The sequence below is a fragment of the Juglans microcarpa x Juglans regia genome, chromosome 2D (genome assembly GCF_004785595.1).
Source record: "Juglans microcarpa x Juglans regia isolate MS1-56 chromosome 2D, Jm3101_v1.0, whole genome shotgun sequence".
NCBI classification, from domain to species: domain Eukaryota; kingdom Viridiplantae; phylum Streptophyta; class Magnoliopsida; order Fagales; family Juglandaceae; genus Juglans; species Juglans microcarpa x Juglans regia.
The window spans coordinates 12899092-13043270 of record NC_054596.1 but is presented as its reverse complement, the minus strand read 5'-3'; the positions used below and the strand labels follow the sequence as shown (position 1 = coordinate 13043270).

At 38.0% G+C, this 144179-nt stretch overlaps 7 protein-coding genes, 3 long non-coding RNA genes and 3 pseudogenes across 14 annotated transcripts in view; 7 read left to right on the top strand and 6 right to left on the bottom strand.

Moving 5' to 3' along the window:
• Window positions 1-3049, top strand: part of LOC121250868 (WAT1-related protein At5g64700) — a 3984-nt gene extending 935 nt beyond the window's left edge. The window contains exons 4-7 of the mRNA XM_041150097.1: window positions 1384-1642; window positions 1908-2066; window positions 2266-2417; window positions 2537-3049. Coding sequence (XP_041006031.1) covers window positions 1384-1642; window positions 1908-2066; window positions 2266-2417; window positions 2537-2720 — 754 coding nt within the window. The 3' untranslated portion in view covers window positions 2721-3049. The remainder of the gene's footprint in view (window positions 1-1383; window positions 1643-1907; window positions 2067-2265; window positions 2418-2536) is intronic.
• Window positions 3050-15189: 12140 nt separating this feature from the next.
• On the top strand, window positions 15190-16096 carry LOC121250694 (cell wall / vacuolar inhibitor of fructosidase 2-like). The gene has a single exon (XM_041149880.1). It carries the CDS (start codon window positions 15356-15358, stop codon window positions 15911-15913), a length of 558 nt encoding a protein of 185 aa, XP_041005814.1. The 5' UTR covers window positions 15190-15355; the 3' UTR covers window positions 15914-16096.
• A 14744-nt stretch (window positions 16097-30840) lies between these two features.
• LOC121249006 (chromatin assembly factor 1 subunit FAS2-like) lies at window positions 30841-62580 on the top strand. Of its 2 annotated transcripts, none has more exons than XM_041147641.1 (12): window positions 30841-31033; window positions 31999-32110; window positions 32941-32967; window positions 33090-33162; window positions 33602-33705; window positions 33814-34028; window positions 34119-34215; window positions 34436-34508; window positions 34746-34834; window positions 34915-35053; window positions 35161-35261; window positions 62118-62580. In XM_041147641.1, exons 1-12 carry the CDS (start codon window positions 30920-30922, stop codon window positions 62330-62332), a joined length of 1359 nt encoding a protein of 452 aa, XP_041003575.1. In that variant the 5' UTR covers window positions 30841-30919; the 3' UTR covers window positions 62333-62580. The 2 variants fall into 2 exon arrangements, with proteins under 2 accessions (XP_041003575.1, XP_041003574.1); XM_041147640.1 differs by lacking the exon at window positions 62118-62580 and adding an exon at window positions 35358-35711 and having other exon boundaries at window positions 30843-31033.
• On the bottom strand, window positions 36766-41887 carry LOC121249007 (protein trichome berefringence-like 7). 2 transcript variants are annotated; one of them, XM_041147643.1, is made up of 4 exons: window positions 40399-41887; window positions 37924-38082; window positions 37273-37563; window positions 36766-37151 (listed from the first exon to the last, which is right to left on the bottom strand). In XM_041147643.1, the coding sequence occupies exons 1-3, from the start codon at window positions 41217-41219 to the stop codon at window positions 37284-37286; spliced, it is 1260 nt and encodes a 419-aa protein (XP_041003577.1). In that variant the 5' UTR covers window positions 41220-41887; the 3' UTR covers window positions 36766-37151; window positions 37273-37283. The 2 variants fall into 2 exon arrangements, with proteins under 2 accessions (XP_041003577.1, XP_041003576.1); XM_041147642.1 differs by having other exon boundaries at window positions 36766-37563.
• On the bottom strand, window positions 46877-52985 carry LOC121249012. 2 transcript variants are annotated; one of them, XR_005937566.1, is made up of 3 exons: window positions 52465-52985; window positions 49726-49812; window positions 46877-46973 (listed from the first exon to the last, which is right to left on the bottom strand). It is a non-coding gene; the product is annotated as an uncharacterized LOC121249012 (long non-coding RNA). The 2 variants fall into 2 exon arrangements; XR_005937567.1 differs by having other exon boundaries at window positions 52888-52985.
• On the top strand, window positions 55450-58303 carry LOC121249002 (probable pectinesterase/pectinesterase inhibitor 51). Its single transcript, XM_041147638.1, has 2 exons — window positions 55450-56833; window positions 57334-58303. Exons 1-2 carry the CDS (start codon window positions 55771-55773, stop codon window positions 58017-58019), a joined length of 1749 nt encoding a protein of 582 aa, XP_041003572.1. The 5' UTR covers window positions 55450-55770; the 3' UTR covers window positions 58020-58303.
• LOC121249011 lies at window positions 58360-61588 on the top strand. 2 transcript variants are annotated; one of them, XR_005937565.1, is made up of 5 exons: window positions 58360-58577; window positions 58705-59050; window positions 60618-60681; window positions 60777-60873; window positions 61335-61588. It is a non-coding gene; the product is annotated as an uncharacterized LOC121249011 (long non-coding RNA). The 2 variants fall into 2 exon arrangements; XR_005937564.1 differs by having other exon boundaries at window positions 58360-59050; window positions 61335-61585.
• An 8694-nt stretch (window positions 62581-71274) lies between the features above and the next one.
• On the bottom strand, window positions 71275-88443 carry LOC121249278 (annotated as a pseudogene).
• LOC121249008 (transcription factor HEC3-like) lies at window positions 86373-87360 on the bottom strand. Its single transcript, XM_041147644.1, has one exon. It carries the CDS (start codon window positions 87165-87167, stop codon window positions 86466-86468), a length of 702 nt encoding a protein of 233 aa, XP_041003578.1. The 5' UTR covers window positions 87168-87360; the 3' UTR covers window positions 86373-86465.
• A 19256-nt stretch (window positions 88444-107699) lies between the features above and the next one.
• Window positions 107700-121319, bottom strand: LOC121249001 (zinc finger CCCH domain-containing protein 38-like). Its single transcript, XM_041147637.1, is given in 7 exon segments — window positions 107700-107969; window positions 108560-108843; window positions 108846-108899; window positions 108902-110883; window positions 117678-118160; window positions 119951-120028; window positions 121233-121319. Coding segments are annotated over 5 exon segments (2781 nt in total). The 5' UTR covers window positions 118109-118160; window positions 119951-120028; window positions 121233-121319; the 3' UTR covers window positions 107700-107939.
• Window positions 121320-121959: 640 nt separating this feature from the next.
• LOC121249010 lies at window positions 121960-123523 on the bottom strand. The gene is made up of 2 exons (XR_005937563.1): window positions 123252-123523; window positions 121960-122735 (listed from the first exon to the last, which is right to left on the bottom strand). It is a non-coding gene; the product is annotated as an uncharacterized LOC121249010 (long non-coding RNA).
• A 9261-nt stretch (window positions 123524-132784) lies between these two features.
• LOC121249004 lies at window positions 132785-136839 on the top strand (annotated as a pseudogene).
• A 1564-nt stretch (window positions 136840-138403) lies between these two features.
• LOC121249277 lies at window positions 138404-139412 on the top strand (annotated as a pseudogene).
• Window positions 139413-144179: the final 4767 nt, after the last annotated feature.

The following is a 144179-nucleotide window of genomic DNA, read 5'->3' as shown; positions in this document are numbered from 1 at the left end:
GACCCAAGTCTTATTTGATAGGAAAATTAAGAAAAAGTATTAAACCATCAAGTGTTTGTAAGACAAACCTCATGACATTACGAAATTAAAACAACTTTAGTACTGTATTAACTCGATCGGGAGTCTGTGTACGTAGTGGTTCTCTGACTAATATATATGCAAGTTTTAGTCTTAATTTGGAGATCAGAGCTGCTTTGAGGTAAGGTCATGATCTGCAGGAATTAATATGGCATATATAGCTATATACAAACTGCATGTAGTACTTGTTGGGAGATAAAAATTGTAGTCTCATGAGAACAATGGAATTAAATATCAATCGATTGGCTTAATTAAGGGATATTTCTGGGTGCGGTACCCAATATTAGATCTTTTTTTTTTTTTTTTTTTTTTTTTAAAGAGGACGGCACTTCCAGAATTTTATTAAAAACCCTCGTAGAGAAAAATCCCAAACAAATAAAATACTGAACAACGTAAAAAAAAAAATCAAAACAAAACACAAAAGCGATCTATAGCCTAATACTTGGCAAACCAAGAAAATCCAACCGTAGCAAATCCCGAACACGGCGAGGCAAATCACCAGAGCCAATGTATGTACAATTTTTCCCCTCTTCTTCCTGTATTGCCAGAGAATCCACTACCTTATTACCCTCTCTAAACTGATGTGAAACCGTGTAATGCATACCATGAATCCAATATTACATCTTATAGCTAGTTAGCTTGGGAGATTTTTGTCTAATTTCAAGCAATGAATTATTTGTGAATTAGGTATATATAAGTTTAACCAGCTTAATTACTAATTAATCAAACTAAAATCTTGGGGTTTAAAGCGGCCTCTGACAAAGATATATATGATCTGCATGCTTCTCTGTTCGTCACGACTCAACGATGGATGGATGGTTGCCTAGCTAGCTAGCTAGCTTTGTCGCCGATGGAGTACTGAGATGATAATCGTGTTGTCTCCTCCTTTGACATATCATGAGTACGTACTTAAACATCTTAATTAAGATAGATATATATATATATATATATATATAAGAAAAAGAGGGAAAAAAATATTGGCTCTAGTGATATATGTCTTAATTAATTGATCTTTTGTTGCTAAGATTCGGTTCTCTAGAATATTCTCCTGCCATTAATTAGGATCACATGATTGACAGAATAATTAATACTTAATTATATCATGTTCTGTCCAACAATTCGATTCCAAATTAACTTCTTGATTATATTTAATTTCAAATTAAGGAGAATATAATATATATATATATGAACTAGTACTAGCTAGGTGCATAAAATAATTATGTCATGTACTAATTGTCACGAATGTTTGTTGACAAGTACTTAAATATTATATGGAAGTAGATGTAATTAATTTGTGACATGCAGGAAGGAGGTGTTGAAGTTGAGGACAGCCGCGGGGGTTGCAAAGCTTTTAGGCATACTGGTTTGCATGGCCGGTGCAGCCATCCTTGCCTTATACAGGGGGCCGCAGTTCAACCTCTTGGGCCATCATCATCACCTCTTTGGTCTGCCTAAAACCCAAGAATCTTATGTCCATGATCTTTCTTCTAGCAAAACGTGGTTAAAGGGTTGCTTCCTCTTCCTTGTTTCCACCACCTTGTGGGGTTTGTGGCTTGTTTTGCAGGTATATATATATATATTTGATATATATATATATATATGAATATCTTTCTATTGTGGGTGAGGCCATATATATATAGGAATATTGTGGAGGGTGTCGAAGATACTTGGCATGCAATGCCAATAGTGCACATGGAATATTGGCAATGGCCCCCGATTTGGTGGAGACTTCCTTTTTAATAAGTATAGATTACGTTTAGGTGTGTGAGTGCTTAATTAATAGTGAGATTTATGTACATTTTCTGATCTGGGATGTATATTGCATGCAGGCGCCGGTTATGAAAAGCTACCCTCCAAAGCTTCTCTTCACGACTCTTCAGTGTCTTTTCAGCTCCATTCAGTCATTTGCCATTGCCATTGCTTTCGAAAGAGACCCTGATCAATGGAAGCTGGGCTGGAATGTCAGGCTTGTAGCCGTCGCCTACTGCGTAACTTTCCACTGCCTCTACTTAATTTGTTCAATAATATTGATTGCGATTAAAGAAATCCAACGTCGATAGAATATATACCTTTTAGGAATTAAAAACAATGATCCTGGCCAGCAGGATCGATCGAGTTTCATTTTTATTCAAATTAAGACACGACTTCATCTAAACTAGCTAGTGGCCATGCATTTTCTGGCTGCAGGGAATAGTGGTAACTGGCGTTACATACTACTTGCAAGCATGCGTTATTGAGATGAAGGGGCCGGTTTTTCTTGCCATGTCTACACCTTTGGCCCTGATAATTACAATGCTTTCTTCTGCAATTCTCTTAGGCGAGATCATTAGCCTGGGAAGGTAAATTATTAATTACTTATTCTTCAATTTCCCATTCATTGCATTATTAATTATTATTATTATTTTATTTTATTTGCAAAATATTAAATGCGCTCTCTTCTTGTCATGTGTATATTTAGTGTTTTAGGTGGGATCTTGTTGGTTGGAGGGCTATACAGCGTTCTGTGGGGGAAGGGTAGAGAACAAAAAATGAATGAGGGGAGTAGCTTAACGGCTGAAGTTGATCACATTAAGGAATGCTCAGAATTGAAAGAAGCAGCAGCAGCAATATCCAAAAGTCCACCACCCTTATTAATTGTATAACACATAATACAGCAACGACCACGATCGATCATGAATTCTTTTAAAGAGAAGTGTTTTAGCTGCAAGTTAATGATTGCATAAAAGTAAATTCATAAATTAGTATAGCTTGATGTTATATGTACGTTAGATTATAAAACTATTTTTATTGTAAAATATATCTAACGTATCATATAAAGTTATATCAGTTTATGAGTTTATTTTTGTGAAATTGTTTTTAATCATATGTAACAGTACTTCCTTCTCTTCTTTAGAAGATCTATCTTCTTAATTGGCGACAATATTTTTGGCCTAGCTGGTACCTGCCCTACCTGGCCCGTAGGTTAGATCAAGAATATTGTTTCCAAATATCATGTATTATATATTGATAAACGTCTATACATATATATAGATACACACACATGTATATGTTAGTGTGGAATTGCACAAAGGATAAACGCGTCAATCCCCTTGTTATAATCTGTAATATACGAGGAAATTAGAATTAGAAAGTACTCTTTCCTCTTTTGGAACTTTATATATGAAATTAGCGGAATAATAAAGACAGTATGACCTTTTTTACAATAAATAATGATAAGATGATCACACACCAAACCGAGATCAGAACAACAATGAAAGTGGCTGCAAATAATGATGCATTACTACACACATGCATGCATGACTAGTTCAAGACACCCCTCCAAAACTTTTCATGTCCTTGATAGAGAAGGGTGGTTAAAAACTTGCGTCTTAAGGGCTAGTTTAGAAGGTGAGACGAGATGAGAATTTTGAGATTTTGGCGAGTAGTATGAAGATGATATGAGTTGAAATTTTGGATTGTTTAAAAAAAAAAATCGTGGGTCCCATAGTAAGATGTGTTTGGAAGTAAAGTTGAGATGATATTTTTCTCTTTTTGGAAGAAGAAAACTTGGTGGGTCCCACCGTCTGTGCATTTATGGCCTGTGTGGGAAACCAGCCTTTTTCTACTCCTGATTCATCTCTTTCCCCTCAAAACTCTTCAGTTCCTCATTACTCCGCATGCCTTGTGTTTCAAGACTTCAAGAGCTGCAAGACTTGCATTTCAATAGCCGCATCTCCTGTGTTTCAAGATTTCAATCGCCGCATCTCCTATGTTTCAAGAGCCGCATATCCCCACCCCCTCCCTCTCCAGCTGTATCTAAGAACTTTTGCACGGGCTTCATCTTCCCTTTTCGATTTTCATCTTTGCGGCACAACTACCATGTTGACAACCAGGTAAGTTCCCATATTTCTGTTGTCTACTAAACGGAAAAAAAAAAAAAAAAAAAAAAAAAAAAAAAAAAAAAAAGCCCTTTCCTTGATGGGTTTCACATCTCCATTTAATTTTGTGATTGGGTTCGATTTACACTGACAATAGTTGGGATCTGAGTTTTTGTTGAAAGTTGAAGATGCTATTGTTGTACATTTTTTTATTCACGTGTTCATACTTTGTCATTTTCTACTTTTTGTGTTTCCAACTGCAACCATCTGAAGCCCAACTTTTTGGTAATGAAACGTGTGCACTCATAATTTTATGGTTTGAAAATGAAGCATCCTGGTGATTCATCTGCTTTGTATTGGGTTTCGGTTGCTATGGTGGATGATAAATTGTACCTGAACGTAATCTGCCACCATTTTTCAAATTTTAGTCTCACATCATTTTTTTGGACCATTTGCCACTTTTTGAAATATCGTTTTACATGGCACTTCATTACAGTTCATCAATTTTTATTTTCTGATGTATATTTATTTTGGGGGTTTATTGGATTTTCACACGAGGTCTTCATCTTGCGTGTCTACTGTTTTTGTCAAAACATTCCAGTTAAAATGAGATGAATAATACTGGTGGATTAATGCTAAATTATGCATGTCGTGTGTTTTGATCATTACTTATGTGACTGCTTCAACTTTATATAACCACATATATATACTTCTTCCTGCCCATTATAATTTATCCATATATGAAGTGAATCAGTTTACTTGGCCTTCTGTCAATGCATTCTCATATCAATACTCTCATACCCTTGGGTCAAAACAATTGCTGCTGCAAGACCAACGTGCATTAAATATAACCATAGATTTACTGCATATCCAAGACCTTAATTATATTGAAGTATCCAAAACCATTACTATATTGGAGTCTGTAATTCATTTTAGTTTCATTACTGTGTTTGTTTCCATTATTGATCATGTTGCTGAGATGCTATTATAAATAACTCTATTTCATTACTGACCATGTTGTTTGGTTGGGAAAGAGGGTAGGGAGGTTTATGGTAGTATGAGAATATAGTAGCAACTGATGAAATAAATAAATGAACTGAACAGTGACTAACAAAGCCCAGGGTCAAGGCAGTTTTGTGATAAGAAGTGTGGGTGGAATAGCTGCAATTTTTGTTACTCATGTGATATTGTTATAGTTTGGAATGTATATGTTTCTATTATAATCTTCTGAACTCCAGTCACTGAAACCAATCTATATGATGCTGTTACATTTTGCATTTCCATTTATAACATCAACATTATAAATTCCCTGTTCATAATTAATTCTGGAAACATTGTGAGCTTTTGCATAACCATATACTCATCTTGTGATCTATTTCCTGAAGAATTGTTGACATCTTGGATAGATCATGTTGCCACAAATTTTATTATTACTGTAATGCAACAAATGTGGGTAGTACACACGTCAGCTTCTTATGAGCTATCTACCTTTATTCTCTTTGGAAGAAATATGAGAAACTTTACCCTAGCAATTTGTTTACTTTGTGGTTTTTACTTTCTGTGCAAAAATTATGGAAACTAGTAGCAAAGTATCCATAAACTGTCATCATCCTATGAAGGCAAAAAATCTTGTGTTGGGACGAAGACCTCTATGTTATTGTGGCATTCCCTCCAAACTACGAAAGTCGACCAAACCTAACAGTTTTGGGAGTCTTTTTTTGAATTGTCGATATTATAAGGGTCAAAATCAATGTAGATTTTTCCAATGGGTTGATCTTTCAATGTCGCTACTAGTTTGTTGTAAGCGCACCTTAGAATTAGCAGAACAAAGTAATGAAATGATAGCGGTTGAACATGCAAGAATAGAAGATGCTAAGCTTCAATCAATGAAGATGAAGTACAAATGTACCTTGATCACATCTTGGGTTTTATTTATTACATTATTATGTAGTCTTAAAATTTCTAAACTTAATGATAATGTAATCATTTAATGCTATCTTAATCTATCACCAAAGTTTTCTCTTGTATTTATATTTCAATTTTTGTCAAGTGCCTGGGTTGTTCACTGTCGTTACCAACCGAAACCATGTACAAGTTTTTAATTGCACCTGGGTTGTTCATTGTTGTTTCCAAACAAACCATGACAAGAAATATTTTGATGCTTAACTTTAATTATATGTGTATCATTTTTTATTATAATTTTTCTAAGATGCTATTATATGATTTGATGCTATCTAATATGCTTGACCTTACTCTTGTATGATCTGTGCTTGTGGCCTTGCAGATGGAACTGATTCATTTATTCAATTTTATAGTATTTTTACTAATTTTATTTACAAAAAATTAAAAACACAATATAAAAAAATTATACAAACACAAATCCTTCAAAAATACAAAAAACAACATCGATAATATGATTTGTACATGTTGTCATTTTCCTTTAATAAAATGTTATTTCGAACGACCTCAACAGCAACACGATTTTCTAATTTCATTTTTTCCTAACAACATTACTCTACACGTAACTTCATGACCCGTGATTACCTTCTTTGTCATCATTGTCAATTTACATTGATCGCCATGTACGAGGTGGTGGGTTATTTTTCCTTGGTTAAAAAGTTATTTAAAAGGGGAATTTCAACCATTAATTTAAAATTAATTTCTTTCAACGAGAGTCCGTTGAGTAAAGACCAAGTAATTTCTTTAACAAATGAGAACTCATACATAATGTAAAGATCACTGTACATATACCATATTTAAAGCAATCCTTAGAAAACATGCATACCAAACAACATTAATTATTTAAATACTACAAAACCATCAATGATTTTTTCGGCACTACACGTTCATTCTCTAAACCTATGTGCCCACATAGGAATCACAATCTCATCTCTCTATGCTGCCATAGCTCTGGCTGACTCATGGGACATGTCAACCACTTCAAAGGTCTCGCCCACATCCTCGTCCTCAGCCATATTTTCTTCATTAAACTAAAGCCCCAATGCAGCCTGAATGAACTCATCATTCGGTGTCACCATTTTAATAAGGTTGTGCAGTGTACAATATGCGATAACGAGCATCCCTTGCCTGGTAGGGCAATATCGAGACATCGCATTCAATATTTGAAATCAATTTTTTAATAACACGAATGTACGTTTAATAATATTGTGCAGCGATAAATGGCGAAAGTTGAAATAATCTTATAGCCTCGAGATTGATAACCGCTATAATGATCAAATCGATGATACCTCTATCATGGATAGAGTGACATAAACTTCTCAATAAAGGGAAATGCGGAATCAATAAGATAATAATATCCTACACAGATGAAAAAATATATGAAACAACTAAAATTATTTACAGGTACAAAATAGTAATTAATTACCAAATTGTCTAGAATATGTCAAGTTAAATAAAAAATATAAAATTTACCTTGTGGTGGCCATGGAAATTGATTCTGATTTCGACTCAAGGCATCCAAGAATAATTGTGCATCATGGGTTATTCCCTCCCAGCCAGTTTATACATACATGAACTTCATATCAAAGTCACATAAGCACAGCACATTTTGTGCAATTCGACCATGAAGATTTCTATATGCGTTACTCAGTCTAGCTGGTGCAGCAACGTCAACCATGGTACCGTCCATAGCACCAAGACATTTCTACAAAACCATTATCATATAACACACCCCAAACAATATAAATATATTTATATCATGAATAAAAAAGACCAACACAATAACTTTAAAAATCGAAGAGCAAATATAGGAAAGTTCATACCTTAAATCATGGATAATTGTGGGGGTTTCCCCAATGTTTTGAATACCGTACCGGACGCCGTACTGGTCAAGGCACTGGAACGAAATATTTCAGTACCGGTACCGTTTCGGGATAGCATTTCGGGATAACGTTTCGGGATAGTCGATATATGAATAAATTATATATATAAATTATATTCCAAACTAATAGTCTATATATAAATAAATTATATATAAATACATATATATATAAATTATAAATAGTCTAGTCTGAATTAGAGGTTAAAATATAAGCTTGTAGTTTGAAAAAATGAAAAAAAAAAGAAAAAAAAAACACAGGCCGAAATATAGGCCGGTACAGGCCGAAATTCAGGCCGGTAAAACCGGTACGGCCGGAATTTTGGCCGGTATGGAACAGGTATAGTACCTATACCGGCCGGACGGCCGAAACGAAAAATTTCGACCGTACCGGCCGGTACGGTACGAAATTTAAAACACTGGATTTCCCGCAATGTAAGGATGGACCCCATCTATATTTGTATGCCTAATCACAATCCTCTCTAGCTGATCTAATGTCTGCATCACCATCTTTACATGCCGTTTAATAGTCTCGCTAGAATGTTGGAAGCAGTCTCCAATAATGCGTTGACTTTGTGCATGGCTAACGAGAAGGCAAAACATGCCTAATGATTCCTCCACGGACACCCTCTCTATAGGGTCCATAATTAATGACTGTCGTAAGAAGTCACAAACATAACGGAAAGCCGTCAATTCCATTTGAAACATTATTTTGCAAGTCCTGGGGTTACCATTCAAAATTACTTGAATATATTGAGCCCCTCGTAGCCCAATATTGTGTTCGAGCATTCGAACTCGACCTCTAGACAATTGTTGTGCCAACCACATCATGTAGACTATGTTCACCTCTTGCATTGTAGCTTCATCTCCACTCGAATGATGTGTGGCGAAAGGGTCGTCCACATCTCTGGTATGAGACCTACTTGAGCATGTATCCTCCATCTCGCTGTTCATCTTCATCGATAGGGCTTCTTCCGAACTACTCTCATTGTCCATTATAAATAATGAAATGCTTATGCGTAAAAAATAAAAAATAAAAAGATTTATTTTGAATATTACAAACTCATGTTTATACATAATATTGAGGTGGAAACATTTTGGAATAAACCGAAATGCATAATCACAATATTTTAGTAAAAAAAGAAATGCATAAGGTGAATAATGTCACAAATTCAGAAAACAATATTAGAATTGCGAAAATGTTAATAGACATGACAAACTCGAATACAATGCATCTCAGAAATCACTAGTTGTTTATGAAATAAAAAAACACAAAAATGAATAAACTGAAACAGACAATATTTAAAGACATGCATAAATGCTTAAAACAAAAAAATGTGCAGAGGTGATTAATGGCAAATTATATTTTATTTTCTGAGTAGTGTTAATGATTTGTGAATTGTTTTGGGCGTTTTTCAAATATCGCCATAAAAGACATGTTTTGTTATAGAGTAACTTGGATAACCTAGATATATTTTGTAATATAAGTAGCTTTATAATCAACAAAATACCACATTAAGGTACCTCAGTTTATGAGTTTAATCTTGTAAAATCTTTTTATGGCTAAATCATTTTTCTTTTTTCAATATATTGTGGGCAACATTAAGTCTACCTATACTATTGTAAACTAAACTTGTGTGATGTCTTGTTAATTTAGATGGATCGAAATCTTATAATAAATTTAATATTAAAATGCAAGGAGAAATATGTTATAAATTAAACTAAGAAGAAACATAAAAAGCAATGGAAAGTTATATTATTACTTATAAATTAATTAAAACACGAAATTAAGGTACACTAGGTCTTCTTTTTGTTTTTGTTTGCGTTGAAGTTGCTTTAAATGTTATTCTCAACCTTATCGTTTTATTCTGGCAGATTGGAACTCACACATGAGTACTCTTAATTACTTATGAAACTCTATAACATGAATCGACCAATGAGGCATTGGGAAGATCTCCATTTTAGTAAACCCTACAGCTTTTCTAGATCCTTGAACTAGTTAATGTTGCCATTGTTGTTAATATGACCATTAATTAAGGTTTATTATTATTTGTGAATAGACCGAATAAATTAGTTCATGATGAAAAGTATGATTAGATCATTTGTATCCTTAATATAGTTTGCCAAAATATAAATTGATTTAAGCTGGTAATATTTTGTTCAATCCCTTGTACTTCCCTGAACATATAGATTCACGATCTCCTAATCTTAAAAATCTTATTTGTATTCATAAAATATATTGATTATGCACATATAAATACATTTTATGATTAAATTTATATTAGTTTTTCTGAGTAAGTATTAATAATTTGTCAAAGTGCAAGGCCAGGGTCGTGGGAATTACTCAATTATCTGTTTTCCCTCTAATTAAGACTAGGTTGCTTTGTTAGACCTATTTGTTTGTGATCTACTAATCACAAACTCAACTCTACAGCAAACCAACTCTACAAACCCATCCATTCCTCATTACATCACAAGAATTTCACAACAGGTCCCTAATGATGTTTTAGTATGATGATTAACTCCATGCAGGAAACAATTCGTGGATGCATCAAGCATATCGACAATATATAGGATCTAAATATTCAATGTTGAATTTCGAGAAAAAAATACCTTAATGCAGGATCTAACTGTCATATTCGGCTTTCTTGCTCCTCCCACAAATCGAGTTGTTGGCTAATTGTGGGATCCTTCCTCCAAGTCAGGATTCTCACAATGTTTGAAGGATAGTTGTGCCGAATAGAGTGTAATTAAGATAACAACAACAATTTTGAGAAAATAACCCATAAACCCTAAGAATTTTTTACAGATTGAAGACAATGGAAGGAAGGAAATAGGACTCGAGATTTTCTTATGCCTACCTTATGATTCGGGGAACAAACCTTCAGGATCCTACTTGGTAGAAGGCGTCTTTAGTTTGGGAAGGGAACATTGAAAGGAAAATAACAAAGGGATGAGGATGATGGTGGGAAGCAACGAGAGAATGAGCAGTATGGGAAACCGCGAGGGAAAAAAATATATGTAAGATTTTTTACAGCGTTTCGTAAAAGATCGCCGTAATAAATCCTCCTTCAAGAAGAAAATGGTTGACGGTATAGATGTCAGTTCCTTGCGACAAAATAATCGCCGTAATAACTACAAATGTTGTCACAACTAATATTCATTGTTCACTCACGCTAGTTCATGTTTGCGCACTATTATTCAACGGCGACTTCGAATCTATTGCAAAAAGAACTTTTTGCATCGTTTTTGTTTTCAACAAATGTAAAAACACTGGAAATGCCAGTTTTGTTGTACTGTCATTGGAAATCATATCTGAACTAATTGTTGAAATACCAGAAACATGCTATAGTATATACCAGAAACAATACTAGTATGCAGTATCCCAATCTCATCTGGAGGCACCTGTAGTGACATTGTCGAGTTAATTTAATTCAATTCAATTCAAGTCTAATTCAATAAGTAAATTGCAATTTCACACATATAGGTTAATCTCCAAATCTCCATACTAATAGCATAATTTCCAAACCAAAATTTTCATATACAAACCAACATTTTCACACACTGGTTTATGGATACCCCCTTTTTGTACATCATAACTAGAACATCATAACTAGATGGGTCATTGATTCAAACAAGTGCAAACAAGTACAGCAAATTTTATTAGCTTTTGCGGCGAGTTAATATGAGTTGTTCTAATTTGCAAGCCCTTGACTCCATTAATTTCTAGCTAATACTATATATGCATCATCCAGAGCTAATACCAAAATGTTTCTAGCAGATACCTATAATTTACAGCTAATATACCTAAATCCTAGAGGAAAAAAGACATGGAGTAAACCCTACAAGAAACGATACATTACCCCTCCCGCAGATGTAAGGACTTCACGTCAGTAGACTGAGGGCTTCGCGTTGGTGGATTGTGTGCTTCACGTTTGTGCACTAGGTGGTGAGAATCTGAGTGTGTCAAACTCGCAGAGAAGAAGAAGAAATCTCAATGCAAAAGAAGAAGAAGTGGAAATCTCACCTGCAGAAGAAGTCAAAATCGCAACCCCTTTTCGAAATCGCAGTGCATAAGGGATTGGGGGCTTCCGTGAGCTTCGGGGAAGGGGTGGGGGTGGGGGTGGGAGGAAGAGGTGGTCGGCGAGGTGGGGTCGTTGGCAACGTGTTAGGGACCCCGGTCTTGTCCTTAAGACTAAGGTCCACAAGCTTGCATTGGTGAAGTTGACAATTGAGTGATCTTGCCAACTTGCTTGGCCTTCCACAAAAGGATGGTGTTTAAGTGATGGAATGATGATGCACTTGGGTAGGCAAATGAGAGGTTTGTATCTGCAACCCATTTCAATTCATTTCAACTCATTTCAACTCATCTCACTACTATTCATTATTATTCATCAACTTTAACTCACAAATCTCACTATCATTCATAACCCATCTCACTACTATTCACAACCCATCTCAACTCATCTTCGAATCCAAACAACACCTAAGTATTTAAGCTAAGGCAAATCAATGTGGGTGGCTAGACTTGTTCTTGAGTGAAATGCCAAGATGATGGAGGCTAGGGTTGAATGGATGAGAAGAGGTTAGGGTTCGGGTTGGAGAGTGACTCCAAGTTGATGGAGTGGGAGTGTTCTAAGAGCTGATTAGGGTTGTTTGATGTAATAGGAATGGCTTGGGGTTTGCCCTTGATGTTTGGGCCACTAGGATGGTGATTAGGGTTGATAAGGTGAAGTGTAGCTAGGGTTTTGTGAGGTGGCTAGGGTGGATTTCGAGATTTGGAAGAGTTGGCTTAGGGTTGGAGTTTAGGATGATGCTAGGGTTTGGGAATGAGATGGAAGAGTGAGGCTAGGGTTTGGAGGCTAAGGTGGGCAGCTTGGGATTGATTTGGTATTAGGAAGATTGGCTAGATTTGGTTGGTTTAAGAGTGGATATGGGAAGTTTGTAAGATGGACGGAATCTTTGAGTGAAGAGGGGAATTTGAATTTGAATTAAGATGACAAGTCAATAGTTGACTTAAAAAGATTGTAGGAAAAGTGATTTAAGGAATTGAAGAGGATTTGCAATTCCTTAAATTAAGGGATTTGAATTTGAATTTGAATTTGAATTTTGAATTTTGAATTTTGAATTTGAATTTGAATATGGTAAGAGTTGTATAGGGCTAGGGTTTGATGGATGGGCGACTTTGGTGTGGTTGGATTTGGAAAGTGGAATGGGCAGCTATGGGGATTTGATTGAGTCAACTAAGGTTCCTAAATTATAGGAACACTAGTATGGCAAGTGTAGTGGGCGGCTAGGTCACTCCTAATATGGCAAGTAGTTGCCGAAATTGAGTGGGACTTGGTAAGAGTTATGTGTTTCGGCTAGGGCATAGTTTGATGAGGTAAACCAATTATGGAAAGTGACAAACTTATGGAATGGATGACAAACAATATGGTGGTCGAGTATGTGGTATGAAATAGATAAAATGAGCAATGGAATGGATGAACACAAAGAATAAATGAAGAACACAATAAACAAGTGATAAATAATCAAGAACAAAGTGAACAAAAGATAGCCAATTCAACTATGATTCACGAATTGCACATAGATGAAATAAACCGCTTTATTGATGAACTTGAAAATAGCAAAGAGAACAATAACTTAGATTCACGAATTGCACCAAGTTGCAAGAACAAGATAGATTGAACCACACTTATTCACGAATTGCAAGGTGTGATCCTCTCTTAAGGGATTCACGTATTGCACCCCAAAGAGCCCAAGTGCTTTGGCACCGAATGGTGATCTCAAGAACAAAATAGTCTACCTACTAGGAAATTTGATAAAAGATGTAAATGCAAAGACTAAGGGTCCTATTTATAAGGATTACAACTTGGAAACCCCCAATAAGTCCCTTGGAAAATAAATAATTAAATAATAAAAAATAACATAGTTGGCATGGGCCAAGTTGACCCATGGTATGCATGAGCCCATGGGTGGGCTAGGCTAGCCCATGGCATGGGTCATGGGCATGGCTAGCATGGCTGTTGGCATGTGGCTGACATGCCCGTGGGGTTGTTTTGGGGCTATCCAGCCTTGTCTCGACATAGCTAGTGACTTGGCCATGGGCCACAACACATGGGTTCATACCATAACGGCTGTGTGCGGCGGAGGCTTGAGGAAGAAGAGGGATTGGGGAGAGAGGGGCTAAGGCGGGACACGGCTGGAGGGAAACATGTTTAAATTTGATTAGCTTTTACGACGAGTTAATATCGCCAAAAAAGCTGAACATATTGCCGCAAAACTGAATAACCAGAAAAGACCATATTTAATTTTATCACTTTTTGCAACGATAACGACGAGCCGCCGCAAAAACTGATAACATCGCCGCAAATACTAATAACCTAGAATTAGAAAAAGTTGGGTACGTAAGTTTATTTGCGGCGATAAATAGTCGCCGGAAAAAACTAATAACCTTGTCGTAAAAACTAATAACTCACGAAAGGAAAGTATTTTTGGTAAGCTTATTTGTAGCAAAGTTTTATCGTTGCAAAAAGTATTTATTTCGTCTCAAAAATATTATTTTTTTACAAAGTTTTACTTGTCAACGTAATCTCGTGGCAAAAGGCTTATTTTTTTTCTCATAAATAATTTTCGTATCATCAGCATAATATTTGCCACAATTGGAAAATGAATTGGTGAAAAAAATCCATATTTATTGTAGTGTTCGTAATTATAATGATTTATAAAAAAAGTGATTTTGTATACTCTAAACCTTTTATTAAGATAAAAGTTGTACCGTACTTATAACTGAGGAAGACTGCACCTGCACAAATCATTTTAGTTCCAAATGACAAGAAATTGCAGGTCATAATTTTATATACTCAGAAAGTTTCACAAAATCTTAATATTTTCATTTTTTTTCATTAAAAAAAAGCTACCGACAAAGTCTATTGATTTTATTTTTTATTTTTTTATTTAATAGTTAAAGAAATATTTTTTAATATTTTTTATTTTTTATTTTTTAAATATTTAAAAAAAATTTAAAAAAATTCAATTTACAATACGGACGATAATCTTTCCAGGTGAGCCAGCATTGTCCATCTAATAATTGGTGGTCCAAAATAATCTGTAGGCCGAACAGTGAACACCATGTCCAAATATCATGAACTGCATGCGTGCTTGTGTGGAATAAAACATTTCAGGGCTCAAAGGACATTGGAATGAGGGTCTACAGTACTGTCGTTAGTGGTGACCCGTGATATAGTTTTGGAAGCTGCCTAGCTACGTGCCAAACGAGGCGTCATGGATTGCAAGCTACCCATCAAATTAACAAGGCCTAACTCACATCAATAAAGTTAATCCAGTTGAAAAACTCTTCATCTGTACTGTTAAATTAGTGACCTTGACATCATAAGTCAAAAGACCTAGCATTGAAAAATGAAAAATGCTAGACTTGAAAAAAAGCAAGACCTAAATCTAAAGTAAAACGGTACCTGCTCTCAGAAAGAGTCGTGTTCGCTTCCTTCACTTTTCGTTCCAAGTCTTTTCGTTCTAGCCCTTCACTAGAAAATCAAATACAGCAACTTGATCCTTCTCTCAGATGGGTTCTGCCATTTTCTTGCTTTTCTCTCTTCTCTCCCTTGTATTTCCTCACTACATTTTTCACGGCCAACCATATATTTTTGTGACTGGAGACGCCAATCTGATCCAAAAGACTTGCAAAAGTACCAAATATTACGACCTTTGCCTGTCGTCTCTCAAATCAGTTCCCACCAGTCTGAGTGCTGATACCAAGGGATTGGCAGTCATCATGGTTGGGGTAGGAATGGCCGATGCCACCGCCACTTCCTCGTACTTGTCCTCTCAGTTGCTTAGCAGTACTAACGATACTATCTTGAAGAAGGTCCTCAAGGAATGCGCAGACAAGTACAGCTATGCCGGGAATGCTCTCCAAGCTTCTGTCCAGGACTTGGCCGCTGAATCTTATGACTATGCTTACATGCACATCACTGCAGCTGCAGACTATCCTAATGCTTGCCACAACGGCTTCAGACGGTATCCGGGACTCATTTATCCCCCAGATCTTGCACGTAGAGAGGAGGGTTTGAAGCATCTTTGTTTTGTAGTTTTGGGAATTATTGATCTGCTTGGCTCGTGATTGCGCCTCCCCGATCTTGTGCTGATTTCTCCCTCACAATCTGTTTTATGTATATATTGTTTTGTGTGTATGTCCTCAGTGATCTTTGTTTTCTCAGCCTGTATATGACAATGATTACCGGTGTGTATGATGCCTTAATCCTTATAATACAGGACATGATATAGCATTTAGGCATTTTGCTTTCTATATATTAAATTTCCTTCGGAGGATATGCCACTAGAAAAATACCCACTTAGGTAGGATCTAGTGCTATAAAAAGTAGATCATGTTCGCCTTTTTTTTTTAATATCAGGATTACGATTATGGTAATTTCCCACTAATGAAAGTGTTCTGGACCCTTTTAAGACCTTGAGCACTAGTGAAAAGACTGCAGAACATGGCTTCCTCCACTATTTTATTCCGAGAAACAATATAATAGAATGTATTGACACAATACTCGATGCAAAATTAATTTAAACACACGATCTTGATAAAGGAGATCATCAGCTGGATTATATTTTGATGATCATCAGCTAGACTGCACGGATGACAGACTTGGAATTTTGTAGAGATCGATTCTGTCGGTGAGCATCATGCTCTGCAGACAAAACAATCTTCTTACCCATAGCTTCGCTTGGAACAAGTTGCTGCCTCTGCAGATATCAACATTCCCTCGGCTCATATCACTACTCGGACTAACAACTTCAGCCATGGTCGTTCCCAAAGCAATCAATCTTCCCGTGGTTCTGGCGGATGTAGTCGTGGCCGTAACAATTCAGCCTCTATTCCTGCCAAGTGCTCTGGCTCTCCAAGGCATTCCTGTCACATTGTCTCAATGTAGGTCACACCTATTGGGATTAGTTGGTCATCGAAGACTAAATTAAAGTGAAATAACAAAAACAAACAAAAGAAAAATCAATAATTACACATGTAGAAAACTAAAATTTAAATGGTTCGGTTTAATGTGAGTCTATGTTCACTGGCAGGGTTGGTTTTAATGAATTTACTATCAATAAATGTGAGTACAAGAGATCAATCACAAAAGTCCTCACTCCCAAAGCCTTAATAGACCCAATGAACTTTGAGATTTCCACAAAAGTAAAACTCTCTCTCTCTCTCTCTCTCTCTCTCTCTCTACTATAAGTGTATGGCTGCTTCAAATGCCAAAAGTGTTCAATACATAGAGAACAATATGTATTTATAGTGAAACGACGCGGAGCACTAAAGCAAAACATTCGCTCGAGCGAGATGTCGAGTGATGCTCGAGTGAATGTTAGGGTTGGCATCTCACTCGAGCTGAGTGTCGAGTGGGTGATGAGAGAACTCACGAGTTGGCATCCTGCTCAAGTTAACTATCAAGCGAGTGTCAAGCGAACTCACGAGTTGTGCCCTCCTCGAGCCAACTATTGAGTAACTGATGAACGAACTCTTGGGTTGAAACTTTGCTCGAGCAGCAGAGACACCGCTGAAATTTGTAGAGGCGCTTTTTCAACAGGATTCAAGCCACCTCTCAACAAATCTCCATCTTGACTTGAATTCCATCAAACCTAACAAAATCCATTAACCAAAGAACCAACCCCCTCCATCAAATCCCCTAAGAGAATCACAGACCCTGAACAACAATCAAGTCCAAACAGAGTTCGTACTTGTATACTTGAACTAACTTTGTCATCATATCTACTGGATTCTTAGTAGTAGCAATCTTCTGAATTTCTAACACACCCTTTGTAACACCTACCGAAGAAAATGATACCTGACATCAATGTGCTTTTTCCTCAGATTATATATTTGGTTTTTGGTCAAATGCATTGCACTCTGGCTATCACAAAATACTGAAATTTCATCTTGTTGTAGTCCCAAATCACTTATCAGACCTTTCAACCAAATGACTTCCTTAACAGCCGCTACTGCTGCCATATATTCTTCTTCTGTAGTTAATAAAGCAACAATAGATTGTAGTGTTGTTTTCCAACTAAGAGCAGAACCACACAAAGTGAAAACATACCTTGTCAATGATCTTCTCTTATCTAAGTCCCCAGCATAATTCGAATCATCATAACTAACAACCCTAGAACTGAAGTTAGTTTCTCTATAAGTAAAATAAAATAAAATAAAAAGCCAAAATTCGAAATCCCTCTCAAATACTTGAGCATCCATTTCACAACCTGCCAATGAGCCTTACCCGTATTAGCTATGTACTTGCTAACAAAACTCACTGCTTATGAAATATATGGATGAGTACAAACAATTGCATACATAATACTGGCAACTTCACTAGAATAAGGAACACTAGCCATGAACTATTCATCTTCGTCTATCTGAGGAGATAGGGATGCTAAAAGTTTAAAATGTGTAGCAAGCGATGTATTTACTAACTTGGAATTAGACATTCTAAATCTCCCAAGAACTTTCCAGTTTTCCAATCTATATGGATCTCCATCCCAAAATCTTCTTTGCAGCACATAAATCTTTCATTTCAAAATTATTATTGAGTTGGGTTTTCAACAAGCTAACATCATATATGTCTTTAGCAACAATAAGCATATCATTAAAATAAAGTAGTAAATAAATGAAAGACACATCAGATAGCTTGTGATAAATGCAATTATCATAGCTATCCCTCAAATAACCATGATCAATCATAAAAGAATCAAAACGTTTATACTACTGCCTCAGTGATTGCTTCAAACCATACAATGATTTCTTCCATCTGTACACATAATCTTCTTTTCCTTCAACAATGAACCCGTCTGACTGATGCATGTAAACAGTTTCTTCAAGCTCACCATGCAAGAACGTTGTTTTAATATCAAGTTGTTGTAGCTCTAGGTCATACAATGCCACCATAGCAAGTAACACCCTGATTGAATTATGTTTCACAACTGGAGAGAAAACTTCATTGAAGTTGATGTCTTCTCTCTAACTGTAGCTCTTTGCAACTAAGTGTGCCTTGTACCTTGCATCTGCATCACCCTGGATTATCTCTTTTCTCTTGAAGATCCATTTGCAACTAACAGTCTTTGTCTTCTTCGGCAACTTAACCAAATCTCAGGTTTGCTTCTTGTGAAGAGACTCAATCTTCTCAATCATTGATGCGCACCACTATGCAGATTCCTTACTCATGACAATTTATAAATTACTAGAAGGCTCCTGACCAACAATTTCTTCTACCGTAGTACGTGCGTACATCATCATATCTGCATGAGCATATTGTTGAGGTTGCCTAATCTGCCTCTTTTGCCTACCAGTAGTTATACTGTAATCTTGCTCTCCTTGTGCGCCACTATCAAAATCAAAATCATGATCATCAGCAATGGCATGATCTTGGGTGTCGCCTGGCACCCCTTGTAAAGCCTCAACCTGCAACTCCACTTTCTTGCCATTACTCTGCTCTTCACCTATAGACATAGTAAACTCATTTTTTGAATTAAGCATGGATTTTTCATCAAATACGACTTCCCTGCTAATTACAAACTTGGGTGATTTAGAATCAGTACACCACAACCTGAATCCTTTCACACTACTGGCATATCCAATAAATATGCACTTTTTTGCCCTTGACTCAAATTTTCCTTCATTAACATGAAAATATGCAGGACAACAAAAAATTTTTAAATTTGAACAATCAGCAGGAATACCAGACCATAACTTATTTGGAGTTTTCAATTCAATAGATGTGACTGGAGAGTGATTAACCAAATAACAAGTTGTGTTGACCGCTTCAGCCCATAAATCTTTAGACAAGCCGGCATTCAAAAAGCATACTGCGGGGTCTCTCTAAGAGAGTCCTATTTTGCTATGGAGTATGTCTAACTGTACAGTACTTGACAATACCTTCATCTTTCAGAATTCATCAAACTCGCCTCTACAAAATTCCATATCATTGTTAGTTTAAAGTCGTTTTACCTTCATGCATGTCTAATTTTCAATCAAAGTCTTCCATTGTATAAAATTAGCAAATACATTGCTCTTTTGTTTTAGAAAATAGACCCAAACCTTTCTTAAGTAATCATCAATAAATATAAGCAAATATTGAGCTCCACTTTTCAATGGAACAGAAGATGGACCCCAAAAATCAAAATGAATATAGTCCATAGTAATTTTAGTTCTATGAACCCCTATAGTAAACTAAACTATGCACTGTTTTCGAACACACGATGTTCACAAAATTCAAGTTTCTCTATCTTCTGATCACATAACAAATCCTGCTTACTCAGAATAGACATTCCATTTTTGCTCATATGACCCAAACATATGTGCCACAAACGGGTAATGTCTGACTCTGGATTATCTAAAACAAACACTGCAACTGCATTTGTCACTATACTATCTTGAAGGAAATAAAGACCATTTTCTTATATCCTTTCATTACAATCATGGAGCCCTTACTGATTCTAATAGCTCCACCTTCACCGATGTACCAAAAATCCAAAGAAGCTAGAGTGCCCAAAGAAATAAGATTTTTCTTCAACTTTGGGATGTGTCAGAAGTTAGACAATGTTTTGACAATCCCATCAAACATCTTAATCTTAACTGAACCAATCCCAACAATTTTACAAGCCATATCATTCCCCATCAGAACGAAATCACCATTGACTGGCTCATACCCTGTGAACCAGTTCCTCTTGGGACAAATGTGAAAATTATAAGCTGAGTCCATGACCCACTTGTCACCAAAATGACTATTAAAGCCCCTAATTGTTAAGATAATATTTGAGCCGTTAGACTTTTCATCAGCAACGCTATCGACAATAGAGGAACTAGTGCCTTCCTCTTTGTTTTTCACTTTAGGACACTCATTTTTGTAATGACCAAACTTATGACAGTAATGACATTTAACATTTTTCTTGTTAAACTTCGACTGTGAACTACCCCTGAATTTACCCATTTTATTCTCTAAACCTCTCTCATTGGATCTAACATTGCTAGAGGAACTAAACCGACAAACCATTGGCTTGATTATTCATGCCCTTCACATTCAATTTAGTTCTCAGTTCCCTAAAATTCAAAACAGATTTCACATCTGCCAAGGAAATAGTGTCTTTACCATACAATATGGAATTCACAAAATTATCAAACGATATGGGCAACGAACACAAAACAATTAAGGCTTGATCTTCTTCTTCAAGATTAATGTCAATATTCCTCAGATCTATAATAATTTTATTAAATTCATCTAAGTATTCAGATAGAGGAGTACCTTCCTTCATCTTGAGTATGTATAATCGTTGCTTCAGATACAAACAGTTGGTGAGAGATTTTTTTCATATAAAAACTCTGAAGTTTAGCCCAAAGACTAGCAACGGTCACCTCATCAGCATCATCCCTCAAAACTGCATCTAATAGTGACAGTAGGATAGCACTATGTGCTTTCTCATCCTCTTCTCTTGACAGTACATGAGAATCATCAGTCACCTTCCCATCCAATACTTTTGACAAACCTTGTTGCCACAAATTAAAGCTGTTCTGACCATCAAATTTCTCCACTTCAAACTTTGTCAAAGCCATCCCTCAAGATCTAGCACAGAGCCTGGCACTTTGATACCAGTTTGTTAGGATTAACTAGTTATCAAAGGTTAAGTTAAAGTGAAATAGTAAAAGCAACCAAAAGAAAGATCAACGATCACATAAATAGAACACCAAGATTTAAGTGGTTCAGCTCAATGTGAGTCTATGTCCACTGGTGGGGTCAATCTCAATGAATTCACTATCAACAAAGGTGGAGTACAAGAGATCAATCACAAAAGTCCTCAATTCCAAAGCCTCAATACACCCAATAAACTTTGAGATTCTCACAAGAGGACAACTCTCTCTCTCTCTCTCTCTCTCTCTCCCTCTCTCTCTCTACGTAAGTGTATGGATGCTTCAAATGCCAAAAGTCTTCAATACTTAGAGAATAGTATGTATTTATAGTGAAACGGTGCGGAGCATTTACAGCAGAACATTCGCTCGAGCAAAGTGTTAAGTGATGCTTGGCATCTCGCTCAAGTCGACTGTCAAGCACGTGGTGAGCGAACTCACTGGTTGTGCCCTGCTCGAGTTGATTGTGGAGCAATTGATGAGCGAACTCACGGGTTGAAGCTTCACTAAAGCGGCAAGGACACCGCTCGAGCGAGAAATCTGTAGATGATGCTCTTTTTCAACAGGATTCAAGCCACCTCTCAACAACACCACATCCAAATATTAGTACCGATTCGATCAAGAATATCAAATTCCATCTATTCCTCAAGCTTATGCTACTAGCACCCAAGCTTTTTTGGATCAGTCATGGTACCTGGATACTAGTGCTACTCATCACATCACTTCTGACTTGGAAATCTGAATCTTCCCATGAAGACTACATTGGTTAGGATCAGGTTTTGGTCAGTGATGGAAAAGGTTTGCATATTCATCATGTTGGCTCTTCTCTTCTCTTTTATTCTTCCAAATCTTTCTTTTTAAATAATGTACTACATCTTCCTCGCAATCAAAAAAGAATCTACTCTCTGTGTATCAATTTGCCAAGGATAAAGTACATTTTGAGTTTCACCCATCTTTCTTTTGTGTTAAGGATCGATTCTTGGGAGCCACCCTGCTCAATGGTAAGAGTAATCAAGGCCTCTATCCCTTACACAATTTTTCAAAGCCCTATAGCCATCCTCAGGTCTTCCTCAGCACTCGGACTTCAATTGATCCATGGCACAACCCTTGGCCATCCTTCCTTATGTGTTGTTGGTTGCATTTTATCCTAGCTTCATTTAGATATTTCTACCAAGCATGTCAATAATGTTTGTAATTCTTGTCAACTTGGCAAGAATCAGAGACTTGAGGTACCTTTAGACTTGATTTTTATGGATGTATAGGGACCTCTCCTCATCTCTTTGTTAATGAAAATCTTTAATTTCTATGTTTCATGGATGATTATTAAAAATACACTTAGTTTTTCCTCTTTCTTCTAAATTGTTGTCTCTACATTGCTTATTAATTTAAAAAATCATGTCGAAAGGTTCTTTGGTCGCTCAATTAAGGCACTTCAATCTGGTAGGGGAGGTGAGTTTCATAAGTTAAATCCTATCCTCACTCCCCTCGGTATCTCTCATTGCCTTTCGTGTCCTCACTTCCATGAACAAAATGGTTCAGCAAAGCACAAACATCAATACTTGGTTGAAACCGGACTCACTTTTCTTCCTGCTGCTTCTATGCCTAAATCATATTAGGATGAGGCATTCTCCACTCCGGCCTATCTCATCAGTAGATTACCATCTCTTGTCAATCACCACAAGTCACCTCTTGGGCTTTTATTTCACAAAATTCCTAACTACAAATTTCTTAAAACATTTGGTTGTGCTTGTTGGCCTTACATTCATCCTTAACAAACATAAAATGGATTTTCGTTCCTCTTGTTATGTTTTCATTGGCTATAGCACTAACCACAAAGGTTACAAGTGCTTAGATCCCTCCACTGGTCATGTTTATATTTCTAAGAATATAATATTTGAAGAATCTATTTTACCCTTTGCAACCACTTCGTCTCTTGCTCTTCCTTCTAACAACAATGTAGGTACTGCTCTGCCTTCTAATTCGCCTCTCACAGGTAGCATCTCCTACTTCAACATCATCTTCTTTAGCATTCTACATCTTCTTCAGCATCGACAACTACTTCTGATCTTGCTCCAATGTCTTCTCATGTGAATCAGCATCCCACGCAGGCTCAGGCCCGAAATCACAATTATCGGCCCAAGTGTTTTCATGATGGTATTGTGGCTCGTCAACCAGCAGCCATTATCACAGTTGGCTCCTCTTCAACCCAAGTTCTCACTAAGCCCACGTTGTTTACCACATAAGTCAAGCATCTGGAGTGGAGTAATTCCATTAATAAAGAATTCGCTACCCTGATGCAAAATGGCACATGGATCCTTGTTTCTCAAAGGCCCAACATGAACTGAGTTTCATTTGGATAGTGAAATGAGATGAAATGTTCTATGAATAGTAGTTAAATAGTTTGTGAATAGTAGTGAAATACCTAAGTTAATATATTTTATGGGGTTTTGGGAAAGAGAACTATTACAGACACAAAGAGATTACACAAAGTTCATTCTTATCTATATTGATGATATTGTTTGTGAGTTTACTTTTATATAATTCTTTTGTGGTTAAAGTATTTTCCTTTAAGAAATGAAAGAAGAAAAGTTGAATAAAAATATTATAAAGTTAAAATATTATTAGAATATAAATTTTAATATTATTTTTGTTTTGGAATTTGAAAATTTTGAATTAACTTTTTGTATTTTGTTTGGAAATTTATAATAATTAGGTAATGATTACATGAAAAAAATTAAAAATTAAAATTGATTTTTTTTTTTGTGGTGTTTGGATATTGAGATGAGATGTGATGACTTGAAAGGACTTTTTTATCCAAATCAGACCTTAGTGGGCTACAAATGAGTTTTTAAAACTAAGAAAATGGCCGATGGGTCACTTGAGTGGTGCAAGGCCAGACTTGTCACCAAAAGTTATCACCAATATGAAGGCCTTAATTATGGTGAAACCTATAGCCCCATGGTCACACCAATTACTATTCAACTCATTTTGTCTCTTGCCATATCTTCCAACTGGGTAATTCGCGAATTGGTCGTAAGAAATGCATTTTTACATGTTATTAAAAATGTCTTCATGGTTCAACTTTTGATATTTAAACACCCATCATTTCCAAATCATGTTTGTCATCTCAAGAAATCCCTATATGGGTTGAAGCAAGCCCCACATGCTTGGTATTCTTAGTTAAGCTCAAAACTTCTGGAATTGGGTTTTATGGGCTCTAAATCTGATACATCCCTATTTATCTACAGTCACCCCAATATACATGCTTATCTATATTGACGATATCATCATTACTAGCCCAGATCGTGCACTTATTATCCATCTCGTCACGATTCTTTAGGCTACATTTTCCCTCAAGGACCTTGGGCCCTTGCATTACTTTCTCAGTGTGGAAGTTCACTTCACGGATGTAGGACTTTTTCTTTCCCTACAATGGTACGTGCTTGACCTCCTCAAGAAGGCAAACATGCATCTTGCCAAACCGATCTCTTCGCCTATGGTGTCAACCCTTGCTCTGTCACAGTTCCATGGTGATCCTTTCTTTAACCCTATGCTATACAAAAGTATTGTTGGCTCCCTACAATACTAGAGCTTCACTCAGCTGGATATTGCATTTAGCGTGAGTAAGGTATGCCAATTCATGCATAGCCCAATGATTGAACACTAGAGTGCCGTGAAATGAATACTTCGTTACCTTTGGCTCACTACCTATCACGATCTTTTCCTTCAAAAGTCTACTTCTCATCAACTTTAGACCTTTTCAGACTCCGATTGGGTTGGATGTCTGGACAATCGGCCCTCTACTACCACCTACTATATCTTTTATGGTCCCAACCTCATTTCATGGAGCTCACCTAAACAGAAAACGGTCTCTGGTCTAGCACTTAAGCTGAGTACCAAGTTATCGCCAACACCATTACGAAACTCATTTGGATTCAATCGCTCCTCAGCTAACTAGGTCTCAAGTTATCTCAATCACCATCACTTTGGTGTGATAACATTGGTGCTAGTTACTTCACGACCAATCACCTGTTTCACTCACGAACAAAACATATCTCTATTGATTACCATTTCGTTTGTGATCAGGTCTCCTCACAGTCTCTCTTTGTTTGCTTTCTTTCTTCCAAGGACCAACTGGCAAATGCACTCACTAAACCACTACCACCAATTTGGTTCTCCACTATCATACACAACCTCAATGTTTGCGAATTACCGTTAAGTTTGCAAAGGCGTGTTGAGAAAGGTTGCGTTTGGAAGTTAAACTGAGTTTAGTTGAATTGAGATGATAAAATATTGTTAGAATATTATTTTTTAATATTATTATTATTTTAGAATTTGAAAAAGTTAAATTGTTTATTATATTTTGTGTTGGAATTTAAAAAAGTTGTAATGATGAGTTGAGATGAGTTGAGATGGGTTTAGAATCTAAACGTACCATCTCCTGTAACTCATTCAAATTCAAAAGCTGCTACACACAAGGGCTCTTCCAAAACCAACTCCAACAACACATCCTCTGCAGAAAGGCTACTATAAATTCAAGTCAAACAATTTTATCTTCATTTTCAAATTCAAAAGATAATGATAAACTTAGATAGCATTAGTTTTGAATTTCATTTACAGTAAATTCTTGTAACATATTTCTTCGATAAATATAATCCAAAGGCTCCCACAATGATTATGGGAAGCATATTATAAAAAGAAAAAAGCTACTTGCACCTTGGACGGGTACACGCCTCCTACCCGGGTGCCAAGTCATCATTATTTAAATAGTGCGTTTGCACCGTTTAAATAAAACGCACCGTATTTCCCACAAATGAAGAACGAAGAGTCTAAAATCAACCCTAACGAAATGAAATCAACAAAGCACAAGCCCAGCACAATTGAACTCGCGAATGACCCATGGAAGAACACTTCGGTCCCCAATTTTCACCTCGCACCGTTCACACCTCCATTATAGTTCAAAGATTTGACATACCAACCAAATCCAACAGCCCCCAGATGATGAAAAAAGTTAGAAAAATCAATCCAAAGCGCCAAACTCCTCCACCATGGCCATGATTGATTATTCACTCTATTCCTCATCTCTTTTTCTCTCTATTTGCCACTGCGCAACCATTGTTATTTTTATACGCTCCTATTATACTCAGTATCCTATATTTCTCCACAAAACAAAAAAAAAATAAAAAACAACACCATTCTTATAAAAGAAGAAGAGCAGCTGCTATTAAATTTTCGTTAAGACTAGCGTTTCTTGAGACAGAACAAGAGCCAAAGATCAAGAAAAATACAAAAAAAAAACCATAAAATAGAGGTCCAACACGACGGCACTCGCTTGAACGCGATGAAGAACGACGAACGTTTTCTTTTCAGTGCAAAATGGTTTCGGAACAAACCATAGATGGAGAACGACGAACCCGCAGGAATTTTTGGGTTTCAAGTGGGTTTCTGGTTTGCGACTATTCTGGTTTTTGAAATCTGAAATCAGAACAAACAATTTGGCGCTCTGAAATCGGCTCCTTTGCCTCTTTTTTTTTTTTAATATAATATAAAGCTGACGTGGCTAATACCACGTCAATGATTCCGCAACGGGTACCCAAGGACGGGTACCTGTAGTAGAATTGTTATAAAAATCCTATACTCCTAAACTCTCTTGCCAGTTCTTTCCCAGAAAATATTGTCAAGAAACCAAGGTCCAGGACTATGCTACTGTAAAACGAGTAATTAATTATTAGAAGTTCTCGAGGCAGCTTGAAGGTTTCACATAAAATGGTGAACAATGAAAAGGAAAAGACTTGGATTTGAGTCCTATTTCGTTAGCTAGGGTTTTATGGGGTTGGATTTAGAATATTTTGATTCCAGGCCCCATTCCAAAACTTGATCATGCTCTATTCTAATGGATTTATTAAAAAAAATACCGAATTTCAACGATTGATTTTATTTTATTACTTCTTCGACTATGAAGATTAATTTTGATGTCATTATGTGTTAACTATATATTGATCGTTGGACAATGCTACGGGTAAGGGTGTGCAACCGGATCGATTTTTTTTCCGGTCCGGTCCGGAACCAGAAAATCCAGGTGTATCCGGGCGGGTAGGAAGAATCCGGATCCGGTTATCCATAACCGGGTCCCTTAAAAAAAAAACCCACCCTGTCTTTATTCATTCTCGTCTTCTCGAATCCCCTCTCTCTCGAACTGGTGAAGCCTTCGAACTTACGCATCTGGGTAGACTGGGTTTGCACCTACGCATCTCATCTTCGATTCTTCGCAATAGCCTTCTCTCTCAAGTCTCAAGTCTTAAGTCTTTCCCCCGAATCCCTTCTGGCCTTTTCTCTCAAGTATTTCCACCGAATCTCTCAAGGCTCTATTCTCTCTTAATTTTCTCGACTTCACCGAAACAAGGAAACAGAAACTTCGAAGTCCTTTGCGCATCTGGGTGAGAGACGCGGAGGCTACCATCCATATTCTCTCTCTCTAAGCTCGTAAGGTATCTTTCTTTGTATTTAGGGATTTTTCTCATCTTTCTGTTAGATTCGTATGAAATTAGGGGTTTTTTTTGGTTTATATTATTTGTTCTTTGCTCTGTAAGCTTATTTCGATACCTTATCAATGGATTTTTTTTATTCGATTCGTGTATGAAATGAAAAAATGCAAGTTTTAATCACTGTTTTATGTAATACTCTGTTTATTTTATGTAATACTCTGTTTGTTTATTGAAAAAAGTCAAAGACAATGACTAGATCTATAGGTTCGTATTATTGAGATATGGTTGAGAGACCCATATGGATTTGTTTGTTCTAATATATCGATCTGAGGCTAGTTGTGTGCCTTGGCTTAAATGACCATCTCTCTTGTCATTGACTTATATTAGGTCGAATTTTTCCCATTGCGTCTTTGAACTGACAAATAGTGATTATATTTGGTTTCCTATGGTTCTATGACAGTACTGAAAACTTACAAGGGATTACCCATTGCTGTTAAAAACACTAGCAAACATGTTTAATTTTGAATGTTTAATGGTCATTTAAGAGCTCCTCAAATGTTTTTGGCAACCCGATGTTGGATGTTGTTCTAAATAATTCTTCACTAGACTGGGAGATGGTGCAATGCCTAAAGCACAAACCTGCTATATTTCAAGCCATGTGGGATCGGTGACCCATTGCAGAGATTGGGAAAGCAACAGTCATTAGGCAACTCAATTGTCAATTTGTCATTCATTTTGTACTGCAGTTTCTCCTCATTCTTGTGTACAGTTTTTTTTTTCACCTTTGTAATTTGTGATTCATTATGCAGTAAGTAGCATTGTATGATCAGGATTCTATAGTTGTAATATATTTTTTTTTCTTCTCGTGGAAAGTTTTAAAAGTCTTAAAAAAAAAAAAAGAGATTTAACCGGATTTACGGTTATAACCCGAATTAAATCCGGTTATAACCTGGATCCGGGTTAAATCCGGATATCCGGTTACAAACCGGATATCCGGATTGAATCCGATTATCCGCCCAGATTAATCTGGGCGGATAACCGTCCTGATTTTAGCATCCGGATCCGGATCCGGTTGAATACCCCTAGCTATGAGGACCTAAAATGGTGCCCACATTGTACCGATTAGTGTAATTGTACATTTTTTTTCAAATATTTTTTAAATATTTTTTAAAAAAATACACATTCAATAATAGTCATTTCCTTTATCATTTTAAAAAAAAAAATACAGAATCGATCAAATTGGAGGCACCAGTTTCGGTCCCCTCATTCTCCATTGATTATTAATCCCTTCACATTCTTATTCGAATTTAGAAACTTTAATTAAAGGAGAATAATACCTAAAATGGGCTTTGTACGTAGCATCATTTTGCCCAATTCATTTGTGTTTCCAAACATGGCCGTGAGAATTCTTGTATCATTTGTAAATTAAAAAACGGAATACTCATGTTTGAGCTTCCTAATTTATTTTGGGTTGCTGATATATAGAAAAAATGACATATTTTGTAATTCCTAATCAATGTAATTGGCCAAGAGTTATAGTGCATGATATACACATGAGGTCATTGAAATTGAATCTGTAATTGGGAATTTGATTTAGTATTAATTAATGATAAGTTAGCGAATAATACAAAAAAAAAAAAAAAGCCAAATAATTAAATAAGTGGAAATGAAAAACATCTCATTTATTTAAACGATTGATAATTTTTAACACGATATTCATATTTGATATAAATCTAATAAAAAAGAGTTCGTTTATATACAGTCCCTAAGTGGTGACTATTCATGCAAGTTCATGTAATTTTATTTAAAAAAAAATTAAAATTACAATAATATCTTTTTTAAAATGATATTTTTTCTCTTTTATCCTCATTCATCAATGGGATTATTACACAATCATCTACTCAGGACTATAAATAGAATTTTTTCAAAATTAATAGGTTAGAAATTAAGAAATTATAATAGATATTTATATATATAACCTGAACTCAACTTGATATAATCTAAACCAAAATTGCAACATCCATAACGAAAAACTTTTATCATAACACACGAATCCTACTCAAAATAATAGGTAATATTTCGTTTATATAATTTAAAATTTTTAAATTTCTTACAAATTAATTCATTTTTATATCAATACTAATGTCTCGTTTGTTTTCATAAACATTTTTATTTTATCTTATTTCATCTAATTATTATAAAATTTTCAAATTCTCACATAAAATAAAATAAACTATTCAACCTTTTCAAATATCAAAATAAAAATAATATTAAAAAATATATTTTAATAATATTTTATTTAACTTTCAACTTTTATCTCAATTAATTTTATCTCATTTACAAAAACAAACAATGCCTAATAATGTGCAAGTATCTCATCGCTTTAAAATATAAATGGTGCTAGATTCACCGATAAAGGTACCAAATTCAGGTACCCATAGCATAAATTTTATAATTTTATATTTTTCTGTATTTTTAAATTATTTGTTTTATTTAAAAAATATAAAAAAAATAGATACACACAAATATTTTAAAGAAAAAAAAAAGCTTTATTAGTATACTGAGGTCCCGTTTGAATAGTAAAATAAGATAAGATAATTTTATATAAAAATTAAAAATTAGATAAAATATTATTAAAATATTATTTTTTAATATTATTATTATTGTAAAAATTTTAAAAAATTAAATTATTTATTATATTTTATATAAAAATTTAAAATAATTATAATAATAAAATAAAATAAGATGAAACCGTTTTTTTATCCAAACGGTCCTCAGCATCATTTCTCATATTATTTTTGTTAAAATTTTCACCAATTGAAAGTAAAATTTGATACGGTCACGGTTCCCCGCCAAATGAAAGCAGCGCGCAAAAGATATACCCTCTTCTTTTAAATTTATATTTTTCTCTCGCTCTCTTTAATTGCCTCACAAGAGAAAAACCCTACGCCGAAGGAGAGGAATGAAGGGTGGGACGGTTCAGATCAACTGGCACGACACGAAGCCAGTCCTAACAGCTGATTTCCACCCTCTCTCCGGCATCCTCGCCACCGGTGGCGCCGATTACGACATCAAGGTACCAGATTTGACTGTAGACACTTTTTGTTTTATTTCTTTCTTTGATTTCTTGAATTTGAAGATTGCTACCAAAAGTTGTGGAACAGGCCCATCTTCGAAAAAATACCACGATTTGTTTTTTGTTAGAAGAAATGAAAGTTATTGTGTAATGAAACAAATCAGGCCCTGAATTGTTGGTTTTATCTTTGGCATTTATTGGTTTCCGTGAAATGAGAGACTCCCCTATAATTTAATTCCTGCAGGTTGAGTTCGGTAAGTATTTTTGGGTCATAATACTCTAGAGTTTCCGTCCAAACTCTAGGGTTTAGAGTTCAACAAAGATAGATACAAATTGTGGATCCAACTATACTTGTTGAGCATTTAATGATGATCCTAAAATACACATGATCAAGAACAAGTGTTGTAATACTCAAATACTGTATCTATCTTTCTCCAACTCTAGGCCTTAGAGTAAAACTGCAACCCTAAGGAATTTGAATCCAACACTTCTGTCAAAGTTTTTTCAAAACTCGTTTGTTTTCTGTTTGAAAAAATTTTAATTGGAGGTAATGTGCTCAATATTGAGGCTGAACTTTGGGAGTGCTTTCATCCACTCAGTAAGTTCAAGTCTTCTGTTATAACTAAAGTTTCCTTTGGTTGAGTTGGAAATACATAAAATAAAATAAAAAATAAAAAATAAAAAATTCTAAAAGTTTTTCATTTTTCTTTAGTTGATTTATGAATAAATGGACATCTAGGATGCTGTATTCTTTCTTAATTTCTCTAATTCGTGCGGCTACATTGAGTTTCCCATTTATTTAGGGAACCAAAATGACAGATTACAATATTCACATTTGGCTGCCTTTTTACCTTTAAAAATGATGTTTCAGTGATGATAGGATCTGAATAGTAATTAATAAGATTGAGTTATTATATATTCTTTTTGGGTCAGACTAACTGTTGAGCTATGCTTAATTGTTTCAGCTCTGGTTAATAAATTCAGGTGCAGCGCAGACGAAAGGCCCTGCAGCTTCCTATCAAAATAGCCTTTCTTACCATAGTTCTGCTGTAAATGTCCTTCGGTTCTCTCCTTCCGGTAATGACATACTTATGCTTTTCAAAGCTGTATTTTTTTGCTACAAGATAAACATTGTGATTGAAACTGAACCATGACTGTTGAGGGAGAACTATAGAATAATGAAATACTTCATGTGTCGAGTGATTGCGTAAGAACAAAAGTAGAGTAAGAAGAAAAGTGCACGTGATTTCTTTGAGTACAGTAAAGCTTTTATGACTCGATTCTTGACTCTTCCTCAACCTCCTAGGATTAGGCCTCTCTCTATGGACGCTACCCAACAAGCAAAATATTCTAACTCAGTACTATGGATCCTCCTAATGATACTAAAAACCCTGGGACAACCATAATTAGGAAAGTATTCTTAACATGAAAATTATGCACGGTATTTGGAGAACATTATGATTCTGTCAAGGAATGCAAAAGTGTCAATAAACCATCAACTTAAAGCAGAATACTGTTTTAAAGACGGAATGATTATGATTAACTAGCCCTGTGTACGTGGGCTAAGCCTATTCTTATTAATAAAATATAATCGTTTACCTATAAAAAAAAATGATTATGATTAAAACCACAGGAATCTTGAGCCCCACAATGTAAATCTTGAAACTGAGGAACCTAGAAAGTAATTCACATATTAGTAATAAACCGATCTTCAATGGCTGCATCACGTTGTTTCTACTATTTCAATGTTTTTTAATTATTGTAATTTATCTTCTTTTGTTTTACAAAACTAATATTTTGCATCGAGTTTCTATGTGATATTAACAAGTCTTGTAAGGGCTTATTAGCTGTAAATCTTGATGTTCTTTTTTATGCTGGGATTGATATCACTCCTTTATATAATGCAGGAGAACAACTCGCATCCGGTGCTGATGGTATGATTTCAGTCATTGTGGTTTTTTCTCTTTTATAGCGATGCATTATTTACTCCAGTTTTATCATTGCTCAGCAATGTAATTTAGCTGGGAAATTCTTAAATTGTGCTGGCCTACTTCAGGAGGTGAACTGGTAATTTGGAAGTTACACCCCACAGACACAGGTCAAACATGGAAGGTTTTCAAGACTTTATCGTAAGGCCTTGCATCTGAGTTTTTCTAGTAAGCTTTTACATGGATCACAATTAGTTCTATACAAACACATGCCGGGCTTTTTATCTGGATTAGACTGAATCTTGACATACTAAAGCCAATTCATTTATGATTCTGCCAGGAAGCTTTTCCTTGAATTAATCACTCATTTTCAGGATCCGACTTAAAACCTGTCAGCCAATCAGATCATATTTCTGAAAATATATCATTAATAAGATGAAGTAATGTATGTTTAAACATGGATGTTTATCTTCAAAGGTGAAGAAATGTTGTTTAGGTTTGGTAGTCCACGTTGAACATAATCTATCATTGGGCCTGGCTTGTGGTATTGAGTTAAACCATATATATAGACACCAAATAGTAAAGCTTGTTTCTTATATTTCTGAGATGAATAATGTGGTCCAGAATTTTTGTGGAATAGATTTCACAGGAAGGATGTCCTGGACCTGCAGTGGTCTGCCAATGGTGCATTTCTCATTTCTGGGTCTGTTGATAATTCTTGCATCGTGTGGGATATGAGCAAAGGTAAGGGACAATTCACTGCGGTCACAATATTTAGACTACCAAATAGTAAAGAAAATCTCAGTTAAAATTCTGTGTTGTATCCTTTTTGTCCATGTTTCCGTTCTTCAGGTTCTGTCCATCAGATCTTGGATTCCCACTCCCATTATGTTCAAGGTGTTGCATGGGATCCACTGGCCAAGTATGTGGCTTCCCTTAGTTCTGATAGAACTTGCCGTATTTACGTTAACAAACCTCATGCAAAAACTAAAGGCATGGAAAAGATTAATTATGTTTGTCAAAATGTCGTTACAAAGGCAGAACAGCCATCAGTGGATGATTCTAAGGTAAGGACATATTAGATCATCTTTGTTTTCTATGAATTGTACATCAGAATTTTCGGATGTTATAATTTTTGTGAATGGTTTCTGGTGCAGTCTGTTAAAAACCATCTTTTTCATGATGAAACGTTGCCATCTTTCTTCCGAAGATTAGCCTGGTCACCTGATGGGTCATTTTTACTTGTGCCTGCAGGTATTGACCAATATTTAAATATCAATCCATCTACTGTGGACTTATGTAGTCTAGTACTTTTTCTTTGAATCTTGGTTATCTGGTAACTTGATGGAATTATCTGGTCACTTCATGGGATTGTCATCAACACCATAGAGTCTCCTATCACACTTGGGAGTATTCATGCCAATGATTAATCATCTCAGGCTGTTCATTGGATTTTCCCCCTTTTCTCTTTCAGGTTCTTACAAGATTTCACCTGCATCTGAAACAGTAAATACTGCTTACATATTTTCCAGAAAGGATCTCTCAAGGTATGATTTTAGCTGCATAGTTTTTTAGTTGTCCCTTCTGATATTGCTCTTCTGTTGCATTCTTAAGACGAGCCATGGGCACCAGATATTTAGCCTGCTCTCTTAATGCAATTCAGCTGAATTAATAGCAATCTGTTCTTTTCAGTACGCAATAACTACACTTTTAATCAAGAAAATAGCTTTGAAGGAGACTTTCTTCTGTCTTGCATTCATTTTCTTAAAGTTTCTCACATGCAGGCCTGCTCTACAACTCCCAGGTGCCAGTAAACCCATTGTGGTGGTTCGTTTCTGTCCCGTAGTTTTTAGCCTACGGGGAACTAATCCAGGTACTTCTAGGATAATCTGTTTCAAAACATTATTGCTGTTTAGGCCAATGTATGATATTAATCTTCAATAAGTTGTGCAGCTGCACTCTTTAAGCTCCCTTATCGCCTCATTTTTGCGGTTGCTACTTTGAATTCTTTATACATTTATGACACGGAGAGTGTTCCTCCAATTGCAATATTGGCCGGTCTTCACTATGCAGCCATAACGGACATTACGTGGTAAATTTTATACCAGTTCCCATGCAATCTGCTCCTACTGTAATGTTGACAATTCTTTTGATGACTTTGATAATGTTTTGAATGCCTACCATTGTTTGTGTTCAAAGGTCACCTGAAGGCCGTTACTTGGCATTATCCTCCCAAGATGGTTACTGTACATTACTAGAATTTGAACACGATGAACTGGGATCGCCCATCTCTTTATCAGGTCTTGCCTCTTCTTTCCCATTTTTATCACTTCTTTACCACTCCCTCTTTTCCCCCTTGCAAGTGCTTAGTTCCTTTCGTATTTGACCTGCTGTAGAAGAAACAAAAGTCACGGGTGATGAGAATGGGGGCCCTGTTCAGAAGCGAGAGGAGATGATAATTGATGCAACTAGGAGCGATGTTGCAGCAGAGAGCACTAAATCCGAACCAGGAAAGAATGAAGGGAAACTGGCATCACCAAGCTCAACAAGTACTCCCATCTCAAATAAACCAGCTAAGAGGCGTATTACTCCCATGGCAATTGATCCTTCATAAGTGCCACTCTCGCCTCTGTAAATCTTGGCATAGTCCGTCTTTCAAGGTTTCATCTATGCAGGTTTATATTAATTTTCAAGTGTAAAAGAGATGGATTCGACAATGTTAGTAATAGATGCGTAAAACAGAACCTCCCCACACCCCCCCCCCCCCCCCCCCCCACCCCCCGCCGAAAACACCGTGTTCCTTTTTTCGAGGAGCTAGATTTCTTTGTACTAGATTTATGGTCATAGATCAAGGCATCGAGCCAATATTATCATACATAGGCTTCTAGTATTGAAAATCTGGTCACACGGCTTAAATCCTATAACGATAACGTTGGCTTACCCGAAAATATGCTGAGGGAAAATCATGGTATGTTAAAGGGATGAGGGACTATCGAGTCAACTTTTATTCGGCCCAATTTTGAAATTCATACGAGAGATGACAGAGTGATTTAAGATAAATTGAAGGGATGAGAGGACGAATGTATGCAGGCTGTACTCATCTTATGATAATGATATAAAGGAGCTAGACCTTGGGGTATGTTAGGCTAGCGTCATTTTACTTGATTGGTTGGGTATCTTCTCTAAACATTGAGGATATTGGTTGGGTTGCTTTGACAATGATCATAAACTCACTTTTTTCTTACACTGAGGTGAACTTTCCAGGAAACATGTTCTGTTTTCACACTGGACAGCTCAGCTAAACGAGGGTTCCACTTTTCAACTACTTCCTCTGTTTGCTGTGCGACGAGTTGAGTGCATTGATACCTGCATTAACCATATTCCCACTTTCTTTAATCATTTATAGATTGTACGGCTCAAGATTTTTAATGAAACATGAGTATTCCATGGGAATGGAGAAACTGAAATGCAATCTCGGATCTGCGAGGAAACTGTATATTAAGCATTCTGGTAGTCCTGATTTCCTTGGTTGATAAAACAATCTTGTTATATTGGTTTTTGGACAAACTGCCTTTTTGGAGAACCTTCAGGGTCATCTGTCCGTCGGTACAAGGGTGTGACCGGGGTTGCAGCGGTGGTCTTGTTACCCTGTCGATCCAGATAAATAAAAAAAGTGCAAAAGAAACAAAATGTGAAAAACAAAGTAGCAGCAATTTAGTGCACTTCCTTGGTTGAGACATACATCGTTTCATTATACAATTTATTTCTCAAAGGAACAGAGCACAATTCAAAAAAGGGCAAATAAGATAGTCAAATCTCTTCCTTTATTTCTTTCGTTTAAACAAACATTTCATTGCCATAGAAGGCGATTAATGAATAGATATGAACAAAATCGTTATATCTCAGAGAAACTTTTAGCCCCTCTAAGATAGAAGAATCGCAAAAAGAATGAAATCATCAGTGCCTGTTACAAAACTGTATCCGCCGTGTAACTCTACACTTTTGAAAACCCGTTGCTATCTTGAGAATTTTGGGATTGTTTGGTGCTGGCTGCCACTGAATAAAAGATAATAACCGAAAAGAAACTTAATGCACAAGTAACTGTTATTCAACTTTTCTGGCTTCTGAGATGAGACACCATAGGTGCCTGTAGGCTGGAGCTTTGGCGATTCACTTGCAGAAAGAGAAAACTGGTGCCAGAAAATCCACATTGGTAGCCATTTGTATGGAGTGGGACTGACAAAAATCATGCTGGCATGCACCTAAACAATGGAAGCTATTCAGATAGTAATTAGAAGGGAAGCTACTCACCAGAAATGTACTTAGTCGGTAAGAAGGTATGAGAGGATAATTTCATTCCACACATCAGGTACTCCTGGTAGACACCAGTGGCTACAATCAGGTGTAAATGGGCTGTCACTCCAGTTACCCACATGTGCATCACTTCGTAGAGCTGACATGGAAGTTATGTGCAGAACAGTTATTGGAACTTTCATATTCTTTACCACCTCCAATACGGTGTCTGAAAATAGACTTTGGTCTCTTCCTCTAGCTTCTGATAGTGGGTTCTGGGTCACGTTGCAAATCCTACGAGTTTGATCACTGATGCGAAAACAAACAGTATCCTTAGTTGTGTTGAAGACAGTTCATGTGCACCTCAAGAGAAATACATACAAGGGTAGCAATTAGAGAAACTAATGCTAAACAAATATGAGGATGACATTACCCCTTCAAGTATGGTTGACACTGGCAACTATTATTGAACTGACATGGAAGAATACTCCTAAAGTAAAGGTTTAATGTTGTAGAGGCATGTAATTTAATGAAAATGTGTTAACCTACAAGTTTCAACAGGGAAAATTCATTCATAGTTCTGTATCTTCAGAGTAGTTTCCAATGAGTTATAGGAAAGCCAGAGATGCTTGAGAACACAGCGTCATATTGCCAATGCTAAAAGCATACCCCCAGTGAGATGGCTCAAAAGTTCGAAAGAAGACTTGTGTTCGATTTGTGTTGATATTTTTCTCAACCCACGATGCCCAAGTGCCTAGTGCAGTTCTGAAGGCAGTGAGAATTGGCATTCCAAGCTTTAAAGAGTTTCCAACCTGGAAATAACAACCACTGTTCCAAATACAACTTAGAATTATTTTGCACAGGCATTTATAAGAAAATGGGCAGATTGTAATGGTAGTAAACAAAGACTCATAGTTCAAAATACATCAGAAATTTACTTGATGATATAATGAGGGCATGACATGCAATTTACTAATTATTTTTTTTATTTTCATTTGAATAAGATAAGTTCTATTAATGATTAAAAACAGGTATTACCCAAGTACACAAGGAGCATACATCGGATACACGTAGTTAGAGAAAGTAAAAAGATCAAGAAAGATTTCTATAGCTAACCATTCCTTAATCATGAATGATACAACAAAACATGTGCAGCAAAGTAAATGTTCTGTGAGCGTGTGTTGGAATGCATGCCAAATCAAATAAATGGGTGATTTAGAAGAAACTATGGTGTCACCAGGAACAACTAATTCACTAGAGACGGTTACTTTTATTTTCTCCTCTTTTCTTCTTTTTTCTCCACCCAGAAAATGAATGGTTTCTTCATATAATATACTTGCTCTTTATATTTAGATATTTATGTTCTTTGTCCTTAGTGAGAGGTAAATAGATAACATTCTTTAGTGTATGACCTGATGAAGAGAGACCTTTTAAGTTCAAGTAGAACATGTTTGACATCAATGGATATATCTAGCAAAGAATAATTTCAGAACACATTTAGTGGTATGCTTAACAATCCAGCCATGCTCGTGGAAGCATATCATATCCTCCAGCAAATACATATCGATTTCAATATGTATAGCCAAGGCCCAGTTCTATAAATGCAATTTTTCTCTCTTTAACATTACTACTAAGAAATCCATTTTCGTCACCAATGAATGACCTATAAAAATATCTCATGGACACATTAATATTTTGAAACCACACAGTTTAAGTGTCTTAGGAGAATGATGAGGGGAAATTTGTCCAAGTTAAAACTTCTATGCAGAGAAGCAAATTTAGATTCTGCTTTTAAGATTACCAATGTAACAAACAAACCAATAGAGATTTCCCCATGAATAAAAAGGTCATTTTGCAAAGTTTATTTCAATAAAATCCCCATATGGAACATCATAAATATGATTCAGCAGGGTCACCTTCATCCAGTAAACACGATTCACCCTAGCCTGAGAAAACTCTGACTTATAACTTTCAGTTACACAAATCATTTATCTCCCTCAAGCTCCCTATGAATCCATCCTCAAAAAACTTTCGAATACAGAAGCCATAAAGGATCTATTGAGAAAGGAAAGTTGAACAACCAAATGTTGATACATTTAGAGGCTCAGACAATGTTTCACAATGAAGCAAAACTGGTTAAGCAAGACCATAATATTCCAGGATAATATGGATATGACTTTAGAGGGAAATGTGAGAGGACTTTGTTAAAGAAATTTCAGATAATGGCTTGTCAGGGACAAGTGTTATAGAAGGCTTTTATGGGATGAAGGCTTTGTTAAGGGGAGTGTAAAAGGATATCAGAATCAGATGAAGAGTGTAGACCACGAACAATTGCCACTCCGTTGAACTTTCAAACTAAAGAAGGGTGATCCTTGGATTGTCTTACAGGGAATCAAAACCCATGCATGCTGAAGTACCACTACAAAGGAATAAATGTGAATATCATATCCAGAATGAATCTCAAGTGGAAGATCCTGCAGCTCAATGAATTGACTGGCACAAAAGATAACTGATATGGAGATATCCTCACACGAAAGGACAGGAAAAAAAAAAAAATACATTGCTATCTCCTTAAGAAGTTTTCATTTCGGAGGTGTTTCCTTATGGTGGCACCAAAAAGCTATTCTATCCAATAGGAAACTCATCTAGAAAATTAGGAAAGCTGCTTCCAATCCTCCATGTGTTAAAATTTTACCATCTCAGAATGCTGACAGATATGAAGCAAACAGGGAATAAAGGTTCCAGGCTTACGAATTTTTGTTACCAAAAGTTGCATCCAATGCCTAAGTTCTCTGACTCTAAAAAAACTTAACACCATTATGATCTATTCCAATGGGTAATGGACTACGAATATCTGGATTAAGCAATACAACTTTTGTGCATAATCCAAATTATATCAAGTACAATGTGGTGAAGTGATAATAATGCTGTTTATAATGCACTTTCGATTTTACCTATAAAAAATGTTGTTTGTACTGCACAGCTTTGATTTGGATGTTAGATTAATGGAATTAGGATTGTGTGCTGTCCATCGAAATCATGGATTAGAACCTATGATTCAATCCTAGTAGTTCTATCCAAGCAAGAAACTTCATACAGAAAAGCACAGTTAAATGGAGATTTGTACAAAAATGAGAAACTTACGTTTCAAAAAGCTTCCCCGGCACCCACCATTGTCCTGTGTTGAATATGAGAACATCTGAGTTAATCCAATGGGTGCTAATGTTATCTAACTTGTCCAATTTAAGCGTGGATTTGACCCTCTTTGGTGCATGTTTAGGCATCCAACCCTGCTGAACCAGGAAAACTGAACGGAAGAACTCGATAGTAAAGTTGAAGGAACTAAACCGAACACCTAAAAACCTAATCTGCTTTGTAATCTTATTCCCATTCATTTCATAGACACTTTTCTTATTCTCTACACCTGTCATAAGCAAGCATATCAGAGACTCCCACTGTGTTCGGCTCATAGAATCACCAACAAACACAACTCTTTTGCTTCTAAACTTTTCTAATATATTCCGCACATTAAACCTCAGAATATCACAAGTCTTGGGCTTCCACCTCCATCTAAGATAATCTTTATCATTCCGCCCATTTCCCAAGCAATTGAATCCTTGTTCAACAAAAGGACATTCCGTAGCATTGTACAATGGGTAACTATCATCCTGCACCCAACTTCCATAAAAAACATTGCAACTACTAAACGTACCATTAAATTTGGATGTATCATAGTCATGAAAGGCCTGGCTGAAACTTGGGAGGAGAAACAGATAACCGCAACCAATTGCTATGATGAATGAAATCAAAGACCCAATCACCACAAGAACATGAAATTTTCGGGAGACCCAGCTCAACCGCCGGACCCTTGGGCTTGTGACACTCGGGGCCCTCCGGCCGAGTGACGTACTGCGTTTGAAGGATACACTCCTATTGAAACTAGTCATCATCTCAGTCATATTCATTAAAACTATTCACCATCTCAATTATCCAGAACTTGTAAAAAATGCGTCCTATGTTAAACAAAATATCAGTCGCAGGATCCAAAAGAGTCCAACTTTCCATATATAACTCGAGACCCATTACAGAATCAATCCGAGGACTATATAAATCCAACCATTATCACATCGAAATCATGAAAACCAACAATCAAGCTCAAAAAGTCGTCAACTTTCAAATCATATGAGCACCATCATTAGTAGCACTCCAAAGGACAATAAATCAAAATAACTTCACAATCTACATGTTGAATCAAACTCAAAAATTCATGCTCAGAACCGCGCTGTTACGAGGACCCGTAATAGAAGGTGATTGAAAATCAGACGGTTAATGTTTAAAATCATAAGAAAAACAAGCCCTGACGAAAAAGCAGCTAGATTGAAAGAATCTTGGATGAATTTGTGAAGGAAATGATACACTAACAAAATCTGAAGACATTGGCTACGAGGGCGGGGCAGAGAATGAGCGAATCTACCATTGAATCTCTAGAGAATATGCAGAGTGCCGGAGTTGGAGAAATGTGTGCGGAGACAGAAGGTGGAAGAGGCTTCGGAGATTTAGGTGGTTTTTGCAATGGAGGAGAACGGAGGTGGTTGAGAGCAGAACGTTCAAGTAAAGAACGAAAGAAAAACAGAAAAAAAGCGTTTTTTTCTCGACAAATATTATATTAAAGAAGATGAATAAATCTACACTCGCATTGTGAGATGGCTCCCGATGTAATTTTCTTTTCTTAGTGATTAAGTAATTATTTTTTAAATGATTTTTTGATTTTTTTAAAAAATATTTAAAAATATGAAAAAATAATAAAATAAATATATATATTTTTAACTTATCTAGCCATCCTCGTGCCATATCAAACAGCTAATTGGAAAGATTAAAAAACTTTTTATTTTTTGTTTGCAATTTTTATTTTTGAAAGAACTTATGTATTTTAAAAATAATGTTAAGTATAAGTATTAAATAGTTCAGTTTTGCATAAATTATTTGTACAAAAGTGAGTCTCACAAGAAAAAATATATTCTTTTACACTTTTATTGTAAGGCATTATAAAGGATGTATCCTATTATCGGTCATAATCGTTAACTTGCAAATTATTAAGTGGGCAGTGTGGTGCGCCTGTGATTCTTCTAATGCTTAAGTTAGTAATGAGTAAGAGATAATAATTTAAAAATACTTAATTAGATCGATTGAAAGTTATATGTTACCCTTATATATATAGACATGGAGAATATTGGATGGATACTAATCACCATGTGGTCTATATCCATAATATAAGATTTACCTCTCTCCCTAATAAATAGAGTGGCTAGAGTCTTCGTTAAGTTATACGATTCCTTTGAGTCATTTACGTGTAATGGGGCTTGGCCTCAATTTGTGTTAGACCAATATTAACTTCTCCAGATACAATTTTTCATAAAAAAAAAAACTGCGTGAAACTTGTTTATTTGAAATTTATATAAATTATTATTCTAAAAATTTATAGATATATATCCAAGAAAGAGAAAGGCTGATCGTGAACAACATTTTCTAAAATTATATATATATATATTACTCTACAAAAAACCTATGTATGATATTGATCAATTATTTTTAAAATCATTTAAATATGTTGACTAACCAATCTTCGCTAAAATTAACAATGGTCGCATCCAAGTGGTTGATGCCGGTCTCAAACATTCGATCCTATGTTTGACTTTTCAAATCCTAAATTTAAAAATTCTATGTACCAACCATATGATACGAGAGATCGAGACCGTCCGAGTGGCTTTCTTGTTGGTTGGGCCTCTCTTTCTCTTAGGCCCGAGGCATCAACTGAGTCAATGCTAATCAAACCCAAACCTCAAAGCTGGTGCCTGATGTTCATGACTGATATTTGTAAATAAATTGCAGTCTTAAATGAACAGTAATAATAATTTATTTATTTATTTTGTATTTTTAGTACAGTGATAATATCATATGAACTGATAGTAGAATGAAAGATGAAAAAAGAAGAAACGAAAAAGAAGTTCCCTTTTAAATTATTCATTTCAACGTCGAAGTTGGCTAAATTAATAAATGATTAATGTGCTGTCACGACGTTGGCAGAATTATTTTGTTATTAATTGGGACGGACATGACGTGCCAGCTTGCAGGATATATGTATGCATGTTACGTCGACCTCATGATCTATTGCGTCCAACCTAACGAGTACTACTGCATCAAAATAGACGATCATGATCATTTGCCATTGAAATGCTATATGCTGGTTGTTACTTCGTAAATTTGACAAGTTTATTAAGGCCGAGACATGATGTTGCATCTTAATTAATAGATAAGTTCACAGCTATGAAGAAATTCTATAAAAATAAATTTACAAACTAACATAATTTTATATGATACGTTAGATCTATTTTAAAATAAAATTAGCGTAACAATCTAACATATTAGATCAAATCATTTTACTTTTTAGATTTATTTTTGTGGAATCTATTTCACGTGGCTAAAACATTTCTCTAATTAATATGCCCTCATTACCTTAGTTATTATGATGGTGACAATATGCATTCATTCATATGCTGACTAGTCTGAATGCGGTACATACTTGAAGCATTAATACTAATAAACTGGACTGAAATTCAGAAACCAAAATGTGTATGACAAGTGAACAATAAAGCCTTGTCCCTATCAAGAAAAAAAAGTGGAAACTCAAAGCTGAGTGACCTGCTCCAAACATTTTTAGGGGAGGGACTGTGGCTTGGTCCTCTCCACTCGTCAAGACCACAGGAGACATTCTCGTGCTGTAACTCCCATCTCCATCCCAGGCCACATTGGATTCCAGATTTCTGTTGCGGCCCTTATTCTAGCTATGATCCTTAACTGAGCCTCTGCTTCTCGGCAGATGTTCACCTGATGCCAATCCTGCATCATGCTTTGACTTTAGCAAATCATTTGCCTCCACGTCAGACCATTTTGAATTATTACTGCCAGCAACCCCTGGAGAGAGCCATCCAGTATCCAATTCTTTATCATGATAAGTACCTGCTTTTCCAGGCCAAGAATCATCTTGTTCATTTTCAGATTCAAAGTGACGCTCTTCTTGTAAGGCCCAGTTTCTTTGTCAAAGTGGCTTGGAACCGTGCGTGGAAATGGCCCAGCCATTTCAGTGCTTAGTGAGACCACCAAGCGGCGTCGTTTTAGGGAGGTTAGTAGTTCTCTTCCTCCATCTCCGTCACTTTCTCCCTTTCTCTTCGCATTTTCAGTTATTATTTAAGTTTCTCTAGCAACTCTCTCTCGTCTCCCACGTCTCCCACATCTCCCACGTCTCCCTCTTCTCTTTTCGATTTCATCTTTGTTTCTGGTTATTGGCGTTAGATTGTGATTTCCGAATCCTATGCTCTAAAATTCTGCATCTTCAGTTTTATCGCTTGCTCTGTTTTTGGTTTCGGTGGTTGCCGTCTACTGCATTTCGTAGTTCCTCCCCATCAGCATTTCGGTTCCTCATCTTCAAGTTGGCAAGCGTCACTTCTTATCCCTCCTTATTCGACCGGTAAGAATCCCATCTTCAAACTTTTGATTTTCGATCTCCTCTGCTACTTCCCCGATTTTGGTTTGTCTTATACTCATTTTCTGCGGTTTCTATTTTGGGTCCTTACTGTGAGATTGAGTAGTTTTTTTTTTGTGAGTCTTTCTGGTTGTTATGCGTGGTGAGTATTTCGGGTTGGTGTATTGTCCTAATTTTGGATTATTTGAAGTTACATTGTAGTAGAATTATGGATTTGTGGTTGAGAATATATTTGGAAGTATTAGTTTATACTTTCTGCTATGGAGTTGGGAATGGAAAGAAGAGTGCTTTGTGTAGTGTAAACTGGTTAAGTTGGCAAATTCTGCGTACTTCGCTCGAGCGGTCTGTCGAGCGCGACTCGAGCGAACAGCCAAATGAACATTGGCTTGAGCGGAGTGTCGAGCGAGACTCGAGCGAACCTCTCTGACTTGCCTTCGCTCGAGCGGAGTGTCGAGCGAGACTCGAGCGAACCTCTCTGACTTGCCTTCGCTCAAGCGGTCTGTCGAGCGAACTTGGCTCGAGCCAACTGTCGAGCTAACTTTCAGCAAACACTTTTTCAGTTCCGAATCAGTCTCCACTTATAGCCAACGTACTGAGTTTAGATAGAATATTTTGGGTCGAAGTGTGGGCTGTCCGGATTGTTATTTGGCTAGTTAAGTTTGATTAAACTCGTTGAATTATGGTCTAGAGTTTGAGTTCTTGATTTGTTTAAGACCAATTATGTATTGTTGGACTTTAATATTTAGTTTATATTATCTTATGAATAGGTGGCGAGACGGATAGAGATCGTATTCAAGTCATAGATAATACGCTGCAGGAGTCAGGTAAGTGGGGTTCCTATGCTAGGTTTTATACAAGTTAATAAGATTGGGGCTGATTTTATGAAAAACTTGCATATTTTGTGTTATGTTGGGAACTTGTGAAAATAAAGATCAACCTCGGTCACTCATCTGCATTATTCATGAAATCTGTGTGAAAAAAAGGAAAAATATGTTTTGGCATGCATTGTGTAGACATGAGCTAAATTCTGTCATGTGGTTTTTGAAATCTGGAAAAAGAGCGATATTGAGGATATGAAAAGTTGTGTATTTATTCAGAAAGATGTTCTGGCTTTTGTGTTCAACGTGTGTAACTGTCTGATTCTGTTTTGGTACTCTGTATTATTTGGTTACAACATCTGAAAACCTTTGGCATGGTGTACTGGTTTTCGTATCTGACTCTGTCTCTGCTTTGCTCTGCTCTGCTCTGTTATGCTCTGCTCTGTTTGGGTTGGTACCAACTTCTCTGTCTCTGAGTGCACCCACTTTGGATACAAAGTGGTTTTATTGTGGTCTTTCCTGTGTGTACACTCGGGGCTCCGAGAAGAATAAAGGAAAGATTTCACCTCTGTCTCTGCCTGGTTTGGCCACCGGGGTTAGCACAACCCTACCACGGGGGTGAAACATGGTCTCTGCTCTGTTTGATGCTCTGTTTTGATTTGATGATGATACTCAGTTTATGTTATGCCAAAGTACCATGGGTTTTACTTGTTTTAAAACCATCGCTCTGTTATTTTGAAAATATGTTCTGTTCTGCATGATAACTCTGGAAAAATATTTTGTTTCTGCATACTCTCCTTGATAAATGCTCATGTTTGCACGCTAGCATATGATTTCTGCTTACTGAGTTATTGATAACTCACCCCCTATCATTATAATATTTTTCAGATGATGTGGTGAGTCCAAATGAGGACCTGGATTAGAATGCTCTTTGTGTCTAAAGCTGAGGAGATGTTGGTAGAAGAAGGACTTCTGGTGTTCTTAGTTTTAATATCTTTGGGTTTTATTTATGTCTTGAGTTTAGTAAGATTTATGAAATATTTAGTTGGTTTGTTATGACTATCGGGAAGTTATGGACCCCTTTGATTCATTATTATTGCATTAAAGATTGTGTGGAGTTTGTAATGAGATTATTGAGAAGATTTGAGATTGATTTTCATTTATGAAGTTGTTGGAGATTATCCTTTGGATGTGTTGGGAGACATGTTTATGAGTGACAGGTAGTAATTCTCCAAGCCACCCGGATTTGGGGCGTTACACTTCTTCTCTCAAATCCCACTTAGAACTACGTCTTCTGCCGCTTCCACTCATTTCTCTCAACAAAATCCTCACCACCTCCTTTTAGTAGAACCAGGTACAATCTGGAGAAAAGGACAAACATTATATATATATATATATATATATATATATATATATATATATATATATATATATATATACACACACACACACATCAGCTTCAGTGATATAAAATCTACTTTTGATAGAAGTAAGAAGATTTCATTAAAAAATGCAAAAAATGTGGCCAAAGACATAAAATCTATCTTCAGTCCTTCACTCCATTCTGCTCTCCAAGTCTACAGTACTGTTTTGATGTTCCTAAATAATTATTCTTTCCCTCATATCATTGAGACAAATCAGTATACATCATGCAACAATTTGATTCAGTCATAAAAGTTTTTTTTTTTTTTTTTTATGAGTAAAAATTGATTAATATTAATAGACGTAACCAAGTACACTGGATTCAGCAATAAAATTAATAGAAAATCTAAAATTTAATGCTTTACGTGTCAAGATTATTGATCCAATGAACTAAAAAACACAGTGCAAGGATAATGTAACAGAATTACAGAGATTTGACACAATCTGAGTAGTAACCATTTTTCACCAACTAAATGTGAGCAACATATGCATTGGTCAGGTATCCATTCCACCTAACAGACCTAATATCTTACATCAATTTCTTTCAGTCCCATGTAAATGAAAGATCATGCATAGTTGTAGTGTAGACAATGAAATTTTGCTAAAACTCAACTAAAAAGGAGCATGCCTTTTGACTTGCCGGAATCACAAAGCAGCAGTTCATATTTCCATACACAAATTGGATTCAGATAATAAGGCAGAAAGGAGGCTATAGGAGACAGATTTTTGTAGAGGACAACCACACACATAAATAAGTGCAACTCTAAAAGTCAATACAACCTGTATACGAAAATTAACAGTTATACACTTACTAGAAAAGGAAATGAGAACAAACAAACAAATTTTTATGATGAGTAAAAGAAACAAATTGTAAAAAACGAATAATAAAAATCCATACACCTTTAGAGCATCCCATTAATTATTTCCCAATAATACAACATATAAACAATCTTTCAAGAGCCAAATCAAACCATTTACCAACTAGATTTACAGTTAGGAAATGTAGAGACTGGATAACCACCAGCAAGAAAATTCCCGAATACCACAACAAATTGCATTTAAACCAGGGAATAGGAAAAAAAAAAAGGATGATTTCTGGCATGGACATAGAAACATCAGCAGACTAGATGCACCCGTTAATCAGTTATTTGCCGATTCCTATCTTTTCATGGTTTTATTTCTCTTTTTATATTTCTATTTAGGTGTTTCTCTTATATGCATCCTCGTACTTGAGCTACAACTTTTGTGGCTTTTAATAAAATCCTCGATTATCAAACCAAAAAAAAAAAAAAAAAAAAAAAAAAAATCAGTTACTTGTCAATGCCTCATCAAGGTTGATAAAGAAATCTAAGAGAAGCCAAGTACTCTTTTGGTTTAACAGAATATTTATACCGCTAACGAGTGAACCAAACCACTTAAAAGACCATTACTGTAGCCCCCAAAGTTTCTTAGTTTGTACATGGTCGTACTCCGCCATAAGTAAGGGTATATAAATAAAATTAGAGGTAACATCCTCTTGGTTGAAAAAAAAATTATACATTTTCTAACTCCTAAGAGTTAGATCAAGTGGTAAAGGCTTTGGGTTTGAGGATATCCTCCCCCAAGTTGAGGGTCAAATCTCATTGGATGCAAACAATTTCTAGTGGCTATCGAACTGAGAGATTTTCTCCTTGAATTACCCGAGGTGTACTTGCAGGAAACTCCTTACTGAGAGCCTGTACACTCACGAGATTAGTCGGACGCTGTTCCTAGACACTCGGTGCCAATAAAAAAAAAATATACATTTTCTATTTGACTACCAAGTGCCAATCATTATATAAATTCCCAGTATTATTTAAAGAAAAAGAAACACCGAGCAAACAAACAAAAACAATGCAATCAAAAAAGTGATCAAACATGTCACCCACTCATCCATCGCATAACTAAGTAAACAGAAAACAGAAAACTCTTCTTCTTTTTTTCTTGTTTTAATAAAACAGAAAACTCTTCTAGCACAACAGGAATCTGCATGTTCTACCAGGTAACCACCCCTCGTGTCCAAATAACAACAAAAACAGAGAGGCCCACGCCTCGCACTATGTTTTTCTCAAACCAAACACACAACTTAAATAAAATATAGAGCGCTTGCAGTAGCAGTTAATCCCGAGAACCCTATATACTGCACAGAATAAATGAAGCACAGTTTTCATGGAGAGTACTCCATAAAATTACATGGCCAGTGAGGAGCAACAAGCGCACTGACATAGTCCATTTAAGTTTTAGTTTGTATCTCTATTTATTTTTTGGCTTAAAACCAATAACATCGTAACGTTTAGCTGATGGCTATTGTTTAGGTTTGTGTAGCAGAGATATATGATATAGGTGGCTGGAAATCACTTTAGCATTCAGCTACCCCGCAATCCCACCCTTCCCAAAAAAATGTATCTTTCCAAGCTAAGGCAAATATTTTTTACTAGCACATGGTGTCTGGGACAAAACCCAGACTAATCCAGGGATGCACAGACCCTTCGTAAGGAATTTCTTAAAAGTGCACCTTGAATAATTCAAGTGGAACACAGGCCAATCTTAAATTTATCCGAAAACATCAGAACTGAGCCTGAACATTAAACTAGTTAAGGATACTTCGCAGCCATAATGAATGCAAGACAATAAATGTTTTCTAAATCCCCAGCTAATTTGACATCTCAATACCTCAAATTGATAAACAACGTAGTTTTCCCCAGAGCCACATGCTCAACTTCCTTCCCAGGAAAAAGACTTAATGGGAAAATCTGATGCCTGATGCAAGTTCGTTAACAAATTATCCAAAGCATATCTAGATAAGAGAGACATTATTACTTGGAGAGAGAGAGAGAGAGAGAGAGAGAGAGAGAGAGATTCAAAAATTTCACGTACATTAGAACCCTAGACAAACATTTGACACGTCCATAACTTCCTCAAGAGGCTGAATTTCTACCTTCACACAAGATTATTAGGTTCATCACAAGGAATACATATACACAAGAAATACAAAAACAAATGAACAGGTGTCTGTATAAATGTTGTGTCTGCATGTGTGTGTGTGTGTGTGTGTTGTGATATCCATGCCAAATCACCCAAGGCATCACCATCATTCGTATGCATTCACCAGTTTTAAAACCAGAGAGTTTTCATCTTTAGCAAATGTTGACTCTCACGTAGATTCTAAAATCCATACACAACGCTGACCAAAATCGGTAGTCACTGAAATCTTTTTGTGACAAAAGGAATCCTAGCATTTGTTTTCTATATTTCGGCCAGAAGCTTGGAAAGCCACAATTTGATTTAATTTACACAGTTATAGAAAAAGGGATTTTGCCTAATCATAATCAAGCATGTATTATTTGGTCGAACATCATAGTGTGAGAACTCAAGTAAAAAAGCCACAATTTGTGCAATACAAGCAAACAGTTTAAGGTTTACAAACCACAAGATTCCCCCAAAGTATCTTCTTTTTGCAATGACTTCTCAAAGTTCATAAATAATATCCGTTACAATAGTACCTGTCATCAACCCCACAAAGTGTTCATCCGGGCCGGATTTTCTTCTGACCCGGTCTAGAACCTGTCTTATAAAAACCGGATATATCCAGTCCGACCCGGGTATGAAACCCGGGTTTCGTAATCATAATCTGGTATAACCGGATTTGTATAAAAGGCAAAAAAAAAATCTCGATCCTTCGGCCCGTGACCCCGGACCCCCCCTCCCTCCTCTCTCAACTATTCTACGAAACCCTAGCCGCCGTCGTGATGACCTCGATGGTTACTTGATGGAGAGGAGTAGTTGATTCGAGTACACTCTCTCACCGATGGCTTGCGGAAGCTCAACTTTGAGAATCATCTCTTCCTCGGCCAAACTAGCCAACCCTAGATCACAGCACACCTCTTCGCCCACCAATACACTCATACCCATCAAGCTCTCAAACCCATCTCTCACTGACATCCATCCGAGCCTTCTAGACCTGGTAAAATGGTACCGTTATCATCCAAGAAGCTCTCCCTTAAGCACAACTGAAGCCAAAGGCCCTCGAAGCCCGCCGTGCCCTCGCCCTCGAAGAGTTGGAGCAAAAGAAAGCTGCACGCAAATAATCTATTTTTTTATTGGTTTTGCTTCAAATCCTGATGGTAAGCCTTTACAAAAGCACTTTATGTTTGTTTAGAAAATTACATTAATTAGCTCCAAACTTAATTACACATTTTTGTTTAATTAATTACAAACATCCTTAAAAACTTATTCAGTTCTTTCTTCTGGTGCTGTTGCTAATTAAATGTCACCATGCATTGAGCAGGTGATTTTTGAGGTATGCATGCATGTCTAGCCCGATTGATTTGCTACAAACAGGGGTCTGTTTGGTTTTATCCTTCCATGAGTCATTAATTAGTTGATTGCTAGCCCTAATTTCTAGAAGGATTAATTATACATCATCCCTAATTTCTTGCATGCACACACTAATATTGTGGAATATTATGTGTAATCTTGCATAAACACAGTAATATTGTTTGTGCTTTTTTTGTTTTTGCTCAAAGGTAAACACATGAAGGCAGAAGATTTCATATTGCTTAACCCTTTTGCTTTGTTTTTCTCTCTGGGAGTTTTTTCAGAGTGTGGATTGAGATGGAGTTTGTGGGATGTTGTGGGGTTACAAGCTATTTATTTTTACTAATTTCCATGTCAATACTTGGTCATTGAGCTGCTTTTATATATTGTGTCTACTGTCAATAGCTTGTGTTAGGTGTTCCTTTCCATGGTTTATGTTTTTCTTTGTTGAAATACATTCTTATTCTTCAGTTTGGGTGGCTGCAGAGAATATACAAGAAATTCAATGTAGCAGTTGTCTTCAGTTTGGGTGGTTACATCGAATAGGCTTGAAGTTTTATTTGGTGTGATTAAATTACATGGAAGAGTATGTTATTGATTTGTAACTCATATCTTGTAATTTTATATTTCGTAATAATGTAATATGTAGTAGATTGCATGCATTTTAGTTTTTTATTTTTATATATTTTATTATTCTGCACAATGTTAGGATTATGCTTTTTAACATTACCTCTTAGAAAAACATTTCACATAATATAGGCTTTTATAAAAAAAAAAAAAAAAAATGATGATTTTCAACGTGGATTATTCTTAAAAAATCTTTAATATGGTATAGGTTTTTATTAAAATAAAATTATTCTTTTAAATACAGACTTCTATAAAAAAAAATGAAAAACAGACTTCTTTAAAAAAAAAAAAAGGGTTCAACCCGGAACCCGGAATCTGGGTATTAAAAAACCCGGGTTCAACCGGGTTTCGGCCTGGGTCTGACCCAGACCAATCCGGCCCGGGTTTGAAACTTGGGTCCCGGTTCGAGTTTAACCAGGTTCCTGGGTTGGAACCCGGATGAACACCCCTCTGGCCCCCACTATCTACCTGATAGTTAACTAGTACTCTTAAATTCAATGAAGAAGACTTTGTTTTCAGTGTGGTTGTAGTTGGCCCAAATCACAAATTTGGAACACAGCCATTCTTAAGTCCAAACACTTTTTGTATAAAATCTATTGATATTTGGTGTAGATCTACAGATCAAATCTTGATTTTGATCAACAAAAAATCACTCTTAAAAGATCAATGTCCATTAGGATTTAGTATGAATCTTTCATTCCAAACTTTCCACTCCACAGCATTGAACTTTGAGCATCAACAACTTCTATAAGAGTTACTTTGAATGTTGATGTATTCTTTTCCAGTTTTTGAACCATGGAGAAGGTCTTATGAGGCTATCTCAAAAGCATTTGGAGCAATCTCCACTGAAACGACACAACAAAGGTCCATTAATATGTGCAAATATCCCACGTTGCACTTGCGGAAGGATGAATATCACTGCAAATATCATTGCATCAATTCTTTCGAATGCACTCGGTATCCCTCCATGCAGTGACCTCGTGAAAATACTGCAGAAAAATTATATGTATATTAGCGCTTGGCTAGACGGACTCTTATTGAAAGGCATAGAACTAAAGTTCACACAAGACTTCTATCTTGGTACCCAGTCTTTTTGGAGTCTACGCAATTTACCTGAGCACATAGATGAGTGATCTAAGACTCAAGCAAAGGGTTCAAAGTTACATTTAAAGTTATTAGAGTATGGAAAGTCCTAATAATCCTAAATATTATATAACAGGTTGGAAAACTATCACATGTTTTTAGGCAGGTAAATACACCTCGCACATCCACAAGGGATTAAACTCATAACCTCACCAATCAAAACCATGGACCATGACCAGACATCATAACTTTACAAATTTATTGAATATCAAACAAACAAAAATGTGAAGAAGCATTTCTTACTTGCCAAAAAAAATTGTAATGAAGCACGTCCAAATTCTCATTTTGAAAACAGAAAAGTTTGTGAGAATATTCAGTAATTATTAGTATACAGTATTTCTAATTCAGTTCACAATCCTAAGCAAAACCAAGCAAACTTCCCAAGCACTCCATGATTCAAAATGCATGTAACAGAGCAGCAAGACTTGAGAGGGAGAGCTTTAGAACCCTAAACCGCCACGGAATGACGCCGCGAGTGGACAAAGGGAGGACGAGCTGAGTTTGTCATGTTTAAAGCCATTCGGAGAGAGAATTGAGAGCAGTCCGGAAAAAAAAAATAGAGATATTCTATAAAGCACGCCGGTCATTGAGCACGAATTGCACACCGGACCCTCCATTCATCACATATGAAATGTCTATTCTACCGTCAGTTAGATTCAATCCATTGCTTTCCTTCGTTGTTCCACTAGAGACCACCCGCCTTTCTGATTCTTCGCTTCTTTCACTACTTGAGGAAAACACTGCACGCTCAATCAATTTTAAAAACAAATTCCAGTTCAATACAAATTAAAACCAATCTCTTTGAATAATTTCAAGTCAGATGCGATCTCCACGAGCTAGGCACCTTCCTTTCGGCGATGGGCGAATCAATAGTGCTGGCAAATTCTTGAATGTTCCCAATATTCACCTTCAGTTGGGCAATGGACTTCTCTACTGCTGGAGGAGTGCAACGCAAATGAAAAGGGAGGAGGGCTTAGCGAAAATATTAAGAGCATTAACATTGATCTATGTATATGTATATGTAAAGTCACATCTTTTATATAACCATTTTATCATTTAAGTAAAATTTTCACATTAGTTTATGTATATTTGAGACAAAATTTATTATTAATTTTTTACTAAAATTAATTTTTTTATATATATTTTACAATTAGTATTCACTACATATATTTGACATTAATAATACAAAAACAATAATAAAAAATATAATTTTTTTATATATTATATTAAAAATATACTAAAATGAAAAAAATATATAAAATATATTATAATAATAAAATAAATGTGCATATAAAGATTTATTGTGCTGTTGAAAGAAGGAGAAAAAAAAGATTGTGAGAGAGAGAGTGGAAAGTAAGAGAAATAATGATTAAAATATATTTTATAGAAGGAATAATAGTTATCTAAATCTAGATAATCACTATTCATAACTAGCTAAATATTTGAATATGCATAAGTTAATGTAAAAGATTTTAAGGTCATATTATACAAATATGACTTTGTATATATTTATGCATAAACTAATGTAGATGCTTTAAGAAATGTTGATAATATATGTGGATAATAATAAAAAAGTAATAATAAAATATTAAATAATAATAAAAATAGATAAAAAGTAATAAATAAAAAATAATAGATAAAAAATAATAATAAAATAAAAAATAATTGTGAAAGAAATTGCTCTCACGTGCCAAACCAGCCCGTGCGGGAGGGAGGGCGAATGATTCCGACTCATTCTGTTTTTGTTTTGTTTTATAATTTTATTTTTCTTTATCTTAACTTATCCACGTGTTTATTTCGTGCATTACAAGACGCTTTCCTGTAGCACAACTCAAAAAAATAATGCCGATAGAGTATTTTTCAACCTAGATTACGAAACCATCTTGCTTTTCTTTCATTTTTTTTCCACGGGCATAAAACAATCTTGCTTAAGATTGGTCTCGTTGATTTTTTTTTTTTTTTTTTTAGGCCTAGTTTTTTTATTAAATTTTTTTGTTATTTCCTCTTTTAATAAATCATTTTTTTATTTTTTTAAGGATAATTAAAACAAATCTTAGAAGCTAATTAAATATCTCTTGTTTAAAATGAGCGCAAAGTTAAAGCCTACCGAAAATCTATAGAAGATAAAAGACTGTTATAATATAAATGAACGAAAAAAAAAAGGTCTGATAATGAATAAGAAATTAGTATTTTGATTTTTTTAATTTTTAATTTTTTTTAACCGATATCCATGAATTCTTATAATAAAAGGCTATTCTTTTATTTTATTTACTAGGAGGCGACTCAGGCGAGTGTGATGCTACAGAAGGTTTCCCCGCGACCCGTCTTCTCCAAAAAGTCCAAACAGAGCATTCCCCACCCGTTTGATGGTTTGAGTCTGTATGCAAAGACGCAGGCACACAGCTCGCTCAACTTCTACCCTACCGAATAACTTAACAACCCGTGACTTTTTGAGCCTTACCAATCCCCATCAATCTCCCGTGAACCCAACCCCGCCTTCCATTTTCCTTTTCGGAGTCACCGCACTTTCCCTCCTCGTTCATGCTTACCGCGTCCACCTACTCACACTACCATCCAAATTGATCTCTCTCTCTCTCTCCACTGCTCGCTATTTTAGTGGATCGATTCGATATGGCCACTACTCATCAAAGAAAATCCACAAAACTTGTCCATAAAAGCAGCTCCAACACCTTCCTGTTTTCTAAGCCATCCACACTTCTTGTAATTTCCATGGCCTGCATCTTCTTTGTCTCCCTCGTCCTTTTTCTTTCCCTCTCTTCAGCCTCCCACCACCAACACAAATCCCGAACCCATCCCGGTGCCAACAAACCCAGTCCTGATGCTCCCTCCTCCATCTCTCCCGCGATCCGCCAGGCCTGCAAGGCCACTCGCTTCCCTAGCACATGCGAGACCTCTTTGACCCAATCCAACCACGTGCCCCCCAACCCCACCCCTCTCCAGCTCATCCAGTCCGCCATCTGGGTCTCCTCCCAGAACCTCCACACCGCCCAATCCATGGTCAAGTCCATCTTGGACTCCTCTGCGGGGAATGCGAACCGCACCACGGCCGCCAAAAACTGCCTGGAGTCCCTCAGAATCTCCGAGTACCGGATCTCTCGGACTACCGAAGACGCACTGCCACATGGTAGGATCAAGGATGCGAGGACCTGGATGAGCGCCTCCTTGCTCTACCAACAAGATTGCTGGTCCGCGCTCAAGTACGCGAACGACACACAGATGGTGAACTCGACGATGTCGTTTCTGGACTCGTTGGTTGGGCTCACGAGTAACGCGCTGAGCATGGTGTTCTCGTACGGCATTTTCGGGAACGAGACCGGGTCGTGGGCCCCGCCCAAGACCGAGCGGGACGGGTTCTGGGAGGGAGGTGGCGGCTCTGGGTCGGATTTCCGGGGCGGCTTCCCGTCGAAGCTAACGGCGGACGCGACCGTGTGTAAGGACGGGAGTGGCGGGTGCTACAAGACGGTGCAGGAGGCAGTGAACGCCGCACCTGATAACGCCGGGGAACGGAAGTTCGTGATACATATAAGGGAGGGGGTGTACGAGGAAACCGTCAGAATCCCGTTAGAGAAGAAGAACGTGGTGTTTTTAGGAGACGGGATGGGCAAAACGGTCATTACGGGGTCGTTGAACGTCGGCCAGCCTGGGATTTCGACATACAACACAGCCACAGTTGGTAAGTCTTTTGAATGCATATTACTTTATTGTGTTTGGCCATTCTTCCTTGTTATTGTTTAGTCATATGTTTTTATTTTCAAGGTTGTGGATGGAGTCAATAAATACTGTTGGGGAGTTGCTCATGTTATGCAGTTATGAATAAATTATTCTAGTAGATTTTACAGCCTTTTGCACTCACAAGTCCATCCTTCCAGCTTTTGTCATCATGTAGAGCCCATGTGAAATGAAATTGGGTTGCAAACTTATTCACAGTTAACTATTTAGTAGCAAGAGCTTAGGAAAAAGGGCTAGTTAGTACTAAAAACAAAAGATAAAATGTTGACTACAATTGTAGATGACTTCTTTTATGAAGTGGTAGAAAAGTCCCCGAGAGAGCAGATGTTGGGAAGCCGTAAAATTTATGAGTTTTGAGCTTTGCTTTGTTAATCCCTTCTTGTTCTTGAGTTGCTTTGAAAAAAATTCCCTTCTTGTTCTTATGTTTGAATCATTCTGGAACAGGTGTGCTTGGTGATGGATTCATGGCCAGCGGCCTCACAATCGAGAACACGGCCGGTCCTGATGCACACCAAGCAGTGGCCTTCAAATCAGATAGTGATCTATCCATCATTGAGAACTGCGAATTCTTAGGCAATCAAGATACACTCTATGCTCGCTCCCTCCGCCAATTCTACAAATCATGCCGCATCCAGGGAAATGTGGATTTCATTTTTGGAAACTCAGCATCAGTTTTTCAAGACTGCCAGATCTTAGTCTGCCCCCGGCAAGTAAATCCAGCAAAGGGCGAGAAAAATGCTGTCACTGCACATGGCAGAACCGACCCTGCACAATCCACAGGTTTTGTTTTTCAGAATTGCTTGATAAATGGCACCGAGGAATACATGGTACTGTATCATAACAATCCCAAAGTACACCGTAATTATTTAGGGAGGCCATGGAAGCTGTATTCAAGGACAGTTTTTATACACTGTAACTTAGAAGTTCTTATTACACCAGAAGGCTGGATGCCATGGGATGGCGATTTTGCATTGAAAACACTCTATTATGGGGAATTTGGTAATTCTGGACTAGGCTCTGATTTGTCCAAGAGAGTAACCTGGAGTAGCCAGATCCCAACAGAGCACATACTCACATATTCCGTTGAGAACTTTATCCAAGGAGATGAGTGGATTCCATCTTCTCAGTAATTAGCTTCAAATTTTGCAGAAATATTGGCCGTAATGTGTCTGGAACACAACAATATTGGGAGATTTCAAATTTTTGGCTACATTTGATCTCCATCCATATGTGGTATCTCTTCACAGTGGGGCTTATGCTTGAGCATGTTTCCAGCCTTACTATATTTATATCGTTGTGTTTGTAGTAGATCTCTCTCCTTGCATCTGTTGTGTAACCCTGGGGGAGGTAGAGGAGAATTGGATGGGTGTAATTTTTACTTCATTGTATAAAATATTACACGATTGTGCTAAAACTTGTTTATTTTTTTTTATCTTGTTTTTATAAATTTCCACGGGGTCACTGTCACTCGTTGAATTTTGACGTTGGAGGTTGCCACCAAGTCGCACGTTGAACAAACGTTAAAGAGAGAAAAATGACACAAACAATACGGAATAACATGGACTTTTTCAATGCTAGTAATGGTACAAAGGCATTGGCATCTGGCCATCAATTTCTTGACTTGCAGGATACGTGCAGTTGCAAGAGAAGCCCAATTGGTTCCCTTTTAAGGGTTTATTGCTCATTTTGTATGGCTCATTTCACTTTTTACTCTCTCTTAGGGGCCTTAAATTCAAGCAATAACTCGAGAGAATCTTTTTACTGCCAATAATATCCTCCTTTCGATATGATTATCCATGTCCATATGCCAAATAGGACCATGGTTGGGAGAGGTGACATGGGAGAATTGCGTGACTTAGTGGGTACTTTTAATGGCGTTGCTTGTATAGTCATCGACCATCATTCACGCCTTAACTTGAAAGCATGATGGGCATCTTTTTCTTTGACAAATAACTTCTGGGACTAGGAGTCTGAAGTATGGGTCTTTGAAAAGCAGGCTAAGACTTGTATCTTTTGCAATCACGGGCTTGATTCTATGCGAAAAATGTTGGAAGCATGAAAGCTTATTCCCAAATTCACATGATGCTATGCAGGTATGGTATGGGTCCACCCAATACAAGACAAAGACTTTAGTCTCATATGCAATCACATGATGCACAACGTACGGTGAATTGTTTTCTAACGCCTGACTTATGGTTCTCGATGATTCACATGTGCTTTGGTGCCAATTTGGCTGCAAAGTAACGGTTAAACTTTTGACAGTAATAATTTTAAGGTAATATATTAATTTATATTTTAAAAAAATTACTCAAAATTATAAGTGAAACTCCTTTTTTTTGTTTATTAAATACATCGGGGGGGAGGGGGGTTGAACTCATGATCTCAATTTTAAAGATGTGGGTCTTGTGCCGCTACAGGCTCTTAGCATAAGTGAAACTCAATTTAAATAATTATTAATATCAATAACTCTCTTTTTGACAACGTGAAATTTCATTCGCTACCTTTCTAAAGAAATATGGTGTTACATTTCTTCTCTAATATGTGTAACGCCCTTGTGAGATTATGTTTTGATGCTCTTACATTCCACACTATAAAGACTTTAATATCATTGTAACAATATAAGAAAAATTCAAACTACGCCGAGGCTTATATCCCAAACAAGTTAAAAGTTAGAATTCCATCGTTACTGAATTCCATCGTTATAAATGTCAACAAGTTCTTCTTTCTAAATATTGTGCGATTTTATTCACTACTCGTCCAGTTATGTGAGGTGTTACATTTATGGCCTAGGAAATTATTACCTAGCTGTTGTTTTTTGGGTTCATGCCACCAAACAATGCCACATTATTATTATTGTCATTGTCATTAGTATTATCACAATGGCAATATCATAAAAAATGTAAACCGATAGAGGGGTAGAATCTTAACAAATGCCTCGAGCCAAATTTGACAAAGCTACATAAAAATAAAAAATAAAAGAAAAACAAATCCTAAAAAATAGATCAGAAGGATCCTGTCAAGTATTTTCTAGATCCAAACTCCAAGAGAATGGTTATGGTGGTTGATGGCTTTGGTAGCAGTCTAAACAATGAGCTATTTCAACAACTTGCATTGTGTTGTGCAGCTATGCTCCGGTGGTTGTTGATACTATGTGGTTAAGGCTGCGTTTGGATGTTGAATTAAGTTGAGTTGGGTTGAGTTGAGATGATAAAATATTGTTAGAATATTATTTTTTAATATTATTATTATTTTAGAGTTTAAAAAATTTAAATTGTTTATTATATTTTGTATTGAAATTTGAAAAATTTGTAATGATGAATTGAGATGAATTTATAAAGCAAACGAAGCATCTAAGGTAGATGGTGTACAAATGATATTTGCAGTCTCTAGTGTTTACAAGTTGTGTGTACTCTTTTTAAAAAATGTGGATAAATTTAGAACTTACATAAAAAAATTAATTTTTTAATAATAGATCCCTTTTTTTTTTTTCTTAAAGAGAGTGTGTGGAACTTACATATCCTAAAATTATATCTAATATATATTACTCTTAAGAAAATAGAACCAATCAAACTTTGGGCAGCACTTGAGACTTATAAATTTTTGAAAAATGATATTTATAGTCGTGGAGTGACGTGGAAAGACACAATTTGTTATGTAGCATGAATGCTCTTCTGTGAGACTGTGACTGACATTTTGTCTGTTGGACAACCCCCATACTCTTAACACAGTGCGAGACAAACCAATTGCATGGTCATTACAAAGGCATAACAGCCATCAGTGGATGATTCTAAGGTAACGACATATTAGATTATCTTTTTTCTCTCTGAGTTCAATTGTATATCAGAATTTTCGGATGTTATAATTTTTGTGAATGGTTTCTGGTGCAGTCTGTAAAAAACCATCTTTTTCATGATGAAACGTTGCCATCTTTCTTCCGAAGATTAGCCTGGTCACCTGATGGGTCATTTTTACTTGTGCCTGCAGGTATTGACCAATATTTAAATATCATTCCATCTCCTGTGGACTTATGTAGTCTAGTACTTTTTCTTTGAATCTTGGTTATCTGGTAACTTGATGGAATTATCCAGTTGCTTCATGTGATTGTCATCAACACCATAGTCTACTATCACACTTGGGAGTATTCATGCCAATGATTAATCATCTCAGGCTACCACATCTTTGGTGTGTTGCGACTTAAATTAAATGTCTTTCTTTTGGCTGTGTACTTAAGACTATATGATTATAATGATTTTGATGCCTGGATTGTGAATATCATAGATTATATGTACCTCCCAGATGTCGTGTTTGTAACCACGATTTTTCTTCGCCACAAGTGAGGGCAATCAATAAAATTTGGAGTACTGTCCTTTAAAAAAAAAAGGAAGTAAAAAAAGAAAAAAAAAATCTCAGGCTGTTCATTGGATTGTCTCCCTTTTCTATTTCAGGTTCTTACAAGATTTCACCTGCATCTGAAACAGTAAATACAGCTTACATATTTTCCAGAAAGGATCTCCCAAGGTAAGATTTTAGCTGCATAGTTTTTTAGTTGTCCCTTCTGATATTGCACTTCTGTTGCATTCTTAAGACGAGCTATGGGCACCGTATATTGAGCCTGATCTCTTAATGCAATTCAGCTGAATTAATATCAATCTGTTCTTTTCAGTACGCAATAACTACACTTTTAATCAATAAAATAGCTTTGAAGGAGACTTTCAAGGATAATCTGTTTCAAAACATTATTGCTGTTTAGGCCAATGTATGATATTAATCTTCGATCAGTTGTGCAGCTGCACTCTTTAAGCTCCCTTATCGCCTCATTTTGCGGTTGCTACTTTAAATTCTTTATACATTTATGACACGGAGAGTGTTCCTTCAATTGCAATATTGGTCGGTCTTCACTATGCAGCCATAACGGACATTTCGTGGTAAATTTTATACCAGTTCCCATGCAACATGCTCCGACTGTTATGTTGATAATTCTTTTGATGATTTTGATAATGTTTTGAATGCCTACCATTGTTTGTGTTCAAAGGTCACCTGAAGGCCGTTACTTGGCATTATCCTCCCAAGATGATTACTGTACATTACTAGAATTTGAACACGACGAACTGGGATTGCCCATCACTTTATCAGGTCTTGCCTCTTCTTTCCCATTTTTATCACTTCGTTACCAATCCTCTTTTACCCCTCGCAACTGCTTAGTTCCTTTCTTATTTGACCTGCTGTAGAAGAAACAAATGTCACGGGTGATGACAATAGGGACCCTGTTCAGAAGCGAGAGGAGATGATAGTTGATGCAACTAGGAGCGATGTTGCAGCAGAGAGCACTAAATCAGAACCAGGAAAGAATGAAGGGAAACTGGCATCACCAAGCTCAACAAGTACTCCCATCTCAAATAAACCAGCTAAGAGGCGTATTACTCCCATGGCAATTGATCTTTGATAAGTGCCACCCTCACCTCTGTAAATCTTGGCATGGTCTGTCATTCAAGGTTTCATCTATGGAGTTTTATATTAATTTTCAAGTGTAAAAGAGATGGATTCGACGATCTTAGTAATAGATGCGTAAAAGATGTTGGGGTGTATGTGAAGATTGGTTTTAGAGCTGAAAAAGTGTTTGCTGAAAGTTCGATCGACATCGCTCGACATACCGCTTGAGCGAAACTCAAGTCCAAGAGTTCGCTCGAGTACCGCTCGAGCGAGGCACATAACCTAGTGTTTGCTCGACCTTCGCTCGAGCCAATGTTCATTTGACTGTTCGCTCGAGTTGCACTCGACACTCCGCTCGAGCTAAGTACGCAGTTTTTGCATAAATATATCATATGAGACTTGTGTTGGATGGGCTCGAACATATTTTCAGAGAGGACAATTGTCTAGTGAGTGCATATTGTCCGAAAGAGCAAAAAGTCCTAGAGAGTGTGAGTTGAGATTGAGTGATTGTAATCTCCTCTAGTTAATAAGATTTCTGCAGCTCTGTGGATGTAGGTAATTTGCCGAACCACGTATATTGTGTGTTGTGTTTTTGATTGTGTTGCTTTTACCTTATTTGTCATCGTTGGTGTTTGTGTTTTGCATAACATTTCACAACAAAAGAGAACCTCCGTGTTCCTTTTTTGAGAAGCTAGAGTTCTTTGTACTAGATTTATGGTCATAGATCAAGGCATCAAGCCAATTTTATCATACATAGGCTTCTAGTATTGAAAATCTGGTCACACGGCTTAAGTCCTATAATGATAACGTTGGCTTGCCAGAAAATATGCTGAGTGAAAATAATAGTATGTTAAAGGGATGAGGGACTATCGAGTCAACTTTTATTCGGCCCAATTTTGAAATTCATACGAGAGATGACACAGTGATTTAAGATAAATTGAAGGGATGAGAGAGGACGAATGTAGACAGGCTGTAGTCTCATCTTATGATAATGATATAAAGGAGCTTGACCTTGGGATATGTAGGCTAGCATCGTTTTACTTGATCGGTTGGGTATCTTCTCTAACCATTGAGGATGTTGGTTGGGTTGCTTTGACTAAATGGCCATGAACTCACTTTTTTCTTACACTGAGGTGAACTTTCCAGGAAACATGTTCTGTTTTGACACTGGACAGCTCAGCTAGACAAGAGGATTCCACCTTTTCAACTACTTCCTCTGTTTGCTGTGGGACGAGTTTAGTGCAATTGATACCTGCATTAACCATATTCCCACTTTCTTTAATCATTTATAGATTGTACGGCTCAAGATGTTTAATGAAACATGAGTATTCCATGGGAATGGAGAAACTGAAATGCAATCTCGGATCTGCGAGGAAACTATATATTAAGCATTCTGGTAGTCCTGATTTCCTTGGTTGATAAAACAATCTTGTTATATTGATTTTTGGACAAACTGCCTTTTGGGAGAACCTTCAGGGACAAACAATCTTGATGGCCTATTTTGCCGTTTCCTTTGTGAAAGGTCAACTTTTTGTCAATTTATTTTTTCATTGATTGCACAGTTGCTGGATGAAAAACGACTACTTTTTTATTTGAAAGGTTTAATTTTTTGATAGAGGAGGCGTTCGTGTTGAGGAATAATCTCACATTGAATTGTGGATAAGGTCTTGAACATGTTATAAGAAATAAACAATTATCTCTTATATAATCGATTTTATGAGATGAATTAGGCCATAAATTTCTTCATATTGATAGGAATGGTCAAAACGGTGATGGCAATACAGTGCTACATGCTCGGATTTGTGACAAACTTGGCAAGTGGGTCAAGAACTTGAGAATTGCTGCTGGGTATTTGATATGGTATCAGAGAATTTCGACCATTAGTCACTCTAATCCATGTCTCGTGTCGATTTTCCATTTGAGTGTGGTGTTGTCTTTCTATACAATATAAAGAAAAAAATCGGTAGAGAGACAAAAAAGGAAGGTTGTATATAGAAAATTTTGAGAGTATTTTCAGATAAAAGAGGTGTTCTTTTGGTGGAACTTTGAACTCAACCACTTGTACAGAGTTGATTCGAACTATACAAAGATCAGTTAGGCTGTTGTATCCTGGAGGAGTCAGGCCGCCAAGAGGAGTTCTACTGCATCGGTTAATTTGAAACTTTGTACACCGTATAGGGCTTGAATCTCCTTAAAAAGAATGAGATTTTCGTGCCTCAGTCCAAACTGGTTTCGTTTGAATGTTAATTTCATTGTAATTTTTATTATATTATTGTGTATTTCACTAACAATTTTAAGAAGATTCAAATGGAGCCTACAATAAAAAAATGCACGAAAAGCGTTGGAGATCTCAACATGTCTTTCTGTTTCAATGCCCTATTTCAAGAGATGGAAGTGCAATGCTCTTCTATCTAAGCCTCTCCTACATTCTCACGACAAAGGTAAATTTAATTTATAAAAATTGTGTCTTGCCCAAAGATTGGAATTCAATAAATAGTTTTTTGAAGCCGCAAAGAAAAATTTTCAAAAAACTTAGTAGACCTCACAAAAAAGACTTTCCAAGCTAAAAGAGTAAGAGTCAAGTACCCCCTTCAGAAAATCAATTTTGTTTTGTCTGTGGCAAAAATGGACAATTTGCTCGAATTTGCAAGTTTTTGAAGCGAGAAAATAATCTTCGAGTTAACTTAACTGAGGAACCATTTGTAACTATGATTATAGACATTAACTTGCTTCATGAATTTGTTGAAGGGTGGTGGGCAGATTCTGGTACCAATAGACATGCCTGCTGTGATTAAAATTGATTCAAAAATTATACTACCTTTAAAGAAGATAAAGTAATTACGCTTGGTGATTCAAGTAAAATCAATGTTGTTGGGAGTTGTGAGGTTTAACTGAAATTCACTTCGGGACGTATATTGTTGCTCAAAGATGTGCTTTATACACAGTCTATGAGGAAGAATTTGATGTCGAGTTTTTTACTGAACAAAGCGGCCTCCAAACAAACTTTTGAATCTGATCAATATGTTATTATGAAAAATGGAGTTCTTGTGGGTAATGGTTATGTTGTGATGGAATGTTTAAATTAGACGTTGAGAATAAAGCATCAAATATATCTATTTATATGCTTTCTTCTTTAAATTTTTGGCATGCACGTTTATGTCATACCAATAGTAGATATGTTGCAATCATGAGTAGTTTAGGACTAATTCCCAAATTGACAAATGATTTTTAAAAATGTGAAAATTATAGTCAAGCTAAAATTACTAAATGACTTCGTAAAAATGTTGAAAAAAATACCAAATTGTTGGATTTAATTCAAACTAGTCCTTGTGAATTTAAAGGACTTTTAACGCATGGAAGAAATATATATTTTATCACTTTTATTGATGATTTTTCGAAATATACGTATGTTTATTTATTAAGAAATAAAAGTGATGCTTTTGAAAAATTCAAAGAATTCATCCATGAAGTTGAAAATCAATTTGGTAGAAAGATTAAAAGATTTAGAAGTAACAGAGGCCGAGAGTATGATTCAAATGAGTTTAATATTTTTGTTCAGTCATTGGAAATTATTCATGAAACTACTGCACCATACTCACCTGCATCTAAAGGTGTGGTTGAGAGAAAAAATATAACGTTGATTGAGACGAATACCATGCTTATTGATTCAGATGCTCCCTCAAGTTTTTGGAGTGAATCAATTTTGATTGTTTGTTATGTTTTAAATAGGGTGTCTTATACAAATTAAAAAACAACACATTTTGAATTATGGAGATAGTATAAGCCAAATTTGAGATATTTTAAAGTTTTGGGTTGGTTGGCTTTTGTGAGGCTAACAAATCCTAAAAGGCCCAAATTGGGTGTTAGAACTATCACTTGCATCTTTTTTGGATATGCAACAAATAGCATAACCTATAGATTTTTTTTTTTTATATTAAAAATAAAATGATTTTTGAATCAGGTGATGCAATTTTTCATGAAGAAAATTTTCATTTTAAATCCAAAAATAGTGGGGGTTAAGAATTTAGACAAAATATTTTTTTCTCAAGCTAGTTCTTCTACTGCTAAAGAAAATGAAGAAATTTTTGAAATAAGGAGTAAGAGAGCTAGAATTGAAAAAAACTTTGGTCTCGACTATTATATTTATAATATTGAGGAAAACCAAATTATTTTAGAAGAAGTTTTAGCATCACCTGATTCTGTGTTTTGGAAAGAGGCTGTGGATGATGAGATGGATTCACTAATTTCTAACAAAACTTAGAAATTAGTTGAATTACCACCATATTGCAAAACCATAAGGTTTTAATGGTTCCTTAAAAAAGAATTTAGACCAGATGGAATAATTGAAAAATTAAAGGGGCCGGGGGGGTTGCAGAAGTGGTCTTGTTATCCTGTCGATCCAGATAAATAAAAAAGTGCAAAAGAAACAAAATGGGAAAAAGAAAGTAACAGCAATTTAGTGCACTTCCTTGGTTGAGACATACATCGTTTCATTATACAAATTATTTCTCAAAAGAACTGTTATGAACCCACTAAGTAGAACTCACCCTTGAAAACCGACTTACAAGGGAAGGGTGCCTATGAGCTTATAAACCACCAACCAATCTCATATTTAATCGATGTGGGATCATAACAACCACCACACTCCATAGCCGACGTCCATGACAGTCCCGCCGCTCATACGGGCTGACTGTGCACTAGGTCTTTTCTAGCCCCGGACAAACTTTGCTATGCCGGCATCACCTCCCGTGCGGCACGATTACAACAATGCCAACATGGACCGCATACGTGGGGTGGCTCTAATACCATTTGTTATGAGCCCACTAGGTAGAACTCACTCTTAAAAACCAGCTTACAAGAGAAGGGTGCCTAGGGGCTTATAAACCACCAACCAATCTCATACTTATTCATTGTGGGATCCTAACAGGAAGAGAGCACAATTCAAAAAACGGCAAATAAGATAGTCAATCTCTTCCTTTATTTCTTTCGTTTGAACAAACATTTCATTGCCTTAGAAGGCGATTAATGAATAGGTATGAAGACAATTGTTATATCTCCGAGAAAATTTTACCCCTCTAAAGATAGAAGAATCGCAAAAGGAATGAAAATATCAGTGCATGTTACAAAACTGTATCCTCCGTGTAACTTTACACTTTTGAGAATCCGTTGCTATCTTGAGAATTTTGGGATTGTTTGGTGTTGGCTGCCACATAATAAAAGATAATAACAGGAAAGAAGCTTAATGCATAAGTAACTGTAATTCAACTTTTTTGGCTTTTGAGATGAGACACCAAAGGTGCCTGTAGGCTAGAGCTTTGGCGATTCACTTGCAGAAAGAGAAAATTGGTGCCAGAAAATCCACGTTGGTAGCCATTGTATGGAGTGGGATTGACAAAAATCATGTTGGCTTGTCAAGGACAAGTGTTATAGAAGGCTTTTATAGGATGAAGGCTTTGTTAAGGGGAGTGTAAAAGGATATCTGTAACGCCCCGTACCCGGAAGGGTCGGAAAATTACTACCTGTCACTTACAAATCTGTCTCTCCAAGCATCTAAAACTTCAAGGACTTCATAAATAACACACAATCTCATATTTTTCAAATAACCATAATATAAACTCCATAAGTCATCATTACAAAATAACATAAATCAAAGGGGTCCACAATTTTTCAATAATCTCAACGAAATAAAACGATACATCTTTAGATCTCAATAGATCCAAACAACTCAAAGTACTTCAAATACTCAAGTTATACCCTTCTACTAACAATGGTACTCAGCCTTCTATCCATATCTAGCCAAGTTCCAATTTCTAATCATGACCCCCAGCTGGGTAATCAATGTCATCTGAAAAATATTGAAGATAAGGGATGAGTTATCCACAACTCAGTAAGCAGAAAACATATATTAGTATGTAAACATGAGCCATTTTTAGAAAGTTTGGTATGTAGAAATAAAAAATTTCATTTTCATATGCACATCTCGAAACGTGTTATCAGAAAAATCAGAGCGACTTTTCAATCTTTTCATATTCATAAACCATTTTCATATTCAAAAATCGCTTTGGCATAACATAACTGTACATCTTCATCTTATTATGGCATATCGTATCGTATCATGTCATATAACATGTTTAACTCCCGTGGTAGGGTTGTGCTATCCCTGGTGGCCAAACCAGGCAGTATCATGTTGTGAAACTTCTCATTTTTCAATCTCGAAGCCCTGAGTGTGCACATAGGAAAGAACACATAAAAAACTACTTTGTTTCCAAAGTGAGTGCACTCATATCATATATTATCATGTTGGTACCAACCATATCACGTAAAATAGTATCATCATATCAGAACCATATTCAGAATCAGAATCAGAATATATAAGTATGCCAAATGTTTTTCATATCCATATCATATCAAACCATGTGCTGAACATATTCATATCATTTTCATTTGATCATAAACAAACCCAAATCATTTTCATATCATATGTACAAAAATTTACAGATATCGTATTCGCTATTTTTCATATTTCAGAAACATATCAAATATTGCTCATGTCTACACATTTCGTGTCAAAAACATTTCTTTTCTCTTTCATACGTATCTCATAAGTGAATGCAAAACATATACTGAAGTTGTTTTTTTTTTCACATTTTCTTTTTAAAATAACATGCACATTTTTACAAACCAACCTCAGTTCATTTCTTTTTTTGCAAATCTAGCATAGGAATTCCGCTTACCTGGACTTCTTAACTTTTCAGAATTTTCCTCAAAAATGTCGAGTCGACTATAAATTTTCACGTATAAAAATAATCACGTAATTTCCGTAAGTTTTTAATCAATCACGAATTTCAATATTTAAGCCTAAACTTCTAAAATAACCTATTTTAATTCCTCAAAACTTAAAACCCTGATAATCCCAAAATATATTATCACTTTCTAAAATTATCAATATCCACCATAACTAATGTCAAACTCAAAACACCAATATTTAAACTCTAAACAGCCAACAAATCTCACAGCATAAACCAATCACAAAACAACTTCATCATCCAATCCAACCGACCCCCTTACTCCTCGGATTCAGTCTGGCACAATCAACCAATTCACAATAAATATGAGTTAGCGTAAAAATACATTTAAATCTCAAAAGTTCTTTGGGAAAATACTTACAGTACTATAATATAATTTTTGAAGAATCACGGAGGTGCTAAAAATGTCGACACAACAATGTAACAGTGGAAAATGTACAAAGGACGTGGGTCTCAAAACCCAACTTTTGAACGTGCACAAACGAAGACTTGAGATAACTAGGGAAGGGGTTAGGGATGTTGGTGAAGCTAATGGTGGTGGTGGTTGGCCGTGGGTGGCAGCGTAGAGGGCAGTTGAAGTCCAAAAATCTCAAATCAAAAATGGAGATGGATGGGCTTCACCGGTGGCAAATCGGGGCTGAAGATGTATGGGTTAGGTAGCTGGGGTGTCGCCGGTGATGTGGTGAAGAGGTGGCGGCCAATGGTGGCACGACGGCGGCGCGCGAGTTCAAAGAGTGTCGCGGCTTGAAGCTGTGCATGGGGGCTCACGGCGGTGCGAGATGGGTTGAAAACTGAGGGGTGAGGTCGCCAACCGGTGGGGAGACGGTTGGGACGGGCGATGATGGAAAAGGGGTGGCGCACGGACAGGGAAGAGAGGGAGAAGTCGCATGCAGAAAAGAGAAAGAGGAGAAAAAGAAATGAAGAGAAAAAGAAGAGAAGAAGAAAAGAAAGAGAGGAAAAGAAAAAAAAATGAGGGAAAGAAATGAGGTCCAATCCTCACATGTTGGGTCACAAAAATGATCTAACGAAAAGGGTTTCAAAACAGTAAGTTAAATAAAATAATTTAAACGTAGTGATTAAATAAAAATAATAATTAAATCCAACAATAAACTAATTTAAAAGAAAGAGCAATTTATATAATAAACAGTAATTAATAACAAGAAAACATATTGAATTAATAATTAATAATTTTAAAATAATATCACGTACGTAAATCATCTAAAATTTAAAATAAGAAAGTCCATAATCTTAATAAATGCAATAATTACTTAGTCAAAATACACATAAATACGGGATATCACAATATCAAAATCAGATGAAGAGTGTAGACCACGAACAATTGCCACTCCATTGAACTTTCAAACTAAAGAAGGGTGATCCTTGGATTGTCTTACAGGGAATCAAAATCCATGCAAACTGAAGTACCACTAGAAAGGAATAAATGTGAATATATCCAGAATGGATCTCAAGTGGAAGATCCTGCAGCTCAATGAATTGACTGGCGCAAAAGATAACTGAAATGGAGATATCCTCACTCGAAAGAACAGGAAAAAAAAATCCATACATTGCTATCTCCTTGAGAAGTTTTCATTTGGGAGGTGTTTCCTTATAGTGGCACCAAAAAGCTATTCTATCCAATAGGAAACTCATCTAGAAAATTAGGAAAGCTGCTTCCATTCTCCATGTGTTAAAATTTTACCATCTCAGAACGCTGATAGATATGAAGCGAACAGGGAATAAAGGTTCCAGGCTTACGTATTTTTGTTACCAAAAGTTGCATCCAATGCCTAGTTCTCTGACCATACAAAAACTTAACACCACTATGATCTATTCCAATGGGTGATGGACTACGAATATCTGGATTATGCAATACAACTTTTGTGCATAATCCAAAGTATATCAAGTACAATGTGGTGAAGTGATAATAATGCGTTTTATAATGCACTTTCGATTTTACCTACAAGCAAATGCTGTTTGTAATGCACAGCTTTGATTTGGATGTTAGATCAATGGAGTTGGGATTGTGTGCTGTTCATCGAAATCATGGATTAGAACCTATGATTCAATCCTAGTTGTTCTATCCAAGCAAGAAATTTCATACAGAAAAGCACAGTTAGTTAAATGGAGATTTGTACACAAATGAGGAAACTTACGTTTCAAAAAGCTTCCCTGGCACCCACCATTGTCCTGTGTTGAATATGAGAACATCTGAGTTAATCCAATGGGTGCTAATGTGATCTAACTGGTCCAATTTAAGCGTGGACTTGACTCTCTTTGGTGCATGTTTAGGCATCCAACCCTACTGCACCAGGAAAACTGAACGGAAGAACTAGATAGTAAAGTTGAAGGAACCAAACCGAACACCTAAAAATCTAATCTGCTTCGTAATCTTATTCCCATTCATTTCATAGACACTTTTCTTATTCTCTACACCTATCATTAGCAAGCATATCAGAGACTCCCACTGTGTTCGGCTCATAGAATCACCAACAAAAACCACTCTTTTGCTTCTAAACTTTTCTAATATATTCCGCACATTAAACCTCAGAATATCACAAGTCTTGGGCTTCCACCTCCATCTAAGATAATCTTTATCGTCCGCTCATTTCCCAAGCAATTGAATCCTTGTTCAACAAAAGGACATTCCGTAGCATTGTACAATGGGTAACTATCATCGTGCACCCAACTTCCATAAAAAACATTGCGACTACTAAACGTACCATTAAATTTGGATTTACCATAGTCATGAAAGGCCTGGCTGAAACTTGGGAGGAGAAACAGATAACCGCAACCAATTGCTATGATGAATGAAATCAAAGACCCAGTCACCACAAGAACATGAAATTTGCGGGAGACCCATCTCAATCGCCGGACCCTTGGGCTTGTGACACTCGGGGCCCTCCGGCCGAGTGACGTACTGCGTTTGAAGGATACACTCCTATTGAAACTAGTCATCATCTCAGTCATATTCATTAAAACTATTCACCATCTCAATCATCCAGAACTTGTAAAAAACGCGTCCTATGTTAAACAAATATCAGTCGCAGGATCCAAAAGGGTCCAACTTTCCATATATTACTCGAGACCCATTACAGAACCAACCCGAGGACTATATAAATCCAACCATTATCACATCGAAATCGGCAAACATGAAAACCAACATCGAGCTCAAAAAGTCGTCAACTTTCAACAACTGAGCAGCATCATTAGTGGCACTCCAAAGGACAAGAAATCAAAATAACTGCACAATCTACATGTTGAATCGAACTCAAAAACTCATGCTCAGAACCACGCTGTTACGAGGACCCGTAATAGATGGTGATAGAAAAATCAGACAGCTAGTGTTTAAAATCATAAGAAAAACAAGCCCTGATGCAAAAGCAGCTAGATTGAAAGAATTATATGGGATTCCCTGCCCTCCCTCCCCCCCCCCCCCCCCCCCCCCCCCCCCCAAGTCTACTGGGTTTTGGCCCGATACTCAACCCTAGGGCCCAAACTCACTCCTAAGGTAAGTCGCTGACAAAGAAAAGTAAACGATGGTGGCTGATGGGATAGGCCTGATATTGCTTGACCACACTCCGCTCATGGGGACTTGTACAGGGTAAAATGGAAAAGACAAAGAATCCTTGATCTTCAGACATAGGGACACCAAACATAAAGCAAATCGAGGAACCACGCCGCATTAATGACACAACTACCCGAGCTACACATCATATTAATTACGTCGTCGCAGAGACACACCGCATTAAATGACTCTGACAAAAGGAACAATATAAATGATATGAACTCCACGGGGGCAGACACGATTTGTCTCCCCCAAGACTCCCGGTATAAATAGTAACTTCCAAGTATGAGAAACTCTCTTTGATCCCAAGACTCTTTCACTTATTTACAAACATCCAAAAGACGATACTAACTTTGGCATCAGAGACTCCCTGGTCCCAAGGCCACCCTTTCCCAGTTGTCTTCTCCTCTATTTTTGCAGGCCCAGTTCTAAAGACCTGAGTTGCTGGAACATGGCCTAAAGGCGTACAAAACACGACGTTAACAATAGCGCCGTCTATGGGATCTTTGTAGATCTTGCGTGTACTTCGTATGCCTGCGACACCCCGCTCCAAATAACTTGGAAGCTCACCAATGGTGCCGATGAACATAGAAGCTAACCAACGAAAAAGCCAAACTCCTGGGATTGGAGGAGACTTCGTGGAAGAGAGGAGGGAGCATACCCAAGAAGGGATGCCTCCAAATGGCGGGGTGGGCGCTGTGTCCCCTACGGTGGATGACTGCACCTTGTCATCGCCTCCTGTCTGTGCCTTAGCCGAAGGCGAAATCCGAGGTGAACAGAAGCTCAGAAAGGTGGAACCAAACGAGCCGTTGGAGTTCGTTCCCCTAAACTTAGACCGATTAGAAGCCATGGTAAGGATCGATAGCAAAATGAAAAATGAGGCGCAGAGCACCATGTAGTAACTCCTTGCCGAGCACTAGGACGTATTTGCTTAGAGCCATGAGGAAATCTCTAGAATAGCCCCTTAAATCATACTGCACAGCCTTAGCGTAGACCCAAATGCCAAAGGAGTGAGACAAAAAGGCCAAAGTGTCAGTGCAGAAAAGAATGTCGTCATAGCTGAGGAAGTGGACCGCCTGTTAGCCATTGGATTCATCCAGAATGACTGTCCAACCTGGTACTCGTAAAAAAGCCAAGCGGCAAATGAAGAATGTACATCGACTTCACCGACCTCAACAAATCTTGCCTGAATGATAGCTTCCCACTTCCCCTCATCAATCTAATCGTCGACTCCACGGCAGGTCGTCGTATGCTCAGCTTCATGGATGCTTACTTTGAGTATAACCAGATTTGCATGAACCTGGAGGACAAGGAGAAGATCTCCTTCATCACCGATAGAGGCATGTATTGTTACATGGCAATGCCTTTTAGGCTAAAGAATGTGAGAGCTACCTACCAACGGCTGGTCAATCGTTTGTTCAAAAATCAAGTAGGAAGAAATATGGAGGTCTACGTGGACTACTTGTTGGTTAAGAGTGAGACTCCGGAACAACACTTGAACGATATAAGGGAGGCTTTCACAATACTGAGACAATACCAGATGAACTTGAACCTGGCAAAGTACGCCTTTGGTATCAGATCTGTAAAGTTCCTCAGATTCATGGAGTTGAAACGTGGAATTGAAGCCAACCTCGAAAAGGTAGAGGTCATCCTCAACATGGCCCCACACTGAAGCATAAATGAGGTGTAAAGACTGGTTGGAAGAGTGGCGGCTCTCAACAGGTTCGTGTTAAGATCCAATGACAAGTACCTGCCTTTCTTCAAGGTCCTGCGAAAGGGAGAAGGCGAATGCGACCTGGCATTCGAAGCTCTCAAAGAATACCTCACGAGCCCACCACTCCTCACCCAACCCAGGTGTGGGGAAACGCTGACCTTGTACCTCGTAGTCTCCCCACAAGTAGTCGGCATTCATACGTTAAGAGGATGGAGTCTAAAGGCCAATCTGTTACACCAGTTGAACATATCGTGGAGCTAAAGCCAGATACCCGCGCATAGTGCAACTTGCCTTCGCGTTGGTGGTAACCACATGCAAGCTGCGCTCGTACTTCCAAGTTCACCCAGTAAGGGTCCTCATAGAAACTCCCATGAAGAAGATCTTGCAAAGATCGAATGCTTCAGGCCGGCTCATGAACTGGGTAGTAGAGCTGAGCAAATTTGACATCGACTATGCACCATGGAACACCATCAAGGGACAAGTGCTGGTAGACTTCATTGCTTAATTTACTGGTTTTTCGGTAGAGAGTGATCATGCACCTCCTTTGAAGTGTTGACAAGTCTTCGTGGACGGCTCATCTTGTTGGCTTGGAGGGGTAATGGGGGTGCATATTGTTACATTTGAGGGAGATGAGTACAATTACGCCATCAAGTTGGCGTTCAAATCTACGAATAACAAGGCAGAGTGTGGAGCGCTGTTTTCAGGGTTGGCAGTAGTCAGGTCTCTGGGTGCTGTTGAGATTGAAGTATGAGCCGACTTCTAGGTGGTGGTTAATCAAGTACGAGGGGAGTTCATCGTAAAGAGTGAAAAATTGAAAAAAAAAAATACTTGGCACTAGTATAAGCCGAGCACCCCCATTTCAAGTACTTCCAGATTCAACAGGTGTTGTGGGCAGAAAACTAGAAAGCGGACAGTGATCCGAACCGTTGAAGTACATTTTGAAGAGATCGAGGTAATTGACATACAACCCAGAACTCCAGATTGGGCGAAGAACATACTCAAGTACTTGGATGTCAATGAGGTGCCTGAGGACAGGCAAGGGGCGAGAAAGATTAGAAACTGAACGGCACACTACACGCTGATTGAGGGAATTCTACATCGGAAGGGCCTCTAGACGCCTCTCTTAAGGTGCATCTCCCTCCAAGAAGCACAATATGTGTTGGTAGAAATATATGAAGGGATCTGCGACAGTCACTCGGGAGGGAATGCCCTAGCAAGAAAGGTAATGAGCGTGGGGTATTAATGGCCCCGTGCCTTGCGAGATGCCAAGGAGTATGCGCAGAAATGCCAAAAGTATGCCAAAGTGCCCCACTTCCCACCATAAGTGTTGACGACGATCACCTCACCTTGGCCCTTCGCCCAGTGGGGAATTGACCTGGTCGGCCCACTCCTCCTGGCAAGGAAGGAGTAAAGTTCATGGTCATAGTCGTGGATTACTTCATCAAGTGGGTCGAGGTCGAGACCCTAGCAACCATTATGGTGAACAACATCAAGTGGTTCCTATGGAAGGTGGTGGTTTACAGGTTTGACATCCCGTGCACTATCATATCGGGCAATGGGAGACAATTTGATTCTGGTCACTATTGTAACTCGTGCCAGGAGTTGGAGGTTGAGTTCTGGTACTCATCCCTAGGCCACCCCCAGTATAACGGGCAAGTGGATGCAACCAACAAGACAATGATGTGAATGCTCAAGAAGCGAGGCGATGACAGATAGGGCACGTGGGTAGAAGAACTTCTTGCTATCCTGTGGGCCCACCGGGTCATAGTGAAAACACTGACAGGGAAAACTCCTTTCACCCTCACTTACAGCCACGAGGCAATGCCACTAGTAGAGATCAAGATCCTCACCTACAGAGTTCAGCACTTCTAGTAAGACTCCAATAACAGGCGGTTAGAGGAACAACATTATTTATTGGAAGAAGTCAGATTGGAGGAAAATATAAGAACTACCACCAACAAAAGGAAGGCCAAGTGGTGCTTCAACAAGCGAGTGCACTCGAGAGCATTCAAAGTCGAAGACCTCTTACTAAAAGAAACAGGAAGAACAACGAGAGACAAGGGAAATATAGGCCCCCGATGGGAAGGCCCTACGTGGTCACCTTCACCAATCGTCCGGGCTCTTACTGGCTCTAAGACTCCCAAGAAAATGAGTTGCCGCACCCTTGGAACGCTGAACACCTACGAAAATTTTATTGCTAAGCTAGCTTAATTATTTTAAATTCATGTTTTTGTGCATACGCTACAAATCCTAATAAAATAAGTGTTGTATTTCAATGTCAAATTTCAAGGAAATCAATGAAATCTCCATCAGCGAATTCTCCATCAGCGTAATCTCTATCAATAAAATCTTCATCGGCTATTTACCTTCTTGTGGAACACAAAAGGGACGAGTCAGACCAAAGGCTGCTCTATCCCCCAGTGGAGGAGTGCAAGTCAGCCCTTGGCTATGGTCAATTCACTATAAGGGGTGCTTACCATCTTCATAAAGAGTTGAAAGAGAATCTAAGGGTCAGTCTTCTAACAGTACTAGTAGGAGGCAGTTTTAGTTTGCTATGTGGAAACTGGATACCAGCTGAAAAAAATTTCTTGTGGAGAGTTTGTTGAGAAGGACTTCCTACTAATCTGAACCTATTTAAAAAGAAGGTTGTGGATAGTCCAAACTGTCCCATTTTCTTAGAGGGGAGGATTTAGTAATTCATGCATTATGAACCTGCATTGCACTACAAGATATTTGGAATCAATGCTCCAAAAAAGTTCTCATTAGGAAGACCTTTATGAAGTTCTTAGAAGATATGGGTTCTGATTCTGGAAATGAAATTTTGGAGGAGATAGTTGTGGTGTTCAGAAGACTGTGGCAGAGAAGAAATGCATGTCTTTCAAGCAAAACTCAGACATCCTAATGCAGTGGTGCAACAATCAAAAGAACTTATACAAGAGATGAAGGCCCAAAAAACTAATACAGTAGATCAGTTAGTGTGATACTCTATATGATATGGATAAGGGTGGGTGGTGTATGAGATCCTACATTACTTATGAATGAGAAGTTATTGCTCTTTATAAAGTTCTAATAGGGCTCCAATTGTATCATTGACTAATCATTTTGGAGTATAGGCTATGTGGTTTGGGCCTTCCATTGAGGCGTTACAATCAGGCTTGACCAACTCAACGGATCAAAGATGGTCTCCTCCTATGAACACATACAAAATTAATTAGGATGCTAATGTTGATAGTAATCATTGCAAAATTAGTGTGGGAATCATAATGAGAGACTGGTCTAGGAATGTATTAATCACTTTGAGACTGAATAGACCACTCTTCCCTGATCCTCTGCTTGCAGAAGCAATTGGTACTCTAGAAGCTACTTAATTGCTTTGGTCTGAGTTTGGGCCTCAGTCAAGTTATCCTTGAGGGAGATTCACAACAGATAGTTCATGATATAACTAAAGAAGATGAATCTTGGTCTGCTGTAGGAATGGTAGTTTGGTGACATGAAGATAAAGTTGAAGAGAAATACATTAGCCACAAAGAGATTACACAAAAGTAAATCCACAAACTGATGCATGTGATTTGATGCAGTTAGTTAGATTGTAAAATTACTTTTATTGTAAAGAAGATCTAACGGATCACGTAAAGCCACATCAATTTGTGGGTTTATTTTTGTATAATCTCTTTATATCTGTAGCAATTCTCAAAGCTAAAACACCATGTAAGGTGGGCTGCCCATCATGTGAGAAGAAATTCTAATAAGGCAGCACATGCTCTAGCTCTAAATGCATTGTTTGTCTCTGATGTAACTGTGAATATAGGGATATCCCTTCATGTATTCAATCAATGATCTAAATGCCTTTAAAAAATATAATATTTCATAAAATTCCGAATTAAGGTTGATAACTATAGATATGCAAACCCTAGCCTCAATTGTTAACTATAAGCTGCGAATTAATTAGAAGGATCCCAACACTTCTTAGTTAAGTACGTAGATCACCTACTATTTATATATTAGATCAAATAAAAAAATCATGAATGTCTAATTAATAATATTTCAATAGAAAAATGGTTTCATAGTTACTGATTCACGACTGATGTCCTGATATATTGACCTAATTTCATAAGGCCGCTATATATATATATATATATATATATATATATATATATATATATATATATATGGTATGAATTTTATTAAGGAGAATGATAGTGCTGAAAAACAGAGCATCAAACCGAGATCACAGCAACCAAGTCAATGCCGAGATCCTTGCCCTTTGTCAAAGAGAATTTAATTCATACGTTTTTATTCTTTCCTTCTGTAACAGTTGTACATTTTCAAATCTTAGATTTTTTATTATTTCCTAAAATAGGACTCAAGCTTATGTATATATTACACTGATCAAATCAATACAATTTGAGGAAAGTTTCCATTAATACGCAGTGTCTTGTTTTCTTTTATATGGTATCAGGCGACCTACCTCCAACGAGATTTTGATCCAATAATCAAACCATGTCTTCCGCAACAGATTCAAACCCTCCCCCTTCATCCAGCACCGAAAATTCCTTGGTTGTTTTCAACATTACTGCGCAGATTAATAAGAAGCTCACTCCCTCCACTTTTCCCCAGTGGCGTGCTCAATTTGAAGCATTGTTAATTGGGTATGACTTAATTGATTATGTTACTGGAAATTTGTCGTGTCCTTCATCTGATGGCACTTCCACAGCCTCCTCTAAAAAAACCCATTGGGTTAGACAAGACAAGCTTATCTTGAGTGCTATTCTTGCATCCACCTCTCCAACTATCACCCCACTCATCGCAATAGCCACTACCTCTCAAGAAGCATGGAAAAAATTGCAAACTATGTATGCTAGTTGTTCGACGACCAGGGCCATGCAGTTGAAGGAAGAACTTACCTTGATTTAACGAGGAAATCGCTCCGTTCCAGACTATCTTCATGTTGTTAAAGCATTGGCTGATGAAATAGCTCTAATAGATCATCCAATATCTGATGATGATCTCACTCTTTATGTCCTCAACGGACTTGGACCTGATTTCAGGGAGATTGCAGCTCCCATTCGGGCTAGGGAGAAATCCCTTATGTTTGAATAACTCCATGATCTCCTTGTCGGTCATGAGAGTTATCTTCGTCGATTGGAGGCTACTCAGGAGCAGATTGTTGCAGCTGCTAACTTCATGGCCAAGAAGAATGTAAATGGCGGCCAGCAGCAAAAGAATTTCTCCAAGCCAAATGGGTTTTGCAATCCTAATACAAACCGTTCGGGTCATTACCAGACAAAGGAAAATAAAGGCAATAAATGGAACTCGGGCCGAAATAATTCAGCCCAAAAATGATTTCAATCCAAAACTGTGATCAGTTGGGTCACACGGCCAAAGGATGTCCACTGTTACGGCCCACTGAGTTCACTGCAAATTGTGCCGCAACTTCAACTTCTCTGGACTCAAAATGGCTTCTTGATTCTGCAGCTTCCCACAATATTACTGGTGATCTTGGAAATTTGTCTATTCATTCTGAATATGATAGAATAGATGAAGTAATGCTTGGTGATGGTACAGGTTTGGCTGTTTCACATATTGGTTCATTAACCCTAAAATCTCTCCAAAAAATGTTTTATCTTCGTGATACACTTTGTGTTCCTAATATTCACAAGAATTTAATTTCTGTTCATCATTTCACAAAACAAAATAATGTTTTTGTTGAATTTCATCCATTTTATTTTCTTGTGAAGGAACAAACAACAGGGGTGATACTACTCAGATGTGCATGTGAAAATGACGTCTACATGTTTCCCACTTCACCGGCGATATCCAATTCCACAATGGTTGCTAATGTGCATGAACGAACTTCAGTAGATGGATGGCATAAGCGTCTTGGTCATCCATCCATGAAAATTGTTCAACAAATTGTCAATTTATTTTCTCTTCCACTTTCTACAAAAACTTTACCATCTTCATGTGCTTCTTTCAATACTAATAAAGCACATCAACAACCGTTTGGCTTAACTAGTCTTCAAAGTTTTGCACCTCTTGAAATCATTTATACGGATGTTTGGGGTCCCGCTCATGCTACTGGTCTTGATGTTTCTCGGTACTATCTCATTTTTGTTGACCACTTTACAAAATATATGTGGTTTTATCCTATGTCATCAAAGTCGGGTGTCTCCTCTATTTTTCCACAATTCAAAAATCTTGTTGAAACTCGTTTTCAAAAAAAAAAAATACGAAGTTTCTATTCCGATAATGGTGGTGAGTTCTTAAGCCTAAAAAAATACTTGTCCATTCATGGAATAAGTCATTACACCACCGCTCCATATACTCCACAACAAAATGGAGTCTCAGAACATCGTCATCGACATATTATGGAAACCGGACTTACGTTACTCCAAGATGCCTTTCTTTCTCTCACATATTGGCCTCATGCATTTCAAACCGCCACATATCTCATCAATCGCCATCCCACTTCTCTCTTGGAAAATAAATCCCCATTCGAAGTGCTATTTGGTCAAAGGCTCAACTATCTTAAATTAAGAAAGTTTGGGTGTCTTTGTTATCCTCTCACGAGGCCATACAATACTCACAAACTGCAGCCCAAGTCCATACCTTGCATTTTTCTTGCATACTCTCAAAATCAAAATGCATATAAGTGCATGGATCCTCTCACAAAAAGGTTTTATGTGTCACGGCATGTAATATTTGATGAATGTCAAAGTCCAGCAAATACAACAGGCCCATTGAATCCTGACAGCCCAAACACAAGCCCCCCAACTTCGTTTCTTCTTCCATCGCACTCGATTCCAAATGACTCTAAAAGATTCACTTTCCTTCTAGTGCAAAATCGCATCTCTACTCCGGATTCATCGCTGCCCGTGACATCGGAAACAGTTGCCGCCATTAACGCCTCACCTCCAGGTAATATTTCTTCCGTTTCTGTTTCAGATCACACACGCACATCTGATGCCCTAGGTTCTGCAGATTTAAATCTTGCTTCTCACTCAATTGATACCAATTTAAATTCAACACCTACACATGCATCCCCATTAATTTCAATTTCATTACCCTTGCCTTCGGATTCCATGCCTAATGCCCTACCTGAAAATCCACCATCTCGGACTCACTCCATGACCACACGGTCAATGAACAACATATTCAAACCGAAACAAATTCATGTTGTCACCAAACATCCTCTTCCATCAACAATTGAACCAACATATGTTAGTCAAGTTGTAGCTCACCCACAGTGGCGTGAGGCTATGTCCAGTGAGTTAATAGCTCTCATGCGACATGGAACATGGGATTTTGTCCCTGCTCCTAAAAATTGTAACCCAGTAGGATGTAAATGGGTTTTCCGGGTTAAAAGAAAAGCTGATGGCTCAGTAGATCAGTTCAAAGCCAGACTTATTGCCAAGGGTATAACCAACGCCCTGGTCTTGATTATAAAGAAACATTCAGTCCGGTTGTTAAACCTGCTACTATTCGGGCAGTTCTGTCAATTGCTGTTATGAATGGTTGGGTGTTAAGACAAATGGATGTCAATAATGCTTTTTTACATGGAAAATTATAAGAAATAGTTTACATGGTGCAACCTCCTGGGTTTAAGGATCCTTCAAAAGCTTATTATGTTTGTTGTTTAAAAAAGGCAATCTATGGGCTTAAACAAGCCCCTCGTGCATGGTACTCAGCCTTGAAGAATGTACTTGTTGAGCTTGGCTTTTAGAGCTCTAGTGCTGATTCTTCTCTATTCATTTATAAACATGATTCAATCACTTGTTATTTTCTTGTCTATGTTGATGATCTTGTCATCACGGGAAGTGACAAAAATTTTGTTGGATCCATTATTGAAAAACTGGGTGTTAAGTTTTCTTTGAAGGATATGGGCCCTCTTCATTTTTTCCTAGGGGTCGAATGCATTAACACTTGTGCAGGATTGTGTTTATCACAACACAAGTACATTCGGGATCTACTACAAATAACAAACATGATTGGAGCCAAGGATGTATCAACACCTCTCTCAACCAGTACTTCACTTCATCTGGTAAATAGTACTGCAGCTGTGGACAGTACTGAGTTTAGGAGAGTAATAGGCAGCCTTCAATATCTGTCTTTAACTCATCCGGATATTTCTTATGCAGTTAATAAACTTTCACAGTTCATGCACAAGCCGACCATCACTCATTGGACAGCAACCAAGAGACTTCTCAGATACTTAAAGCAGACAATATTCCATGGTATTCAACTCAGAGAAACAGCTACTCATTGCTTAACAACTTATAGTGATGCTGACTGAGCAGGCAACAAAGATGATCGCACTTCAACTTCAGCATATGTCACTTTTCTTGGATCAAATCTCATTTCATGAAGTTCAAAAAAATAAAAAGTTGTTGCACGCTACTCAACAGAAGTAGAATATCGTGCCCTCACAAATGTAGCTTCGGAAACCATGTGGTTGTTAGCTCTCTTTCAAGAACTTAGTTTTTCTCTCAAGGACACGCCTATGCTCCTTTGTGATAATCTTGGGGCAACTCAGTTAAGTTACAATCCAGTCTAACATTTAAGAATGAAACACATTCAAATTGACTTGCACTTTGTGCGTGACTTGGTTCAAAAAGGCATCCTTAAAGTTAGCCATGTTCACACTGAAGACCAACTTGCAGATATCCTGACAAAACCACTCTCAAAGCAGCGCACTGAATATCTAAGGAACAAGATTGGTCTTGCTGATGGCAACCAAATCTTGCGGGGGCGTATTAAGGAGAATGATAGTGCTGAAAGACAGAGCATCAAACCGAGATCACAACAACCAAGTCAATGCTGAGATCCTTGCCCTTTGTCAAAGAGAATTGAATTCATACGTTTTTATTCTTTCCTTCTATAACAATTGTACATTTTCATATCTTAGATTTTGTATTATTTCCTAAAATAGGACTCAAGCTTATATATATATATATATATATATATATATATATATATATATATATATATATATTACATTGATCAAATCAATACAATTTGAGGAAAGTTTCCATCAATACGCAGTGTCTTGTTTTCTTTTATAAATTTCAAAAGTAGATTCCTTTCCCTCCTGTCCTTTGATAGAAGATTCATGATTTTCGATCTTTAATTTGTTGAGTTTCATGGCGCGCACTCGAAATATGCAGGAATGGTTTTCTCGCAGTTCTACTCCAGAAAAGAAGTCTAGATAGAAGCAAAGAAATAGGACATGCTATTACCACAGATGATATCCACTATCCACAGATATTTGAATTGGAAAATTAATGATAAAGTACGTACATGCCTTGTTAATATATTTTCAAAGGATATAATCTTAAAGAGAATTGACAAGCAAAGCTTGAACATGACCAATTTGCATATCTGCTTGGAAATGTATAAGTTTATCTTTTGTTCTCTTAACTCGAAACTAACAAAAGATCATAAACCATTAATATATGGTATATTAAGAAACATTAGATCAGATTAATTCATTTTATTACATTGATCTCTAACCAATAAATATTTAATAGTGAACCCACATCATGTAGGTTGAGGCCCGTAATTATCTGCAAGCTGCCTCGCTTGCGGTAGTTATGCCACAAAAATGATGCTCACATGTATGCTATTGATCAAAGGATGAGTAGTTACACTACCTTCAATATTATATATATATACCGTCAGTACGTACCTCAAAGATGAAAAGAGATTACTCGCCACGTTTCCACGGGGCAATATTTCCGCATAATTTGTATATACAACAAACTAGTAACACATACATCTCATAATTGCGAGGAAGAAAGATCATATATATCATGATCTTTGTCTAGAGCACCATGTCCTGCACTCTCTGGCCCCTACTTTTGGAACAAGATGTTTTAATTTATTATATAATTCCTTCTACATCTATAAAACCACGTACTGAGAAATAAACTTTCATAAGAATTAAGATTGTTTTCCTTCTTTCTACTGTCGCATCTTTCATATGCTTTGGCCTTCTGATCCTCGGTGACCAATAGAATTGAAAATGCCCCGTAAAGATGAATCATATATAATAGCAGCATGCATCTACTAAAGAGAGTAGTAGTACACATCATGAGCGTCAACAACTAGATATATAGTTCTGTCCAAAGATATTACAGCAAACTAAAGAGAGTACAAAGAGAAGAATATATCAACAAAATATTCATTTATTTGAAAAGTGTACGCGAATCATGTAAGTCAACATTAATTACTTCCAAAGATTCGCCGGTTTCGACCTAAGCTAGTTTTCTCGATATCGGGAGTGGTCAATTTTCTAGTTGATATATAATATATATATATATGAGTCAGAAAGATCATGTACGCTATACATATAAAACATGCAAACATGTAGCGACCGAGGACAATAAACATTAATTCCAAGGACTCAATGCATGGCTTCGACCTAGCTAGAGTACGCAGTTTACTTTTCTCCAATATGGTGTAATTTTGTAGTTCTTGTACGAGGCTGAAAAGGGTTACATTTATATATGTATAGTGTATCTGTTGGCTGAATATATGGTAATTCTTTAGATTGAAAGATATTCCTTGTCCTAATTGGCGTGCGTAGTTGAGTGAATTGAGAGTACTACTTTTACAGCTTCTTGCTTCAGTACGTGCGAGGATCGTGTTTGGGTGTCTTTAAGCTTTGCAGTTGTGAGTGTGAAGTAGTAATTAAGAACTAGTTCGAGTTCATGGATGTAAAGTAGTTAATAAGATACATGATAGTGTTAAGCTCGTAAAGTCTTATAAATATTGTTTGTGATCTATATATATTATATGTTGGCAAAGCATATTTTTGGTCGGTATTGTTCATAGTTTCTCTAGATCTGACCCATCTTAGACGACCTTGTCTTGAAATATTTTCACTGCTTCATTTCGTGAATTATATATGTACGTGTGTGTAGGTGGGTGTTCCCAATGGCCCCCAAATATTCCATTAACGTACGCGTCTTGATATGAAAGGCTTTTGTATTAGCAGACTAAGCAGAGTGCCCCCCAACCCCCTCCCCAAAAAAAAAGAAAGAGAACAAATATGGAACACAAAAGAGTAAAAATGAAAGGACAACAGCAATTAAAAAGGGTAGTCAAGATCAAAGTTCATGTAACCTAGGTCATGAGAACTTTGACAGGGCAAATAAAAAACTGTAATTAATGTGATTTCCTGGAGAGAGAGAGAGAGAGAGAGAGAGAGAGAGAGAGAGTACATCTTCTCCATATAGCACAATCAATGACCAAAACAAGATCCTTGCAACGTTAATCTGCAGATTAATCTTTGCAGAAGGAATGAAGACTGGCCGGATCTGAAGCTTTATTATGATCCAGATCAGCCTCTAGGGTTTTCACATTAAGCCCTTTATGGCTTTATGTTCTCAGCCTCTCTCTTACACAACTGTACCCAAGCAATCATTTCGTTATGTATTAATACCATCTTAATTAATTAAACTCCCGGTGCTATTTCTCATGTATCATACGTTCATAAGCCTAAAACAAACACGCGTGCGCACTTGCATAATATTTATATTAATGCCTGCAATATTAATATTGTTACAAACATGTAGTCTAGATCACATATCCGTATGTATACAAAATATAATTAATACATAGATCCATATTTCATGATATATATATATATATAGAGAGAGAGAGAGAGAGAGAGAGAGGGAGAGAGAGGGAGAGAGAGAGAGGAAGTGTACAAATATTCAATAGGGTACTCTATCGTCACTGTTTTATTCCCGGCCAGGAAGAGAGTCGGCCAAATAAACTTTCCGGCCAAAATCCCACACTCCATAGGCCTTATTCTACACATTATATATATATAAATATATATATATATATATATATATATATAATATGTATATGATTGTACGTAACTCTAGGTAACCGTTATGATTATTCTACAACCTTTTTATAAGTCAACAATATATAGCCTAACAGCCTTTTACTCCACATGATATTCTAAATACCTCTTACTTTTCACACAACATTCAACACTATCCATATGCAAACTTCCCCTACAACGATAGTAGTCAATAATGATTAGCCACTAATCACTAATTACCTTATTAATGTTGAAGGAAAAGGTTTCGCCTTGCTGGTTGCCTGCAGCATAGTTAAATTCAGGTCCTGGCGTCGGAATTAGGTCTATGGAGGACGTGGAGCAATCAAGTTTGTTGGGTGTAGAAGCCCAGTCTCCGGAAAGCAACCGGCCCGAACTAACTCCAATGCCTTGTGGGGGCTGAGTTGATTGCAGCAAGCGGATTTGTCTCTTCAAGAACTTGACATAGCGAATGGCTTCGTCTAGCATAGAAGCTGTGTCCATCTTTGTACCTCCGGGGACAAGTCTTTGGAGGATTCGGATTTTCTCGCTAATTCTTTCTCGCCTGTGACGCGCAGCCACGCTTTGCGGATCATCGCTAATCCGAACGTTTCGCCTTTTTGGCTTTCGGATTGTAGCAGGATCAATGTCCACAGGCTGCATCGCGGCGATCTTGTACATCATTTCCTTCATGGCTCCTAGTTCCTCGTCTGGCTCCAGCTCCTCTTCTTCCATTCGGTTTCCAGGTACAGTACTTGTAATAGGAATATGGTTGGATGCGGATGGTATTTGATGGGTTTGAGGTATTGGAGGGTAGTTTGGCCAGAAGGAATTGATCAAGGAGTTTTGGTTATGGAGGATAGGTTCTTCTATGGCCAGTTCAAGGTTCCAACTGCTGTTTGTGAGCTTATTGTGGTTGTTAATGTCCATGGTATAAGGGAGTCGTGGATTTTCTTTACACAGAGAGAGAGAGAGAGAGAGAGAGAGAGAGAGAGAGAGAGAGAGAGAGAGAGTTTTCTACATAATGGGTTCTTGTAGTGGTTCTGGCTAATATAAGTTATAACACATTATGGTTTCAATATATTTCTGTAAAAGCACCATAAGATGACGGCTTTGGTGGGTGGTGAAAGAAAAAAATCGATCTTAGGCCTTTTTTTAGCTCTAAAGATCAATTAGCTTCACGAGATGAGAGAGAGAGATTTGGGGCAGACTTCTACAGAAGGAATCAAGGATGATGCAGAAGGGAAAGAAATTGAAAAATAGCCAGGGGTACGTACGTTGGTGGACCCACCAGAACCATATTAAATGATCAAGGGTTTAAATTTCATTTTCTTTTATATATGAGGTGAGATTTTATTTATTTCGGGTAAATAATCATTTATCCTTAAAAGGTTTGGAATTTATATATATATATATTTATATATTTTAAGTTATATCATTAACAAAAAGTATTCCAGATCAAGTCCATGCTGGCTTTGCACAATATTCCCAAAGTTCCCTCCATTAATTAATTAATTAATTAATTAAACTTTTTTAGAAGGCTATCTAATTCTAGCCTCTGACAAGTACGTACTGAAATCCGGTCTAGGGCTTCTTCTTTATGGTCTGTATATGCGTCTTTGTCCCTTGATATGATTACTTTTGCTGCTGTTTCCCATGACGTTGGCTTCTATGTGTTCATGGGAGAGAGAAAGTTGGTTGCCATTTCGACGCTATATATATTCCGTAGAAAAATGGTAGTGTTACTATTCACTTACTATCAATTTGTTATTTTTTTTTTATATTTGATTTTTTTAATTTTTAATTTTATTTAATTGTTAAGGAAGTGACTATTAGTAAAATTATATATTTTTTAATTTTTTTCTTAATGTTTAATAATATTAAAAACAAACTTAAAAAAAATGATAAAAAATTAAATATACTATAAATAATAAATAGGTAGTAACCCTATCACTACCTTATTCCGTAATGTATATACAGCTAACATTAATTGGAGACTATTTAGTATAGTAATTGATCCATAAATATCATTACATTTTTAATTAAAATACATTAGACATGCTATCTATGGGGATAAAACCTCCTGATCATCATCATCATGATCTTCTCAATCGAATCCTTTCAAAAGCTTGACCGGAGAAATATATGAAGGCTTGTAACAATTGATCACTCATGGAAGATTATAACAAGTCGACTCATATATGCATCATCATTTGCTGTTGTAATTGCTCATCATAAATTTCATTCATCTATAAGACAGTAAACCCCCACTAGAGGAGGCAGTATATGTTTTGAAAAGCCTATTCTCCTCTGTCATATATATATATACACTATACAGCTTGTAGCGGCCATATATCTCATGTGATACAATATTAAATAATATTCAATTTTCCTATATGTACTCCTTGATCTTTTGAAGTACTTTCGGGATTGAGACATATATATATCTGCTAGCCTTAATTTGAAATGTTGAAATTGCTTTGGGAAATTAATTTGAATCTGAATTAAACATCATGAATTAAGCCTGCACGCCAGTACTGAGGTAATATATATATTAAAGCAAGATACTTGATACGTCGCCATGCATCAATCTTGAGTGAGAAGAATTGAATCTAGTTACTACTTTAAAGCGGACACGATCTAGATACATAAATAATAGCAGCAGGGAGACTTGCATGCATGCATGTATATAACCTTTACATAATTAAAGAGCTAGCTAGGGTGCTAGCTATCTATCTAGATGGGCTAATTACGAATTCTTCATCACTACAAATACATATATATATATATATATATAGATATATATAGAAATAGGCCGTGACCTAGTGATCTTGGAATTACTTATAGAATAAAGCAGTTAAATAAATGAATTAGTTGATCAAAGAGTGAAAATGGTATTGTATATATGCAAATTAAACGAATGGATCGAATGCAGTTTCTCAGCTTTAATTAATTAATTAATTAATTGTCAGGATCTTATGTGAATAATTGACATATATCTATATGTGTGTGCGCGCGCGCGCGCGCGCGCGTGTATAAATTAAGAAGGTTGGGTCACATGCATGAGTTGAAAAAGGTATAAGAAATGAATGATCATTTGAAAGTCTTGTTCCATAGTACCACATATGCATGCAGTAGTACTAGTATTACTCATGCACACTGTAAATATATATTTATATATATATATATATATATATATATATATATTACTGATCATCGGCTAGTTTCTAAGTTACTTTGATTTGAGTACTCGACTTAAAGTCTTCTTTTCCTGTTCCGATCTCTAAGATTCGATGTATATAATATGTATCTGAGATTCGATGATCTTGAGGTACCAATATTATTGTCAATCTTTGAAACACTACTTGCACGTCCAATCCAGAAGGTATATATATAGAGAGAGAGTACAGCTTGGAAGCACCGAATTGCATCACCCAACCAATCTGCATCGAATCAGACGATATTGAGGCCGGGCAAGTCTCTTAGGTCATCTTTTGTTTTCAAGTGACCTAGTCCTGGTCTTTTTCTTTGTATGTGTGTCATAATTCTTGTTGTTCTCCAACTTGCGCATGCACAAAGCAATCATTTTAGGGTTTTCACTCTTGTGTGTTCCCAAAAACCCATGATGTAACATTTCCGTTATATGCATGCATTTTATATTATTAATTATGTATTTTTTTTTTTCTCAGCAATTGTATATATATTATAATTACCATACATATCATGATGTCCATATATGCATGCATGAGTACTACTTATCTGCCTGTCATGATCATCATCAGGTGCGCATCATGTATTTGGATTACAAGCAAGTAGTTTATGTACTTAACATGCATGCAAGATGCTTTATTAATATAATGGACATTACTAATTATCAATGGGCGCTGTATATTAATCTAGATCGATCGATCTGCAACAACAAATATTTCAAACCCACAAATAATGATACATGCGTACTATATACGTACGTACGCATGCAATAATTGTTCGATCGTGAAACATTAATTAAAACCATTGAAATTGTGAGTTTAAAGTATCTAATAATAAATTGTTAGTCAGAAAAGTATCCAGGAAAGGGTAATAAGTCATTTCATGTACGAAACGTACTTGTACGTGTATTGTTTTGTAAATTGAGACAAGGGCTTTTTATATGTGTGTGTGTGTGTGTGTAGATCACTAGCTAGGACCATCCATCATGCATGTACATGAATCATAGATCACTAGCTAGGAATTACGAGTGCACATTGCATGCGAGCAGTAACAATTAATCGTGCTGCATGTTGAAACCGGCCAAAAAGTTGCTCACCATTAAGGAAGCAACCAGTCATCAAGAAATTTCGTCCATCGATCCACATACAATTGAAAACTAAATCGATGTTTCAAGCTGGTTCTACACAGATCTCAAAATATAAACATCATTTCATAGTATGAAATGAAATTATATGCAGCTTGAGATGATCATCATGAGATCAGAGGTTTCTGATGATCATCATGATTGAAATGTAGTAAATGGTGGGGTTATTCCCAAATGATCACGAAGAGATCAGATCTAGTAATCGATCGATAAGTACTCCTGTCAACCGTTGGTAAATGATGAGGATCGAAGAATATTTTCACAAGAAGGATTGGATCAGATCTGACATCCATGCATTAATTTTCCGACCACCATATACAAAAAAAGAACAGAAGGGTGCCAGGAATTCAACCCCGCCCAGTACCCCTATGGGGCCGGCCTCCTCATCAAAGTCTGAACATCAATATCGGTCATGACTTGCTTAGAGTACTGATCGAGGATCAATTTCAAGTTTCCATTTATAGGAAAAGAGAAACAAAAGTGAATGTCAATCGTGTTGGGTCTTTGAATGGCCCCTAGAAAGCTCATTCCAACCAGACGGCTTAGGTATCTAGGCCGGCCAGCGTTGGGAAGGGGCATGCACATTGTTCTGTGAAACCATTATTATGAATTATTTGAGATCATTCTAAGTGCATGATCATATGCGAATTCAATCAAATTAAGAGCTTCCATACGGAATTAAAATATATAATTATATACTTTTTAATTTGTTGACAAATTAAGCTAGCTAGCTAGCAGCTAGCATATATAATTACTGACCAGGATGCAAAGAAGCACTCAATTGCCATTATGCCTTGTTGATCATGTCGTTGAGAAGGAATTGGAAGTACAAAAATAATACAGGTCATGATAATAAGCTCTAACGGACCTTCATTAGAGCACAATCACCTAGACAGAAAAGAGTACTGACCACGCACATATATAATGGCCGGGCAACTTGAAATCTACGCTTCATGAACATTGTAGCCAAGTAATTAAACAATATAGGAGATGATCAGCATGATCTCCGTGAACATGACCTAACCTCTCATGTGGTACCCCGCCTTAAATTAGATAAATTCTAATTGACTGATCCGCCAGTACTTTGTACAATAATCACATTATATGATTATGGTATAAGTTACAAACATTAACTTGAGGCTTGGTCGCAAGGAGCATTAATAGTGTGGAGTTGACACGTCCCAACATTAATCTCTCATGCACTCACGATGATGTTCCTGCAATTTGAATCCATGACTTCTATATACTCTGCTACCATGATTAGTTAGGGCGTGATGATGATGAGTTGTCAATCCACCTCAAACTAATTTGTATTAAGAAAGACACAAATATTGTACGTTCTTTTCTACTTTGATACAAATTATATATATTATATATAGCTTAAAAGCCGTTGGGGAAAATAAACAATGAAACTTACATATATTTGGGGAATGACTACTGACAATAGCTAGCGTTGAAAACAATGGAAACTTAAAGCGTTGGAAGTTATCATGATTCATAATGATTTGAAAGATTTGTTTTTTTTTTTTTTTTTTTGAAGTGTGTATATATATATATATATATATATATATATATATATATATATATATATATATAATTATAGGCTGAAACGTCATTATCACGTGAATTTTGTTTGTAAAATTGTAGCGGTAAAATTAGTACCATCATGATCTGATCTAGCTGGCCGCCTCAACACATGATGATGAAACAATGGTGATACGTGATCGATCTCTCTTTGACTCAAACACACACACACATATATATATATATATATATATATATTTATGCACACATACATGATAAGAAGATGCTAGCTAGGGATCGATGATCATGTGCACACGCAATCAGCCCATGATCAAACAGCTTTATCCCACACTTCTCCCGCCTAACGTTTCTGATTCGTTCTGATCTATCTCTTTCTTTTTTCTTTTACCTCAAGAAAGAAAGTTCCTGCATGCATTAACGTACCATCATATATAAGACGACTATTCCAACTTCTGGATTGATATTGAAAATTCTTAATTTTTATGATCTAAGACGTAAGCTAGCTCATGCTGGGATCGATGTAAATTATTAACTCATGATGATCTCCATTATCATTAATTTATAATATCTTCTGATCCAAACCATGCAATATCTGATCATCTAAATAAAGGATGAGATCCGATAATATTGATGCGTGATCCACCTTTCTAAGAGAAAGTGATGTGAAAAAATATAGTGAAAGTACTAAAACCACCTTTAATTATCAAAAGTAGTACCTCAACTAGTTATATATCCATGCATCCACTTTCAAATGCAAGATTCGGATTTTGTTAAATGTTTGTCAAGTGACGATGATCCAAAGTACTTATCCTCAAATCAACACATCAATATATGAAACCTCAACCTAGCTATATAGCTACCTTCAATTTTATATGTACCATGTATACACATTTGTGCGCGCGGCTGCCACTTCATTGTATCGAACTTGCAAATGAGGACTAGACTACATATTCATCAACTACTTTAACCTTATAATCGTTGCTATGGTGACAACAAAAGGATTCCCAAGAATGACATTTTTTACATTTCTAGCTATAGGGTATCTTTGGTCAAGATGTGGTGCAAAAGTAATTTTTAAACCCTCCACTTAATTACACACCACTACGTGATCATGATCCTAAAATCCTAAAACCTTAAACTCTTAAAAACCCTAGCATGAATTATGTTTAAGGGTTTTTTTTTTAGTTACTTTTATGGCCATCACTCGAAGTGGCAGTCGCCATCTTGAGATGTCGTCGAAGTTGGTTGGAATTTGGCAATCAATTCGCTTTACATAAATGTTTGATTAAAAAAATGATGAAATTGGAGAAAATTTATTTGAACATGTGTACTATTCTAAAGCATGATGATGATGATAAAAGCTGATTTGACAAGAGCCCAAGAACTCGATACAAATTAATCCAGATGACTCAATTAATAAAGAGGATTTTTCCATCAAGGCCCAAGAGGCCCAATTAAGCTCAGCCTGGAGCAGAAAGCTATTAAGTTAGCCCATTAAGAAACTCCTCTATACATGACATGTAGGAGGAATTGTACGACAGAGGATGAGACTCATCGATCTGAGGACCCCTCAGGTAGTGTCCAATCCTCGAGTGCCCGCCCACGCAGTAGGCATGATATTCGGGGAATCATTGATCTACTGACAGAAAAGGCAAAAACGGACCAGATGGAAGGCAGACTGGGAGGAGAAAGTTGGAGAACTACGCTGCATTAATGGTTCAGCAATCCGGACAGCACGCCACATTAATGACGCTATCGCAAAGTCACACCACATTTAGAGACTCTGACAAAAGGAACAGTACGGGGAACATCGATTTCATGAAAGCAGGCATGATCTGCTCCTCAGATGGGTAATATAAATAGTAGATCTCGAGTACGAGAGTTCTCTCTCTCTCTCTCTCTGTGATCCCTAGACTCTCTTACTTATTTGCTACCCTTTAAGAATATTTACTAACTTTGCCAACTGAGGTTACCTGCCCCTGAGGCCGCCCTCTCAGAGCCGTAGTCTTTTCTACCTTGTGCAGGGCCCCTTTTTTAAGATTTGAGTTGTCGGAACTTGGCCCAAAGGTATGCGAAACATAACGTTAACAGTGGTGGCGTCTGTGGGTTCGTAATAGATCTTGCGTGTTCTTCTCATGCCTGTGACAACCAAATCTGAACAACTCAGGAGAGATATGGGAGACGCCATGGAAGCAAGGTTGAAAACCATGGAGGAATGAGTGATGAAACTAACTAGCAAAGTGGAGACACTCTGCAAAGAGAACGAGGAACTAAAAAAACCTCATAGGGAGCAAGACGGAGGGGCAAGATCCATCGACACATAGCACACATGATCGCATGCAGGACTTAACAAGGATGAGGAGCAGAAAAACATGCAGGACTAGCTCTGCATCCTCAAGGGGAAATATGCAGAAATAGCAAGGAAAGTGGGTACGTTGTCAACGATAGACCAGTTGCTCACAAGCATAGGTCTGCCCTATACTGAAAAAGTAATGGCGGTTCCTTTGCCACTGAAGTTTATAGAGTCCCTACTATGGAGATGAATGATGGAGGAAGGGACCCCATCGAGCACCTGGAAACCTTCAGGCTCACATGACTAGTGAAATAGCTTGCAGGGTGTTTTCATTAACCCTGAAAGGGTCGGCACTTGTATGGTTTGAGTCACTGGCACCTGGATCGGTAGACGGCTTCGGCGAGCTAGCCAGCTTGTTCCTAACCCAATTCATGTCTAGTCGAAGGAGGTGACGTCCGGCTGCATACCTCCTCACTATCAAACAAATAGAGTACGAAAGGTTGAAGTCCTACTTAGCCCAATTCAACAAAGAGCGCATGACCACTGATGACCAAAATGAGAAGATAACCTTGGCGGCACTCCTGGGAGGAGTCTGGCGGCACTCCTGGGAATTCATAGCTGAGCTAGCCAGACGAACTCTCACGACATTATGAGAATTCATAGACCAGGCTGACAACTTTATCAATGCGGAAGACACTCTCCGGGAATTGACAGAGCGGCTGAGGAAGTAAGTGGAGCGCACAGAAAGCAAGAGGAAGTCCCGGCAAAGGGATCTAGACCATGGTATAACCGGCCCACGTTCGCCATACAAAAGGAAGATGATTGGGGAACAATGCGCCACTACTGGACGTACCATCGGTCCACCTCACATAATATTGAAGACAATTTCTCCCCAGGAGGAAGGAAGGAATATACAGAACAGCAGAGATGTCGCTGCAACCCAACTCAAAGACAGGAACAAGGTAGAAAGGGAAGATCGAGAGAAAGAAGTCGGGACCAAGGCAACCGGAACAGACGGGTGAACAGCCCACAATGACAACTAGCGGTAAGGGGCCACCTTCAGGTCCCCCCCACCCCGGCGTTCGCACCAAGGCAGTAGCCCCCTTGGGGAGATTCGAACCATAGCTGGGGGGTTCGCGAGTAGGGGCATTACCTCATCAAGTAGGAAAGCACACGCCAAACGGGCCAGATACTATGAGATATACTCGGCGGAATATCATCCCGTCAAACAACAAAGGGGTGACCTTACTCCGGCAATCTCGTTCATGGAGGCTGATGAAGAATGGGTCTTGTACCCCCACGACGACGCCTTAGTGGTCACAATGCTTATCGTCAACTTCACCATCTGCTGAATCCTCATCGATTATGGGAGTTTCGAGAACATCCAGTTCTGGGGAGCTTTCTCCAAGATGGGTATTAAGGCCTCTCGGCTACTGCCATCCCCTATGCCCATAAAAGGCTTTTCCAGAAGCACTGTCCAGCCTGTGGGAACCATCACAATGTCTGTCCTTATGGGTAGTAGCCGCTGTACAACTCCTGTTATGGTTGACTTTATAATGGTGAAAACTCTGTTGGCATACAACGCCATTATCGGGAGGCCCACCCTCAATAGCTTAAGGGCCGTCACGTCGACCTAACACCTCAAAATGAAGTTTCCAACTCCCCAGGGAGTAGGGGAAGTCCGAGGAGAGCAAGTATCAGCCAAAGAATGCTACGTCCAGGAGCTAAAGCAAAAAGATGAAGGGCCCGCCTCAGACGGCACCAATAGAACAAAATAGGCCGAACACCACCGAAGAAATTGTGGCAAGCCTCCTTCTAAAACTCGCCTTGCTAGTTTCAAGGGGGAAGGAATGGTGCGCGGCTCTGAAGAGAAAGAAGGGCAACGACCTCCCTAGAGTGGGATTCTGTGTCCCTTTATTTTGTAACACCTCTTCATCTAGCTTGTACTTTCCTTTTTATCTAATAAAAATGAGACTTTTCAAGACAATGCAAAACATCTGCTCCATACTTTCACATTACCAATAAGAAGCCAACAATAGAAAGCTCGGCTAACGAAATCTACGGCAAAAAAATCATCAACCTACGGCGTACCATAGGGAAAGATATGCCTAAGGATTGCCTTATCCCTCCCATGGTGGAGTGCAGGTCAATTTTTGGTGGCCTGAAGATGAAAATTCAATTTCTTTGTGGATGTCAACAGGCGGGTACGGGTCCAGTCACAAACTACCAGAAATCACCTCCCTACGGGACAATATAGGGAAAGGTCGGCCTAAGGGTGGCCTTATCCCTCCCATAAAGGAGAACAAGATCGGGCTCATGGCCCTCCAAAATAAATTACCCTGACCTCTGCCACAACGAAGAGTGTGATCAGCACCAGCTTGACCTTACACTTACCTTTCCTGTGATATCAACGAGTGGGAGCGGGTCCAGTAGCAGACTGCCTGAATGACTTACCTCTCTGCGGGACTCAATAGGGAAAGGCCGGCCTGAAGGCGGCCTCATCCCTCCTGCGAAGGAGAGTGGGTCCTACCTTAAAGGCGGCCCAAAAAACTTACCCCAGCTCCTATCACGGTGAAGAGCGGTCAGCCAATTGCTATCCGAATTTACCTCCTTGCAGGGTACCAAAGGGAAATATAGGCCTTAAAGTTGCCTTGTCTCTCTTGAGAAAGAGTACGGGTTAGTCCTCAGCTACCCGAAATTAGAAACTATACCTTCCTTGTAAGTGTAAACAGGTTGGAGTAGGTACAGTGACAAACTGCCGAATAACTTACCTCCCTGTGGAATACAAGGGGAAAGGTCGCCTTGTCCCCCCCCCCCCCCAACCCATGGAGGAAAGCGTGATTAGCCCTTGCGGCAACTCGAAAACTTACCCCGACCTCCATTACGAGTGAAAAGTGGGTCTAGCACCAACTTGACCCAAAATGTTACCTTTCCCTGTGATGTCAACAAGCGGGAGCGGTTCTAGTAACAAACTATTTGACGACTTACCTCCCTACAAGACTCAACAGGGAAAGGCCAACCTAAAGGCGACCTTATCCCTCCGGCAGAGGAGAGCGGGTTCAGCCTTCAAGGCGGCCTGAAGAACTAACCCTGACTCCTATCACAGTGAGGGAGCGGATTGCCCCCAATGGCAGCCCGAAGAAATTACCTCCTTGGGAAACCAAAAGGGGCAGGCTAATTCGAGGGAGCCTGACCTCTCCCCAATGGAGTGCGGGTTTTAGCCTTACGACTACCCGAAGTAAGAAGAATCTCCAGCAAGGAAGCAAAGTCCCGCAAAAAGGCCGCACAAGCATTAATGATAAGTGTCATTTTTTTGTGATTTTTATCACTCTTTTATTTATGAAAAGTGTCATTTTCCTTTCAATACTATTGATTTTATTTTATTTCTACATATTTTTATTTATTTCTTGGATTTGAATGAATAAGAAGATTTACTGTGAAATGAGAGCATTTTAGTACAAAAGAAGAGACTACGAATCCAAACCGATGAGAGGCAGCGGGATCTTAAAAGAGTCAATGAGATTTAGGCGAGGAGTTTTATCCTGTGGGCAGCAAACATATTTCTCTCGCCCAAATGCAAGAAGACTTACCTCTCTATAGGGGACCAGAAGGCGTGAAAATTTGATGACAAGGCTCTAGGTGGTTAGATTGGGCGACTAGTCTAAACGACCAACTTAAAAGACCAACATAAACGACATCGTGGGCAACAACAAGAAAATATGAGAAGAGTCTTTCATCCCGGTCAGGAGTCTTTCCACTCGGTATGCAAGGAGAGGGTCGTGTGGTCTTTGTGACCTCAACGCCTATTTATTTATGACCTACATGCCAGTTATATTCAGCGCACACGGCATCTACCCGGTGGGACCCTTCCGAGTTCCACAATCAATCTATTGGCGACCAAATGCTCTCGAACTCCGCAATTCAAGCCGCATATCACTGAATCTTCCATTTTAGATAATTCTAATATTTTTTGGATAATTTCTTTTTATGTTAACATCTATTTTTAGAAACAATTTTCCAGATTTTTAGATTAGATTATAGCCGCATTTATTTTGTTTCCGGATTTGAGTTTTGAGTACATCTATTTAATCCCATCTTGTGGGATGAGTAGGGAGTCTTCGTTCTTAATATTAGTTCTAGTTTTAGTCTTGGTCAGAGTTCTGAATCAAATTCGAGAGTTTTTATGTTTTAGAGTCTGAGTCTGAGTTTAGAGTTCCAGGATTTATTCTTGAAGTGGTCTTTCGAGAAGGCGGAATTGGAGGGCAGAGGTGAGAACCGCATGGCTCATCAACCGATTTCAACGAAAAACACCAGTTTTATTATTTTTCATTTTAATTTCATTATAAACTAATTCTATTTTCTAGAGTTTTGATGTAGCCTAGTATTGAACACACAATTTATTTTTTAAGTTATTTTATTTTTAATATTTCCATGTTTGAGTGTTTATTCCTTATTCTTAATGCTTACAATTTTCTAGCTAACTATGGTTCGATCTTTTGGATTGTAATCAGACCGAGAGGTGATTTGTGATTAAAGCTCTAGAATTAAATACTATTAGTTGAGTGAAAACAGAGATGCTTTAACTCGACTAGTGTGATTTTCAAGAAAAATTCAAATAACTTAATGAGTCTCCAATTAGTTAGATTCACATAGAAATATGGAATTATTAGTTGGAGATATTTTTTATATTGTTGAGAGAAAATATTAAATAGTTAAGGGATTTTTATCATCAACTTGAGATAATTGGAATTCTATAACATGGAAGAATAAACTATGTGAGATTTGCTAGGTGAAGTCAAACGCTCTAGATCTATTCTTATTATTTTTAAAATCTTAATTTTTAATGTTCTTTTTTCAGTTTAATTTAGATAAATCATTTTTCAAATTTTGATTTTTCAAATAGTAATAATTTAGTCAATTTCAATACTCAATAGTATAATTATTCCCTATGGGTTCGATATCATTTTCTTTAAAATACTTTACTACTTGTTACGATTATGTGCACTTGCATATATATGCGGAAATCATACAACCGAATATACAAAATCATTTTATTAATTATACAGGATTACAAGGAACAAATTACATTATAAAGCCGCAAAGTTACAAGGAATAAGTTACATTATAAGGCAACATAAAGTCGCAAGACTACAAGAAGCAAGTTGCACCGCGAGGCTTATATATTCAACAAAACAAGTTCCAGTATCTAACCCTAAACTAGATAATAAACCGATCATGGAATCTAGATTCTAAAACGGCTAGGGACAATCTAAAAGATCCAAAAGACCTCATTGTTCTCGGACCCAAGGAAACCAAAATGAGTTCGAGGTCTGCAGTTGTGTGTGTTTTAGACAGTGACGATTGCCATGGCCCCAAGGCCATCAAACCATTCACTACTGCAACTAAGCAAGCAACGAGTTTCATGCAGGCAGCGAGTTGCAAAAAGTGGCTTTAAAGTCAAGCCCCATAAGCAAAAAAGCAAGAACGAGTGAAGCACAATAAGCAAAAGGGCAAGAACGAGAGCAAAGAGTCCAGGACGCCAACCACGAAGGATTGGCAGTTCCACCCTCTAGTAGCGGCCTAAGTGCCACTAGAGGACCCATCGCCCACTAGGGTCTAAAGACTTCTTCAGAGCCATGAAAGATAGAAATGCAAAGGAACTTCGGAAGGAAAGCAAAAGAAAACAGAGGAACTAGGAACTAGGGCAGTAAAGCAAGAGTCACATAATAAAAGAGAAAAGACAGACTAAGTATAATGGATTTCCTAACGTGGAGAAGGGTCCTTATATAGGCGGGGTTGATGTTTGGCCTCCTGAGGCGCCATAACTCCACGAATTACCACGTGTCCCCCCAGAGAACCAGAATCTATTGATTATCGCAACCGCTGCAGAGCATATCTACTGATACGATATGCAAAATTAATGCCACTAAAAAAATGGAGCCATTACGCGAAAGTCAAAGGGATGCCATTTAATGCGGAAACGTAACAAGCACGATGTTGCCACGTATGTAAAATGCGTATGGTCACTCGACATGCGACTAGGAAGGGCATAAGGTCGGAGGAAATAAGAAGAATTCTTCCTGGACTCGTTCGAAAAAAATTAGCAAGGTAATTATAAGGGATTTATTCCCACTACTTAAAGCCCGTTGGGTCTCTAGCCATTACCTAGCCTAAGTGAGCTGAATAGTCAACAAGGCAGGTCATTTTAACAATCCGCAGCCACTTTTAGAAACCAGAAATTTGCACAAAGCTCCCAAAAAAAAAAAAAAAAGAGGCAAACAAAAAGAAAAGCTAAGGAAAAGCGGCAAGACAAAGAACAAGGGAAGAAAAAAGGTTCAGCGGGGTAAAGCCAAGGAAGCCAGCATTAGAGACACGAACAAAAGGCTAAGTAGCTAGCGGGGTCAAAAAGGTTAAACCGGACTCCAGCAGGGTGGGCCAAGAAATTTTAAAGGCACGGTAGAACAGGGCCGCCCAGGTAACAATTAAAACGAGGTCCGTATTCCAAGAATGACTATCCATAGAGGATAAGTAAGCGCGGCATGACCAGACAACGAGGTAGGTAGGAGCTCTACGGACCCCTTCACCATCGTCCCCCAGTCCAGCATCCAAAAAACAAAAAGAAAAAAGGAAAAATAGGCATGGAAGAGACATGACACACAAGATATGTGCATTAGTCAGTATTTATATATATACAAGTCGTTGAGCAACAAAATGCGGATACATGTATAAAAAAAGGGGGAGAAAGTGTAACAAAACAAATAAAATTTTTAAACCTCAGCGCCAGGAGCATCGGTCTCAGCTAGGGGTGTAATCTGGTCGGTCCGATCTACTCCAGCAATGGATCGAATATTTTCGGTCCATCACCGGACCGAACTATCGGTCCAGCCAAATTTTTTTCTTTTTTATTTTGTTAAATCAATTAATAAAAAAATTATTAAAAATACTAAATTAAATTAAATGATTTATTAATGTGGATTATGTAACAAACTCAATAAAAAAATATTTTATATGGTCAATGATAATAAATTAGAAGAAAATTACATTATTAATTTATATAATTACTATATAATTAACTAATTGATATTATATATTAGTTAAATCATAGAATATTAACAAGTGTTAATAATATATTTAAAATTTTATATTGTTAATAGTGATAGGTTAGATGAAGATATATATAAAATATTGTTAAATTTATAGAATATTAACAAGTATTAATAACATATTTAAAATTTTATATTGTTAATTGTACAATTATTATATAAATAATATATATAATATATTTTTTTTATTTGGCCGCCCCGGTCTGATCCGGTCCGGTCTGAGAAATCCCCACCCCGAGACTGGACCGAAGACTAAAATTTTCCTATTTATTGGACCGGACCGGATCACGCATTTTTTTGGTCTGGTCCGGTCCTAACCGAACCGGTCGGTCTGGTCGGTTTCTCTGGTCCGGACCGACTAGATTACACCCCTAGTCTCAGCAGCAGCAAGAGTAAGATTGGCCAGCTCCACTAATGTCAACGCAAGTGCGACTGGACCAGGGAAAGCATCCAACATCTCTTTCCTTCCCAGGTCACTTTTGGTTTGAAAGGATGCCTCATCGATGGGAATTTTGGCAAGCGCAAGCCGCTAAAGGTACTTGATGAAATATCTTGAACGTAGTTCCAGACTCTCCAGAAGAAATGTCCACATTGATATGCGGCTTTCAACAACCCTGCGTCCCCACGCCTCATCGCGAAGTTTCGAGAACCACCCCAGCTGCCCTTGTAAGGTGAAGGTGGTGTCTTGAAGGCTTTGATTCAGCAGCTCTAATCGATCCTTCTCCTCCCGCGCTTGGGATAAGTTGCCTTGAAGACTTTGATTAGCAACTCCAATTGGGTTTTCTCCTCTTCCCACTTCTACTTGTGCTTCCGCTGACGACACTTCAGCTTTTTTGCTCTTTTGCTCTTTTGCTCTTTTGCACTCATCTAATAGGTCGAGCCTCGTCCTCTCGAGGTCATGCTTCAGTTGTTCCCTCACCTCATTTTCGCTGCAAGCACGGTCTAAGTTCTCCAAAGCGGCGGCCTCCTGATCATCCACGATGAAGGCAGCAAGCTAAGAAGTACCCTGGCGATATAAAGAAAAGACTAAGAAAAAGGAAAAGAGAAAAAAGTAAAAGGCGGGAAAGAAACGGTTGAACCTCATGAAAAAAGCCAAACAAGTACTTAACAACCCAACCAATGGCTTCCTCTCGGCTACCTCCATGGCCAACAGGGACAGAGAAGGAAGGGCCTCCGCAAGGCCTGTAAACATAGGCAATCCTGCAGAGACCTCACCGGGAGCAGGTGGGTCTCCGCTCAAAACTCCCAAACGGTGGCCGATCGCAGCATCCAGAAGAAAGTCATCCCCTGCTGGACACTTAGTCTAGGCAAGTGGTTCATCAGTTGGACCCTCACCAGCTACATCACCTACAGAGCCGCCACCGTCGAGGAACTTAACTTGGACAAATGGGTCAGTGACGAGACTCCTCGGACCATCTTTAGTTGAGACGTGCAGAAAGGAACTCCCCTTCTCTGGGAATGTAGCCTGGACTCTTTGAACCCCCGAGAATTGCAATGTCTGAAGGGGACTTACTTCCTGGATGATCCTCTACCTCCACGCAGTTGCTAGAAGTAGTTGTCGCCCCTTCATCCGCAGACTCAAGGGAATGACTCCTGACGGCCAAGCAAGATGAAGGAGGAGGAGAGATCCATGAAGTAGAATGTTGCCCCTCGTCAGGAGTGGTAGAAGCGAAGATGCTTTAAAGGAGAGCGTCCATCTCAACCTCACCCCGAACGCCTCAACAGTGACCACCGATAGTGGCGCCACGAGAAGACTGCTTACCAACTCGCCTGCCGCAATCGGCACTGGAATCGCCACAGTAATAGGATGGCCGGCCTCCAAGGTAGCCAATCCCTACATTAAGGGGTCCTGTACAATGTTTTGAATACTGTACCGGACACCGTACAGGTCAAGGCAATGGAATGAAATATTTCGATACCGGTACCGTTTCGGGATAACGTTTCGGGATAGTCGATATATAAATACATATATATATAAATTATAAATAGTCTAGTCTGAATTGAGAGTTAAAAAATATGCTTGTAGTTTGAAAAAATGAAAAAAAAAACACAGGCCGAAATCTAGGCTGGTACAAGCTGAAATTGAGGCCGATACAGCCGGTATTTTGGCCGGTATGAAACGCGTATAGTATCTGTACCGGCCGGTACGGTACGAAATTTAAAACACTGATCCCGTACCCCAGAATGAGGTCTCTCCTCGGCCCAAACCCTCGCCCGACAAATTTTCTTCCCATTGATCGGTAAAGGAAGATTCGAGGAATGCTCTCGAAGCGGTGCGACTTGGGGTCGTGCGGCAGCCGGCCTATCATCAGAGGGAAGGTGTCTAAGGGAAGGCAGAGAGCTCCTCAAACTCTCCTAAAAAAGGAGGATATTGGAGAAAACGTTGTCGAGATGGTTCTGCACCTATTCTCATACAATTGCGATGTGTTACGCTTCATAGGGGTGGTTGTAGGACGCACAACCTTGTCTTTCAGAACATTTTGTAATACCCCATATGATACGGATAAGGGTAGGTGTATGGGATCCCACTGGTTTGGCCTATACTTCAAAAGGACTAGTCAATGATACAATTAGAGCCCTATTGGAATCTTATAAAGAGCAAGAACTTCTCCTTCCCAAGTAATGTGGGATCCCATATACCACCTACCATTATCCATATCATATGGGGTATTACAATCTACCCCTTTAAATTTCCGACGTCATTGTCGGGCCTGTCCATTGTAGGTGGCACGGCTCAAGTCCCACATTTCTGGTTGGGATAGTCTTTGATGCCATTTGTAACGCCCCAATGGAAGGCCCAAACCACATGGCCTATACTCTAAAAGGACTAGTCAATGATGCAATTGGAGCCCCATTGGAACCTTATAAAGAGCAAGAACTTCTCCTTCCCAAGCAATGTGGATCTTATATACCACCTACCATTATCCATATCATATGGGGTATCACACTTTTCCCCAATTCGTCCGTATTGGGAAGTTGGAAAGTCCCGATGGTTCACCTAACCTACCGGAAACTCCCATCCACGGCCAGATACGAAGAAGAATTTGGGAGACTAGTCTTTCACTTTACAGTACCGTGGCTCCAAGGTGACTAGAGTGTGGGCTGCCTTGAAACTGGATACATTTTCCTTTTGTCGTAACATCCTATGAGTGAGGAGAAACTAGCGGCTAGTAAGATTCGCATCGTTTGGGAAGGATTCCAACAAAGCTCATCGCCAAATAATGCTACAACATATCAATAATCTCCAAGCATTCGGGTGCAATTGGGAAGAGGCCAAGCCAAGGCGATGCAAAAGGTCATGAACAGGGTGTGGGAATGGCAGTCTCAAGCCACATGAAAACATGGAAGGGTAAAGGGCCACTCTAGTGAAATGACCACGTACATCGACAATGCCTTCATCAGGGCTCGGAACTTTGAAGGAAGCAGATTTTAGTACTTGGTAGGTGAGGGCTAAGGAGTCCAATGTTAGTTTGTTGGGTAGTCAAGCGCCATCCGCTACCCAGAAAAAATGGCCCAATATCAACAGAGCCCCTGTCGGAAATGTTTGGTTGAACTGATTTTTTAGAGGCCATCACTATTAGAACACAAAGTAGCAAAGAAAACCGATCGAGGAGAAGAAAAATCAAGAGAACTAGAATAGTGGGACAATCACAACGTAGTGGGTGGAAACCAGGTCCCACTCCCACGTTTTATAAAAAGAAGGTGATGATTATATTCTCATGCACTGTGGCAACAAGGATACTCTCCATTTTGGATTTAGGGAATGTAGTTTATGAAGCGACGCAAATAGCCGCCTGACACCCCTTCATTAATGAGGTTGAAAATATGTTATGAAAAGGTGAGCCAATCATGCAATATAGGAATGCCGTCAGAAATACCAATCCGCATAAGCCTCTCGGGCCTCAGAAAACTTAAGTAAAGTTCCCGATCTTGGTAAGAAGGCGGGATTAAATCATGATAAATTTTCACCGTACTTGTCTGATGAGAATTAGCGGGGTAACTGTAAGGGTATTTTTCCCTCAAGGCCCAAGAGGCCAATTAAGTCCAGCTCGAAGCAGAAAGCCACTAACTCAGCCCACTAAGAGGCTCCTCTGTACATGACTTGTAGAAGGGATGGTGCTGCAGAGGATGAGATTCATTGATCTGAGGACCCCTCGGGTAGTGTCCAGTCCTCGAGTATCCGCCCGCACAACAGGCATGATATACGGGGAACCATTGGATCTACTGACAGAAAATGCATAAACAGACCAGAGGGAATGCAGACTGGGAGGAGAAAGTTGGAGAACCACGCCGCATTAATGGTTCCGCAACCCAGATAGCACGCCACATTAATGACGTCATCGCAGAGCCACGCCGCATTTAAAGACTTTGACAAAATGAACAGTATGGGGAACACCGACGTCATGAAAGCAAGCACAATCTACTTCTCAAACTGGTAGTATAAATAACAGATCTCAAGTACGAGAATAATCTCTCTCTCTCTCTCTATGATCCCTAGACTCTCTTATTTGCTACCTTCGAATAATGTTTACTACATTTCGCATCGGAGGTTGCCCGGCCCCGAGGCCGCCCTCTCAAAGGCGTAGTCTTTTCTACCTTGTGCAGAGCCCACTTTTGAAGACCTGAGTTGTCGAAATATAACTCAAATGTGTGCGAAATACAACGTTAACAAATACCGTTGATGCATTTAATTATTCAATTTGAGTTAAAATGAATCCATGTATGATCCGAACTCGATGCACCCGACACGAATTCCACCCCTAGATCTGAGAGTATGCTTTAATTTGGACACCAAATGCATACATAAAATGTGGTCATATAAGTTATCAACGTCTTAATTATAACAAATATTATCTGCAATTCATCCGTATAAGAACTTCGTAACATGCCTTTAAGAAATATCAAAGCATTTTCCGTGAGTGATTAGATGCCAGGTATATCAAGCAGCCCAGGTGTTTTGTATCTGATCTTTTTCCGTCTTGATCTCCCTGATTCTCCTTATGAGTACGCTATACGCAACTGAGTTTTTTTTTTCTTTTTTTTTTTTTTAGGGGGGGGGGGGGGGGTGTGGGGGTGTTGGTTCAAGTTAAAGGCATTAAATAGATGTTCCTTCCAATTTGCCAATTTGGGGTAGATGACCTAATGGCTGATGAAGGATTGGACTTCAAGTTTGGCAGAAAGTCCAAATTCATGAAGTCGTGGGTCGAAGTATAAATATCAAGAACAGTAGGAAATTAAGATCAAGCACGTTCATCATAATTTTAATTAGAAAAGACACTAAAAAGACCTCAGTTTTAATTACAAAAATCACTTTAATTCCATCTTAATACTAAAGACCAATTCAATCTGTTGGGATTTATATCAAGCCACATGAAGCCCTATAAAGAAAGTATCTAGAGATAAATCACGAGATTAACCATCAATATACCCCATTTTGCCTCCATAAAAATTTTCCTGGAAACGGAGGCCACGGCCACACAAGGTAGTGTTTTCTTTTTCTTTTGTTGTCCTTCTCCGACCTCTGGAATTACGAAGCCGAGAAACCATTAAACTGAATAAGTGGGTTCGTGTGCTGAACAGGCCGGACATTTCCATTGTTGGGTTCGGGTTGGGGCTTTCTTAACCACGCTCGGTACTCCAGCAAACAATTACTGAAAATTACTTCATATTGTCATCCAATTACGGCAAGCTTCGTAATTAATAACAATAATAAATAAGACTACATTAAAAAGTTACAAAACCTAACTTTAGATTTATTTTAAAATAAAAATAACTTTACAATCTAACGTATCATATCAAATTATATCAGTTTGTAAGTTTACTTTTGTGTATTCCCTTTGTGGTTAAAATATTTTCCAATAAAGAAATGAATCACATTCCCCAATCCCCCAACCCCCTTTGGAAGATCATAAAATCAAATATACAACACAAACACAAACTAGAATTATAGGGATGACAGAACCTAATGAATAACATGCACCACCACAAACCTAATGAACCCTTTGGAAAAAGCTCAGTAACTTCTTTTTATCCATATGCTAGTCTCTCCGTTCTGCCAACAAAACAAAAGCAAACAAACCCTGTTGGATACGCTCAAAATCAAAGCCGCGGCAATACCAGAAAACACAAGCCCCCTCCCTCCCCACGATGAAAAAGAAAACCGATAATTACCAGCCAAAAATCCCCAAAATCACACTGAAGAGTTAAACCACAAGTCTTTCAAAAAAAAGCTCGGGTATATTTACAAGCATGAGTTAAAAGGTTAGCTTATCAGCAACTGAATCACATCAACATGAAGGGGAAAAATAATATTTCTAGAGGCTGTAGTACAAAAGGAATATCATAAACCACCTGGTGTATGAAATAAAGAAAATGAACAAAATAAACAATGAAATTCTATGCTTCATTTAGCCCTTCTGAGTTTTTTCCACGTATGCCTGCAACAAATGGAAGCAAAATAAACAAAAGGTGCAAGCAAAATTACTCGCAGGTAATAATCACTACCATGAGTTTATGACATTTAAGTTGGGAAAAAATAAACAAGTGAAACCAGATATAGTCTGCAGGCTTACCACAGTGAAGAAGGTAAGATGGCAAGAAGGGATTTCTTCAGCCAACAAATGAGACATAGAGGTATAACCTTGTTACATTCAGTTTTAGCTCCCATAAAGAAAAGGAAAAGCAAAGGTGAATATGTGGTACCATTTCTTTATTGTCAAATGTTATAGGTTTTCTCCTTCTGGACCGACAAATATTTATTTTCATAATTTCAATTACTGCAGAAATTAAAAGCAATCAGGCATGACATCAAAGCTTATAGTCTCTTATTATTATTATTTTTTTATTGACATCGGGTGTCTAAGTAGTCTCTTATTATTAATAAAGACAACCAACCAACTTTAATGTGCAGCTCAATTTCTTGCTCTTTTTCGCATTCTTCATTTTATTTTTTGGCTAATGAATTCTTGAGAGGAAATAATGAAGGGGGGCCATTAAATATTGAGCAAGTGAGTAAACCAGCACTCACCTGCACTAATTTAGTAAGCTTTGGTTTTGAAGATGACAGATAATGATCAATTCTCTCTTGTGTCTGAGGAATATTAGCACCCTGCCCACCAGTCACTTTGTCGACCACCTTCTTTACTATAGTTTTGTAAGCATCTTTGCTGATTTGACCTTCCTTCCACGTGGGTTTCAGAAGTTCCTTAACAAACTCCACAAGTGCAAATTTAAATGCTCGAATACCCTTCGCATCTTTGCTTTTCTTGCCGTCATCCTCCCCAGCATCTCCATCTGCATTCCTGAAGGGCAATCTTCTTGTTCCTTTTGGTTCTCCTCTTGGGCTTGCTTCCTTTCCTCAGTCCCCCTCCATTGTTTTCCATAGCCTCACCATGTGCACCAGTATCCAGCTTATTCGACTGTTGGCTCTTGTGATTTGGTTCTTCTGAACTGCCTGTCATAGGCAAATCAGTGTCATTAGGCCCAACCGGAAAAGATGATGGGGATAAGTTTTTCAATGGTAGTTCTGGTTTTCCATCTACAGAACTTTTCGGTCCCAATGAATTTGATTTAAGACCTGGAGGATTGTTACTAGAGCCAGGCTTCTTAGATTCCACGCCATCACATATAGGATCATATTGCTGGGATCTGATGGCTTGATCTATCTGAACGTGTGCTGCCAAAACTGGCTGAAGAGGCACTTCAGGGTTGGTAAAGGAAGGAATATCCGATGAATTATGGGAGTTTAGAGCAGCATAAAGTTGTGGAAGCTGCTTTCTATCACCAAAGAACTGAGCCAGAGAAGCTGAAAGGTTGGTAAGTTTGGTGAGCTGTTCACCGCTTACCATATTCTGACTTGGAGGAATTCCAGGATTTACTTGTAATGCACTATCATCACCAATATCTGGTTGGATAAGAGGTTTTCCCTCTGAAGAGAATGCTAAATTTTGTTGATATTTTATTGTTCCACTACCTCCTCTTAAAGGGGCATTGGGTGTCACCACTTGATTTTGTCCAACTGCAATCATATTTGAAAGAGGTAAGGAGCTCAAACTCCGGCCATTTTGGTTGAAGCATTGTCCTGGCATGATATTGGCAGAAACGTTTAGATCAGCACTTGAACTAACAGTTTTTTCAACAGCAACCTTATTGTCGCATGATACTACATTGGCACCATCCCCCATCAAATTGTGGTTCTGTTTGAAATAAGATTTTTCATTTATGATCGGTTGCACAGCTGCAGCAGCACCATGAAACTGAACCGAAGCCTCTTTAGTTATATCCTGTCCCCGAGCCATCAAAGAAGGATCATAAGAACCAAGAGATTGTGGAGCCTGAGTAATTTGACCATGCTCCTCTTTCACAGCATGGTTTGCAGACTGCACTCCATAATTCCAATCAGGAGACATGTCCATATCACCAAGCCATTTCTCAGCACCTCTTGATTCAGAAATACCGATGCTAGCACCAGCATTTTCCTCCATCCACAGGTGGCCAGCCTTCTCATTGTTCTCAACTGCTTTATCAACTGCCGGGTCGCCACAACTTTTCTTCTCTTTGTCCATACCATGGCCCCATCTAGTATCATCGATTGACCAACGAGGGAGCCTTGCTACCGGGGCACCCAACTTTCCACTTTTGTCCTCGCTCTTTGTAGTGTCTGAGACAGTAACCGTATTGCTCCATTCACTCAATTTTGGGCCATCCCATAATCTGTCCACATCATCTGAATTGCGACCCAGCCCCCACCTATCACCTCGTGACCTTCCATCAGGACTTAAGTCAGCCGGACTGTGATGAGAAAACCGACAATATTTACCATTACGACAATTTCCTGCAGCGAAAAATTTACAAGGAACATCACCACCCCTGCGGTGTTCAGGCTCACCGCCTCGCTCAAAAGATGCATCTCTATTTCTACGATTTTCCCTTTCTCTGATGGCATCATTTCCAGACACTTTATCAAAACTATCAGAAGCACCATCGTGCGCATACCTACAAGATGCCCCCCGCCGACACTTTCCTCTCACAAAATCAGTACAATATGGAGTGGATCTTCCAATTCTTGATGTGTAGTCCCTAGTATCATGAGTGGTGGAATATTTTGAATCCCCATCTTTCCTGTGTCTACTCTCCCAGTTATCCTCATGATGTTGATTACCCTGGTGAAGAAAATGGCAATGATTGCCTCTCCTACATCTCCCAGCAGTAAAATCTCTACATACTTGAGTTGACGCTCCTCTGCTTCTACTTCTGTCATGGAATCCTGATTCCCGTCTGATGCCACGAACAGGACTTCTGCTCCTGCTTAGGCTCCTGCTCCTGCTCCTGCTCCTGCTTCTACTCCTACCTCTGTACATATATGTGCAAATAATAAGGCAAGAAATTAAGGAACTAAATGCATTTGGCTCTCACCAGGTGGAAGGACATAAAATTATGAACACAGTTTATATATAATTTCCTTTGTAAGTAAAGTTTTAATGATTCAAGTAAATATGCATAGCCCAAGTACATAGGAAGTATACGAAAGAGAACACCTAGTTACAAGTTAGGAACATAGTTTTTTTTTTTTTTGATAAGTAAAATAAGACTTTATTAAATCACCAAAGTAACACGATACAAAGAAAATGCCCTGTTTATGTAGGCATGTTAGAAACTAGGAATTCATGAAGGTCCATGCCATTTAAGTCTACAGCAATGGCCCAAGTACAAAGAGTTCTAAAAAATAACAATATTAGCTCCTCCACATATCTCTCTTTGTCTTCAAAAGTCCTCTCATTTCGTTCCTGCCATAGACACCACATAATACAGATAGGGATCATCTTCCACACTGCTTTAATCTGTCTCACCCCATGGATAGAATTCCAGCAAGCCAATACATCCAAAACTGTTTCCGGCATCACCCACGCCATATCCATCCTTTTAAACACCGCGTCCCAAATAGCCTTAGCTATCTCACAGTGTAAAAGGAAATGATTTACCGACTCACCCCCGCTTTTACACATACAACACCAATCTGCAATAATTATCCTCCTCTTTCTTAGATTATCCGTAGTGAGGATCTTACCCAAAAACGCTATCCACACAAAGAAAGAGGCTTTGGGAGGAGCCTTATGACGCCAAAGCTTTCTCCAAGGAAACTGTATCTCTGGCTCTTGTATGAGAACCTTATAGAAAGAGCGAGCTGAGAATACCCCTTTCCCTGCAGGATGCCACCACAACTCATCTTCCTGCTGAATGTTCGGTCGAACAGAATATAAGAGGCTATAAAATTCTACAAAACTTTCCATCTCCCAATCCTGTGCCGCCCGGTTGAAATTGATGTTCCAGTGAATGTTTCTACCTGAGACTGAGACTTCCATAACCTCCGCCACTGTGGCATCTTTGTTACTTGCAATCAAGAAAAGAGACGGAAACAGATCTAGCAAAACACTGGTACTACACCATGCATCCTTCCAAAATCTGATCTTGACACCTGTCCCCAAGTGCAATCTAGTGTATCGCTGGAAAACCTCCCATCCTCTTCTAATGTATTTCCATAACCCCTTACCCGTTGTTCCTCTAACTTCTCTGGTACACCACCCCTCCCCTAGATCACCATATTTGCTTTCAATCACAGTCTTCCATAAGGCCTCTGGTTCCTTGGTATATCTCCACAACCATTTGCCTAGTAAAGCCCGATTAAAAACTCTCAAATTTCTGACACCCAAACCGCCATTGGAGATAGGCCGACATACCATCTCCCACTTAACTAAGTGGAATTTAAACTCATCTCCCAAGCCCCCCACAGAAAGTCTCTCTGTAACTTCTCAAGTCTACCCGCCACACTTGCCGGTACAGGGAATAAGGATAAAAAGTAGGTGGGAAGGTTGGAAAGTGTACTTTTGATTAAAGTAGTCCAACCCCCTTTCGACAAATACATTCTCTTCCACCCTGCTAATCTCCTCTCTACTTTTTCAATCACTGTATCCCATATCATACGAGACTTCGGTGCTATACCCAACGGCAATCCCAAGTAAGTCATAGGTAAAGACGCAATTTTACACCCCAGAATGCCCGTCAAATCCCTTATATCTTGAACTTCTCCAATCGGTACCAACTCAGATTTATCATAATTCACTTTCAAGCCCGATACTGCTTCAAAACACAGTAGCAATGCCTTCACCGCCCTCAACTAAGCATGATCAGCCTCACACATGATAAGCGTATCATCTGCAAACAACAAGTGAGAAACAGTTGTAATACCCCTACTCGGTGATCCAATCTGGAAACCACTGATGGAACCATTAGTCACTAAGGCTAAGATCATCCTACTCAATGCCTCCATAAGACAAAAAGTAAAGGAGATAATAGATCCCCTTGTCTCAAGCCACGAGAGCTTGGAAAGAAACCCTCTGGGCTACCATTAATCAACACCGAGAACCGTACCGTAGAAATACACCATCTGATCCATGACCTCCACCTCTCACCAAACCCACACCTACCCAGTAAATAAAGAAGAAAATCCCAATTAACATGATCGTACGCCTTTTCCATATCTAATTTGCACATAATCCCTGCTTTGCCCACCATCAATCTACTGTCGAAGCATTCATTAGCAATAAGAGCTGCATCAAGGATCTGTCTACCCTTAACAAAAGCATTCTGTGGTTTGGAGACAATCTTCCCCAATATCCCACTTAATCGATTTGCAAGCACTTTTGCAATGATCTTATAAGCACCATTCACTAAGCTTATAGGCCGAAAATCTGTGATCTCAATGGCCCCTACCTTTTTAGGGATTAGTGCAAGAAAAGTAGTGTTAAGACTTTTCTCAAACTTTCCTAACAAGAAAACTCTTGAAATACCTTCAAAAGATCCGTTTTAATCACCTCCCAACACTCTTGGAAAAAACCCATAGAGAAACCATCCAGTCCAGGAGCCTTATCTTTTGCCATCTTTCTTACCACTTCAAAAGCCCTCTCCAATCTGGTGACATCCTCTGGTTCAATAGTGTCAAAAGCCAAACCATCTAACGTAGGCCTCCAACCCACCTCTTCCGTGAGAAGCTTTTTAAAGAAAACAACCACATGGTCTTGGACAACCTCTTCTTCTCTATTCTCAACCCTTCAATTCTCAGCACTTCAATGTTATTATTTCTTTTATGTGAGTTTGCAATTCTATGGAAAAACTTCGTACTCCGGTCCCCTTCCTTCAACCAAAGAGCTCTTGATTTTTGGTGCCATGAGATTTCTTCCTGTAAGATTAACCTCTCAAGGTCAGCAACCAACAAAACTTTTTGTGCTTGTTCCTCTTCATTTAGTGACCTCTCTTCTTGTAGCCTTTCGAAATACTGAATTTCCATCAACTTGGAATTTTTGTTCTCCTCCACATTTCCAAAAGCTTGTTTATTCCACTCCTTTAGATCCCTTTTTAAGGCTTTCAGTTTGTTTGCAAAAATGAAACTGGATGTACCTTCAAATTGATACGAAGTCCACCATCTTTTAACCCTTTCCACAAAACCTTTTGGCTTCAACCACATATTTTCAAACTTAAAATACCTTCTGCTATTACGAACACCTCCACAATCCAGTAGAATAGGCCAATGATCCGAAGTTATACGACTCAAACGCTTTTGCCATACATCCGGAAAATGGCTTTCAAACTCGGGAGAAATCAGAAAACGATCCAAGCGGGACCACGTCTGATTATTTGACCAAGTAGCTAGACCCCCTGCTAATGGAAGATTTACCAAGTTTAAATCAAAGATAAACTCTGAGAACTCCAGGCTTGCTGGTCTCAATCTTCTACTTCCCAAACTTTCACTCTGGAAGCGCACCACATTGAAATTCCCCCCAATACACCAAGGGAGGTCCCACCAACTTTGTACCCCTGCAAGTTCATCCCATAATATACTTCTATTGGCATCTAAGTTAGGCCCATACACTCCTGCAAATGCCCACAAAAAATCATCTGATACACTTTTAAAAGAACAAGCTACCATATATCTCCCTATGTACTCCTCCACTTTCTCTACTACCCGTCTATCCCACATTATCACTACTCCTCCCGAAGCCTCTGAAGAGGCAAATATACCCAATCCACATAAATATTACTCCACAAACTCCGAATAATCCTCCTACTAATCAACTTCAGCTTTGTCTCTTGTAAACATACTATGTCCGCTTTCCATTCACGAGGTAGACGACGAATCCGAAGACGCTTCTCTACCTCGTTTAGACCTCAGACATTCCAAGATAAAATCTTAGGCTTCATTGGAGAACATTCAGCCCCTTCCCATTTGCCTAATTCCTACTAGAACTTGCTTCCGAGTTCATCGACCACATTAATCTTTTTAATTCCCGACTCTTCTTTGTGCTCCCCCTCTTTTCTTGATGATGGCCAGCTTCCATAGCAGTTAACAAGGCTATAAACTGCTCCTCATACCCAACACACTCAATTCCCACAACATGTTGAATTTCTTTAGCTTTATGTATAACCCAATCTGATGCTTGATCTGGAAAATAATAATTTAATGGGGTAGGATTCCCCATCTTATTATTCTGGTTCTGAAATTCACTTCCCATAGAAAAATCCACCAAACCACATGGGATGAAAAGTTCATCTTCCACAGAATGCATGAAGTCATCCGAGTCTTCTTCAACCTCAGCCAACTCGAGGTCCTCTACTGGTCTCCCCGACCCTGCCGTTGGAATCAGAGACACCCCAGCCTCCCTCATCCGCGAGCTCTGATTCTCCAGAGCCGAAGGAACCCTAGCTTCTACGCCTAACAGGGGATTTTGAGCACAAGACTCCGGCGAGACCACACCGGCGACCCCCACTACCTCCGTCGGCACCGTCTGTAGCCCCTCAACCTCTATCGGCGCCGTCTGTATGCTGTCCGGCACGAACCCGAGCCCATGAAGTTCGATGGAATGTATCGGGCTAGAACTCGGTTTCGCGAGTTCTGTTGGCCCAGATCCAGACCCGTTTAATTGGGTCTTGGATAACGACCCGCCTAAATGGGCCTTAGGCTATGGTCCAATACCATGGGCCTTAACATCAGACGGCCCAGCCCCAAAATGTTCTTGTGATTTAGCCCGGCGCCAAACGTTCCATCCTTTGTTGTATTTGCCCTTTTGTTGAGCCTTCTTCCGAGTGAAACTCAGCCCATCATCCTTCAGCTTATCTGCTCCCTCACTTTCCTTTAATGAACCGACAAATGCTACTATAGTAGCCATATCCTTCTGCAATGCGCGTAGCTGCCCCTGCATTTCCAACAACTTCCTTTGCATTTCCCATGACTGACACTCGACAGAGGACCTGCCATGGGCATGGTTCACCGTACCATCACGTTGCCAACGTCCCTTACCTCTGTCCAAAACCTTCACACCAGCCACCTTCTCCTTCGCAGCTCTCGGTATCGACGTCGCAAGGACCTCCTTATACGATCTCTCATAGTGTTTCAGCTTTCCTCTTCCATCACTCGGTTTGGCTCCTCCATGCAGACCACCTTCCTTGGTTTTTTCTTTCCCTTGCTCTACCAAAGCCTCCCTCATCTTCCTCCATCCCCAACCATTCTTACCTTCTGGAATACATAGCATATTTCTTCTTCCCCCTGACTATACTCTGATATTTCAACGTATCTTCCTTTCCTATTTTCACAACGTTGAGCAATAAAACTACAACACCCCTCACGTGTTGCCGAGTATACCTCCTTTTTTCTGCTCAAGCTCTCCTCTAACACCTTCCCAAGCCAATGAATAGAGGAAAAGCCCAGCAACACCAAGTTTTCTGTCTTCCAGCTTCTCTCAGTAATTCTCAGACCACCACCTCCACATAATGCTATAGTGAAGCACTTAGACTCAATAACTAGTTCTATAACACGACCCATCTAACTATCACCAATCAACCCACGTTGGTGAAGCAAAATGAATCAAGAACCAGACCAAGAATCAAGAACCAGACCAAGGAAAAAATGCATGTGTACGGAGAGAAAATTTTCTAGGAGAGAGAGAAAAAAAAAAGTTAGGAACATAGTTATTATATATAATTTGAATTTCATATGCAAACTGTTTGATTGGGAAATGGATGCAATTTCTGATCAGCTTGGTTTGTTGTATGCAACAAATCTTGGTTGGGCTGAAACAGATAAGATGGTCTGGATTCATACTGGCAATAAGAAGTTTACAGTTCGTTCCATGTACAAGATGCTGACTAGTCCGAATGCGGTACACTCTTTTCCTTGGAAGTGTGTTTGGAGTAAGGTGCCTTCAAAGGCCGCGTTCTTTGGCTGGAGAGCTTCTCTAGGGAAAGTTCGAACCTTGGATAATCTTAGGAAGCATGGATTAATTGTTATGGATTGGTGTTGCATGTGTAAAAAATATGTAGAATCGGTGGATAATTTGTTACTTCATTGTGAGGTGGCTAGGGAGTAATGATATGAGGTGATTAATAAGATTAGAGTGGCGTGGGTGATGCCTAGGAAGGTGGTGGATCTTTTCACTTGTTGGAGAGGTCTAAGGAGTAACTCTCAAGTTGCTACTGTTTGGAATATGATCCCATAATGTCTTGAGTGGTGTATCGGGCTCGAGAGGAATAGCCTGTGTTTTGAAGATAAGGAACGCGCAGTGGAAAAACTTAGATGTTTCTTCTTTATTACCTTATTTCTTTGGGTTTTGATCATTGTTTTTAATAGAGCTAGTGTCCATGATTTCCTTGTTACTCTCTGTAGTTCCTGACTTGTAATTAGGTTTCAGCATTTGTATACTTCCTGTATACTTGAGCTATGCCTTTTTACTCGTCTTAATAAAGTTTTCTTATCTATAATATATATATAATTTGGACCCGGATTGATCGGAAAAATCAAGGAATCACACACACACAAATGCCTCAAAACTATAACAAGAATCGCAAGTTAGGAGAATTCAATAAATGCATAAGATATATACATCAAAGGTTTATAGTATTCTTACTGCTTTAAATAAGTAACCATTCTCCATTAATAAGCACACAAAAAAGACACAGGAAGGATACAAAAGATACTTAAAGCATTACTACTAATAAACTGGACTAAATTCAGAAACCAAAATGTGCATGACGAGTGAACAATAAAGTCTAGTCCTTGTCAAGAAAAAAAAAAAAGAAAAAAAAGTGGAAACTCAAACCTGAGTGACCTGCTCCAAACATTTTTAGGGGAGGGACTGTGGCTTGGTCCTCTCCACTCGTCAAGACCAGGAGACATTCTTGTGCTGTAACTCCCATCTCCATCCCAGGCCACATTGGATTCCAGATTTCTGTTGCGGCCTTTATTGTAGCTATGATCCTTAACTGAGCCTCTATTTCTCGGCAGAGGTTCACCTGATGCCAATGCCGCATCACGCTTTGATTTTAGCAAATCATTTTCCTCCACATCAGACCATTTTGAATTATTATTGCCAGCAACCCCTGGAGAGAGCCATCCAGTTTCCAATTCTTTATCATGATAAGTACCAGCTTTTCTGGGCCAAGAATCATCTTGTACATTTTCAGATTCAAAGTGACGCTCTTCTTCTCTCAAATCCCACTTAGAACTACGTCTTCTGCCGCTTCCACTCATCTCTCCCAGAACAAAATCCTCACCACCTCCTTTTAGTAGAACCAGGTACAATCTGGAGAAAAAGGACAACCATTATACATAGATATATATATTTATAAGTAAGAAGATATTTTATTGATATAAAGGGCATAGCCCAAGTACACAGTAGGTATACATGGTGATATATATATACACATCAGCTTCAATGATATAAAATCTACTTTTTATAGAAGTAAGAAGATTTCATTAAAAAATACAAAAAATGTGGCCAAAGACATAAAATCTATCTACAGTCCTTTACTTCATTCTGCTCTCGAAGTCTACAGTACTGTGTTGATGATGAATGTTCCTAAATAATTATTCTTTCCCTCATATCATTGAGACAAATCAGTATACATCATGCACCAATTTGATTCAGTCATAAATGTTTTTTTTTTATCAGTAAAAATTTATTAATATAAATAGGTGTAACCAAGTACACTGGATTCAGTCATAAAATTAATAGAAAATCTAAAATTTAATGCTTTACGGGTCAAGATTATTGATCCAATGAACTCAAAAACAGTCCAAGGATAATGTAACAGAATTACAGAGATTTGACATACAATCTGAGAAGTAACCATTTTTCACCAACTAGATGTGAGCAACATATGCATTGGCAGGTATCCATTCCACCTAACAGACCTAATATCTTACATCAATTTCTTTCAGTCGCATGTAAATGAAAGATCATGCATAGTTGTAGTGTAGACAATGAAATTTTGCGAAAACTCAACTAAAAAGGAGCATGCCTTTTGACTTGCCGGAATCACAAAGCAGCAATTCATATTTCCATACACAAATTGGATTCAAATAATAAGGCAGAAAGGAGGCTATAGGAGACAGATTTTTGTAGAGGACAACCACACACATAAATAAGTGCAACTCTAAAAGTCAGTACAACCTGTATACAGAAATTAACAGTGATACACTTATTAGAAAAGGAAATGAGAACAAATAAACAAACTTTTATGATAGAGTAAAAGAAACATTGTAAGAAACAAATAATAAAAATCCATACACCTTTAGAGCATCCCAATAATTATTTCCCAATACAACATATAAACAATCTTTCAAGAGCCAAATCAAACTATTTACCAATTAGATTTACAGTTAGAACATGTAGAGACTGGATAACCACCAGCAAGAAAAGTCTCCCGAATACATAGCATTTAAACCAGGGAATAGAAAAAAAGAGGGGGGGGGGGGGGGGGGGTGGTGGGGTTTAAAGGAATATGATAATTTCTGGCATGCACATAGAAACAGCAGCAGACTAGATGCACCCATTAATCAGTTATTTGCCGATTCATATCTTTTCATGATTTTATTTCTCTTTTTATATTTCTATTTAGGTGTTTCTCTTATATGCATCCTCGTACTTGAGCTACAACTTTCGTGGCTTTTAATAAAATCCTCGATTACTAAAAAAAAAAAAAAATCAGTTGCCAATTCCTCATCAGGGTTGATAAAGAAATCTAAGAGAAGCCAAGTACTCTTTTGGTTTAACGGAATATTTATACCACTAACAGTGAACCAAACTATTTAACAGACTATTATTGTAACCCCCAAAGTTTCTTAGTTTGTACACAGTTGTACTCCGCCATAAGTAAGGGTATATAAACAAAATTAGGGGTAACACCCTCTTTTCCAGAAAAAAAAAAAAAAAAAAAAAAAATTATACATTTTCTAACCCCTAGGGGTTGGCTCAAGTGGTAAAGGTCTTGGGTTTGGGGGTATGCTCCCCAAGGTGTAAGGTTCAAATCCCCTTGGGTGCTAAACAATTCCTAGTGGCCATCAAACTGCAGGATTTTTCTCTTGAATTACCCGAGGTGCACTTGCGGGAAACTCCTTACCGAGGACCTGTGCACCCAAGGGATTAGTCGGGACGCTGTTCCTGGACACCCGATGCCAATCAAAAAATTATACATTTTCTATCTGACTACCAAGTGCCAATCATTATATAAATTCCCAGTATTATTTAATGAAAAAGAAACACTGAGCAAACAAACAAAAACAATGCAATCAAAAAGTGATAACACATGTCACCCACTCAACCATCGCATATAGCAGATAGCAGAACTAAGTAAGCTCCATTTAGTGGAAATCTAATTTCAAAATTATTTGTCTCCTCTAGCTATCATGTGATTTTAATTCCCCAAAACTAAGTAAGCTCCATTTAGTGGAAATCTAATTTCAAAATTATTTGTCTCCTCTAGCTATCATGTGATTTTAATTCCCCAATTTCTACCTTATCCAACCAGGAACAAATAAACAGAGAACAGAAAACTCTTCTAGCACAACAGGAATCTGCATGTTCTACCAGGTAACCACCCCTCGTGTCCAAATAACAACCAAAAGAGACGCCCACGCCTCGCATTTTGTTTTTCTCAAACCAAACATACAACTTAAATAAAATATAGAGCTCTTGCAGTAGCAGTTAATCCCAAGAACCCTATATACTGCACAAAATATACCAAATATAAATCCTACCCTCACCCTCACCCCCCCCCCCCCCCCAAAAAAAAAAAAACAATTGTTTCATAAAAATACAACCCAGGTCCCTAAAATGAAAACAAAATGAAGCACAGTTTTCTTGGAGAATACTCCATAAAATTACATGGCCAGGGAGGAGGCAACAAGCGCACTGACAGCTGATAGTCCATTTAAGTTTAGTTTGTTTCTCTATTTTTTTAGGCATAAAACCAATAATATCGTAACGTATAGATGATGGCTATTGTTTAAGTTTGTGTAGCAGAGATATATGATATAGGTGGCTGGAAATCAATTTTGCATTCAGCTACCCCGTAATCCCACCCTTCCCAAAAAAAAAAATGTATCTTTCCAAGCTCAGGCAAATCTTTTTTTACTAGCACATGGTGTCTGGGACAAAACCTCGACTAATCCGGGGGGTGCACGGGCCCTTGGCAAGGAATTTCTCAAAAGTACACCTTGGATAATTCAAGGGGAACACAGGCCAATCTTAAATTTATCCAAAAACATCAGAACTGAGCCTGAACATCAAACTAGTTAAGGATACTTCGCAGCCATAATGAAGGCAAGACAATAAATGTTTTCTAAATCCCCAGATATTTTGACATCACAATACCTCAAAGTGATAACCAAAGTAGTTTTCCCCAGAGCCACATGCTCAACTTCCTTTCCAGGAAAAAGACTTAATGTGAAAATCTGATGCCTGATGCAAGTTCGTTAACTTATCAAAAGCATATCCAGAAAATCCATATATCACGGTTCTGATAGACATTATTACTTGGAGAGAGAGAGAGAGAGAGAGAGAGAGAGCTTCAAAAGTTTCTCGTCCATTAGAACCCTAGACAAACATTTGACACGGCCAAAACTTCCTTAAGAGGCTGAGTTTCTAACTTCACACAAGATTATTAAGGCCTTCATCACAAGGAATACATATACACACAAGGAATACAAAAATATATGAACAGGTGTCTGTATAAATGTTGTGTCTGCATGTGTGTGTGTGTGTGTGTGTGTGTGTGTGTTGTGATATCCATTCTAAATCCCCTAAAGTCGTCACCATCATTCGTATGCATCCACCAGTTTTAAAACCAGAGAATTTTCATCTTTAGCAAATGTTGACTCTCACGTGGATTCTAAAATCCATACACAACGCTGACCAAAATCAGTAGTCGCTGAAATCTTTTAGTGACAAAATGAATCCTAGCATTTTTTTTTTATATTTCGGCCAAAAGCTTGGAAAGCCAAAATTTGATTTAATTTACACAGTTATAGAAAAAGGGATTTTGCCTAATCATAATCAAGCATGTATTATTTGGTCGAACATTACAGTGTGAGAATTCAAATAAAAAAGCCACAATTTGTTTTTAATACAAGCAAACAACTTAAGATTTACAAACTAGAGGGTTCCCCAAAAGTATCTTCCTTTTGCAATACAAGCAAACAGTTAAAGGTTTACAAACCACAAGATTCCCCCAAAGTATCTTCTTCTTTTTTTATAAGTGTTCCCCCAAAGTATCTTCTTTTTGCAATGACTTCTCAAAGTTCACGAATAATATCCGTTACAACAGTACCTGTCATCAACCCCACCATCTACCTGATAGTTAACTAGTACTCTTAAATTCAATGAAGATGACTTTGTTTTCGGTGTGGTTGTAGTTGGCCGAAATCACAAATTTAGGAACACAGCCATTCTTAAGTCCAAACACTTTTTGTATAGATTTTATCTACTGATATTTGATGTAGATCTACAGATCAAATCTTGATTTTGATTGACAAATAATCACTCTTAAAGATCAATGTCCACCGGGCTTTAATATGAATCTTTTGTTCCAAACTTTCCACTCCACAGCAGTGAACTTTGAGCATCAACAACTTCAATAAGAGTTATTTTGAATGTTGATGTATTCTTTTCCAGTTTGTGAACCATGGAGCAGGTCTTATGAGGCTATCTCAAAAGCATTTGGAGCAATCTCCACTAAAACAACACAACAAAGGTCCATTAATATGTGCAAATATCCCACGTTGCACTTGTGGAAGGATAAATATCACTGCAAATATCATTGCATCAATTCTTTCGAATGCACTCGGTATCCCTCCATGCAGTGACCTCGTGAAAATACTGCAGAAAAATTATATGTATATTAGCGCTCAGCTAGATGGACTCTTATTGAGAGGCATAGAACTAAAGTACACACGAGACTTCTATGCTGGTACCTAGTCTTTTTGGAGTCTAAGCAATTTACCTGAGCACATAGATGAGTGATCTAAGACTCAAGCAAAGGATTCACAGGTACATTTAGAGTCATTAGACTATGGAAAGTCCTAAAGTCCTAGAAAAGGGTTCCCGTCTATTTTATATCATTCAGTAGATTACTGAGTCCAAGCGGGGCAAAGAAAGAGTTCAAATCGCGCTTAGAAATCCCCCGAAAATAGAGAGGGGAAAAAAGCCCAAAAAGCAGCACAAACATAAACACAAGTACGCAAGGTATAACCCTTATCGAAGTTCAAGAACTACATAGACTTCTCAATTCAGATCAAAATCATTAACCAGAGAAAAGAAACGAATAAAACCCTAGGATTATTACGGAGATACGGCGCAAGATCGAACAAATGAGAGTGAGAATAGAGGACTTACGTATAATCAGAGAGAGAGGGAGAGCTTTAGAACCCTAAACCGCAACGGAATGACGCCGCGAGCGGACATAGGGAGGAGGAGCTGAGTTTGTCATAGCCATTCGGAGAGATAACTGAGAGCAGTACGGAAAGATATTTCGAAGCAAACCTAGATTACGAAACTATCTTGCTTTTCTATTTTCTTTTTTAACCCCATGGCCATGAAACAATCTGGCTTAAATTGGTTTTCTTGATTTTATTTTTATTTTTTTTTCTTTCTTGGGCCTATGTTTTTTTAAAGAAAGTCTTTTGTCATTTCCTCTTTTAATAAATCATTTTATATTTTGTTTAAGATAATTAAAATAAATCTTTTAAGCTAATTAATGTCTATTGTGTAAAATGAGCACAAGGTTAAAGCCTATCGAAGATCCATATAAGATGAAAGATCTTAGCACAATGGCAACAAAAAGTAAAATTCAGGACTCATTTGGATTCAATTCATAGCTCTTTTAATGGTCCATGGCTCTGCATAGATGATTTCAACGATTTATTAGGCCAACAAAATAAATATGGTGGTAGACCAATAACTTTCTCATCCATAGGCGGCCTACAAAGTTTAATTGATTCTTATGACCTCATCGATACTGGCTTCTCGGGACCTATTCTCACATGGACAAATAATTGAATGGGAAAGGCAATGATTAGAAAACGACTGAACCGTGGTATAGCCAATGCAAATTGGCGCCTACTTTTTCCAGATGCCACTATCCAACACATAGTTTCTTCAACCTCTGATCATAATCCCCTCTTGCTTAACACTATAAAGATAAGGAAGAATCCCTCTCCTTTTAACTTTGAGGAATTCTGGACTCAAGAGTCACTCAACAATGCTATAATTCAAGAGGTATGGAACCATCAATTCTACGAGAATCCAGCTTTTATTATGTGCAATAAAATTAAGGAAACAAAAAAGGCACTCAAGCATTGGAATAAAATCCACTTCAGGAAGATCCAGACCAACATCCAGTATCTCGAGTTAGAGCTAAGCAATCTCCAGAGTAATCCACCGAACCTGAGGAGCTTACAGAGAGAGAAGTTTCTTCACTATAAACTTCAAGAATAACTCAAAAAAGAAACTCTTTGGTGACAAAAATCAAGAATTGAGCCACAACTGACCTAAAAACAAAGTTTTATCATTTGTCAACGACTATCCGTCGAAAAAGAAATGAGATCGACTCAATCAAGCTAAACCCAGGTATTTGGACAATGGATCAAGATATCATTGAATCTACTTTCATAGATTATTTTAAATCCATTTATATCTCTACAAATTCTATTTTCCCAGAGCATCTAAAAAATCTTTTCGAAAGACAAATATCAGAGGATGAAAATAAACTCCTGATAGATATGCCTTTGGAATTGGAAATTTTTGGTGTACTCAAACCAATTCCAAATCATAAAGCACCAGGACTAGATGGGATAACAGCTCTTTTCTACAAACATTACTGGCATATTATCAAAAAAGATGTGGTCGCGGCGGTTCAAAATTTTTTTAGAAGCAGGAAACTTCTTAAACAAATAAACCACACCCACATAACCCTCATCCCAAAAATAGTAAATCTTGTTTCCCCTCAACATTTCCGGCCAATAAGCCTAACAAATGTCATTTATAAAATCATCACAAAAATTTTGGCAAATCGATTGAAAAAATCCCTTCCATTCATAATTTCCTCTTTTCCAAATAGCCTTTGTACCTGGTCATAATATCAAGGAAAATTCTATAATAGCTTGTGAGATGTTTCATCACCTAAAGCATCATGGGAAAGAAAGGTCAGATAGCTTTAAAGCTAGACATGGAAAAAGCTTTTGACTTTATTGAATGGAATTTTCTTTATGCTGTTATGAGAGTTTTGGGTTTCAACTCAACTTGGATGAATCTCATTAAAGAATGCATTTCTATGGCTTCTTTCTCTATTCTCATCAATGGATCCCTAAAAGGTCTCTTCAAGGCACAAAGGGATCTTCGGCAAGGCGACCACATCTCGCCCTTTCTGTTCATTCTATGTATGGAGGTACTCTCAAGGCTGTTGGCCAAATCGAAAGTATTGCAAAAGTTAGAAGGTATTGAAATCAGCAGAGATAGTTCCTAATATCTCACCTTCTTTTTGCAGATGATTTAATTATCTTTGCAAAATCAAAAGGAAGGTCGATTCAGGCGATCAACAATACTCTAGATAAATATCAAGCTTGGTCTGGCTAGCACATCAATCAAAGCAAATCCTCTATCTACATTACTCAAAATACTAGTCAAACAACAAGAAGAGTAATATTAGAGAATATGTCATACAAAGAGTCAACCTCAAAAATAAAATACTTGGGCATGCTAACAACATTTGGTCGATCCAGGAAATAGGACTACAAAGATTTGTTGGGGAAAATTAATAAAAGGCTGGATGGTTGGAAATAAAAAATGTTCTCTCAAGACAGTAGAACTATGCTCATCAGATCAATAGAAAGCGCCATCCCCCCATATCAAATGTCAACGCACAAGCTTCCAAAATCAATCTGCAAGAAACTGAACACTAGTTTCAAAAATTTTTTGTGGGGAAAAGCAAATAACCAAAAGCACAAGCTCTGCCTAAAATCATGGAAATCTATTTGTCAACCGAAAAAAGATGGTGGATTGGGATTAAGATTGATAAAAAATATGAATGTGGCTTTCTTAGCGAAGACAGGATGGGAAATGAGCCAACCAAGCAACAATATCTGGCACAAGCCTCTATCCAATAAATATTTGAAATCAAACGTCTTCGAATTAGCAACCAAAAAGGTAACCGACTTGGGTCTTTGGAAAGGAATTCCATTACTAGAAAAATGTATATGTTTCAAAATTTGAAATGGTTTGTCTGTGAGAGCTTGGCTAGATCCCTGGATTCCGACTATGGAAAACTTTAAACCTTTCCCTCTCACCCACACAACTAATCTCTCGACTACCCTCAAGGTCTCAGACCTGATCATTTAGAATAATAAATCTTGAAATCTCTCAATATTAACATCCCTGTTACAACAAGAAAGCATAAATGAAATCCTTAAAATTTCTTTACCCAACTCCGATCAAACTACAGATTGTGCTATTTGGACTAAAATCCAAAATGAGATTTTCTCAGTTAAAAGTGCTCACCATCTTGCATCAACTATCGCCAACTACTCCAGAGAAGCAATCCCGGATATTTCATGGGGGGAAATTTGGAAACTCAAGATCTAAGACCGCCACAAGCTCTTTTTATGAAAGATACTTTGGGATATTTTACCAACAAGAGATCGCCTTAAATGGTTCATTCCTAGCATTCCTTCCATAAATTGCCCGTTCTGTGATGAAAAAGAAGAGACTCTCCTACACCTATTCATTGAATGCCCCATAACCAGAATTATTTGGAGTTGTAATAGATGGCCTTTAAATCTATATTCTCTGGTGGTAAAGTCAATGAAGGATTGGTTCCAGTTTATTTTATACCCCCAGAAAAAACTCGGTCTTACCTCCCAGGAAGAACACCCCTTCAAAATTTTTGCTAGTCTGATTATAGAATTTATCTGAAGGCTTCAAAATGACCAAGTCCATAATCACAAAGAACTCTCTCTTCACAATCTTTCACAACAGCTGAATCTCTCTTATCAAGAAAATCTTCATGCATGAAAAAAAAAGTTTGAATCTAAAGTGGAGAAGGAATGACAAAAACCTCTCACAAATCAAATATGCATATCCTTCAATGCAACAATCCGGAATTCTTTCTCCTTGGCTTCAACTGTAAGTAGAAACTCAACAGGAGAAGTTATCGAAATTTGGACCGAGACAAATTTTACTGCTACCCCCGGTGATTGCAGAGGCACTTGTGACAAAGTTAGTTCTTAAAATGGCAGAACACCTCAACCATCCCTTTATCTCTCTAGTTGGAGACTCTCAGTTGGTGATTTCTTCTATTTATAAAGAGGAACAAATCTGGCAAATAGCACAATTTCGGATGATATTGCAAACTCTTTGAAATCTCACAAGGGCTGGAGTTTTCACAAGATTGATCGATTCTAAGATCGATTTGCACACTCGGTTGCGAAATGGGCAACTACAAACTCTTTGTTTGGTAGCATTCCATTAGAAATTATTCTTTCTACTATTTTGTATATCGATAGTGGGAAAGACCCTCAGTCGTTTGTAATAATTTATGTTTTATTTATAACATGCAAGCTTGCTTAGAAAAAAAAAAAAAAAAAAAGAGAGGGTCTGACAATGAATAAGACTTGATCGGACATAGAGCAAAAATGAGACTTAAATAGGAGTAGAGACACCAGAGAAATGCGCAATCTTTTGAAATTTAAAGGATTGCTAGAATGAACGAGAGAATCAAAGAGTTCCAATACCTTTTTTATTTTTATTTTTAGAGAGAATTCTAAAGGATTAATTGTAGAGAGCGAGGCGGTTTGAGGGCTTAGATGAGACAGAAAATTATCGTCTAATCTCATATCATATCATCCCATCTTATTCTAAAAAAAATTCAAATACAAAATTTTTAAATTAATCATTGCAACTTTTTCAAACTTTCAAATAAAAAATAAAAAACAATTCCTACTTTTTCAAATTTTCAAACAAAAATAATATTATAAAACTATATTATTATAATATTTGAACTTTATAATATTTTTTATACAATTTTCTCTCTCATTTTTCAAAACCCAAAAACTACTAAACTCAAACTATCTCACTACTACTTACAAAATTATCATCTCATCTTACTACTATTCACAAATTATCTTAGTGAAGATGTTAAACTTGTATCAAACTCTACTTATAGTGAATTTTATACTTTAGACTTGTAATGGATTTAGCACCAAGAACCACCATTTGAGAGAAGAGGATCTGACCATATATATATAGTTAGGATTGAAAAATGCATCTAACATCTATTAAAATAGATTCATATACATTGTATTTTCTCATTTGAGATCTGTCACGGAAAGCAATAGTGATGATATTATGAACATTTTACATGGATTATTTGATTGTTACCAGAATCTATTGACCACAAATGAAAAGGTTGGGGAGTTAACAAAAAATGGTTATAATTATATGGTAAGATCAATAGCTAAAGATATCTATCATTCTTTTTTTTTTTTTCATGAAAAATGGCCAAAATTAAGCCTTCATATTCCTAACCCCTCTTTAAAAAATAAAAAAGAAAAAAGAAAAGAAAAGAAAGATGTTAGTGTGAATAAAGTACTTAGAAAAAATAAAGTTCGTGAAATAAGATTAAAAAAAAAAAGAAAAAGAAGAAGAAGAAGAGAGAGAGACTATAGAGAATGTCACTGCAGGGTGATTTCAAAGGAAATTTTTTAGACTACTTTATCAATCATTTTCAGAGTTTTTTATACAAGGCTAGAATTCTATCTTAAGAAAGTAGTTTTTTTTTTTTTTTTTAAAGAAATAGTCAGGGCCATATGTCCAATAGTGGCTCTGCCCAAATTTATTTAAGACCCACACTTTTGGTGGAGGAATACTGTAGTAACACTATAAAACCCGCTTATAACCAATAAAACACATACCTAACTTTCTTAAGGTAAGGGAAACCTCCCTTATCTAATCTAATAATTCCTTTCAATAACAGTAGTTACACAATAGTAAATACAAATATATAAGCTTGATTTTTGGCTACACTAATCACAGAATATTCTCATGGATCTTAGCTAAGAATCTTCCTATGTGAGTTGTCCTTGATATGTGTCAACTTCCCTAATACGCCCCCGCAAGATTGTGCTACCATTGGCAAGACCAATTTTGTTTCTCAAAAATTTTGTGTGCTACCTTGACAGTGGCTTTGTCATCAAATCTGCAAGCTAATCTTGTGTGTGTACATGCCAAACATTGAGTGTTCCTTTTTGAGCTAGATCACGTACAAAGTATAAATCAATTTGAATGTGTTTCATCATTGAATGTTGAACTGTATTGAAACTTAGATGAGTTACACCAAGATTGTCACAAAGAAGTGAAGGTGGTTCCTTGAATGTAAATCCAAGTTCTTGAAAGAGAGCTAAAACCCACATGGTTTCAGACGCTGCATTGGCAAGGGCACGATATTCAGCTTCTGTTGATGAACGTGCAACTGCTTTTTATTTCTTAAAACTCCATGAAATTGGATTTGCTCTAAGAAAAGTGATATAAGCCAATGTAAAGGTTCGATCATCAATGTTCCCAGCCTAATCAGCATTACTGTATGTTGTTAAACATGGAAGGACAGATTTTTTAAGTTGAATTCCATGAAATTTTGTTTGCTTTAGATATCAAAGAGAGCTTTGTTGCTGTCCAATGTCTGATTGTTGGCTTGTGCATGAATTGTGATAGCTTGTTAACCGCAAAAGAGATGTCCAGACGAGTCAATGAGAGATATTGCAGGCTGCCAATCACAAGCCTAAACTCAGTATTGTCCACTGCAGCAGTGCCATCCACCAATTGAAGAGAGGTAGTAGATGAAAGAGGTGTTGAAACATCTTTTGCACTGACCATATTTGTGGATTATAGAAGATCACAAACATATTTATGTTGTGATAAAAATAACCCTGCAGTAGTTGGAATAACTTCTATTCCTAAAAGGAAGTGAAGAAAACCCGTATCCTTTAAAGAAAACTGCTCACCAAGTTTCTCAATAACAGATGCCACAAAATATTTATCACTTCCCGTATTAACAAGATCATCGACATAAACAAGAAAGTAGCATGCAATAAAAACATGTCGATATATAAATAGTTAAGAATCAACTTTGGAATTGTGAAAACCAAGCTCCACTAAAGCATTCTTCAAGGCTGAGTATCATGTCCGAAGGCTTGTTTAAGCCTATAAATTGCCTTTCTTAACCTGCTTCTTTTTTTTTTTTGTAAGGATGGGTGGTAGAGGTTCTTATGTTGTTATATCATCATATGTGCTATGCGCCACGCAACAGGTTGATGCAGGAGAGATCACGAGGCTACTATGACTAGAGAAGGTTGATTTGCCTTGTTTGTTGAGATGGAGTTGCAGATGGTTTGTGATTTCTTGAAGTGTTTTGAGTCACCAGAGAAGAATAAAGGGAAGATGACAAGGGAAAGAATAGTTCAAAGTCCTCAAAACCATTGAGCAAACTTCGTAGAGGAAGACATCTTTCAATGCCAATAGAAAACACATTTTTATTATTTCTAACACTTTGTAGTACACATAACTTGTTTGTATCTAATAACTATTATTGACTTCTCTAATTTTTTTATTAGGAATGTTATGCATCAATCACTATTCACTCTCACTCCCTACATGTAAGATGGAGGGGCGCCCACGTGGGGCTGACCCCTCTTTAAAACATAGTGTAACGCATGGCTTGCGTTACTTGCTTATAACGCATGGCTTAAAGCCATGCGTTACGGCAATTGAAGGCTGGCCTTTAAGGTCAGCCGTGTGTAGGAGGACTATAAATAGTCCTCCTCAATTGTTTTTTTTTTTTTTTTTGTGATAATTGGAAATACACAAAAAACTCCCTTTTTGGTTCTCTCTTGATAAGATATTTAGGCTGTGGATTTGTTAAGTGTTACTCTAGTTTTATACTACGTGGTACACTTCGCCACTAAGAGGAAAAGCTTGTGATTTGTCAATCTGGAAAAACTTGTGGAGCAATTTTATAAGCTGAGCTTGAGGTATTTTTTTCCGCTGTGCTTTCTAACATTGGTATCAGAGCATTTTTTAAATTGCTCAGAGAAATATTCTCGTCCTCGGTCAGTTCTTAGAGTTTTTAAACTCCTGTCTAACTGATTCTCAACCATTCTTTAATATCGCCAAAAGCATTCCAATGCTTCAGACTTGTGGGAGATTAAGTAGACATGACCGTAACGTGAAAAATCATCTATAAATGTGATGAAGTAGACACCTCCGTGTCTTGCCCTCACACTCATTGGACCACAGATGTCAGAGTGGACTAATTGCAGTGGAAAAAATGCCCTAGTGGCTTTTCCAAACGGTTTTCTCTTAACTTTTCTCATTAGACAATGTTCACATGTGGGCAAGATGACCTTAGCGAGATTGCCTATAAGGCATTCTCTAGCTAACTTAGTCATTCTATCTTGCCTTATATGGTCAAGCCTAACATACTATTTATATGAATCTAAATTATCAGATGTAGAAAGAAAAACAATAGACTCATTTATATTTGAATAATCTAAATTCAATATCATAAAACCGTCTTGTAGAAAAGTATTACCATAAAACACATGGCTCAAATAAAAGGAAACATAATTGTTTTTAAATACAATACGAAAACCAAGTCTTAATAGAGTGATTACAGAAAGTAAGTTTCGTCGGATCTCGGGAGCGTATAGCACATTGTGAAGGAAAAGAGTGCGGCCACCCCGCAAGTCCAGCTTGTAGGTACCAAGTCCCAGTACCTCCACACTAGCTCCATTCCTCACCTTGATACGACTTCCAGCTGGAATCCGGCGATACTCCACAAATCCGACTCTATCTTACGCTTGTGATTTGTCAATCTGAAAAAACTTGTGGAGTAATTTTATAAGCTGAACTTGAGGTATTTTTTTCGCTGTGCTTTCTAACACTACATCTATAATTTTTTCATAGTATAGGAATGTTTTTCATAAAGTATGATTATGTTTTTCATAAAGTATGAAGTGGTAAATAGTGACTGATGAAATTTTTTTTTACTTTTTTTAGTAAATTAATAAGAGAGGACGTTTATGCACAGGATTAGAACTCATGATCTTATTATCCTTCTGTATTTTGTTTATAGCAACTTAAATTGGTGCTTCATTAAAAAATGACATTGTTGGGCGCATGATACATCAAATCATGAAAAGTACGAAAGTCGCAAGCTGTATATTCGAGAAGAAATGATTCCAACATTGTATTTTGATTTTGTTTTTGAACTGATAGTCTGATACCATGAATTCTTATTATCATAGCAAATCTTGGTACAAAAGGTTCGAAGAGAGTTCATTCATGCTGCTAAATTTTATTTATTAGGTGGCGAGTGTGATGCGGAACAAAACCGAAGGTTTCTCCCGCGACCCGTCTTCTCCAAAAAGTCCAAACAGAGCATTCCCCCACCCGTTTGATGGTTTGAGCCTGGAATAAATCTATTTATTATTTTAATTTTTATTATTTTTTAATATGATATTAAGTGATTAATTTTTAATTATTTAATATTATATTATAATTTGATGGAAGGATGATAAAAATTAAGTGATTAATTTTTAATTATTTAATACTATATTATAAAATGATGGAAGAATTATAGAAATTAAGTGGAGTAATATTATTCTTGAATCTGTATGCCAAGACCGGGCGCACAGCTCGCTCAACTTCTACCCTACCGAATAACCATAACAACCGTGACTTTTTGAGTCTTACCAATCCCCATCAATCTCCGGTGAACCCAGCCCCGCCTTCCATTTTCCTTTTCCGAGTCACCGCACCTCCCTCCTCGTTCATGCTTACCGCGTCCACCTACTCGCACTACCATCCAAATTGATCTCTCACGCTATTTTAGTGGATCGATTCGATATGGCCACTACTCGTCAAAGAAAATCCACAAAACTTGTCCATAAAAGCAGCTCCAACACCTTCCTGTTTTCTAAGCCATCCACACTTCTTGTAATTTCCATGGCCTGCATCATCTTTGTCTCCCTTGTCCTTTTTCTTTCCCTCTCTCCCGGTGCCGTCAAACCCAGTCCTGATGCTCCCTCCTCCATCTCTCCCGCGATCCGCCAGGCCTGCAAGGCCACTCGCTTCCCTAGCCAATGCGAGACCTCTTTGACCCAATCCAACCACGTGCCCCCCAACCCCACCCCTCTCCAGCTCATCCAGTCCGCCATCTGGGTCTCCTCCCAGAACCTCCACACCGCCCAATCCATGGTCAAGTCCATCCTGAACTCCTCCGCTGGGAATGCGAACCTCACCACGGCCGCCACAAGCTGCGTGGAGGCCCTCAGAAACTCCGAGTACCGGGTCTCTCGGACTACCGAAGACGCACTGCCACACGGAAGGATCAAGGATGCGAGGATCTGGATGAGCGCCTCCTTGCAATACCAACAAGGTTGCTGGTCCGCGCTCAAGTTAGCGAACGACACCCAGATGGTGAACTCGACGATGTCGTTTCTGGACTCGTTGGTTGGGCTCACGAGTAACGCGCTGAGCATGGTGTTCTCGTACGGTATTTTCGGGAACGAGACCGGGTCGTGGGCCCCGCCCAAGACCGAGCGGGACCAGTTCTGGGAGGGAAGTGGCGGCTCTGGGTCGGATTTCCGGGGCGGCTTCCCGTCGAAGCTAACGGCGGACGCGACCGTGTGTAAGGACGGGAGTGGCGGGTGCTACAAGACGGTGCAGGAGGCAGTGAACGCCGCACCTGATAACGCCGGGGAACGGAAGTTCGTGATACATATAAGGGAGGGGGCGTACGAGGAAACCGTCAGAATCCCGTTAGAGAAGAAGAACGTGGTGTTTTTAGGAGACGGGATGGGCAAAACGGTCATTACGGGGTCGTTGAACGTCGGCATGCCTGGGCTTTCGACATACCACACAGCTACAGTTGGTAAGTCTTCCTTGTTATTGTTTTGTCTTTTCTTTTTGGATATATGTTTTTATTTTCTAGGTTGTGGATTGAGTCAATAAATACTGTTGGCGAGGTGCTCATGTTAAATTATTCTAGTAGATTTTACAGCCTTTTGCACTTAGGTTTTCAGTTCGGGGCGTGCAAGCAGCAAGGAAGAGCACTCACAATAAATTTTTTATTTTATCTTTTAAAATATATTATCAAAATTTATTTATTTTTTTATTTTACATATTAATTTTTACAATATGTCATCTATCAACTTATCTATTTTTTCTCTATATTATTTAAATATTCTTTTTTTATTCTTTTTAAATATTTCATTTCTACTAATAAATTTACAATATCCATATATTTTTTTATATTTGTAATTTATTTTTATATACAATGTAAAATAATTGAGTTCTATACACGTAAAACAAAAATATATAAGCCAAATAAAAATTAAAATATAATCAAATATGAAAAAATTGGTTTAAAAATAATTCCAAGATATTTTTTAGAAGAAAATGAAATATATGTATTTTAAATGATGAACAATAAAAAGAATTTGCTTATATGATAAAAATCAAAGTAAATAAAAATGAGGGAGTAAATGAAATATCAACAATAAAAAAATTTTTACAGGATGAACAGTATCCGCTACATGTAGCGTGGTACTGTAGCTAAATATATTTTACAATTCATTTTACATAATCAGATGGAGCTTCTTTTTAGAACAATTCTTTAAATTATTTACATTTTTTGTATAATACAAAAGCCATTAGGAGTGCTCTAAGCGGCTGTTTATTCAGTCTTACGTGGAATACAAAAAATAAAACAAAAAGCAAAAAAGAAAAAAAAGTAAAAAAAGAAAAAAAAGTAAAAAAAGAAAAAAAAGTAAAAAAAGAAAAATAAGACCTCTCTCTTTTTTATTCCCATGGTGGCTAGACTTTGTAGCATTCGAAGATTGTTCCATAGCACTCCCCAGAAGTGATTCTAAAGGAAGAATGGAGACCTGCCCACAAAAGGACCCTCCAAGATAGTGGTGGGGGAAGGCAATTTTGTATCGAAGAGCAACCTCGGAGGAAGTTCCAAGCACTTGGTGGTGAGGTTGGTGAGAGTGGTGCAGGGCCTGGGCTTGCCTGGTTCTTCTTCCCAACGAAATGGGACTGAGGCTGAGGAGTGGAGTAGTGGGGTTTGCATCACAGAAGGATCTGTTGATTGCATCATGGGTGGGACTGAAAGGAGTGGTAGCTTTAGAATGGAGCTTGCCTTTGGCTTTGCCTCTCCCACGGTTCCCATGTCTCTCTCTCTCTCTCTCTCTCTCTCTCTCTCTCTCTGTGGGTGCTTTTCAGTGTTCCCCCATCTTAGACACTTGCACTCATAGAATTAGTCCAAAAGCCTAAACCCAGAATTAATAAAAGTTAGAGAAACTTCATAGGCCCAGATTGAGAGCTCTTTCAACCTTGAGTTCACCTTCACTCCCTTAAATCCGATACTAAATACCAAAATGTTAGAAAGCAAAACAAAATCCAATCTTTTAGTTACTTTGTGCACAAATGCAAACAAAGAAACACTGAAAATGAAGAAAGAAAAATAGTAATTGAACTTTGTTTAGAATGGTGGTTGTCTACTTATACGGAGAGAGAGAGAGAGAGAGAGAAACGAAATGGAGAGAGAGAGGGAGAGGTCGGTTGGAGGAGAAATGAGAGGGATCAGTTGGTCGGAGGTGAGGAGAGGGAGGGATGACAACTTAAAATTTCGAAAGAGAGAGAAAGAAATTAAGAGAGAGATGGAAAAATGAAAATACACTGACGTGGCTATGCTGATTGTAAGCCGTTTACACCATGCGCTTGCAAGTAGCATTTATCCTTAGGTTTTTCCATTAGTTTGTCACCTTACATTGTATGCATTCCGTACCAAATAAAGTTTATGATTAATGCCCAAGACAATTAAGTTCTTGAGTCATTATTTTAACCATTGACTTGGGTTAATCCCTTCTTGTTCTTGAGTTGCTTTGAAAAAAAATTCCATTCTTGTTCCTCATGTTTGAATCATTCTGGAACAGGTGTTCTTGGTGATGGATTCATGGCCAACGGCCTCACAATCCAGAACACGGCCGGTCCTGATGCACACCAAGCAGTGGCCTTCAGATCAGACAGTGATCTATCCATCATTGAGAACTGCGAATTCTTAGGCAATCAAGATACACTCTATCCTCGTGCCCTTCGCCAATTCTACAAATCATGCCGCATCCGGGGAAATGTGGATTTCATTTTTGGAAACTCAGCATCAATTTTTCAAGACTGTCAGATCTTAGTCTCCCCCGACAAGTAGATCCAGCAAAGGGCGAGCAAAATTCTATCACTGCACATAGCAGAAATGACCCTGCACAATCCACAGGTTTTGTTTTTCAGAATTGCTTGATAAATGGCACCGAGGAATACATGGTACTATATCATAACAATCCCAAAGTACACCGTAATTATTTAGGGAGGCCATGGAAGGAGTACTCAAGGACAGTTTTTATAAACTGTAACTTAGAAACTCTTATTACACCAGAAGGCTGGATGCCATGGGATGGCGATTTTGCATTGAAAACACTCTATTATGGGGAATTTGGGAATTCTGGACCAGGCTCTAATTTGTCCCAAAGAGTAACCTGGAGTAGCCAGATCCCGATAGAGCACGTACTCACATATTCTGTCGAGAATTTTATCCAAGGAGATGAGTGGATTCCATCTTCTCAGTAATTAGCTTCAAATTTTGCAGAAATATTGGTCGAAATGTGTCTGGAGCTCAACAATATTGGGAGCTTCCAAATTTTCGGCTACATTTGATCTCCAATCATATGCGGTATCTCTTCACAGTGGGGCTCTTATGCTTGAGCATGTTTCCAGTCTTCTCTCTCCTGGCATCTGTTGTGTAACTCTAGGGGAGGTAGATGAGACTTGGATAAGTGTAATTTCTACTTCGTCGTATAAAATAAAACTTATTTATTTATTTCTTTTTTAAATTTCCAAAGGGTCACTGTTACTCATTGAATTTTGATGTTGGAGGTTGCCACCTACTAAGTCGCACGTTGAACAAGCGTAAAAGAGAGAAAAATGACACAAACAATACCGAATAACATGGACTTTTTCAATGCTAGTAATGATACAAGGGCATTGGCATCTGGCCATCAATTTCTTGACTTGCAGGATACGTGAAACTCGAGAGAATAATAATCCACAGGCCCTTAGCATAAGTGAAATTCAATTGAAATCATTATTAATGTCAAGAACTCTCTCTTTGACAATGTGAAATTTCATTCACTACCTTTCTAGAGAAATATGGTGTTACATTTCTCCTTTAATATGTGTAACGCCCTTGCGAGGCTATGTTTTGACGCACTTACATTCCACACTATAAAATGATCAGCTTGAGTTTAATATCATTTGTGATAACATAACAAAAGTTCAAACTACGCCGAGGCTTATATTCGGAACAACAAGTTAAAAGTTAGAATTCTAGTGTTATTGAAGTCGTTATAAATGTCAACAAGTTCTTCCTAAATATTGTACGATTTTATTCACTACTCATCTAGTTATATGAGGTGTTACATTTATGGCTTAGGAAATTATTACCTTAACTGTTTTTTGGGTTCATGCTACCAAACAATGCTACATTATCAAACAACCTCATTGTAGTCAGAAAACCAATGAATATGACACCTTTTTTAAATGTTTGGTATGCCTCACCTTCTACTAATTATTATTATTGTCATTGTTATCAGTATTATCACAATGGCAATATCATAAAAACAGTAAACCGATAGAGGGGAAGAATCTTAGCAAATGCCTCGAGCCAAATTTGACAAAGCCACATAAAAAAAAAAAAAAATCCTAAAAAATAGATTAGAAGGATCTTGTTTAGTATTTTCTAGACACAAACTCCAAGAGAGTGGTTATGGTGGTTGATGGCTTTGGTAGCAATCTAAACAATGAGCTATTTTTTAGGGCCAACAACTTGTATTGTGTTGTGCAGCTGTGCTACGGTGATTGTTGATACTTTGTGGTTGTTAGTCTGAGGTAGATGGTTGTAGTTATATACAAATGATATTTGCAGTCTCTAGTGTTTGCAAGTTTTGTATACTCTTTTAAAAAAATATGGGTAAATTTAGAACTCATATGAAAAAGTTTTTCTTAAAGAGAGTGTGTGGAACTTACATATCTTAAAATTGTATCTAATCTTACTCTTAACAAAATAGAACCAATCAAACTTTGGGCAGTACTTGAGACTCATAGATTTTTTAGAAATAATAGTTGTAGTTGTAGAGTGACATGGAAAGAAACAATTTGTTATGTAGCATGAATGCTCTTTTGTGAGACTGTGACTAACGTTTTGTCTATTGGACAACCCTTATACTCTTGACACAGTGTGAGACAAACCAATTTCATGTCTCTTGAGGTTTGATAAAATGCTTATAAAAGAAGCGACTGTAGTGTTAACCATCAAACTATGAGGGAAATGAGCTGAAGTAAAGATACAGAACGGGGAAGAGGCAGGTAGAATTTCCACTAATGAGATGGTTAACAACTTTGAGGTTTCAATTGCTTAAACTTTTGTAGCGGATTATAATTATGAATGGATCAAGTTTTCCAACCACTTTGCATAAACATTACAAGTTTGCACATTAGCCTAGGCTTCTGAAATGCCTGCACGCTGCACCATAGTTAATAGCATTAATTCGATAGTGGCTCATTGAGAACTACGAATTCTTAGGCAATCAAGATACACTCTATGTTGCTCCCTCCACCAATTCTACAAATCATGCCACATCCAAGGAAATGTGGATTTCATTTTTGGAAACTCAGCATCAGTTTTTGAAGACTGCCAGATCTTAGTCTGTCTCGGCGAGTAGATCCAGCAAAGGGTGAGAAAAATACTATCACTGCACATAGTAGAAATGACCCTGCACAATCCACAGGTTTTGTTTTTCGGAATTGCTTGATAAATGGCAACGTGGAATACATGGTATTGTATCATAACAATCCCATAGTACACATTAATTATTTAGGGAGGCCATGGAAGCTGTACTTAAGGCTAGTAATAATACACTGCAACTTAGAAGTTCTTATTACACCAGAAGACTGGATACCATGGGATGGCGATTTTGCATTGAAAACACTCTATTATGGGGAATTTTGGAATTCTGGACCAGGCTCTAATTCGTCCCAGAGGGGAACTTGGAGTAGCCAAATCCCGACAGGGCGTATACTCACATATTCTATCCAGAATTTTATCCAAGAAGATGAGTGGATTCCATCTTCTCAGTAATTAGCTTCAAATTTTGCAGAAATATTGGCCGTAATGTGTTTGGAACTCAACAATATTGGGAGATTCCAAATTTTCTGCTACATTTGATCTCCATCCATATGTGGTATCTCTTCACAGTGGGGCTCTTATGCTTGAGCATGTTTCCAGCCTTCTCTCTCCTGGCATCTGTTGTGTAACTTTGGGAGAGGTAGATGTGAATTGGATGGGTGTAATTTCTACTTCATCATATAAAATAAAACCCGTTTATTTATTTTTTTTATAAATTTCCACAGGGTCATTGTCACTCATTGAATTTTGATGTTGGAGGTTGCCACCTACGAAGTCACACGTTGAACAAATGTAAAAGAGAGAAAAATGACACAATCAATACCGAATAACATGGACTTTTTCAATGCTAGTTATGATTCAAAGGCATTGGCATCAATTTCTTGACTTTCAGGATATGTGAAACTCGAGAGAATAATAATCCACATGCCTTTAGCATAAGTGAAATTCAATTGAAATCATTATTAATCTCAAGAACTCTCTATTTGACAATGTGAAATTTCATTCATTACCTTTCTAGATAAATATGGTGTCACATTTCCCCTCTAATATGAGTAACGCCCTTGCGAGATTATGTTTTGATGCACTTACATTGCACACTATAAAATGATCAATTTGAGTTTAATATCATTTGTGATAACATAAGAAAAGTTCAAACTATGCCGAGGCTAATATCCCAAACAATAAGTTAAAAGTTAGAATTCTCATCGACAACGAAAGCTTTGCGGACATACTTTTTTGGGAAGCTTTAGTCAAGATGGGAATCGAAACTTCCCGGCTGGTGGCTGCCCCCATACCCTTGAAAGGCTTCTTTGGGGGCATCGTTCGGCCAATGAGAACCATCACCTTGTTTGTCCTAGTGGGAAGTACCCCATGCGCGGTTCCCATCATGGTCGACTTCTTAGTGGTGAAAGCTCCATCGGCCTACAACGCCATCATAGGAAGACCCACCCTCAACTGCTTAAAGGTCGTCACATCGACTTACTAACTCAAAATGAAATTCCCAACTACCCAAGAGGTGGGAGAGGTTTGAGGGGAACAAGTGTCGGTAATTTAGTGCTATGTGCAGGAGTTGAAGCAAAAAGATGAAGAACCTGCCCAGGACTTCACCAAGGGGACGAAATAGGTCGGACATTGCTAGAAAAACAACGACAAGCTCTTATCCATGATTTGCTTGGCCTAGTTTCAAGGGGGGAAGGAATAGGGCGAGGCTGTGGAGAAAGGAAGCAAACGACTACTTCCCCAGAGCGAGAGCCCAGGCCCTCTAAATTTTGTAATGACTCTGCACTGAACTTGTATATTTCCTTTTCACTTAATAATACAACTTTTTAGGGAAATTCAGAACATCATATTTCCTTTTCACTTAATAATATAACTTTTTAGGGCAATTCAGAACATCGGCTCTATAATCTCGCCTTATAAGTACGGCACCAACAAATAAAAACAAAATACAGTTAACAAGATACACAGGGACAAAGTCATCAACAACTTATCTCCCGCGAGTCACCACAGGGAAATGTAAGCTTGAGTGTTGCCTTGTCCCTCCCGCGAGGGAAAGCAGGTCAGTTGATGGCAGCTCGAAAACAAAATGTACCTTTTTTGCGAATGTCAACAGGCGGGAGCGAGTTTAGTAACAAACTGCCCGAAAACTTACTTCCACGCGAGACACCATAGGGAAAGTTCGGCCTAAGGGTGGCCTTATCCCTCCAGCGGAGGAGAGCGGGACTGGCATACGGCCCTCCCGAATACGTTACCTCGACCTCCGTTGCAAAGGAATGTGGGATCAGCACCCGGTTGACTTAACACTTACCTTCCCTATGATATCAACTAGCGGGAGCGGATCAGTAACAAACTGCTTGGACAACTTACCTTCCAGCAGGACACTACAGGGAAAGGTTGGCCTAAGCGTAGTCTTATCCCTCTAGTGGGGAGAGTGGGACTGGCATATAGCCTTCTCGAATAAATTACCCCGACTCCTATCACGACGAAGAGCGGTCGGCCTACTGCCACCCAAACTTACCTCCCCACTAGGTGCCATAGGGAAATGTAGGCCTTAAGATTGTCTTATCCCTCTCGCAATGGAGTGCGGGTAGTTCTCAGTTATTGGACGTCAGAGATTTTTACCTTTCTCGTATGTGTCAACAGGCGAGAGCGGGTACAAAAACAGATTGCCTGAAAACTTACCTCCCTGCGGGACACTATAGGGAAAGGTCGGCCTGAGGGTGGCCTTATACCTCCTGTAGAGGATAGCGGGATCGGCATACGGCCCTCCCGAATACTTACCCAGACCTCCACTGTGACTGTAAGTGAAGAGTGAGTCTAGCATCAGCCTGGCTCAAAGAATTACTCTTCCCTGTGATGTCAATGAGCAGGAGTGGATCCAGTTACAAATTTCTCGAACAACCTACCTCCCTGAAGGGCCAAAATGGGAAAGGTCGGCCTAACGGTGGCCTTATCCCTCCCGCGGATGAGAGCGGGACTGGCATACAACCCTCCCAGATAAATTAGCCCGATTCCCATAACGACGAAGGAGCAAACTGCTCTATTGGCAGCCCAAAGAAGGTACCTCCTTTGGGAAGAAAAAAGGGCAGGCTAGCTTGAGGTACCTCGACCCCATCCCAATGGAGAGCAGGTTTGAGTCTTACGACTACCAAAAGAAAAGAAGCTTCACGGAAAAAGAAGCAAAGAGAAGCCGCACAAAGCCTCTGCAAACAAAGAATATACAGAGAAGGTACAATCGGGTACACATATTTACTTTATTACTCAATGTAGAATTACAAAAAAAAAATGAGAAAAGCAACAGGAGTACAGGAAGAAATACAACAAGGAAAGCACGGAGACAACACAAAAAATAAAATATGGAAGCGGTACAATAAGCAAGGTGCAGAAAACTACAGTGTAGGTTTAACTAAAAATAATATGCGGGAAGTACATGGTCTAATACACAAAATCATTTTATTAACTTTACTACAATGCGAAAGGCAGGTTACATCATGAAGTCAAATTATAAGGGAAAAGTTACATCTCAAAGCCGCTTGAAACCACTGAACTACAAAGAATAATTCGCACTGGGAACCTCATGCATTCCAAGGAACCGCCTGCAGTGCCATATACTCCACGCACACACATATGAGAGAAAAGTCAAGGGAAGGATTCGAGACTACAAACCCTATTCAGATAGTCTCAACAGCCATGAACGACGAGCACATAACCGTAGAGCTGGCGGAGTTGACCCTACGGGGCAACCCAGGTCGAAGATCTCCACCATTACGACGTGTCGATAACACGAGAAAAGGCTAGCTGACCACCAAAGATACGACACGCCGTACGGTCTCATAGGACCAGAGGAGGAGGAATGTTCTGGTGAAAAGGCACTCTCGAGTGCAAAGAAACCAGATAGTAAACCGCAGTCACCTATGGGGAAAGCCATGGCAAAGACGGCGCCAAGAACCAGAGTTCCCCAGAGGCCAACCTCAACGAAGGATTTCGACTGAATCGAAGAGATTCTCATATCAAGATAAGCAAAATTGAAGAGGGAGGCGGCCGCCACGGCGACGAGGCCTTTCACCAGTGCAACAAAAGCACTTCTCCACTGCGAACAACCAGGTGGCGAGTTCGGTTGTAGAGAAAATTTTGAAGTGGGGCCTTAAGCAAAAAAGGCAAGAACGAGGAAGCATAATAAGCAAAAGCGCGGGAACGAAAACAAAGGGTCTGAAGCTCCATCACCAAAGTGGGTGGCTCCACTTTCTGATACAAACGCCACCACCACCGACGGCGGCCTAACTGCCATCGGAGGATTTGTCGCCCACTAGGGTGAGAAAGTACATCATGGCAAGGATGAACATGAAAATGATATGAAGGAACTTCGAAAAAACAGAAAGGCAGAAGTGATTATGATGAAAAATTTAATTGGGAAAGGGGTCCTTATATAGGCAAGGCAGGCGTTTGACCTACTCATCGTCATAAATTCTCCAATCACCAACGAGTGCCACGTATCTTCTCTCCAGATGATCATAATCCTTTGGTTACCGCAACCGCCGTAGCACATATCTGTTGATATGATGGGCACAGTTAATGCAAATAAAGAAAGGAGCCATAACTCAAAAACCGAAGGGATGCCATTTAATGATGAAACGTAACTGGCACAGTGTTGCCACATACGTAAAAAAAAAAAAGAAAAAAAATGAAGAGAAAAGAAAAAAGGATGTGGCTAGCGGGGTGACCAAGCTATGAAGGACTTGCTCCTATCAAGGCAAACCAACTAGAAGTCGGCCTAATGACCCGTACCAGCCGCAACAGTTGAATACTTCAGTTTGTTCCCTTAAAACTTGTCTAAATACTATTTCACTAACGTAACTACCACCTGCAACATAAAAATCAGTTGATCCTAGTCAATAGAGCCAACTCCACTAAGGGGGAACCTCGTCAACAACTTCCCTCCCACGGTGAGACTTAAGGGGAAGGTAGGCCTAAAATGTTGCTTTGTCCCACTTGCGGAAGAATGCAGGCCAGCCCCTGACCTCATGAGAAGCAAAACCTCTACCAGCAGAATCTTCCCTTGCAAGGTGAAGGACGCCAACGGCGTAGGATGGAAAGAAAATGAAGGCATGATAAACACGGCCACCAGAGCAATAACCGCGACAATAACGAGTGTTTCAGGGGCGACTACCCGTGGAGGAGAAATAATATCAGCTTGAACGGCTAGCAGGGTAGGCGAGAGCGTCGCGGACAAGGAAGAAAGGGAATGGAAGCAAAGGCAAAAGCATCATGAGTAAAATATCTGTATTAACTAGTATATCTCTGTGTACAAGCTGCTAGACGATAAAGTGCAGACACATGTTCAAAAAGTAAAAAAAAAAAAAAAAAAAAAAAGGAAGGTACAACAAGCATATAAAGATCTTATATTTCGGCGCCAGGAGTCATGGCCCTAACAGCGGTAGAAGTAGGATTGCCCAACTCAACGACCTTGGAGACAGGGC

What these genes read in the sequence shown, in the direction of transcription:
- LOC121250694 (XM_041149880.1), top strand. Translation starts at nt 15,356, where the DNA reads ATGGGTTCTGCCATTTTCTTGCTTTTCTCTCTTCTCTCCCTTGTATTT.
- LOC121249006 (XM_041147640.1), top strand. Translation starts at nt 30,920, where the DNA reads ATGAAGGGTGGGACGGTTCAGATCAACTGGCACGACACGAAGCCAGTC. An exon ending in GCCATAACGGACATTACGTG is followed by an intron (nt 35,054 to 35,160) that starts GTAAATTTTATA and finishes TTGTGTTCAAAG; the next exon opens with GTCACCTGAAGGCCGTTACT. An exon ending in ATCGCCCATCTCTTTATCAG is followed by an intron (nt 35,262 to 35,357) that starts GTCTTGCCTCTT and finishes GACCTGCTGTAG; the next exon opens with AAGAAACAAAAGTCACGGGT.
- LOC121249007 (XM_041147642.1), bottom strand. Translation starts at nt 41,219, where the DNA reads ATGAATATGACTGAGATGATGACTAGTTTCAATAGGAGTGTATCCTTC. An exon ending in CCGGGGAAGCTTTTTGAAAC is followed by an intron (nt 38,083 to 40,398) that starts GTAAGTTTCTCA and finishes TATTTGGAACAG; the next exon opens with TGGTTGTTATTTCCAGGTTG. An exon ending in TTTGAGCCATCTCACTGGGG is followed by an intron (nt 37,564 to 37,923) that starts GTATGCTTTTAG and finishes TTTTCGCATCAG; the next exon opens with TGATCAAACTCGTAGGATTT.
- LOC121249002 (XM_041147638.1), top strand. Translation starts at nt 55,771, where the DNA reads ATGGCCACTACTCATCAAAGAAAATCCACAAAACTTGTCCATAAAAGC. An exon ending in ATACAACACAGCCACAGTTG is followed by an intron (nt 56,834 to 57,333) that starts GTAAGTCTTTTG and finishes ATTCTGGAACAG; the next exon opens with GTGTGCTTGGTGATGGATTC.
- LOC121249008 (XM_041147644.1), bottom strand. Translation starts at nt 87,167, where the DNA reads ATGGACATTAACAACCACAATAAGCTCACAAACAGCAGTTGGAACCTT.